The sequence below is a fragment of the Lithobates pipiens genome, unplaced genomic scaffold (genome assembly GCF_037356315.1).
Source record: "Lithobates pipiens isolate NorthernLeopardFrog02 unplaced genomic scaffold, aLitPip1_a1.2 Scaffold_8, whole genome shotgun sequence".
NCBI classification, from domain to species: domain Eukaryota; kingdom Metazoa; phylum Chordata; class Amphibia; order Anura; family Ranidae; genus Lithobates; species Lithobates pipiens.
Window position 1 is genome coordinate 40,667,513 of NW_027507903.1, and position 144,179 is coordinate 40,811,691.

Sequence of the window (144,179 nt, forward strand, 5' to 3'; positions counted from 1 at the left end):
CTGAGCAACGCTGTACCGGAGGTATTTGGCACAATTATATTACAGAAACACACACATTTTACATTATATGATACTGTTATAGAGTGGATTCTAGGATTTTATAACCTCCTTAAACTAGGGCTTATTTTTGGGGTAGGGCTTATATTGCAGTCATCCCTGAAAATCACAGTAGGTCTTATATTCAGGGAAACATGATATACAGTATGTATATGTGTGTGTATATATATATATATATATATATATATATATATATAAATATAAATTTAAAAAAAGCTTAACTCCACGAATAAATATTTTTACATATAGCATGTCTAGCCGATCCCCCTGGAAGATAGAAATCACGGTAGTAGGTACCACTAATACAGTGATCTGCACTAGTTGACATCTGAATAAATGACATTATTTTAAACAGTAAGTCGTGGATATAAGAGTATATAAAAAAATAAACAAACAATGTGGCTTACTTTGACATCCAAAGAATGTTTTATATGACAAAATTATTTTTATTAACAATAAATATTATTGATAGTGTAGTGTAGTGCTCCCTTACACTGGTGATCAATGAAGTACTGCTTTACATTGGTGGTAGTTGGAGAAGGCCCTTATATTGGTGGTCAGTAAAATAAAGACCCCTTTACATTGGTAGTAAATGTATAAATGTGTCAATACACTGGTGGGTAGTGAGACGTTTTGTTGCAGGATGGCTGGTAAGTGTGCTTGGAAATTTTGTTTGTGATATGCGTTGCCATTCCATGTGCACCTTGCTGCAAAGGCTAGTTATAGGTTGGGATGGTTGCCACTTGTTTGTACAGTTGGTTGAACTTGATGCAGGGATGCACTGGATGCCTTTAGCTGCCATTGTGCTGCCATTGTGCTCTTGCTGGGCGTCCCATGTGTCCCTGTGCCTTTAAGGAGGAGTGGGTTTTCTCCAGGGAAACCTGCCCCTAATCTAGAGTTACGCCGTGTACACACGACCGGACTTTCCGGCAGACTAGGTCCGACGGTCTTCCCGACTTTCCGAACTAGCTATGAGTTCTTCAATTATTTGCAAAAAGTATATGCCATGCCTGCACCTGGGTTTTTCCATTCCTGGAGGGGCTGCTTTCTTGGATTTGTGGACTTACCTGGAGCGGTGGTTCTCCCACATTTGGACTTTCCGAATGAATGGACTTGCCCACACATGACAGGAATTTCCAGCAGACTAGGTCCGACGGTCTTCCCGACGGACTTTCAACGGAGTTAGGACGGACTTCCAAATTAACGGACTTGCCCACACATGGATTAAAGTCCGTTCATTTTGAATGTGATGAGGTATGACGGGACTAGAAAAGAAAGTCAATCTCACTGCTTTTATCAGCAAGATTAACACCTTACGAGCCCTGTCGCCTGGTATGGTATAGTATGGTTTTAAGGGGAACCCCCTACGCTGAAAAAAAATGGTGTCTGGGGTCCCCCAAAGTCTATACCAGACCCTTATCCGAGCACGCAGCCTGGCCGGTCAGGAAGGGGGGTGGGGACAATCGAGAGTCGCTTCCCCACCGAAACATACCAGCCTCATGTCCTCAACATGGGGGGTGGTTGCTTTGGGGAAGGGGGCGCCCTGCAGCCCCCCACCCCAAAGAACCTTGTCCCCATATTGATAAGGACAAGGGCCTCTTCCCGCTAACCCTGGCAGTCCAGCCGGTTAGGAAAGGGGGTGGGGACGAGGGAGATCCCCCCTCCTGAACAGTATCAGGCCGCGTGCCCTCAACATGGGGGGTGCTTTGGGGAAGGTGGGGCCCTGTGGCCCCCCACCCCAAAGCACCTTGTCCCCATGTTGATGAGGACAAGGGCCTCTTCCCAATAACCCTGGCCGTTGGTTGTCGAGGTCTGTGGGTGGGGGGCTTATCGGAATCTGGGATCCCCCTTTAATAAGGTGGCCCATCAGATCCCAGCCCCCCACCCTATGCGAATAAGTATAAGTTACATTGTACCCCTACCCATTCACCTGGGGGGGAAAAAAGTGTCAATAAAAAAAACACACTAAACTGTTTTTTAAAGTAATTTATTAGGCAGCTCCGGAGGTCTCTTCCGTCTTCGGGGGTCTCTTCCGACTTCTCCACTCACTCCGGCCTCTGGTTCTTCTCCCGCTCTCCTCCGCTATCTTCTGCTCTTTTGCCGTTCTTTTTCTAGCGGTGGCCTGGTCTTTTCCGCCATCTTCTTCCGATGTTGACACGACACTCTCGCCCGCTGTAGGTGGCGGTGACATAGACCAAAGAGAAGACCGGGCCAACGCTAGTAAAAGAGCTGGAAGAAGATAGCGGAGGACCCTGGCAGAACAACCGAAGAGAGGGAGAAGTCGGAAGAAGACCCCCGAAGTTGGCGGCGACGAAGGAGAAAGCCGGGCTCCTCCGCCAGTAAAAGAGCGGTAAAAGTGCAGAAGATAGCGGAGGAGCCCGGCGCGAAGACCCCCGAAGTTGGAAGAAGACCCTGGAGCTGCCTAGTAAACTACTTTAAAAACCTGTGTTGTGTTTTTTTATTAACACTTTTTCCCTCAGGTGAATGGGTACCATGTACCCCATACTCATTCACATAGAGTGGGGGGCCGGGATCTGGGGGCCCCCTTATTAAAGGGGGCAACCAGATTCCGATAAACCCCCCGCCCGCAAACCCCGACAACCAACAGGGTTGTCGGGAAGAGGCCCTAGTCCTCATCAACATGGGGGCAAGGTGCTTTGGGGTGGGGGGGCACAGGGACCCCCTTCCCCAAAGCACCCCCCATGTTGAGGGCACGGGGCCTGGTACGGTTCAGGAGGGGGGAACCTCACTCATCCCCATCCCCTTTCCTGACTGGCCAGACTGCGTGCTTGGATAAGGGTCTGGTATGGACTTTGGGGGGAACCCCACGCTGTTTTTTCGGCATAGGGGTTCCCCTTAAAATCCATCCCTGGCGACGGGGCTAGCAAGGTGTCAATCTCGCCGATGGAGATGGCGACATTGACTTCCTTTACTAGTCCCGTCTACCTGGAGTCATGTTCAAAATTAACAGACTTTACTGCGTGTGTGGGCAAGTCCGTTCATTTAAAAAGTCTGGCGGATTGTGCACCGGACCTAGTCCGCTGGAAAAGTCTGGTCGTGTGTGGGCAAGTCCGCTTGTTTGGAAAGTCCGGCGGATTGTCCACCAGATAGTCTGATCGTGTGTACGCGGCATTAGGGGGAGATCCTCTGCACAATTTTGTCTTAGTGGTACAACAGAAAGTGAGGACAAGTCTCCAAAGTATTGATAAAAACTTGACAGTGGTATTTACACTAAAAGTTTTGGCTGGAGCTCTACTTTACCTCGCTCATATGTATAGTTAAAAGAAATGAAAGTTCCTTGTTAAAGTAGACCTACCTGTAACTTTATGAGTTTGAAAAAAAAAATCCTGACACGTGAAAAAAAAAGGTACCATTTATCATTACTAAGAAGTCTTTGAGCTCCACTCACGTGACTAGGCAAACCTTCATCTTCCTTCCCCATATCAATACTCACCTCAGCTAAGTGACAGCCTGAACATTGCCCAGCCTTCCCCAGGCATGGATACTTACCCAGATGGAGCTTTTGGGTATATGGACCACATAATCTCCCCTATATGACAATGCTTAAGCAGTGATCATTCAGCAGGGATGAACGTGGTCATGGAGAGGGGTGCCATGATGTCATCCCCTGTCTAAGTTCCAACACCAGTTGACACTGGCCACACAGGTGTGGATGTTGCAGTGGGGAGGAAGCATGGCTTGGTAACTTGAAGGTATCTTTTGAAGGCTCCGTTCACATATCACGTGTGATTTTGACACGATTCTGCGTGTTGCACATAGGGCAGCCCATTCGCTTCAATGGGCTGCCTTATGCATGTTTGTCACCGAAAATAAACTTCTGCTCCTTTTTTTGGGTGACAAGCTTAGCACGATTTTTTAATAATCACAGCAGAATCGCACCATGTGTCTCCCTTGCAGTGGGACTACCCCTGCACAGCAAACATTAAATGTTCATTTAGGTCTAGGGGACTGAAAAAAGCAGTTTTACTTACCCGATCCTTGGCTTCCCCCGCAGACAGCCCCACTGACATCCCCCATGCTCCAGCTGTGGACTGTTCCTCAGCCTCCTCATGTCCAACAGCCCTGCATTGGTGTTGATGATGTTATAGGGCAGTGATGGCGAACCTTGGCACTCCAGATGTTTTTGAACTATATTTCCCATGATGCTCTTGCACTCTGCAGTGTAGTTGAGTATCATGGGAAATGTAGTTCCAAAACATCTGGAGTGCCAAGGTTCTCCATCACTGTTATAGGGTATCCAATCACTGTAGCATGGGTGAAAAGAGTCTGCAGGGACTGATCTTTCAGCAGATAGGGAGCCTGCAGGAGTGGAGAATCAGGTAAGTAAAATTGTTTTCCCAACTCCTAGACCAGAGGTCTCCAAACTTTCTAAACAAAGGGTCAGCTTACTGTCCTTCAGACATTGGGAGGCCAGGGGTTGGCCAGAGTGAGTAGAAAATGTCCCTGCATCAGTGGAGGTAAGCAATGCCTCAAGCTTGATGGTCAGTTAGAGTAAAACAGTTACCTGTGGTCAACAGGAGGCAGAGTAGTGCCCCATTATTGGTATTAGTTGGAGGAATAGCACCCCATCATTGGTATAAGTTTGAGAAATAGTGCCCCATCATTGGTTTTAGCTGGAGGAATAGTGCCCCTTCAGTGGTATCACTGGGAAGAATATTATTAGTTTGAGGAATTAGTTTGAGTAATAGCATCCGATCATTGGTATTAATTGGAGAAATAGTGACCATCGTTGGTGTCAGTGGAAGGAATAGTGCCCCATCATTGGTATCAGTGGGAGGTAGAGTGCACCATCATCGGTATAAATGGGTGGGATAGTGCCCCAACATTGATATTAGTTAGAGTAATAGTGCCCCATTATTGGTATTAGTTGGAGAAATAATTCCCCATCATTGGTATCAGTTGGAGAAATAATGCCCCATAAATGGTATCAGTGGGAAAAATAGTGCTGAATCATTGGTTTTAGTGGGAGGAATAGTGCCCCATCATTTGTATCAGTGGGAAGGACAGTACCCCATCATTCGTATCAGTTGAAGGAATAGTGCCCCAGCATTGGTGTCAGTGGGAAGAATAGTGCCCCTTCATTGGTATCAGTGGGAGGGATAGTGACCCATCATTGGTATCAGTTGGAAGAATAGTGCCCCATCATTGCTATTAGTCTCCAATTAGATCAGCAAAGGATCTGTCCATAGATTCCCTGCTGATCAGAACGGGTGGATGACAGGTCCGTGTCTGCTCAGCTTATGCAGAGGGGACATGGACCTAGCCCACTCTGCTCTATGGACCGGTGGGTGTAAACAGACTCTGTTGTCCGTTTAGACCTGACTGCCCTCTGATCTGATCCACCTATACGGAGGGGCACGGATCACCCCCCCCCTTTTTTTTTTCATTAAGAGGACCGGATCAGAGGCAGTCGGGTGTAAACCGTTTACACCCGCTGGTCCATAGGAATGAATAGGTCTGCCTGAATAACTGACATGATCAGGCCCGTCATGTAAAAAGAGTCTAATTCAAATACAATTGTCAATAAATGCATATTGTACATTGATGACGACATTAGAACTGATGATTTTGTTTAAAGGAAAAGGAACAATAATTAGATTTTTAATATGTGTAAAAAAACAAAAAAAAACAAAAAAAAAACAGAAGTCATAAAAAATCCAATACTGCCCTCTAGTGGCAGTAGGAATAAAGGCCGTATTCAAAAAACAAAACTGCTATTCATAAATCCTGCAGTGGTTGATGTAGGAAAAACGTATGTAACATATTTGAGAAAAAAAATGCATATCTCAGGAACAGGACAATCTTTCAGGACTCGGAGGCTGGCTCCAAAAGGAAACCCCAACTATGTCCATAATTCAGCAGTTTCATACTACTTGGCATCCCTGACAAGGAACATTCATTGCAAATCCTGGACACAGTTCTTGGTTAAATAAAACTACGTGTTTCCTATCACCAACATACATTTGCAAGCATGGGCTCTCAATGTAAGCAAAGAGTAAAGTGTGATACATGGAGGGTTTCCAAAGCACAAATACCAATTCATACTGTACTTTGACTAGACTTTAAAACACTTGCAGACTCCTATAAAACTCTCAGTAGACAGAATGATGCTTTTTTTTTTTTTTGGGGGATATTTGATGATTATTTGAATAACCAGCAGATTCAGACACAACCTGCTGTTCTTTCATTTCATACTAGCTGGCCAAAAATTGAATAAAATATATGTAAAAAGTGTGTGTTGAGGAAATCACTGGTACGCAGCTAAGAGATTTACCTTAACATAGACTTGGGTCTACTAAGGAAAAAAAAAAAAAAGGTCTGTACTGTATTAGTTCCAGCTGTACAAACAGCTTCATTCTTTACAGCCCTATGGGGTGGCATAAAATTTGTGGACACTTAAAATTAAACAGCTGTCAAAGATTACAAAGACTGACAGTTTTAACGCTACTTGATTTAGAGTGTGATCTATAAAGAAGGTGAAGGATGTTCCCTAAGGCCTGCTTAAAGTGGACCTTCCATGGCCAACGGAAAGGTTTGGTTCTTTGCCAGCCACCTGCCCCCCCCCCCCCCCCCCCGCAACACAAATGCATTTATAAACGAATCATAGCCTCCACCCCTGGGGAAAAAAAGACCCTCAGCCCTGGCCTTCCATGCTTCTAGGAGGCACACATCACTGTGCCTCTTGGCAGATCTGGAAGGTTGAAAGTATATTCTTCACAGTGGAGGTGGGTGGGATTTGTGTACCTAACACAATGTTCTCCACGCACACATTCATGGAAATGGCTTTAGTAGTGCTGGGTGCTGTATTGACCACCGGCTAGAAAATGCAGACAATAAGACTTCATGTACACGGGACGTTGTTGTTTAACCTCTCCTAAATGATATAACGTGACAGATAGAAACTGTCATCTAAAAACGTCCATTTAGCAACGTTTGCATCTAGAAGCATTTGAAAAAAAAAAAAACATTTTTTTTTTGTTAAAATGAAAACGTCTGTAAATGAAACACTGCTAAATGTGAGTTACTGCTTTACAAGCTGTTACAGTAATTTGGCTTTTCAAATGCCTCTGAACATGCGTCTGAACCCATTTTTTTGCATTCCAAAAAATGCTTCTAAACTCAACTGCCTAGAAACGACTAGAAACGACCCTGTGTACATTGACTGATAAGATAACATAGAGAAGAGGTCAGGGGCAGCTGAAAAAAATGCCCAACTGCTCCTAAACGTCCATTTACCAGCAGCAGTGTACATGAGGCCTAAAGGTGAAGAAATGTCACCAGCACACCAAGGATTCCTCTGAAGGGTCCAAAGCTTTATTCCCATGGTCACATGGTACAAATACATCAACATTTCGGAGCCACGCAGGGCCCATTTATCAGGCAAGGGACTTGCCCAATAAAGGGGCCCTGCATGGCTACAAAACGTTGCAGTATAAGAGAAATGGCCCTCTGCAAAGGCCAGGGGATCCCTGAATCTGGATATGAATCATTCCAGTTTGTTGTGGAACCTGGAAGCCAGGAGGTCTACACTTGGCACCCCCATCTGCTACAGAGGTCTTGACATGTTTACAACTGAGAAAGTCCACTGGTGAGTTTTCCACTCCTTGAATTTGTACAGTGGATAGGGCTGAAATGTGAAATTCCAACTAAGTCAGAATCTGAACTGCCAGACTTCTGCTTCCCTCCTGGTGGTTGAGGTAGGTCACTGCTTTAACATTGTCTGACTGAATCCCTACTGTCGAGAGGTCCCCCATTGAAAGGATAACTGATAGTTGTTCAATCTCTCAATCGAACTCAGAGCCTAAGTCATGAGTCTTCTTGTCCCATGCAGGCAGAATGTTGAGCAGTGGAAAGGAGGATAGCCCCTGGAAACCGCACATCTAGTGTTCTATTGAGATAAATGGAGTGGCAACCTCAGCCTGGACTCTGAACAGGCCACGCCTCCACCCCCCGAGCTTAGTCATGGGGAATATTGAGCTGTAACAGCCTGGAATGAAATTAGGGGTAAGGTACAGTCTCACAGGAAGCAATCATTAGGCCCAGAACCGTCATGCAGAAACAGAGTAGGATCTCTCGGCTGAAGTGACTAAAAATTAATGTGACCCTGGACATAGAGCTTTCCAGGAGGCAGTTCAGACACTCCAAGAAATTAGTCTGTTCTAGCATAGACTTCTGGATGCTCAGGTTCCACCCAAAACTCTGCAGCATTTGTGCAATCTGTTGAACATTGATTGACATTCTGTGTAGACATGTCACCTAGTATAAGGTCATCCAAGTAACCCAGGATAAAAACTCCTGTGAGCAAAGCAAAACCCATACAAGGGCTAAGGGCGAAGACCCGTGGTGCAATGAACAGACTAAGAGTTATGCCCCATACACACGATCGGACATTCCGACAACAAAATCCCTGGATTTTTTCTGATGAATGTTGGCTCAAACTTGTCTTGCATACACACGGTCACACAAATCTTTTCAGAAAGTCCGAACGTCAAGAACGCAGTGACGTACAACATGTACGACGAGCCGAGAAAAATTAAGTTCAATAGCCAGTGCGGCTCTTCTGCTTGAGTCTGAGCATGCGTTGAACTTTGTGCGTTGGAATTGTGTACACACAATCGGAATTTATGACAACGGATTTTGTTGTTGGAAAATTTGAGAACAAGCACTCAAATTTTGTGATGGAAATTCTGAGGGAAAATATCCGATGGAGCATACACACGGTCGAAATTTCCGTCAAAAAGCTCCCATCGAACATTTTCTGTTGGAAAATCCGACCGTGTATACAGGGCTGTAGGGTAGTGAATTGGTAATGTTGTGCCTCTAGCATGAAATGCAAGAAGCACTGATGTGCTGGGAAGATGGGGACATTCAAATAGGTATCCTTGATGAGCAACAAAGCCAAGAAGTCCCCTGGTTGTAGGGAAGGGGTGACTGACCTGGTAGATGACATACAGAAATTTTGAACCCAAAGGAAGTAGTTAAGGTCCTTTAGATGCAGGATGGGCTAAATGCCACGGTTGGGATGTAGCACCATAAACAGATTTTAATAAAACCCCTGAAACATTTCCTCTTCTCTCCTTGAAAGAAGGGGAGCTAGGGCCACTTGGAGATCAACAGTACTTGTTGTGGGGAAGTCAGATTTGAGGACATAAAACGAGGCAAAGAAGAGAACGGAACCTGAAACGCTTACATTCTGGACTCAACCATTTGTAATGCAGGTGTTTAAAAAGGCCATTAGTTGTCACCCTCTTACTTGGACAAATGGGAATGTCATGTCTGTAAAGAGGACATGACTGCAACCTTGGAGGATTTGTAAGGACAAAGCTTGTGTAGTAACTGAGCTTCAGGTTTGAACATTGTGCAGAATGAAAGGAATTCTTTCTAGAAACAGGAGGGAAAAGATTTCACAGATTGCAGTTTTGCTGGGGCAAAATGCTGCTTCTCTGCCCCAAACACCCTCCGTGACTTCTTATATAAACTTGTCTAGGGTAATACTTCACCACCAGAATCCCTACCTGGACTTTTAAAAAGGTACCAGAATAACTATTTTTTTTATATATAAAAGTACTCAAGAGAGATAAGCATCACACCTTACTGAAGTTGCAGTTTACATTCTTGATACATAAACATCACCTATAAATAAGTATTGAACACGTCACCATTTTTCTAGGCAAATATATTTCTAGGTGCTGATAATATGAAATTTTCACACCGTCACTAACAACCCATACAATCTGTACATGCAAAGAAACCAAGAGAGTTTAGAAATTATGTGTAATACAATGGAATGACACAGGGAAAAAGTATTGAACACGCCAACTGAAATTTATTTAATACTTTGTACAAAATCTTTTTTTAGCAATGAACGCTTGAAGATGCCTCCTGTATGGAGAAACTAGTCGCATGCGCTGCTCAGGTGAGATTTTGGCCCATTCTTCTACACAGTCTTTAAATCTTGAAGGTTCCGTGGGCCTCTTCTGTAAACTCTGATCTTTAGTTCTTTCCATAGATTTTCTATTGGATTGAAGTCAGATGATGGGCTGGACCATTTTAGCAGCTTTATTTTCTTTCTTTGAAATCAATTGAGAGTTTCCTTGACTTTGTGTTTGGGATCATTGGGGTTTATTTATTAACGGCAAATCCACTTTGCACTGCAAGCGCACTTGGAAGTGCAGTCGCTGTAGATCTGAGGGGAACATACAAGGAAAAAAAAAACAGCATTTTTGCATGTACGTGTTTGGATGATAAAATCAGCAGAGCTTCCCCTAGTAAATCAACCCCATTGTCTTCCTGAAATGTCCACCCTTGTTTCATCTTCATCATCCTGGTAGATGGCAGCAGATTTTTATCGAGAATGTATTGATAGATTTTTCCTTTCATCTTTCCTTCAATGATATGACGTTTGCCAGTACTGTATGCTGGGGAAAAAAAAGCACACCATGATGTTCCCACGTGATCACTTGTAAACAAACTGGCGTCATAACACCCCTCTCTGTACCAATTGGTACAGCGGAGGGGGAAGAGATTGGTGTCAGCAGCGCTGTGGGCTGTATCTGCACTGCCCACAGTGCTGCTCACCGAAAATTAACCCCTCAATTCCCTGCCAATATTCTGCAATACCCTGCAATACTCTGCAATACTCTGCAATACCCTGCCAATACTCTGCAATACCCAATACCCTGCAATACATACCCTGCAATACCCTGCCAATACTCTGCAATACCCTGCAATACTCTGCAATACCCAGCAATAATCTGCAATACTCTGGCATTTTATTTTTTTTATTTTTTTTTACCCCATATCTTTTTATTTAGTCTTATTGACCCCATATCTCACTGTAAAGAGGACCTTTCGTGCCATATTCCTATTACAAGGGATGTTAGTGATCAAAAAATGTATTTTTGGGGAAAACATGTCAAACTAAAATAAATAAAGTAAAATAAACAATAAAAATAAAATAAAAAATTAAAGCGCCCCTGTCCCCATGTGCTCGCATGCAGAAGCGAACGCATACATAAGTCCCGCCCACATATGAAAACGGTGTTCAAACCACACATGTGAGGTATCGCTGCGAACGTTAGAGCGAGAGCAATAATTTGGCCCTAGACCTCCTCTGTGACTCAAAACATGTAACCAGTAAAAAAATTTAAAGTGTCGCCTATGGGGATTTTTAAGTAGCGACGTTTGGCGCCATTCCACGAGCGTGTGCAATTTTGAAGAGTGACATGTTATGTATCTATTTACTCAGCGTAACTTCATCTTTCACATTATGCAAAAACATTGGACTAACTTTACTGTTTTATTTTTTTTTTAAGCACAAAACTTTTTTATTTCCAAACAAACGCGTTTGAAAAATTGCTGCGCAAATACTGTGCGTGATAAAAAGTTGCAACGACCACCATTGTATTCTCTAGGGTCTTTGATAAAAAAAACATATATAATGTTTTGGGGTTCTATGTAATTTTCTAGCAAATAAATGATGATTTTTACATGTAGGAGAGAAATGTCAGAATTGTCCTGGGTGCTCCAGAATACCTGATGGCGCTCCCTGCATGTTAGGCCTCTGTATGTGGCTACGCTGTGTAAAAGTCTCACACATGTGGTATCGCCATACTCAGGAGTAATAGCAGAATGTGTTTTGGGGTGTAATTTGTTGTATGCATATGCTGTGTGTGAGAAATAACCTGATAATATGACAATTTTGTGAAAAAAAAAAGGAAAAAAAAATCTTGATTTTGCAAAGAATTGAAGGAAAAAAATTACAACTTAAAAAAACTAATGATGCCTCTTAAATACCTTAGAATGTCTTCTTTCCAAAAAGGGGTCATTTGGGGGGTATTTGTACTTTTATGGCATGTTAGGGTCTCAAGAAATGAGGTGTGATAAATTTTCTGATATTGGCACCATAGCTTGTGGACTCTATAACTTTCACAAAGACCAAATAATATCCACCAATTTGTACTTATTTTTACCAAAGATATGTAGTATAAATTTTGGCCAAAATTTATGAAGAAAAATTACTAATCTGCTAAATTTTATAACAGAAAGGAAGAAAAATTCATATTTTTTCAGAATTTTCAGTCTTTTTTAGCACAAAAAATAAAAAACCCAGCGGTGATTAAATACCACCAAAAAAAAGCTCTATTTGTGTGAAAAAAAGGACAAAAATTTCATATGGGTACAGTGTTGCATGACTGAGTAATTGTCATTCAAAATGTGAGAGCACCGAAAGCTGAAAATTGGTCTGGTTATTAAGGGTGTTTAAGCGCCCAGTGGTCAAGTGGTTAACCACTTAAGGACTAGCCGCATTTTGGAATTTAGGCGTTTACATGTTTAAAACAGGTTTTTTTGCTAGAAAATTACTTAGAACCCCCAAACATTATAGATTGTTTTTTTTTTCCTAACACCCTAGAGAATAAAATGGCGGTCATTGTAATACTTTTTTTCACACCGTATTTGCGCAGCGGTCTTACAAGCGCACTTTTTTTGGAAAAAATAAATTTTTTTGAAGAAAAAAAATAAGACAACAGTAAAGTTAGTCCATTTTTTTTTTATTGTGAAAGATAATGTTACGCCAAGTAAATTGATACCCAACATGTCACGCTTCAAAATTGCGCCCGCTCATGGATTGGCATCAAACTTTTACCCTCAAAAATTTCCATAGGCAACGTTTTAAAGATTCTACAGGTTGCATGTTTTGTGTTACAGAGGAGGTCTAGGGCTAAAATTATTGGTCTCGCTCTACAGATCGCGCCGATACCTCACGTGTGGTTTTGACCGCCGGTCTGCTGTTCACTGTGTATTTCCCCACTTCCCCTGTGAGTAGATATTGATTTTTAATAAAATTAAATGTTTGAAATATTACACCATGGCGGATCTCTCTGGTTTATCCCCTTGAGCTTGTTTGCCACCTACCACTGACGAGGAAGTTGGAGGAATTTGTGTTATTTCCAAGAATTTGCTGTGCAGCCATCCCCTGGATCATCCCCTGCCATCTGGTTGCCCTGTGTTTTTTTCGCTGCTTACCTTGCAGCGGTGAGGTAATTACCTAGCGTTAGCACCACTGGCACGGATCATCACCAGAGGACTGTCTCTTTGGCACATTGCACTTTAAAATTTTGGATTGCGATTATCTGAGTTGCACGATTGTATCTTGTATGGGACACTTTAGTGTGATGCACTGATGTCACTTTGATCTATTCATATGGTTTTTGCCATATTTTATTTCCTTATATATGTTGCCATTTTTGTATAATTTCACTTACCTGCTGCTACTGGATTCCTGTTTGGAACATTCCTATGTTATTTAGACACTTTATCTTTACACAGATATATGCGTTTTTTTGCATTTATTATTATTATTTATTAATGCACGGATGCACTTTTTTCATAATATTTAATTTCTTGCTATTGTTACAAGTACACTTGTATTTACACTTTGTTAGTATTAGGGTGTTTTTTACTATAATTTTTATTTATTTATTATTCTCTCATATTACTTGGTTTTTAAAGGTAGCGCACACATCCCCACTTTATTCTAAGTCCACAATACTGCTTCTTTTTTTACCTCCCTCTTCTATTTCTCATAGAGCGCAGAAGCCCCTAGATACATATAATACAAGTTCACGGCCAATGCTCTTTGGACAGAAGTCCACGGGAAAGTTTGTTTGAAGTCCGATTGTGTGTACAAGGCTTTACTCCGTTTTTGCCTGTTCGTTTTTCAGGACAGCCACCATAGAGAGGATAAGCGAGCACCTTACCCTACGGTGGGACTACTGCGTGCAGCACTTTACACCCAAAAGCCTGGTCTTTGGCCGATAACAGGTCCAACCTGTAGTGCTTCACGAAGGTGGCAAAGATGGACCACATTGCAGCTATGGAGAAAGAACCAGCCCACTCTGCTTGAGAAGTCACCATTGCCCTGGTGGAATGTGCCTTAATACCCTCCAGGGCCTCCAGCCTCCCGACCACATAGGCCTGAATAATGGCTAACCTCAACCATCTGGCTATTGTATGTCTAGAGCAGTGATGGTGAACCTTTTTGAGCCCAAGTGCCCAAACTGTGACGCAAAACCAACGTATTTCTTTCAAAGTGCCAACACAGTATTAAACTTGCCAGTGACTCTGTACAGAGGATGGGACTGATCATCCTTCTGAATGAGCCCTAAGGGACCAAAAAGGTACAATTCTGCCAGATTTGCTCAGAATGCAAGGTTCAGGAATACATTGTGCTCAGAATGCACTGTGCAACATACACTGACCTACCTGACACATGCACTCACCACCTGACCATTACACTCACCTACCTGACACATGCACTCACTACCTGACACTTCCTGCACTACTCACATCCCCACCCCCCACACACCGTACAATGTAGATCGGAGGATCCATCCTCCTCCTTACATTTCCATGGCCTCATTGTCCAGCTCTCCCAGGGCAGTATTGTAGGAATCCCTGTCATTCAGCCTCTCCTTAATATTCATGCCACCAGGAGGGCAGCTAGCAGCCATTGCATCTCTTCTGCTGGCCATGGATGATCTGCTCCGAGCATCGCCCCTCCACTGTTTCACAGGCTGCACTAGAGGGACAGACTGAACCAAAGTTGTCCTGGAGTAGGGGGAGCTGGAATAGGGTGTCTGCAGAAAGGAATGCCCGAATGCCTTACCGTAGGTGTAGAGGAGGCACTAAGCTGCAGAACAGAGTCGGGACCGTGGAGGAGGAATTTTACACCCCCGTAAATATTGCACATGGGACTAGATGGCTAGCTGCCCCCCCCCCCCCCCCCGCTGACATCACTAGCACCGATGCAAGGAAGGAAGCCGACTCCTCCGTGCCTGCGCCATCAGTGCAAGTGACTGCCTGGGTGGGGGATTCCCCTGGCGTGCCAACAGAGTGGGCTTGGCGTGCCAGCTGTGGCACAAGTTCCATAGGTTTGCCATCATTGGTCTAGAGGCTCTGGACCCTTTCCTAGCCCCTGAAAATAACACAAAAAAGGAATCAGATTTCCTAAACTGTTTTGTACCATCTAAGTACTGAAGGACACACCTAATGTACAATTTATGAAAAATATGTTCCTGTTGCCTCACAGGACTCGAACAGAAGGTAGACAAAATAATTTCTTGCCCTCTAGGAAACTTAGAGGCCACCTTTGGCAAAAAGGCTGGATCCGTTTTAAAAATCACACGGTCTGGGAAAATCTGAAAAAAGGTGCCCTAATGGTGAGGGCTTCAAATTCACTAACCCTCCTTGCCGTAGTGATCGACCACCAAAAACACCATATTCAGGGTGACCAATTTTAATGCACAGGGCCCCAGCGACTCAAATGGCTCCCCAGTGAGGGCCTGTAACACGAAGGAGAGATTCCACACAGGGAAAGGGGGGTTCGGACTGCCTAAGGCTTTATAAAAAAAAAAAAAAACTGGCAATCCATGGATCTGTTGCTGCTATTCCAGGAATACACTCAAGGTGGATACCTGTTCTTTCAAAGTGCTAAGGGCCAACTATTTGCCTGCTCCTGACTGCAGAAATTCCAACACTGCTACTGAGCTGCGTATGTTGAAGGAGCTTCCTGTGCACCAGTTATTGAAGCATCTCCACACCTTTAGGTAGATAGCCTGCATCTCCTTTTCTCTGCAACCTAGGAGACTCACCACTAAATGATCCAAGAAACCCTTGCCCCTCAGCATTTCCTCCTCAGTAGCCAGGCTGCGTGACTCCTGGGGACAACAGATCAGCCCCTGAGAAAGAAGATCCTCCTGGATAGGCAGAATCCAGGGAGGTTCCACAGCCAGGTCCTTCAAGATGGAGAACCAGGGCCTCCTGGGCCAGTGTGGCACGATTAGAATGAGAGTTGTTTTTTTTTCCCACTGAAATTTTCTCAATACTGTTGGTATCAGTACAGGAAGGGGGGGGGGGGGCATAACACCTGGGGAACCGCTAGCTCTGAGCCAGTGCGTCCACTCCGACCTCCCCATCCTATCTGTTCAGGGAAAAGATGTGCACCTTTGTGTTCTCCCTCGAAGCAAAGAGGTCCACACATGGCCCCACCCCCTCTTTCGAGTGACCACCTTGAAAATGTCCTATTTCAAAACCCAGTCACCCTCTCTCAGCATTTTCCTGCTGAGAAAGTCTGTTACCTGGTTCTGTTCCCCCTTCAAATGTACCACTGAGAGGGATAGAATGTTGGCTTCGGGCCCACTTGAGGATGGTTTCTGCCAGGATCCACAGGAATCTGCTTCTGGTACCCCCTTTGCCTGTTAATATAGGCCACCGCTAAGGAGTTGTCCAAGTGGACCCGCATGTGCTGTCCCTGGAGTTCTCTCTGAAAGGCTCTAAGTGCCAAGGCTATTGCTCTCAGCTCTCTCCAATTTGAGGACTTCTTTGCGTCCTCTCTCACCCAGGTACCTTGTACCATCCAGGAATCTAGGTGCACCCCCCCCCCCAACCTGTGCCACTCGCATCAGTCACGACAGTCCTGGAGACCAGTAGGACCCACTCCAGGCCCTGTGACAGATTTGCCGCCTTTCTCCACCACCAGAGGGACCTCTTGACTTGACTCGGCACAAATATCAGGGAGTCCAGGGACCCCTGACTATCTTAAGCCACAGGGCCCAACTTGCTGAATTGGTCAAGGCTGCGGATCTTGCAGATATGCACACCAATTCAGGCAAGGCATCCGCAATATATGCCAACGCTTTAAGGAGCATGGGGAAAGAAGTCAGGATCATTTCTTCTCTGGAGCCCCCTGGCCTCTCTCCGCTCACACAGGGAGCATCCGCTAGGCTTGGTGCAATGCTCTGGTGCGCTGGTGGAGGATTACCTGGGGCTGCAGGATTACCTGGGGCTGCAGCATCTGGAAGCTGGAGAAGAGTGTCTTGAATGACTGGAAGGTGCTATAAAGCCCCTTGATGGACGCTGCTAGATCCGTACACTGTTCAGCTGACTGCTCCCTCACTAACCACTCAATGCACTCCTTACAGAGTGCCTTGCTTCAAGATTCCTCCATTGTGGCTCTGCATGAAGGACATTTCTTCTTGGAATTGTGGGGTGACTTGACTTTATTTGTGGCCTTGCTCTGAAATACAGACCCAAAAGAGAGAGCAGCCATAAATGCCCGCACTGTCCACCAGCACTCAACACAGAGAACCACCAGGTGTGCTCTCCCCAGAACCAACCACCACCAGGGTCCTAAATGCACATCCCCATTCTCCCCCCCATGACCACCAAGTGGGACAAACACCCATGGAGCTTCTGGGACAGGGTAAGGGAACACCACCCCAGGGTTCCTCTTACCTTCGAGTGGCTGGTGCTAGAATCTCCAGGAGCTGCTTGTGAAGCCTCTGCTTCTGACATTTCCCGCTGAGGATTGGTGGTCCCTCCTGCCTCCGTGCTCTGTCCCCACAGCAGAAACAAGGCTGCAACAGCCCAGCCCGCTTTCAGATCCCGTGGACGGAATCAGAAGTCACGGCAGAAGTGCCTGCACCCCAGTTCGCTGGCTGCAAAGTGCAGGGCGGCCTCTGTGCACTTCCCACAATGCCTCCACCTAGGCAGAAGAAAGCGGACTTCCCCAGACTTTCTGCTTCTCCAAGAGAAGTTAAGGTTCGTGCAAGATGCAGTCATTCAGGAACCTTCCAGGCCTCCTAGCCTAACAGACTGCAGGGTAAAATAGAGCCCCTTCGTCTCCCTCCCTCTCCCCCCAGGAAACAACCCTGGCCCCTTAGCGGAGGAAATGCCAGAACTGAGGGACAACGAGGCTTAAATCTTATATAAGGCTGTTTCCTGAGATGGGAGGAGCCAAGGTCTTTCTATGGTGACTGTCCTGAAAGTCGAACAGGGGAAATTTCATGTCAATAGCACCTTTAGAAATAGATTTGCCTAGAAAAATAGTGACGCGTTCAATACTTATTTTACCAGCTGTACATGGATAGTTCCAATAACTGGTTATCAAAAAGATTGAGACTGGGGTTTCTGCTTTCAACAAGCTTCCTAGGTCAGCGTCTGCTTAATCAGGAAGAACAGGAAGCTATCCCCTTGTCTGGAACAGCAACAACATGTATATAGTATAATCACATTTTAAAAGACAGAGAGAACAGCCTCAAACATGGACAATCCAGATGGCGGGTTTTGTACCACAAAGGAGGAGAGACCAAAACTAAAACTAATATGAGATCCAGGTCAACAGCTCTAAATATACCATATCCCCCGTCATGGTGCTCTTCTACATCATGCCTAAAATTCCTCTGAGCCTCACATGCTTAACCACTTGCTTACTGGGCACTTAAATCCCCCTCCTGCCCAGACCAATTTTCAGCTTTTGGCGCTGATGCATTTTGAATGACAATTGCGTGGTCAATCACGTTTAATAGTTATAAAATTTTGTAAACAGGTAATTTTTCTGCTTCATTGATATGCGCGGATGAGGCGGCACTGGTGGGCACAAATAGGCACAGTTAAGGCGGCATTGATGGGGACAGATGAGTTGGTACTGATGACCACTGATAAGATGGCACTGATGGGCCTGGATGGGTGGCACGGATAGGTACCACCGATAGATGGCACTGATGTGCAGCAGCACTGTCCAGGCACTGATAGGTGGTACTGTGGGCACTGACAGATGGCACTGGTAGGCGGCGCTTGTGGGGGGCACAGGTGGGCACTGAGGAGCTGGGGAACATCGCAGTGATAGGGATTGATGTCCCGCTCACTGCCACTTTTTTTTCTCTTCGCGCTGTCGGCCGATTACCATCTGTGTCGACATCATTGGCTGACAGCTGATCACGTGGTAAGGGGTCGGGATCGACCCCCTACTTTGATCTGTGATCCAGCGAGTCTCATAGACCCGCTGATCACAGAGCGTGCCGCACATGTGCCCGTCAGGGGGGAGCGCAGGCAGCTCATACACAGGACAACGTCAATAGACGCTGTCCCGGCAATGCAGGTCCGCGCTGTAGCCGTCATTTGGCTATAGCGCGGATCCCCAGTGGTTAAAAAGGTAGCAACTGTTTGAGGGGGGGGGGAAACACATTCCCCTCCGGGTAATCTATGTACATTACAAGAATCGTAACAAACATTGAAGATTCCTATCTTGTTTTTCGGAAGAAATAGCAGATGTCTGTCCATATGCAGATTGAATCTGTATGGGAGCGGTTTTAGAATTATCAATCAGCTGCTGCACTTGCAGGGTTCGAATGAGGAAAGTGTCAGTATCCCTTTGGGAGTATCTCACCAAAAATTAAATTTTTGTTGCAGGGGATGCTCTAAATCTGATTTGCATCTTAGTGCAGACTTCTGGGAAAATCAGTGAGCCTATCACACAAGCAAGAAATTACATTTCTGGGGTGCTCTCCATACACAGTGTACAGGAGGCCTTCAGGTAGCCATATTTAATTTTTGGAAAAGGAAAGATAACGACATTCAATTACAATATGACTTGTGTCGCAATTGTAATTTTTATTTTTCCCACGCAAGTGGAGTTACCTTTTAAGTTTATCCCTTGCAATGTTGGGTTCCTACTTGGGGTCTTTAAATTAGACTTTTTTTTTCTGCTTCATTCGCTAGCAGGCATGTCTGTGTGTTTCTACTGGATCTTATTTCTCGTTGATAGTATTTTGTTTTAGAGATTTTGCAAATATGCGTTCTTACAGTAGTGTGCTAGTAATGAATCTGGGGGGGGAAGGGGGGTCTGAGGTCCTTGCAAGACAAGAATGCGTTTCCTCAGGCCTACTTAAAGCGGAGCTCCACCCTAAAGTGGAGCTTCCGCTCATTGGAACCCTCCCCCCTCCAGCGCCACAATTGGCACCTTTCAGGGGGAGGGGGGGTGCAGGTACCTGTACAGTACAGGTATCTGCACCCACTTCCGGCAGAGATATCTGCAGAATCTATGCCCCTTTCCGAAGGTCCCCCGCTGTCTGCTGGGAAACACAGGGACCATCCTTATTACACTGCGCGACTCACGCATGCACAGTAGGGAACTGGGAAACGAAGCTGCAAGGCTCCACTTCCTGATTCCCATACCCAAGATGGCGGCGGCAGCACCCGAGAGACTATCGAGAGATCGGCTTGGGGTGCTGACATCGCGGGCGCGCAAGTGTCTTTATTTTAAAAGTTGCAGTATTTGTAGCTGCTGGCTTTTAAAAAAAAAACGGCGGAACTCTCGCTTTAAATCTCATCTTGTTTTTCAGTTTTGCTGTAGTGCAGGGATTTTTTCCAGTCGAATGTGCTCAGGGACTTATTAGGCTGTGTCGTCTGACATGGAGCCAAGTCACAAATGGTCAGTTACAGGCTTATCCTGCGGCATCCAGCCCATCGGGGGGGCCTGGGCACAGCACACAAAATGAGGGTGGGGAAAGGCCAATGAGAGCAGCTCAAGTAGCAATGTACAAAGAATCATCCTTTGCTGGTAGTAGTTGGGGTTTTTCTGGGCTGATCTATAATTTCTTGTTTGTCAGCATCCAATTCTCCTGTAGGTGGCAGCTTATCCCAACAGATAACGGCTTCCTGTGTCCCTAAATGGATAAGAAAATGGTACAGGAGAACTGAAAAAAAAACAACCTGCGGTGTAAATGCCTGTGACTGACTGCATCATTCAGTTCCACTTTAGTGCAGCTTGACATACTCTGGCAGTTCCTGTAAACTCCACTTGCCCTCCAGAAGGTCATGCCACACTGCGCCCAAAAAAAAACAACGTATGTCCTTTTTTCCCCCCACAAATACAGCTTTCTTTTGGTGGTATTTGATCACCACTGGGTTATTTTTTTTTTTAAAAAACTAGTAACAATGGCAATCATCAACTTCTAGAGGCACTGGGATATTGCTGCGGACAAAAATAGGACACTAAAACTTTGTGGGAACCAGTGACACTAATACAGTGATTAAGGGGTCGACCGATTATCGGTGCGGCCGAAATTCTCTTTTTGCAGGATCGGTACCCGTAACAAACTTACCAATATGAATTACTTCAAGTGGTGGTACCGGGTGATGCATGCAGCTGCACGCATCATCCCCGGTGCTATTCTTTAGCGTGGACGGTCAGCGTTCTTGTAACCACCACTGATGCCGTTATTACAACCAGCGAGAGGGGACGCCCCCCCGCTCCGCCCTGGTCTCTCATCCAACTAAGAGGTTCGAGTGACCAGCCGGCATGCTTTGTTTGGGTCTCAGATCTAGTAACCTGGAAGCGATGTCAAGACATCACTTCCGGATTACCGACATCCTAAAAGGCACCAGTTTTAAAAAATAGAAAGTATTTAAAAACGCAGACCATGGCGTTGTGAATACTTTTAAGTGCAGTGGAGGGGTTTGGGGTCTTATAGACACCAGATCCCTCCATAAAGAGTACATGTCACTGCCCATTACTATAGTATAGTAGGTGAGGTTGAGAAAGATACAAGTCCAACCTATGTGTGTGATTATGTGTCAGTGTTACATTGTATATCCCTGTATGTTGTGGTCATTAAGGTGATTAATAGTTTCTTGAAACTATCAATGCCCCCCCCACTGAAACCACCACCTGTGGAAGGGAATTCCACATCTTTGCTGGTCTTACAGTAAAGAACCCTCTTACGTAGTTTAAGGTTAAACCTCTTTTCTTCTAATTTTAATGAGTGGCCACAAGTCTTGTAAAACTTCCTTCTGCAAAAAAGTTTTATCCCTATTGTGGGGTCACCAATACGGTATTTGAATATTGAAATCATATCCCCTCAAGCGTTTCTTCTCTAGAGAGAATACGTTCAGCGCTCGCAACCTTTCCTCATAACTAATATACACCAGACTATTAGCTTTTTTGCCCTTCTCTGTACTCGCTCCATTTTCAGTACATCCTTCCTGAGGACTGGTACCCAGAACTGAACAGCATACTCCAGGTGCGGCTGGACCATAGTCTTGTAGAGCAGGAGAATTATAGTTTTATCTCTGGAATGAATCCCCTTTTTAATGCATGTCAATATTCTGTTTGCTTTGTTAGCAGCAGCTTGGCATTGCTGAGCCTATCATCTACTAGGGCCCCCAGGTCCTTTTCCGTCCTAGATTCCCCCAGAGGTTCTTCCCCCAGTGTATAGATTGCATTCATATTTTTGCCACCCAAATGCATTATTTTACATTGAACCTCATTTGCCATGTAGTTGCCCACTCCATTAATTTGTTCAGATCTTTTCGCAAGGTTTCCACATCCTGCGGAGAAGTTATTGCCCTGCTTAGCTTAATATCGCCCGCAAATAGATTGAACTGTTTACCCCATCCTCCAGGTCGTTTATGAACAAATTAAATGGGATTGGTCCCCACTACCCACACCCCTGACCATTCTGAGTACACCCCATTTATCACCACCCTCTGAATTTGCCCTTGTGCTGTCTCAAAGCAGGTTTACATTCCTTGTGACAGCAATAAAAGTGATTAAAAAAAAAAAAACTTTAAATCTACAGAATATCAACACCTTATATTGGCTATTGGCCTTAAAGGCAGCTGATAAATCGGTATCGGCCCTGAAAAAAAATAAAAAAATATTGGTCGACCCCTAACAGTGATAAAAATATGCACTGTCACTGAACCGACACCGCTTGGGAAAGGGTTAAACATCTAGGGCGATCAAAGGGTTAATTGTGCAACCATGTGTTTACACTAAAGGTATGTGCTGGACTTGATTCCCTGCTTTGCAGGGAAACAATCCAGCACATCCCCGCTGACAAGACAGAGCTTTGCATTGTATACATAGAGCTCTTTCCTGTCTCCCTCTGCTGATCAGTGCCAGCGGTCATCTATTGGCCGGCACCCGCTGTTCGGCATGTGCTGTGACTAATCACAGCACAAGTGGTGCGTGTGCCCCCTTCCAGAGCCTGATCACGTACTAGGCAAGTGATCCGGCACAGGAGAGGCACTTTGCCGCCATATAACTGGGCCATGCAGCCAGCAAGTGGATAAAGCCATTTCCTTACTGCTTTGTCTGACCTTAAACAACTATAATGTAAAGCCAGAGCAATCTATGTTAAAAACAAGCTGTAAATAACCAGGAGGCATTCATTTGTGAAATGATAGTTTATTGTTACAAAAAGTACCTTTTTAAAAGTATTTAATCTCTCAGCTACACATTATGTACATTGAAATGCTGTGAACAAAAGACAAGACAAAGAAAAAAAACAATATAAAAACAAGCTTTATACATACATACATACTGTTGCTTATTTACACATGGTCAATAATATATTCTTTTCTGCCGATACACATAAGACATCTGACTTAAAAATTGGACAACTTGCCTCAGGCAGCGCCCCGAGGGTGGCTACGGTGAGTAGCTGGTCACATTACATTACGCTGCTTTTCACACTTTCCAGTCTTCTGTAGAGCAAGTAATGAGGGAAAACTACCAGTGGATGGCCCTGCTTTCTCGCACCATGAGGATATAATGTAAACGTTTTGCATGTCAAACCACATAAAGTCAGACTTCAGCAGCAATGGAATCACAAATGCCTCCTGTGCCAACTAAGAGCCTATGAGACCCAGCAGCATTTTTTCCTTAAGAAAACCCAATGCCCCTTCCTAGATGAAGGGGTCCCCGACACCTGATGCCCCTTGTAAACAGTTTGGTGATCTATGAATATCAATATTATTTGCTCAAGCCAGAATGTAAAATCTAATCAGTGGGTGTAAAAGCTCTGAGCCAAGGAAAACCAGGGTGAGGGAGGAAGGAACAATTGCACTTTGTGTTACAACATTTGATGCCAAATTTGAAGTCCAAAAGCTGAAATGCTGACCTTTGACGCGATTCGCTGATCTAAGGCATCCGGTTAGGACTGCAGTCATTTGGAAGCAGACTTTGATCACCACTGCTTCCATAAAACATATTCTGCATTGGCACCTTTTATATATTATAGCAGCTACATTTCAACATTACAATAAATATGTCATGTGTTGAGATTTTTGCGTGTATATGTTCTGCTGATGGAACGCTTTGGAGGCGCAGTGCTAAAAGGAGAGTCATCAGGGTTAATGGACTGAAGTGTTGGTCTTTTCTGTTCTGGTGTACTTTGCTGGGACTCAAGATCTGGAATGCAAAAAAAAAAAAAAAAAAAATGAGATTTTAACAAAATGCATTAGGTTAGTATCCAAGCTCCCGGGTCACCAACAAAGATATACATTTACAGTCAATTGGGCTAATTTACTAAAACTGAAGAGTTCAAAACCTGATGCAGCAGTGCATGGAAACCAGTAAGCTTCCAGGGTTTTTTTTTTGGTCAAAGTTTAACCCCCTTCCCCCGCCGGCTCCTAGCCCTTTAAGAGCTTTTTGATGCGGGAAAGTGGGCATTTGGGTCATGTGATGGCTGGGATTGGCCGTCACAGCGATCGCATGATTTAAAATCTTCTAATCGCAAGTATGCATCAGGAGCATTCCGATCCCCGCTGACAACTGTGCTGGGAGTGCGCACTCAGCACAGAAATGGTTACATTTAGTCTGCATATATGTGGCCTCTCAGTGTTAAAGCCCACACACCAAGAGACCGTGTACAGCCGGCGGGAAAAGGTTAATTGAACAAGCTTAAATTAGAAGCCGATTGGCTACTATGCACAGCTGCACCAGATTTTGCACTCTCCAGTTTTAGTAAAATCAACCCGATTGCATACTTTACATCTGTCATGTACTGCTGATGCCTTACCAGTCATTGGCTGGAATTTTTTTTTTTTTTTTTCAGGAAATGTCCACAAAAGAGGAAAGTATAATTTAGATAAAAATGTGTTTTATCACACTATTAGAGCTGCACGATTAAACGTTAAAAGCGTGATCTCGAGTCAAGCCCCCTCAAGATCTCTATGCAAAATTTACCGATTCATTCATGTAACAAGTGTAGAGAGTTTTCTGCTCACTCAGCTGTCAAAAGAAAAAAACAAGCAGCCTGTCAAGTCTCACAACATTGTCCATGCTGGATAAGAGGACTATAAACATTGTAACATTTCGTTCTTAGGTCTGTAGATGAGGGAAATTTAACCACTTAAAGCGGAGGTCCACCCTAAAGTGGAGCTTCCGCTCATTGGAACCCTCCCCCCCTCCGGCGCCACAATTGGCACCTTTCAGGGGGGAGGGGGGTGCAGGTACCTGTACAGTACAGGTATCTGCACCCACTTCCGGCATAGATATCTGCAGAATATACGCTCCTTTCCGAAGGTCCCCCGCTGTCTGCTGGGAAACACACGGATCCCAGAGACAGCAAGACCATCCTTATTGCGCAGCGCGACTCGCGCATTCGCAGTGGGGAACCGGGAAATGAAGCCGCAAGGCTCCACTTCCCGATTCCCATAGCCAAGATGGCGGCGGCAGCACCCGAGAGATGATCGAGAGATCAGCTTCGGGTGCCGACATCGCGGGCGCGCTGGGCGGGTAAGTGTCATTATTTTAAAAGTCAGCAGCTGCAGTATTTGTAGCTGCTGGCTTTTGAAAAAAAAAAAAAGGCAGACTCCCGCTTTAGGCCGGGTTCACACTGCTGCGGGGGAGATCCGGATGTGATTCGCACCGCACTGCAGTGCAAATCACATCCGATCTCCGTAGCAATGCGAGTTCAGCCATACAGATAGTATGGCTGAATTCGCATCGCTCCCGCAGGAAACTCGCACGGGACCTTTTTTGGTCCGCAACAGAATCGGATCGCATGGGGGTTCACACCATGCGATCCGATTTCTGTGCGAGTCAGCAGATCGCACTGCGATATGCGGACGGATCTGGGGGTGTCATTAACATTTCATTTACACTCCCAGCCTTTCGCATAGGGCAGTGTGAACTGCCGGCGGGAGTCATGCGATGCGGGAAACGCTGCGGATTCGCGGCGTTCCCGCATCGCTGTGGTGTGAACCCAGCCTAAAAGACTAAACCTGACACTTGTTGCTTACAAAGTTAAAAACAACATGTTTTGCTACTTGGAACCCCCAAATATATATATATTTTAGCAAAGATCCGAGATAATAGAAAGGGGATTGTTGCAATATTTTGTGTTACACTGTATTTGCACAGCGGTCATTCCAAATTAATTTTTTGGGGGAAAATTTTTTTGGGATTTTTGTACTCACCGTAAAATCCTTTTCTCTGTAATTCACCGACCGACACAGCTCTCTGTAACAAAATGGGTTGTCAGCCCTATCACTGTAGATAACTAGGCAAGTTGTAATAAAACACTTCAGAACTTTTAGTTCCGCCCAGGGGGCGGTCCCTAGGCTACAACCCCACAGCCTGCTCTAGCAGAACTCAGTACGTCAACAAGCAGTATAACGTAAAGAGAAAAAGGAGGGGTAGGTGCTGTGTCGGTCAGTGAACTACAGAGAAAAGGATTTTACGGTGAGTAGAAAAATCCTATTTTTTCTCTTATATTCAAAGACCGACACAGCTCCTCTCTGTAATAAAATGGGACGTCCCCAAGCAGTGCCAAACGAGGAGTGGGAAAAACAGCATAAGAACTTCATCCACCATGGCAAGTGGGAACTAGTGAAACTAAACCCACAAAAAACAACAGTGTGTGGAAAAACAGCACCACATAACCGGGAATCCTCAACAGGAGTGATCCCCAAGACCGCAACAGTGCATTAACATAACAGTACTGCATTTTTATTGGAAAACCAGGAAAAAAATATAGATTGCATATGGAATTGCAACTACACGGCCACCTGCAAAACTTTGCAGCCAAAGCAGGCATCAGCCGATGCACGGACGTCTACCTTGTAGAACTTGGTAAATGTATGGACAGACGAGTAAGTCGCCGCCTTACACACCTGAGCGACCAACGCTTGGTGTCGGAAGGCCCAAGACGTTCCAATTGCCCTTGTAGAGTTGGCCGTGACCGGAAAGGGGGGCACCTGCCCCTTCAAGGCGTAGGCTTGTACTGCAATCTGTCTGATCCACCTGGAAATGGTGGCCGATGAGACCGCCATACCCTTCTTTGGACCAGCCACCGAAACAGTGAGTCTGACTTCTGAAAGGGAGTTGTGGCAGACAAATACACCTTCAGAGCCCTAACCACGTCGAGAGCATGAAGGGCCACCTCTTTGGGGTGCTTTGGCTTAGGACACAGCGATGGTAATACAATGTCCTCATTGATATGAAAATCCGAGACCACTTTTGGTGGAAAGGATGGTTGCGGACGCAACACCACCTTATTCCTGTGGATGACCAGATAAGGCGACTTGCAAGACAAGGCCGCCAATTCCGAAACCCTCCCGGCTGATGTGATGGCCACTAGAAAGACCACTTTCTGGGAAAGAGTCAACAGGGGAATCTCCCTGATATTTTCACGGCGGTTTTTAAAGCGCCGACAACACCAGGTTCAAATCCCATGGGGGTAACGGTGGGCGCAAAGGAGGGACTACATGTCGTACCCCCCTGAACGAAGGTACCCACTAAGGTGTGCGATGCCAGGGGTCGTTGGAGAAAAAAAAAAAAAAAAAAAAAGACAGCCAAGGCTGAGATTTGCCCCTTGATGGTGCTCAATGCCAATCTCTGGTCTTCTCCTTGCTGGAGAAAGAGCAGGATCCTTGCTATGGAAAAGGAACGCGGAAGCCACCCTTTCCCTTCACACATGGAGATGTAGGCCTTCCAGGTACGATGGTATATCTTCCGAGAAGAAGATTTCCGTTCCCTCAACATAGTTGGAATCACCGGAGTCCGATAGACCCCGATTCCTCAACACCTGGCTCTCAATAGCCATGCCGTTAAAGCCAGCAATGGTAAAGTAGGATGAAAGATTGGACCTTGAGATAGGAGGTCCTCTCACAACGGCAGTCGCCAGGGAGCGTCTGCCACCAGATGCACCAGGGCCGCTGAGGCTAATCTGGGGCAACCAGGATTACTGGAATCCCCTCGGCTTCCACTCTGCGAAGCAGACGTGGCAACAGTTTCAGTGGAGGAAAGGCATAGATCAGCTGGTACTGATCCCATGGAGCCACCAGCGCGTATGCCCACGGATCTGTTGTCATGGACACGAATCTTGGCACCTTCCAATTGAGACGGGAGGCCAATAGACCCACATCTGGTGTGTCCCACTTCAGGCACAGCCACCTGAATATCCCCGGATGCAATGCTCATTCTCCTGGGTCCAGCATCTGGAGGCTCAGATAGTCCGTTTGCCAATTTTCCACCTCTGGGATGTAAATGGCCGACAGGGCCGGTACATGTCCCTATGCCCACAGAAGTATGTGAGCGACCTCCTGAGCAGCGGCTGAGCTTCTTGTTCCCCCTTGGTGATTTATGTACGCCATAGCCGTGGCGTTGTCTAACTGCATCCTGATCGGAAGACACATCGACCATGTGTGGAGGCACAGCCTGATCGCTCTAAATTCAAGCAGATTGATCGAAAACTCTGATTCTTTCGTCGACCAGAGGCCCCGAGCCGACTAAATCCCCATCACTCCACCCCAGCCGGATAGACTGGCGTCCGTAGCGTTCACGGTCCATTTCAGAGGAAGGAACGATTTTCTGGACTGAATCACCGGGGACCTCAACCAGCAGATCAGAGTCCCTGACTGGCTGGCTGGCTCACCTGGATCTGTCAATCCAGGGACAACTGATATTTCAATAAGATCTCCTTCTGCAGTACTCTGGTGTGGAACTGGGCGTAAGGTACTGCCTCGAAGGAGGCTACCATGAGTCCCAGTGCCTGCATGCAAAACCGAAGCGACATCTACTTGCGGTGCATCAGCAGTTTTACCATGGACCTGAGAGTCTGCAATTTGTCTGAAGGGAGAAAAACTCTTACTTCCCTGGAGTCCAACAGTAAACCTAGGTACTCCAGACGCTGGGTCGGCACAATTACTGACTTCTTTAGGTTCAACAGCCACCCAAATTCTTGCAGGGTCTGCATGGTGATCACCACATCCTCCTCTAATTCTGAGGTGGAAGATGCTCTCAGGAGGAGATCGTCCAGGTAGCCCACGACCGCGATCCCACGTTGTCTCAGCAACACCAATACTGGAGCCAGTACCTTGGTAAAGAATCTGAGGGCTGATGCCAGACCAAAGGAAAGAGCCACAAATTGGTAATGGGCTTCCCCGACTGCAAAACACAGAACCTTTTGATGCCTAAGGCATATGGGTATGTGCAGGTACGCATCCTGGATGTCCAAGGACGCCAGGGAGTCCCGTTGATGGAGCAAACCGATTCCATTCTGAACCTCTGCACTTTTACAAAGTGATTGAGGGGTTCTAGGTCCAATATTGGACATACCCCTTCCTTCTTGGGAACCACAAACAGATTTGAGTAGAATCCCTGGAAGCGTTTCGATTCTGGGAACTGGTAATCACCCCTCGATTCAGCAAGTCCCTTACCGCTCTCCCAACAGGGTCTCCCGGCGAACTGGGTATGCTGGAGGGAAAGAATCTGTTTGGCGGCCAAGAGAGAAACTATCTTGTAGCCTGTGGAACTCAGATCGCAGACCCATTGGTCGGGAGGACCACCGGGCTGCAAACTAGCGCTGGACTCACCACCCTGGGGCATTCTGTGATGGTTACTAGCCGTGCCTGTAGTCCCCAGGAGGTTACCCAATTGCAGAGTGAAGAAACTGTCGGCATCAGCTGTAGAAAAGAGCAGTGAAACGATCTGCAGAGCTTGCACCTGCGTTCAGGGAATGGCCATCCAGCGTCCTGTATACACAGTGGACACAGGAAGAGAAAAAGAGGGAAGATAGGGACGTGGGAGAAAAGAAAAGGAGGTGAGGTGGCCCCCCGAATCGACCTCCCAGGGAATGCCCAGCTGCTCAACCCCCCAAGGGAGGGAGAGCCGTACTTACCAGTCCTGAAGAGCTGGGAGACATTCCATCACAGACCCACTCCTGCGCAGTTACAGGGTGGCTGCTGGCCCTGTATACTGTGATCCAGACATCAGTAGCACGGTCATATGTATACCCCAGAGCATTGAAGCTCACGACCACCTCTGGATTCCTAGGTCATTCTCCTTCACTAGGCTGGGGCAGCAGGGAGGGTTGTTAGCACAGGGTCCGCCCCCTGGGGCGGTACTGACCGTTCTGTGTATTGTGTTACAATTCTGCCTAGTTCTCCTAGTGGCAGGCTAACAAACCCATTTAGTTACAGAGAGGAGCTGTGTCGGTCGGTGAATATAAGAGGAAAAAAAAAGGCACATTGTTGCTGTTAGTAGAGAGCCTTGTGATGTTTACCTACACAGGACTCACTTCTGTCATTCGTTTAGCAGGTTCCAGCCATAAATCATTGGCTGGGACCTGCTAATCGGCTTGTGCTGTAGCACCCCCTACCTGCACATACTGGATCACATACATGCATGTGATCCAGCGCAGCGGGCCTGCCCTGCAGCAGTAGATCTGCAGTAGGAGTATCTTAAGTGGTTAAAGAAGGTAGTGGAAGAGTTCAGATGCAGTACAGTAGAACATACTGGGGGAGATTTAGGCTCCGTTCACATATATGCATTTTGAACCACATCCGATTCACATGACATATGAACCAAACCGGCTTTTTATGGAGCTGGTTCATATATCTGCCGTGCAAAGGCAATGCAAATTTAAAAAAAGGTCCTGTGTTTTCCGAGCACTGCAGTGCGGTTCAGATGCAAATTCCAGGCTAAATGCCTTCTATGGGAACACTTCTGAATGGCACATGTCATCAGTTTTTAACACAAATTGATAAAGAAAAACAAACAGCATAGGGGTCTGGTATGGATTTTAAACGGAACCTCACACCAAAAAAATAAAAAATAAATTATAAGTATGGGGCCGAAGGGCCTAGGGAGACGCTGTTTTTTCTCAAAATGTTAGTGCCGGTGTTCTGCCATATGGCGTCCGTCCATCGGATAGTGTCTGCCCCGTACTGCACAGGCACATTGCTTGCGCAGTACGGCACAGAAGGAGATTCAGAAAATCTCCGAAGATGAACGGCGCCTGCGCCGTGAGTGGAGGTGCTAGCCCCACCATCCAAGTGGACAAATATTAGAGGGCCGCTCGCCACGCTTCAAGTATGGCCTCGCTACACTCGGCTCTTTTTATTCCAACTCTATGTCCACTTGGATGGTGGGGCTAGAACCTGGACTCACGGCGCAGGCGCCGTTCATCTTCGGCTATTTTCTTAATCTGTGTCCTGTGTACTGCGCATGCGCAGTACACAGCGGACACTATCCGATGGGAGACACAATGTGATAGGACACCGGCAAATCATTTCAGCTCTCAGCGGGAAACCCCGACAGCTGAGTCATCGGTTGTTAAAGACAGGGCGCCTGGGTTTCCCTGCCAGCTCCTTAACAACCAGCTATTGTTAAAGACGCTGTTGGTCGCCAGCTCTGAAAATTCGCATCTGAACCACTTTGCAACTGGTTTGGAAATTTTCTGTGAAAATGGATGGGAAATTCGCACCGCACATGTGACCCTAGTTGTAGAGAAGTTTAAAGCAGGGTTACGTTATAAAAATTTTCCCAAGCTTTGAACATCTCACATAGCACTGTTCAATCCATCTGAAAATGGAAAGAGTATGACAACTGCAAACCTACCAAGACATGGCCGTCCACCTAAATGGACAGGCCGGGCAAGGAGAGCATTAATCATAGAAGCAGCCAAGAGGCCCATAGTAACTCTGGAGGAGCTGCAGAGATCCACAGCTCAGGTGGGAGAATCTGTCCACAGGACAACTATTAGTCGTGCTCTCCACAATTCTGGCCTTTATGGAAGAGTAGCAATAAGAAAGCCACTGTTGAAAGAAAACCATAAGTCCTGTTTGTAGTTTGTGAGAAGCCATGTGGGGGACACAGCAAACATGTGGAAGAAGATGCTCTGGTCAGATGAGACCAAAATTTAACCTTTTGGCTCAAAAGCAAAACGCTATTTGGCACAAAACACTGCACATCACCCCGAGCACACCATCCCCACCGTGAAACATGGTGGTGGAAGCATGTTGTGGGTATGTTTTATTTCAGCAGGGACAGGGAAGCTAGTCAGAGTTATTGTGAATATTTATTTGTAAAAAATTATGAAAACCGTTTATCATTTCTCTTCCACTTCACAATTATGTGCCACTTTATGTTGGTCTATCACATAAAATCCCAATAAAATTCATGTAAGTTTCTGACAAGATGTAGAAAATTTCAAGGGGTATGAATACTTTGTATCCTAGGCCCCTCCACAGCCCCCTTACTTGTTTTCCCGTCCCCTCCACAGCCCCCCCCCCCCCCCCCGAATCACATGTACTACTGTTCCTTCCTCGCATTCCCAGTTCCACCCACAGCTCCCCTCCTCGCATTCCCAGTTTCCCCCACAGCTCCCCTCCTCGCATTCCCAGTTTCCCCCACAGCTCCCCTCCTCGCATTCCCAGTTTCCCCCACAGCTCCCCTCCTCGCATTCCCAGTTTCCCCCACAGCTCCCCTCCTCGCATTCCCAGTCCCCCCCACAGCTCCCCTCCTCGCATTCCCAGCTCCCCTCCTCGCATTCCCAGCTCCCTCCACAGCTCCCCTCCTCGCATCCCAGTTCCCTCCACAGCTCCCCTCCTCGCATCCCAGTTCCCTCCACAGCTCCCCTCCTCGCATCCCAGTTCCCTCCACAGCTCCCCTCCTCGCATCCCAGTTCCCTCCACAGCTCCCCTCCTCGCATCCCAGTTCCCTCCACAGCTCCCCTCCTCGCATCCCAGTTCCCTCCACAGCTCCCCTCCTCGCATCCCAGTTCCCTCCACAGCTCCCCTCCTCGCATCCCAGTTCCCTCCACAGCTGCCCTCCTCGCATTCCAGTTCCCTCCACAGCTCCCCTCCTCGCATTCCCAGTTTCCCCCACAGCTCCCCTCCTCGCATTCCCAGTTTCCCCCACAGCTCCCCTCCTCGCATTCCCAGCTCCCCTCCTCGCATCCCAGTTCCCTCCACAGCTCCCCTCCACAGCTCCCCTCCTCGCATCCCAGTTCCCTCCACAGCTCCCCTCCTCGCATCCCAGTTCCCTCCACAGCTCCCCTCCTCGCATCCCAGTTCCCTCCACAGCTCCCCTCCTCGCATCCCAGTTCCCTCCACAGCTCCCCTCCTCGCATCCCAGTTCCCTCCACAGCTCCCCTCCTCGCATCCCAGTTCCCTCCACAGCTCCCCTCCTCGCATCCCAGTTCCCTCCACAGCTCCCCTCCTCGCATCCCAGTTCCCTCCACAGCTCCCCTCCTCGCATCCCAGTTCCCTCCACAGCTCCCCTCCTCGCATCCCAGTTCCCTCCACAGCTCCCCTCCTCGCATCCCAGTTCCCTCCACAGCTCCCCTCCTCGCATCCCAGTTCCCTCCACAGCTCCCCTCCTCGCATCCCAGTTCCCTCCACAGCTCCCCTCCTCGCATCCCAGTTCCCTCCACAGCTCCCCTCCTCGCACCCCAGTTCCCTCCACAGCTCCCCTCCTCGCACCCCAGTTCCCTCCACAGCTCCCCTCCTCGCACCCCAGTTCCCTCCACAGCTCCCCTCCTCGCATCCCAGTTCCCTCCACAGCTCCCCTCCTCGCATCCCAGTTCCCTCCACAGCTCCCCTCCTCGCATTCCCAGTGCCCTCCACAGACCCTCTCCGTGTATCCCAGTGCCCTCCACAACCACCCCTCCTTGTATCCCAGTCCTCTCCACAGGCCCCCCCCTCCTTGTATCCAGTCCCCTCCACAGCCCCCCTATCTGCATCCCAGGTCCTCCTTCATGCATCATTGTCCCCTCCCATATCTTATAAAGCAGACAGAAGAAAGATGGGGCATGTCGGAGCAGAGGGCAGGAGCTAGCCAACTTTTCATTTAACAGGCAGATGATTGGTTACTAGGACCGCCCCTAGCAACAAATCACAGGCATTGTAACTTGAAAAGTTGAACAGCTCCCACCTTTTTCTTGGACATGCAGCATCTTCTGTCTTCTCTACTTGCTTTGTAAAGGATGAAGGCTGTGGCGGGGGAAGGAGTCATCACAAGGGAGAGGAATCCCAGGCTGGTAAGTGGCCAGTCCAGTAAAGAGATTGTGATGCAGTCAGTTTTGGAACCGGGGTCTGACATTTTAGGACCATTTTAAATACATACATTTTATAAATATACACACATTATCGCAGACCAAATCATTTCTAATCCTGTATATGCAGTTATAACAACTAAAAACATTATTGCACAAGAAGTTCCTGCTTCCACAAACATTTTGTTGAAGCCAGAAAGCCATTAAGCAACTCTATAAATAAAACTAATGATACAATTTAATTCATTAAGATCTCACCTTGCATCTTTCTCTTGGAAGATGGCGTTTTTCCTTTAAACAGCATTGGCGACTGAGTAAGTGAAAACAGGCCACTTGCAGACAAGGAACTTTTTGGCACCTTTGCTGGTGGTGTGATAACTGCAAAAGAAATGCAATTTGTTAAAGTGGTTGTAAACCCCTCTGTGCAACTTGTACCTATAGGTAAGCCTATAAGGCTTACCTATAGGTACTGTAAAGGTACTGTAAAGATCTCCTAACAGGTGCCCTGTTTAGAAGATATTTACCTTGTAGTGCTCCGATGAGGCCATCGGCACCTGCACTGTGAAGAAACGGCCCTCCGAGCCGTTTCTTTACTAGCAAGCACTGCAACAGACGGCTCCCATGGGCATGCGTGCGAGTGACATCATGCGACTCCTGCCAGTCACTGAGCTGGAGTCCGAGGCCCCGGAAGCAGGGAGAAGATGGATGCGGCCACCAGCAGGGATGGCGCAGGCTTTGTTTGCAGGTGTCACATAATGGGCTAGTATGCGATTCATACTAGCCCATTATGCTTTAACTTTGCAGGGGGGAAAAAAAGAGGAAGTAAAACTCCTCTATTTTTTGACCTTGGCGAATGCAATTATTAAAAAAAAAATAAAAAATCAAATACCTGCAATTTTAAAGACTTCATCTTCACAAGAACTTTGCTGTGATGAACTCAAGTTTGAGGATAGACTCCGACTTGAAGAAATAACACATTCTTCCAGATCTTCAACAGCATTACTCGATATACAAGATCGTTTACTACTGGGCTGGGCTTCCTTTGATGGAGAGAAGAGTTCGAAGCATCGTTTTCTAGATTTAAGAGTCATTGCTCCAATTTCACTTTTACCTTTCCAGTCAATGACTGGAGAATGCTCCTGAAGTTTGGAGATTCCATCGAACACAAAGTCATTTAAAGGAGAAGCCTTAATTGCATCTTGTTCTAGACTTCCTTCTTCTGTTGATGGTGTGCTACTTATATGGTCTCCTTTTGGCACATTCGCAGCTTTTACAGCAGATGCTTTCTTTTTCCGTGGCCAGTTAATAATATCGCTGCCATTTTTTTCCTTGTATTTTGGTGATGGTGTCCAAGGGCTGGCAGCATCGGCTTGTGTGGGGGAGGCAGTAGTAGAAGCACACCTTTTTGGTGTGTAAGACTGGCAGATTAATGTCTGCAGACTACTTTTTCCAGGGGTATTGTAGGAAGACCGTAGGCGAGGAGAAGCACAACCCGCTTCCAATTTTATATGCTTATTACACCACGTCTCACCAAAAAGACCATCTTCTGCTTTCCTAGTGCAAGACGTGGTTGGAGAGTCCTCAACTCTAACCCCACTTGTCATAGCGACAGTAGAGTTGGAATCTGTCCTCTTAAAACGAAGCGTAGGCAAACCGGACTCCCTCATCTCAAGCTGAACTTCATAAGTTGGGGGAGGTATGGTTTTCTTCTGACTTTTCGGAGTTGAGAACTTAGATGGCATTTGTGGAGTGCCAAGCCGTGCCTCAGCTTCTCGTTGCCTCCTGTCCACAGTATGGCGTAGACCATATGGTGAATTGCACTGTATATTCCCTGTACCCTTTGGGGTGCTTGGCAAACTCCCAGCATCAGAAGGCTTCCTCGTAATCAACAGTTTCATTTTCAGATCACAGGTTTCTGATGCCACAACTTTGGCTTCCGCTATATCAATACTTTCATCTGTCTGTGAGGTATTCCCAACGGATCCTGAACCTTCAGAAGTTTCCAAAGATGAACTATCCAACCTTTCGCACACAACAATATCACCTCTAGGGGAAGGAAACATGAATGCTGAAGGGCTCTTTAAACGTGGCAATACAACTTTAAGTTCAGCTGACAAGGTATTTGACAGAACAGGTGAAGTGTGTTTAGAAACTAAAGGACATCTACCAGCGGGACTTTCTCTAGTACTGAACACTTTGGTAATGTGACTAGCATTTTTTGAACCTGAAAGCAGTTCATTACCAGGCTGAGACTTTGTAGGAGTTTTAAAAACTGGCTGGCACAGTGGCATAGAAAGAACGCCTGAAGCAGATGCTTTGAAAGATGGCGTGGTCTTTGGAGATATGGAAAGAGAGCCAACTGACTTTGTAGGAGTATATTCAGCAGGAAAAGAAACTGACTTCTTCCACTCTGCACATTTCTTTGGTGTGGGTGAAAAGGACTTTTGTGGTGTTCTAAGATGATACCTTGTAGTGAAAGGGGAGGTATTGTGAGATACAAAATCCTCTTCAGCTATATTCTTTCCAGGAGAGTGATCTGACTTTTTAGGTGTAGATTCTGAAGCTAAAGGAAACACAACAGAACTCTTCCACTCCGCGTGTTTTTTCGGTGTGGGTGTTTGTGGAACAGCTGAACGTAACTTTTGCGGTGTACGAAGCGGATACCTTGTAGTGAAAGAGGTTTTTGGTGACATGGAGTCCTCTTCAGTTGCATGCTTTGTAGGTGTGTGCTCTGTAGCACAAGGCAGCACCACAGAACTCCTCCACTCCACGTGTTTTTTCGGCGTAGGCGTTTGCGGATCTGCTGAAAGTAACTTTTGTGGTGTACGAAGCGGATACCTTGTAGTGAAAGAGGTTTTTGGTGACATGGAGTCCTCTTCAGCTGCATGCTTTGTAGGCGTGTGCTCTGTAGCACAAGGCAGCACCACAGAACTCCTCCACTCCACGTGTTTTTTCAGCGTGGGCGTTTGCGGATCTGCTGAAAGTAACTTTTGCGGTGTACGAAGCTGATACCTTGTAGTGAAAGAGGTTTTTGGTGACATGGAATCCTCTTCAGCTGCATGCTTTGTAGGCGTGTGCTCTGTAGCACAAGACAGCACAACAGAACTCTTCCACTCCACGTGTTTTTTCGGAGTGGGCGTTTGTGGAACAGTTAAATGCGACTTCTGTGGTGTACGAAGCTGATACCTTGAGGTGAAAGAGGTTTTTGGCGATAGGGAATCCTCTTCAGCTGCATGTTTTCTAGGCGTATTCCCAGTACCAAAAGGCAACACAACAGAACTCTTCCAGTTCACACATTTCTTTGGTGTGGGTGTTTGTGCAACAGACTTTTGTGGCGTTTTAAGTTGATCAGAGATTATGGTTACAGTATCTGCATTTGAACTTAGCAGTCTAAGCGATTTCCTTGGGGTGTATAAAGCCTGAAGTCCCTGCTTCCCAGGGGTATTAGTGTTTGAATGTCCTTTAGGTGTCTTCTCTGGACTTTTGAAAAGCTCATCTTGTGATCTTCCTGCTCTACCTTTTTGTGGTGTAACATGATGGTTTAGTGTCTTTAAGGGAGATCTAAGCCACTTAATTGGAGAATCGCTTTTCCTAGGTGTCATGTGCACTAATCTCTCACTCCGTCTTTCAGGAGATTTCAAAGTAGATTGTTCTTGCTTAGATGGTGAGAAAATGTTGCTCAAGTTTCTGGCACCTTTCCTTTCCAGTGGACTTTTGGAAGGCGTTTTAAGCCTCTTGGGCGTTCGTACAGGTGTGCGTGGTGTACAGGGAGATTTCTGCGAGTCTCTTTTTCTTAGTGACTCTTCACAGTTTGAAGCAGATTTTTGTGGCATTTTTCGTGGAGTCTTCCTTTGGTGCTTTTCTGGCATCTGAAAAATACATAGATCACCACATCAGGGCATTGCTGATATTGCCAAGAAATACATTTTTAGTTATACAAGTTTTATTTTTATTTTTGATTTTTTGTAATAATTTAATACATTTACAAACAAACATGCCATATTTACCTGTTCTGTGCAGTGTTTTGCACAGAGCAGCCACGATCTCCATCTTTTTGGGTTTCCCATAAGTGATCCTGGCTGCTTCCCCCTACCGAGTGCCCCCAATAGCAAGCCTCTTGCTATGGGATTTTCCAAGCCCCACTCCTGTTAACGGACGTTGTCCATTCATAAAGAGCATGGCTCGGCCCCGCCCCCACTCTCTCCTCATTGGTGCACTGGCTGTGATTGACAGCAGCAGAAGTCAATGGCTCCCGCTGCTGTGTGAGCCAATGAGGAGAGATCGAATAGGGCCGGTGCTCTCATACACAATCGCTGGTCAAGATGGTGCTCAGGTGGGGGGCTTTAAGGAGGAGCTGCAACCAAAAGATTTTTTTTACCTCAATGCGTAGAATGCATTAAGGTTAAAAAACCTGTGTTTAGAACCACTTTAGCCCCCGAAGAATTTAGCCCCATTCCTGACCAGAGCACTTTTTGCGATTCGGCACTGCGTCGCTTTAGCTGACAATTGCACGGTCGAGCGACGTGGCTCCCAAGCAAAATTGACGTCCTTTTTTTCTCCACAAATAGAGCTTTCTTTTGGTGCTATTTGATCACCTCTGCGGTCTTTATTTTTTGGGCTATAAACAAAAAAATTGTACAATTTTGAAAAAAAAAAAAAAAATCATTTTTTACTTTTTGCTATAATACATAACGCCCCCCCCCCCAAAAAAAAATAAAAAATAAGCGTTTGGTTTGCACAGAAGTAATAGAATTTACAAAATAGGGGGGTGGTTTTATGGCATTTTTATTTATTTTGTTTTTTTTACTAGTAATGGCTATGATCAACGATTTTTATCGTGACTGCGACATTATAGAGGACACATCAGACAATTTTAACACATTTTTGGGACCACTGCCATTAATAGAGCGATCAAAGCTAAAAAATTGCATTGATTACTGTAAAAATGTCACTGGCAGCCAAGGGGTTAACCATTAGGTGGCGCTGAAGGGGTTAAGTGTGTCCTAGGGAGTGATTCTAACGGTGGGGGGGGGGAGGAGCTGTGTGTGACACGTCACTGATCAGCGCTACCGATTACAGGGAGAGCTGATCAGTGTCATTAGGCAGAACAAGGAGATGCTTGTTTACATTAGCATCTCCCCATTCTTCCTCACCGAGGATCACGGGTATGCAGGCAAGCCACCTCTTAAAAGGGCAATGTACAGGTAAGTTATTCTACCTGTATGTGCCCTTCTGCTGCAGTATATCTGCGTGAGGCGGTCGGGAAGTGCTTAACAGAGCTCTTCATGCCTGCTGATTACAGAGTACAGATCCTGCTAGGCATAACACTACATGATTAAAGAACAGGCTGCTGTGGAAAGACAGAAATGAGTCACACTGCAGCTAGTCAGAAAACAAAAGTAGACGCACCCTGTTCATTCTGTGTCTATTCATTATACATCACAGGGTTATGCAAAAAGGCTATCGGGGGAACTGGAGAAAGTGCAGAGAAGGGCAACCAAACTGGCAGGAGGCATGGAGGAGATCAGCTATGAGGAATTATCTGAACGTAAAGCGTTTATTACCCCAACACTTCATATTCCTAATATGTGGCTGCCGTCCCATGAGAAAGTATCCTGTTCTCTTTGTATTGCTTACTTTATGTGAAATCCCTGGTGTTCCTGCTAGTCCCCTTGCTTTCCTATTAAAACCTGACCACGCTAAGCAGGAGAGCAGTGTTCAGTTCTCCGGCTATACTGGTAACTCAGTGTGCTCTCCTACAATGATCAGACTTGTCCCAACACATTTTTCATATATTTTTCTCTACTTTTCTACTCTTTACTATGATTATGTAGAATCTGGTGACTGTAGACACAATCACCTGGGCCTTAAAAGTCCCGTAAGGGGAACCCTTATTTTTTCTACATTTGAGATGTTGACCCACCCATAGTTCGACCTCTCACAACTTTCCCGTTTACCTTTCACACAGGACAGACTGCGCTAGGAGTCCCTCATGCCCAGCGGGGAATCTGTCCTCTGAGCAGGTCCTTGACCGCTCTGCTTATGTACAGTACAGACCCAGCTTGTTGCTTATGGGTGGTCAGAGGTAAACAGACCTCCTATCCAACTGCTACTTTTTAGCAGATTGGATGTCGGCGGGTGTAAACGAACACGACTGTTTACAACCACTGCTCCATAAAGGATAATGGAGGGTCCGATCGGGTCTGCCTGAAAATCTGACAGGTGGCAGAAATCTGACAGACATCCAATTGATCCACCCGTGTGAAAAGGGGCCTTACTATAATTCAGAAGGCTATTCATTGAAAAGAAAAAACAAAAACACACAGGGGTAACAGAAAATAAGGTAAGAGTTTTTTCCTCTAGTGATCAGTCAGGTTTCATCCTTTGTCTTATTTTGTGTTGAAAAACTAAATTCAGAATGAGTTCATTTGTGGCCACCATGCTTTGACATGTGGGAATCATGCCGTACCCATAATGTTCCCTACCCATTCACAGGCGTGCCATGTTGATAAAAAAAGTGTAAATATAGTTTGAATACATCGGCAGCTCTAAAATCTTAGAGATTTCCCCGTAGACCGCTAATACCCAAACATCTAGTAGTAGTTGTCAAAGGTCATCTGCATGAGCCCTATGACTAGAATGAAGCATGTGAGTAACATGCTATGATCCCTTTCACATTCAATTATTCAACTTGCTTTTTTTGCCATCACTACTTGTAACTACCTCCTGTGCCAAATGTTCAGGATCGCTCAGCAACTTCCGTCTTGCCTTTCTCGCTGGGGGACTGGTCAATCCAAGCACCTCTCCAAAAAGTAAACGTTTAGGAGTTTTTGCCTCAGTACTGAGCATGCCTCCTGCGTACAAAGATAACAATATATTTATGTCTGAAGGCATTTAATGGTGCATTTTCTTAACTGTTGCTTTATGGATTTTTGCACTCAAAGACAAAAAAAACAAAAAAAAAAACTAAATAAAAATACCCACAAAAATCTCTTACCTTTCTTATTTTCATCAAGGAGCTGCTGGCTTACTGAATGAACCCTCTCCAGATTACGGGATTTGGGCTGTGAAGCATAGAAGGTAGAAGAATTTCTTCTTGAAAGGGCTAGCTGCTTAATTCGGGGACTCCTACGGACATCTAGCAGAAAAGACAAAGGTAAAACAGGTCATACAACTATAATCCATTTTCACTTTAAAAATACTAAGGTGAAACCCCAGGCAAACCGTTAAAGTGGAATTAAACACAAAAGCAAACATTTAATATACTGAAGCTTAGAAGGACTTGTAAAGGTAGAGTTTTTTTTTTTTATCCTAATACAGTCTTATGCATTAAGAAAAAAGCCTTCTGTGTAGTTTCTCACAGTCAGTCCTTCAAGAGGGTTGTCATGTGCCTTTTACTGAGGCGTGGCTTCAGTCTGGCCACTCTACCATACAGGCCTAATTGGTGGAGTACTGCAGAGATGGTTGTTCTTCTGAAAGGTTCTGCTCTCTCCACAGAGAAATGCTGGAACTCTGTCAGAGTGACCAGCGGGTTCTTGGTCACCTCCCTGACTAAAGCCCTTCTCCCCAAATCGCTCAGTTTGGCCAGGTGGTCGGCTCTAGGAAGAGTCCTGGTAGTTCCAAACTTCTTTCATTTACGGATGATGGAGGCCACTGTGCTCATTGGGACTTTCAATGCAGCAGACATTTCTGAACCCTTCCCCAGATCTGTGCCTCAATACAATCCTGTCTAGGAGGTCTACAGAGAATTCCTTGGACTTCATGGCTTGGTTTGTACTCTGACATGTACTGTTAACTGAGGGACCTTATATAGACAGGTGTGTGCCTTTCCAAATCATGTCCAATCAACTGAATTTACCACAGGCGGACTTCAATCAAGTTGTAGTAACATCTCAAGGATGATCAGTGGGAATAGGATGTACCTGAGCTAAATTGAGTGTCATGGCAAAGGCTGTGAATAGTTGTGTACATGGGATTTTTGTTTTTGCAAAGATTTCATACAAACGTCTTTACATTGTCATTATGGGGTATTGTTTGTAAAATTTTGAGTAAAATAATTAATTTAATCCATTTTGGACTAAGACTAACATAAAAAGTGAAGAACTGTTAATACTTTCTGAATGCACTGTAGCAGAGGGTTGAGACAAACCATTTTCCACTAACATAGGTGCTTACAATGGTCATCTTTAATTTATGCAAAACCTTTACCCCCCCCCCCCCCAAAAAAAATAGGGGTAGGTGTGATGCAAGAAAGAAAGACTAATGCAGACCCTACATCTAAGGATTGGTAAGATGCAATATGTTATGTGTTTTGTTTAATATTGGTTATTAAATACAGAGCTGTAATGCAAATCTATTTCTGTTTATGCCTGCCAAAAAGGAGCTGTCATTTTTTTACAGCAAATTCTGTGATTTACCCACATTTTCAAAGACTAAAAACAGCCAAACAAATCATCTTCCTGGTTTAGTAATTCAGCTTCCTTTGTCACCTATCCATAGATATGATTTCCACCATGGAAGGAAAGCAAAATCGCTCGATTCCCACATCAACCGTGTTCACGGGGAATGCCTCCCACTGCGCTATTGCATTCTGCCAGCGGGGGGAGTGGGGAGCATTTTCGGCCACCAGAATACAATGGTTACTGCTGGTGGCTATAGCCGCTGGCAGGACCATATGTAGAAAAATTAGACATGCTGGTTGTACCGAAGTTGATCGATCAGTCCACTTGCAGGCAATTAGCCTTCCTATACATAGATCCCTGCTGAACCAGAGTCAGTATCTAGTGATGCAATTCAAGAAGCAGTAACACTAAACCAGGATCTATTCTAGAGTGATCTCACAGACTAGCAACAATGTGTGCATCATAAGAATGGCTTGCAAATATTAATATTACAAATGTTCTACTTGCATAATCTGTGTAATTGTTTTGCACAGAGCACCCAGTTTCTCCTCCTCTCTGGTCCCTCGCATGCGCTCCTGGCCCCTCCCTCCTGCCGAGTACCCCCACAAACTTGCTTGTTATGGGGGTACCCAAGCCAAGCCGCTGCTCTGTGTGTCCATTTAGATACAGAGCCGTGACTCGGTCTTGCCCCTCCCTCTCCACATTGGCTCACTGACTGACAGCAGAGGGAGCCAGCCAATCAGGAGGGAGTGTCCTGGACAGCCGAGGCTCTTGTGCAACATTGCTGGATAGAGGAGGCTGCTCAGGCAAGTATTAGAGGGCTGGAGGGGACTGCTGCACAGGTTTTTTTTTATCTTAATGCACAGAATGTTTAACTTAGAGAACGTTTAAATTGCAACCTTACACAACCGCCTGAAAGGCAAGCATCCGAAGATGTGTTTTCGTCAACTTTGTAGAATTTAGCGAAAGTGTGAACGGACAACCAAGTCGCTGCCTTACACGCCTGGGAGGCAGGCACTTGATGTCAGAAAGCCCAGGAGGTTACAATTGCTCTGGTGGAAGGAGCCGAGACAGGAAAAGGGGGCAAAGGCCCATTTAAGGCATAGGCATGAACCACGATCTGTCTGATCCACCAAGAAATGGCAGACGAGACCGATAGACCTTTTTTCGGACCAGCTACCGAGACAAACAGAGTCTGACTTCCGGAAGGGAGCCGTAGCAGACAGATACACCCGTAAAGCCCGGACCACGTCCAGGGAATGCAAGGCAACCTCTTTCGGGTGTGTCGGCTTTGGACATAAGGATGTTAACGCAATGTCCTCATTCAGATGGAATGCCGAAACCACCTTTGGCAGGAAAGAGGGCTGCGGATGTAGCACCACCTTATCCTTGTAGATGACCAGATAGGGAGACTTGCATGACAAGGCCACCAACTCAGAAACCCTCCTGGCAGATGTAATAGCCACTAGAAAGACCATTTTCTTCCCGTGACCAAAGGCCCTGGGCCGACTACTCCCAGCGCCCCCCCCCCTCCCCCAACCGGTGAGGCTGGCGTCCGTTGTGATCACCGTCCAAATGAGGAAGGAACGTTCTTCCGGACCGAAGGGCCGGAGACCTCAGCCACCAGAGAAGGGAATCCCTGACTAACTGGCTCACCCGAATTTGACAATCCAGGGATAAAGGAGATTTGTTCCATTTTGACAACAATTTTGTTCTCCTTCTGCAAGACTCGAGTGTGAAATTGAGCATTCGGTAACGCTTCGAAAGTGGCTACCATGAGGCCCAGAACTCACATGCAGAAGCGCAGCGATGACCACCTGCGGTTCATCAACTTCACCGCAGCCTGAAGAGTCTGCAGCACTAACACCAACCCAACTAACCTCCTGGAGAGTCTGCATGGTGATTGCTACATCCTCCCTCAATTCTCAGTCAGAAGCTGCTCTCAGGTCATCTAGGTGACTCACGGTTGCAATCCCACGTTGCCTTAACAGTGCCAGAATTGGACCCAATACTTTGGTAAAGACTTGGGGTGCTGACGCCAGGCCAAAAAGGGAGAGCCACAAACTGGTAGTGCTCTTCAACTGCGAATTGCAGAAACCTCTCATGCCTGTGGCATATGGGTACATGTAAGTACGTGTCCTGGATATCCAGGGAAGCCAGGAAGTGCCTCTGATGGAGTGCAGCGACCACGCAGCGAACCGATTCCATCCTAAACCTTTGCACTTTCACAAAGCCATTGACGGCTTTTAAGTCCAGGATTGGACGTACCCCTTCCTTTTTGGGAACTACAGATTGGAGTAGAAACCTCTCCAGCGCCGGTACAGGTACTATAACCCCGTGCAGTAGCAGGTCCTGTACTGCCCTGAACAGGCCCACTGGTCGGACAGTAGAGAGATCCCCCGAGCTGCAAACTCCCGAGGGCGACCACCCACCCAAGAGTCGGACGGGGCAAACCTTCGCACGGTAAAATTTTTGTTCGCATACCTGCGAAACCAGGGATGCTTTTGTCCTTTAGCAGGCGCTTGGTTGGACTGGGAACGCTAACCTGCCAACCTGGGCGGGTGAAAAAGCAGTTTGAGCGGAAAAAGAGGGCCCTTGCCTACGGCGTGGCTCCTTACCCTTCCTTGACTGTGGGAGCAATGTGCTCTTCCCACCGGTAACATTTTGAATAATGTCATCCAGTGAAGCTCCAAATAGCCTCACCTTGGAAGAGCAAATCTGACAGTGCTTTGGTCCGCAGACCAGCATTTCAGCCAAATCAGGCGCCGTAGCACCACTGCTGATACCGATGCTCTAGAGAGCAGGGGGACCGTATCCAGGGCCGCATCACAGACACACTTAAGGCCATGCACCAACTGATCAGCCAGCTCTACGCAGACCGGGGGAGGCTGTTGCTTCTCCAATTCATGGTGCAACAACTTTGCCCATTCAGTAAGTGCCTGCGACACCAAGGACGCAACGCTGACCCCACTACCGTAAACATGGACCAGGCCACAGCTTCGGCTCTCCTGTCGGCAGGGTCCTTGAAGTCAACGACCGGAGGAGACGTCCTTTTCAGGAGGCTTGGGACTGAAAAGGCCCGCTGTGGGCTTCCCCATTCCTTGTAGATGAACTTATCAAAATAAGTCAAATACAGAAACACCTTAGGCGTGCGGGCCGGTTTGCGGGACCCAAAAGGGACCACCACCTCAGTAGAGGTTCCTGCTGCATCCTGTATTTTCAGGTTATCCGACACCGCAGTGATAAGTGCTTCTACTAGCGCTTTTCCCTGCGCTAATCAGGACACAGTTATTCTCACAGTCTGAACGGTCTTGGTCCGCATCCTCTGGAACGTCAGAACAGGTGCCGCCAGTCACCGCGGGCCCTGAATCCGAATCAGAGCTTTCCCCAAAAGATTTGGGGGGGGGGGGCGCCAGCTTTTGACGCCATGCTGACCCTCGCTCGCCTGCCACAACTTAGGGGCTTAAGGCAAGGTACACAAATCCCACCCTCCGAGCTGCTCAGACTGAGGGGCCCCTTCGCAGGACTCACCACCCTGACCAAGTGCTGCTGCTGACCGCTCTGCCCTCTTTCAGTCACAAAGTGCTCAGAGTGAAAACCACGCTGTTTTGAGGTACACAGACCCAGCACTAGAGGTAAAAACACTCTGAGGCTACAAGAAAATGGCCAGTGGCTGTCCTTGTACAAAAATCACCAAGAAAATGGCTAGAAGCCCATTCACTGCATAAAACTACAGCAAAATGGCCACGGCCCCAGCAGCAACCTCTCCTGAGGCACCTCACAGCGCAGAAAAAAGGGGCATACAAGCAAAAACTGACCCCAACAGCCAGCGCAGCCCTGCCAAAGCTTTGAGCCCCCCCCGGAGGACCCCAGGCCTAGGTACATACACCGCACCTCATGCCCAGTCACACAGCAGCCCAGCAGGGGGTGGAGGGAATGAGGGACAGAGGAAAGGGAGAGAGAGACCCCCTAGTTGACCTCACAGAGAATGCCCAGCTGCTCAATCCTGCTGAGGCAGGGAGCGCCGTACTTAGCCTGTCGGGATTGCTGGACGCATTCCACCACAGACCCATCACCCAAGCAGTATGGGGTGGCTGCTGGCCACGGCACACTGTGACAAGGACAGCAGTAGCCCAGTCGTGTATGCCCCGGAGCATATAGCTCACCGGCCTCCCCTGGAGCAGAAGGGGCATGTTGTGGCCGACCCAGTGCATAGCTAGGGTCTGCTCACGCTCGATGGCCAGGCTGGGGATGACAAGGATCTATATTATCCAGCCAGCTGTTGATAGTAGATCACAGGATTAAAAATTGTAGAAAAAAAATGAAAAAAATCCCAGGACCAATGGTCCCCTCAGGGAGCCAGGTCCATCTCCTACACTAGGCAGAAAAAACTGAGCTGCAGGTTGAGGGGTTAAGGCCAGAGGGACCGCCCCCTGGGCGGTGCGGCAGTCTTGCTGTTTTTACATGTGTTACATGTTCTAACTAATCATCTTCTGAAGGTGGCGTGATAACACTAAGGTCAAGAATTAAAGGAGCCCTGTCCGTCAATGAATGAAATAAAAAATTTTTTCATAGCTTATTAAAATTTTGCACACAGGTAATTTTTCCCCTTCACTGATGTGCACTGATAGGTGGCGATTAGCAGTACTGATGGGCACAGATAGGTGGCACTGGAGGGCGATGATTAGCAGCACTGGAGGGCAATGTTTGAACCAATGTCCATTTAACAGAAGCCGGTTATCAGCCTTTTCACCTTACACTATCGGCGTGGGGAAAAAAAACAAAAAACAAAACAAAAACTGAAACCAGCTTCTAATTACATTGTGCGATCAGCCGTCATTGGCTGACAGCTGATCACGTGGTAAAGGGCTGCAGTGATTGACCCTCTACCCAGATTTATGATCAGGGGAGTCTCTCGGGAATTGTAAGCCTGCGCTGTAGTCTTTCAGCTATAGCGCAGACAGGAACAGGTTAATCCAAAAAGGAGGAACTTTTCCCATAAAACCATAGGCCTGAGAAATAAGCTGATGAATCCACCTAAAAATAGTGGACTGGGAAGCAGCATAATGATTGGTACACACTGTTTGATTTACAAAAACTGAAGAATGTAAAATCTGGTGCAGCTGTGCATGATAGTCAATCAGCTTCTAACTTCAGCTTGTTTAATCAAGTTGGACAATAAAACCTGGAAGATGATTGGTTTCTATGCAGAGTTGCACCAAATTTAGCATTTTCCAGTTTTAGCAAATCAACCCTGGAGTCTGAAAATCAGCCCGATTCAGCAGGAACCTGTCAACTTTTGGTCAGTATGTACAGCAGCCTGTGACAATGCCAGTCTTGTCAAGGGACCTGCTCACAGGGCTGGACAAGATGAAGAGGCTGCCGACATCACTTCCACCCAACACCCACGGGGTCCTGGAACTTCTCCTCCATCCCTGAAAGCACCTCAAGTGGTCCAGACTTGCTACCAGATATGTACTGAGAGTTCTAACATTTTTTAAATGGCCCACTAGATGGCACTTCGATCCCTTTCTATGTATACATACACAGTGGGGAAAAAAATTGCATGGGATTCGGACAGGAATTGCACTGTATTCCTTTTCAAATTGCATGCGATTCTCTGGAGTGCGATTTGCACCAATTTTTTTTTCGTATCGACACAGATTGCAGCGCAAAGTATCGGTACTCAGCAAATACTTGACCAAAAGTATCGGTAACTTGTACTTGTCAATAAAAAAATAAAAATACGTAATCAGTGCAACTCTAGTAAAAAATAAAGTGAAACATCGTCAGGCCACGTAAAATTAAAAGGAGAGCAGGGCCTTTGCAGTGAGATAAAGTCAAAGTTTCATTATTGTACATTTTGCTATATATCAATTTCTACTTCTAATTGTGAAACCGTCATCGTTAGTTGAATTACAAAACTGTATGCAGCACATGCAAATACATTCCAATTCACACTATATAAAATATATACATGAGAGATCACACAAAATGTAAAAAATTGTAATGTTTGATATGTACACTTTGGTGACATCAACAGCAACTAACATGTCTGGATAAGTCCTAGCATTTGCCAAAAAAAAAAAAAAAAAAGGACCGTCCATCTATGTATGGTCCAATTCCCTTTACAATTACCTCTAAAATCCTTCTCTGGAGATTCCTCGACAATGCTGATATCAGAAGTAGACTCGCTGCACCTGTGGAAGCAAGTAGGGAGTACCTATTTAGTTTACTATAGATACAGGGGTTTTAGTGCATCGATAATTTACATAGGATCCAAGATTTAACTTCTACCCTACAAGGTTTTTATATTTTACTAAAATAACCAACACAAGCCCAAATAAGCACACTTGGTAGTCATCTATTACAGGACATAGGAATTTATTCTTGTATCATGGGATTTCCAAAAAGCAGCGCAACTGGGGGTGGGGGAGCTATCCCTCAAACTTTAGGGCTTAACTGATTACTCGTCTAATCTACCTGGCAATACTGGAACGAGAGGGGAACCATATCACCTAGGAGGACCTTCAGAAACAAGGAGTGCATTTGCTGAGCAAACCATTTCCAGACAGTGGAGAGAAATCTCCCTGGAACGTTTCACAGAAGAATGTTAAAGGAGAAGTATAGCCAAAGCTTGTTTGGCTGTACTTCTGCTGTGGATCAATTCGTTTTGCACTCCTGTGACCCATTTTCAACAGAAAGCGGTCTGAAGTCCACTCTCTGCTTGCATCACAGAAGTCGCTCCAGGGTCCAGGTCATCATGAAAATGGAAGTCGGGATGTTAGGTCCCTGGACCGACACCTGGCCCAGCCTCTCAGTGAGCTGCTGAGAGCCGGACCAGGCCACTCTGCCACCTCCACAGCTCAGCGCTCCAGTGAATAAGGAGGGAGAAGATCAAAGAGCTGCTGACTGACAGTCTGTAGCTCTCTGCTCAGGGAGCTGAGAAAACCGAGTGATTTGCAGTGTTCAATTGCTCAGTTCTCAGCGCAGAGGCGACGGGGGACGGGGGACAGATGCAACAACGGGCTGATGCTGCATCTACCTAGGTAAGAATAAATCTGAAAAAAAAAAAAAAAAAAAAAAAGAGCCATACTTATCTTTTAAAGAAGGATAATGTCCTGGTTAAGGTATAAATCACCCCAGAAAGAAGAGGCCTAAGCCCTGACCATCAGTGTGATTTCATGTGCGGCTTGCTGGCTTTTCTCCAAAGGATGGTCAGAATTTCCTGAGATGGAACTTCCTACCCTTTGCAATACACAAAATAGGCCTCTTCGAGGTAAGATGACAGACTGTGTGAGAAGTCAATTTCCAAGTTTTTAGGGGCGTAGGGTTGATCAAAGCCCCTCAAGATTGAGAGGCAGGATGGTGGATTGTGGAAAAAGATCTGAACAATCTGGGCAGGCCCAAGCAAAGTCTGCCATGAGTATAAGCATGTTCGAGTACCACAACACACTGGGCCAGTTCTGTGCAAGGAGGACCACTGGAGCAAGGGTCTCTGGTTTTAGTGACCAATCTGTCATTTGTTGTTGAACCTGGACACTGGAAGATCCGTGTCGGCTATCCCGGAACCTGTGATTTAGACCTTGAAATACCTCCTGGATCCAAAAGTGCATTTACCAATATTCTATGCCTGTAATGCCCAATAAGCAAGATTGTGGTTTGCTTTTCTTCGAGCTGTGCAACTTCTGGTGCCCACTTAAAGGTTGATGCAAACCATGGCCCTGAAACTGTGACTTCAGAGTTGAAAGGTTCAGTGTTGCAGGACAAACCAAAACAGAGGCCAGAAGGTCCCCTAGCTGAAGGGAAGCAATGACTGCCCTGGCAGATTTCATTACGAATTTCAGAATCCAAAAGGAACGGGTGGGGAACCTTCAGCTTCAGAATGGATTGAATGTCTCCCTTTGCCTTGGGGACAGTCAACAGATTGGAGAAGAACCCCTGAAACCAGGGTGATGACCCCCTGTGAGGAGCTGCTGGAGAAAAAAAAAAAAAAAAAAAAAAAAAAAAGAAGGTCTGCCCCCACTTTAGTGGGGAGAAAAGCAGGTTTGACAGCATAAGGTTGGATGAAAGCAAGAACCAGAACTTTGTCCAATGGCCATAAAGGCAGACCCCCAATGAGGGGCACCCCCTCACTGTGAGTGGCTGTGTTCCCAGACTTGAAGTCTAGGTTGTACTGCAAAAGAGAGAATTGGGCTTGCACTTGGGCCTGGAGGCCTGAGAGAAACAAAAGGAACTATTGTCTCAAACTGAAAGGTTTGCTGGCAGGAGTGTTCGCCTTTTTATTTGGTAAGAGGGTACAGTTAAGATATTAAGGCAAGGAATGGCAGGGCCCACTACAGTCGGTCCATTTATTTTTTTAGAAATCCCTCCTCAAGGTATTGCTGAGTGAAGTGCTTCAAGCAAAGAACTTCAGCAAATACAGAAAATACCCAATGATTTTGCAGTTTTCCACAGCCCCTGGGCCTGTATAGCACTCAGCAACTTGGACTACGTGTCTGGGTGAGAACCCACGTAGGATCCAGTAACCTTACAAGTCAGCCTCACATCAACTTCCATGTAGGGTCCGAGGAAACAATCAATCTGTAAAGCTTCTAAATAAAAGCCACAGTGGCTATGAGCACCTAGTAACTTGATAGGGTGTTGATGCAAAAAATTACAGAAAAATAAAACAGGAGCAGAGACAAGATGTCTCTATACCAGGGCTGGATATTTTAGAAAAACGAAGGCTTGCTGGAAGTGGACGGGGTTATAGAAGCTGACCTTACGGCTTTGTTTGCCAGTGATCAATTACTGGAAGCAAGCTGCATAACCCATGATCCAAGACTAAAGCTGGCCATACACTATACCAGTGATGGCGAACCTTGGCACTCCTGATGTTTTGAAACTACATTTCCCATGATGCTCCACTACACTGCAGAGTGCATGAGCATCATGGGAAATGTAGTTCCAAAACATCTGGGGTGCCAAGGTTCGCCATCACTGCACTATACAATCCAATTGTATAATCTCCTTTAGATCTACTATCAACTAGGCAGTGGAAGGACCTGTCTGACTAGATAAAAATTGAACGGATTGTTTATGCACTCCTACTACATATGTGAAGGAATGTAATGTACATAATGATAATCAGAAAATGTCTATTTGCTTATGTGTATACATGTTTCGATGCAACTCCTTACTTATGTAGTATACAGATTGGCTCTCTGTTTGGAATTAAAGATGGCGGGTACCCCCTGCTTCCCACACATTAGAAGAATGCACATGAGATAAGAGAACCAAACTTCAACCAAACTTTAAGCATCAAGTTTCTCCAGTTTCTCCATTTCTTTTGTATTTTAACCAATGAGATGTACCAATTAGACTGACATAGCAATGAGGCATCTTTCTGTATAAAATATTAACACCGCCCAGAAATAGTCACCCCATGACTGCATCAAACTAATGCGGCTGGAAACTATGCATCTCCCCACCGTGAGTGAAATACCCCTGCAGGATCCAGGTCACCACTGAAAACTCGGTTCTCCAAATTAAAACCTTACCCCCGGTGATGTCTGCACAGGTGGCAGAGCTGCAAGCACTTACTACAGCATGTAAATTGGCAGAGGGGAAAAAGAGCCAACATTCATACAGACTCAAGATATGCTTTCAGCGTTGCCCATGATTTTGGTGTCATCTGGAAGGACAGAGGGTTCCTGATGGCTGCAGGAACACCTGTGAAACACAGCTCAGCCATCAAGGACTTGATGGAGACCCTGCTTCTCCCAACCCAAGTGACTAGTCTAAAAATAAAGCACACGACAAACTCAACTCGAAGGAAGCTTGAGACAATCTAGCTGATTCAGCTGCTAAACAGACAGCCAGAGGTCCACGGGAAGTGGACAGCAGGATGGTAGAAGACGACCACTCCGTTCTTACCCTACAGACTCTCCCAGTGGACAGAGTTTATCTGGAAGAATTACAGGAAGCAGCAAGTCCGGATGAGAAGGGAAGCTGGAAACGGAGGAGGAAAAACTCTCAGAGATGGACTATTTGAGTGCAACAAGAAGCCATGTCTACCCAGGAGTATGTACCCAGCCGTGGTGCAATGGGCAAATGAAGCTGCCCACTTAAAAACGACTCTTATGAACTCTCTTATGAAGTACTATGTAGCACCAGGAGTTACTCAGTTGACCAACAACTTCTGCAGATCATGCACTATCTGCGACAAATGTAACCCAGAACGTACAGAAGAAGCACCTGGCAAAAGCCCTATACCCCTTTTCAGAGGATACAAATTGATCACTCCCTAATGCAAAGGAGTGGCAGATTCGAATACGCCTTAGTGGAGGTGGACATGACTGCCAGGACCACAGCTAAGAAACTGCTGAGTGAGATAGTATGTAGATTTGAGGTCCCAGAGGTGATAGAGTGATCAGGGCCCAGCCTTCACAGCAACCCTTACAAAAGATTTTGGCAGCACTTGGGGTTCAGTTGGCTCTGCACACCCCTTACCACCCTCAACGTAGCGGGAAGGTAGAAAGGATGAATGGGACATTTAAAAAAAAAAAAAAAAAAAAAAAAAACAACAGGATGTTAAAGATGACCCAAAAGACTAACATGAGTCGGCCAGACAGTTTGCCCATTGCCCTGTTCGGTGTCAGACACACTCCCTGGAGGAAACATGCCCTATCCCCTTATGAAATTGTTTGGTTCAGACCCCAGACTTGGATGTTACTTTCTACAACAGTTACAGTTGCAATCTGATGTGTTGACTAATTATGTAACCGCATTAACACGAGAATTAACCCAAATGCATGTTCAGGTGTTTTCTTCCATTCCAGATCCTGAATTAGATACAGGAACACACCAACTACTGCCTGGAGATTGGGGGCTGGTAAAGAAATTTGTGAGAAAACATTCTCTTGAACCCAGATATGATGGTCCATTCCAAGTTTTGCTGACCACAGCCACTTCAGTCGAATTGGCTGGGAAGAACCCCTAAATACACGCCTCCCACTGCAAGAAAGCTCCAACCCCCGAGGACAAGATCCCGCCCCACTTCATGACGACCATGCTGCATATCCTTTTTCTGTTTGGTCTAGGGGGGAAGGCCCAGGAGGTGGCCATCACAAAAAAAGTATAACAATTAAATTTTGGCATAACTTCAGGTACACGATACCACCTTTACCTTTGATTACTGTGACATAGTACCTTGTCCGTTTCACTCTTTCATGGCAATGCCATTGGTACAGTGACATCCCTGATGGTAAGGATATGTGTGTGTTTTATGGACAGTTATTGGGGACAGAATTGTGGTTCCTGGGAGGGACAGTGGGTTGGAACATAGGACCAGATTAGAGGGAATCTGGATTGGTGAATGAGCCCTTGAAAAGGTCATTATGCCCCTCCATATCCTAGCAGAAGATACTCCTGATACATACACTGACCCAGCACACAGAGGAGGAAGCGAGCAGCTCTCTCCAGAAGCTTTGACCCTCATGTGTACATAGATGCTATAGGAGTTCCAAGGGGGTTCCCTGGTGAATTCAAAGCCAGGGATCAGGTAAAAGCTGGTTTTGAATATTTGATCCCCATAATAACTGTCAAAAAGAATGTAGATTGGAGTTGAAGAAGAACTCGGGTATTACAGACCCATGGGATCAATATTTTAGCTGGATGAGTAGGTGGCAAAAAGTGCTCGCCCAGATAGGGGTAACGGTACTAATAATCCTGGTTCTTTTAGCCCTGATTGTATGCTGTATTCTACCTTTCGTAAAGAAGTTAATGAGCAAGGCTGTAGACAACAGCACACCTACATATCTCCACCAAGAAGAAGAGGACCCTCTTATGATGGAGGATGACAAAACCTTCACTCCTCTACAGTCTCTCCCTGTCCAAAATCTCACAATCCTATAGGGTTATAGGGATAGATAGCACCCGATTGCCCTTCTCCAGCTGTATCGAGGGGGGTAGTGAACTAGTTGCTGCCTAACTCTATATACAGCTTAACCACTTGCTTACTGGGCACTTAAACCCCCCTCAGTCCCAGACCAATTTTCAGCTTTCAGCGCTGATGCACTTTGAATGACAATTGCGCGGGCATACAACACTGTACCCAAATGAAATTTTTATCATTTTTTTCCCACAAATAGAGCTTTCTTTTGGTGGTATTTAGTTACAGCTCGGAGTTTTATTTTTTGCTAAACAAACAAAAAAAGATGCAAAAAAAAAAAAATCATGTTTTAATAGTTTGTTATAAAATTTTGCAAACGGGTAATTTTTCTCCTTCATTGAAGTGCGCTGATTAGGCGGCACTGATGGCTGCATTGGTGGGCACTGATGGGCTGCATTGGTGGGCACTGATGGGCTGCATTGGTGGGCACTGATGGGCTGCATTGGTGGGCACTGATGGGCATAGTTAAGGCGGCACTAATAGGCACAGATAAGGCGGCACCGATGGGCACAGATAAGGCGGCACTGATGGGCAAAGATGGGCACAGATAAGATGGCATGGATGGGTGGCACGGATAAGTGGCACGGATGGGTGGCACGGATGGGCACTGATAGGTACCACTGATAGATGGGACTGATGGGCACTGATAGGTACCACTGATAGATGGGACTGATGGGCACTGATAGGTGGCTCTGATAGGTGGCACTGCTGGGCACTGATGGGCGGCACTGGGTCGCAGCACCTTTGAGGCAGATTGTGGGCACTGTGGGTGGCACTGTTGGTGGCACTGTGGGTGGCATTGTGGGTGGCACTGTGGGCACTATGGGCACTGATGGGGGGCACTTACTTTTATTCAGGATGGCACGGCAGTGGGCAGGTGGGCACTGGCAGGGGGCAGGTGGTCAGCTGTATTGCTGGCCGTGATCGGGACTGATGTCCCGATCACGGCCGCCGGTGATCGGCTTTTTTTTTCTCTCCTCGCGCTGTCAGCGCGAGGAGGAATAATAGCCGATTACCGGCTCCGTTCTATCACATGATCAGCTGTCATTGGCTGACAGCTGATCACGTGATAAGGGGTCGGGATCGACCCCTTGCACGGATCGGTGATCAGGCGAGTCTCACGGACTCGCCAATCACAGAGCGCGCCGCGCGCGCCCCTCAGGGGGCGCGCAGGCCGCTCGTATCCGGGACGACGTCAATAGACGTAGTCCCGGAAATGTAGGTCCGCGCTAATGCCGTCATTTGGCAATAGCGCGGATCTGTAGTGGTTAAAAAGAGTTGCTGAGGAGAATGGTTCAGGTAAGTAGGACCTTTAGATGAGGGACAGAAGAAAATAGCCATTTTAGGGGGGACTGAGAAGGAATGTAATGTACGTAATGATAATCAGAAAATGTCTATTTGCTTATGTGTATACATGTTTCTATGCAACTCCTTACTTATTATTTAGTATACAGATTGGCTCTCTGTTTGGCATTAAAGATGGTGGGTATCCCCTGCTTCCCACACATTAGAAGAATGCATATGAGATAAGAGAACCAGCTTCAACCAAACTTCAAGTTTCTCCATTTCTCTTGTATTTTAATCAATGAGATGTACCAATTAGACTGACATAACAATGACGTATCTTTCTGTATAAAATAACACCGCCCAGAAATAAACAAGTTACCGAGCTGAACGTGTCTCAGAGAGTGTTTACTTCTAATGTGCATGCACATTTATACTTTTTAATTAGAAACAGCAGCAGATAACCTTGAACTAGATTGTAGTTCTTAACCATTTCACATAGCTTTGGTAAATCTAAAGTAGATTTTACAATCTGACTTTATAGAGTACGGCTAACTTAAAGTAGAAGTCCATCCTAAAACGAAAATCTACAGACATCAAAGATCTAAAACCAACCTATCTAACCCTGTAAAGAAGAAATCAGTGTACATACCTTTTCTGCAGCCGATCCGACCCCACTCTGAGCTGTCAGCTGTGGCTTCTCTGTGGAGTAGGGTGCAGAAGACACATCCGACAACGGAAGCCCCATAGTAAGTCTATGGGTGACATCACTCCCCATTTATTTCATAGCCGCTGTTAGCAGTGTCTTCTGCAGAGCTTCCACCGCAGGAGATCGGCTTCAGAAAAGGTACGTATACAGATTTCTTTACAGGGCTGGATAGGTTAGTCTTAGAATGTGTATGTCTGTAGATGCAGGGATTTTATTTTTAGGGTGAATTTACACTTTAGGATTCAGTGTCATATAGTGTACGGTTAAGGCCTGGATCACACTAGTGCGATGTCAGTTGCACAGAATCACACGACAATGTAATGTCCTTTCCATTATTTGGTGCCTGTTCACATCAATGCAGCACAGCGTGTTTATGGAAACTGGTACATGTGCTAATTTGGTCTGATTGCAATACGATTTTGGCCCAACAGAACACACCAAAAAAGCATGTCCTGGAGTTTTAAGTCCAGTTTTGTATATAAAATCCATCTGCTTCGGCCAAAATATATATAAAAAAAAAACTGCCATCAAGAAAAATTATCAAAAATGCACTACAAAAGCGCACCGAAAACTGAATCAAGTCACAGCTGCACTAGTGTAAACCTAGCCCAAGAAATGGTGCTATAATATGAATTATTACATCTATAGAATCAAAAGGTGAATCTTCTTGTCAAACTGTAATAATGTAACATAGCTAAATTGTTATCTTACCGGCCTTTAATTTGTCTGTAGAGCAGTCTATTGGCAGTCTGTTTGTGTGCAGGGGTCTCCATCACCTTCTTTGTCAGCAGCTTGTGATGATCTAATAAGAGAAGAAAGGGTTCATCTTTTGTTTGCATGTTTGAAGAGTTAAAGGAGAAATGGCTCATTGACTTTTAAATGCATTTATGTAGAGTTAAAGACACCGGTACACAATTACTGCAATGAAAAGCCATTTCTGAAGCAAGACAGGCTTACAGCTACTGGTAATTTAATACAAGGACATCATGAAACAATTCTTTCTTCTAATCTTGTGAAAGATCATTAAGGCTCCATTCACCGTCTTAAAGGTGGAATCGCGGCAAACAGCGAGACGCCCTCGCGGTCCGTGCTATTTTGAATGGTACCAAATCATGGTAAAAATGTGCAAGCAGAATTATGGGACGCCCCAAAAAAGTCCCCAAAATTCTTTTGGGCATCCTGTGATTCTGCTTGCACATTTTTACTGCGATTCGTCAGGCCACAATCTCAGCAAACTTGCACTGAGATTTGGTGCCATTCAAAACAGCGGGGATCGCAAGGGCGTCCTGCAGCGAATCCACCCGCAAAATGAAACGCCAAGGTGTGAATGGAGCCCAATTCATTAACCTTTCCACTCTGTTTTGTTAAATACATTTTAATAATTTCCTTGCTCCATGGTGCCCAGTCTTACCTTTGCTTGATTGCAATATGCATTTAACCTTTTTCGCTGCAAGAGCGGATTTTCTGGTTTTTGAAAATCATTTTGGGCCTGAAGATTACATAAATGTCCTCCATTAGTAAAATAGCTCTGAGCCACTGTCTCTCCTGATGTTATGTCTCCCGGTGCCCTTGCCTTTTTCCGCCGCCGTTTTCTCCCCAAGCTGTCTTCTCCCAGAGGATCGTCCTCATCTTCTTCCTCGCTAGTTAGCCACTAAAAAACAAAAAAAGGCTGGTCTTGTCTCGTAGCTGTCTTCCTCCATTATGTTCCCCGCTCTCCGGCGCCTCTTCTATAGGCATAGGGTGTGGCTATCCAATGACGTTGCCCGGAAAGTCCGGCCCTTGTGACATGTGACGTTGTAGTGTAGGTGGTGGAAGAGGACAACGCCACGAGAGGACAGCTCGGGGAGAAAATGGCTGGGAAAAAGGTGAGGGCAGCGGGACAGACTGCGGCTCAGAGGTATTTTACTAATAAGGGAATTGTCAAAAACTGGCTTTTTATTTTTTACTTTTAACTGCTTTTTTGGTGAATGTATAGGGGTGCGATGTACCCAATACCCTTTCACATAGCGTGGGGGGCTGGGATCTGGGGGTCCTCTTGTAAAAGATCATAAGCCCCCTGTCCACAGATCCCGACAACCACCGGGCTCTGTCGGGAAGAGGCCCTTGTCCTTATCAACATGAGGGCAAGGTGCTTTGGGGTGGTGCAGAGACCACCCCGCCTCAAAAGCACCTGTACCATCCCCCATGTTGAGGGCCTGGTATGGCTCGGGGATGGGGGGAGAGGAGGGGTTTCCATCCGAATCCATACTAGAACCGGGGGGGGAAACCCTACTTCATTTTGTTCATAAATTTTTTGCCGGCAGATTTTTATATTCAACTTTCAGTGGGGAGCCCTGCTGACAGCTGATGACTCGGTTGCCAAGGACACAGCGGCCAGCTTCCTGGCCCCTCTTCCTTAGAAACCAGCTTTATACAGTGTGTTTTGCAGTGCGTCGAAAGAGGGGGGGGGGGGGGGAAACGTAAACGCGCAAAATGCACGAAAACTGCTTGCAAAAAAGCTGGTTTGAAAAAAGTGCCTAAAAAAAAAAAAAAAATGCATCAAACGCTCAAACGCAGCTGCATAGGTGTGAACATAGAAATACATTACACATCGGAATCTCAGGCAAGTCAAATAGAGCTTTCCTCATTTCTAACCTAGCTGGAAGACATCCATCACCTAACCCTTAGCCTCCCCAGCCTACCTGTCCCTGATCGCTACCCTTTAGTTTGCTGAATTTGAGTTTTTTCATCATGGTGGCACAGCATCACATGTGGGCATTACCTCAGCTTTCTGCTTTCCTGAAAGCAATTGAATGTACCCTGCTGTCTCCTACCACTAATCATAATCTGCCTGCATTGCATAGAGAAGCACAAAGATCTGATCTGAGGTCACTGGGTTTAAAATAATTTGTGTAATGATACAGATAGGTTCCATGTAATAATTTCTTCAGCATGTTGTTGGGTGAGAGGTGGGTGGCAATCAGGGAAAGCAAAACATAAGCAGATTAACTTTACATTTAGACAGAATCTCTACATACAGTTAGAGCCAATGACACTTGAGAGTACTAGAAAAAAAACTTTCCATGCACTGACACATTACTGGTTAAAGTGGTCATGAATGCACAAGATTTTTAACCTTTGTGTATTCTATGTATGAAGGTAAAAAACCTGTGTGCAGCAGGCCCCCTAATACTCATTTGAGCCCAATCTCGATCCAGCGATGTACACGGGAACCTTGGCTCTCTGGGTACTCACACTCCTGCTTGGCTTTTGGTGGGAGCCAATCAGGAGACGGAGAGGGCAAGGCCAAGCCAAGGCTCCATGTGTGACTGGACACACAGACCCATGGCTCGGGAGCATGCCTGCTTGGGTGCCTTAAGAGTAAGCTACTTGCATTGGGAGCACCGGCCTGGGACCCCGAGAAGAGGAAGATCTGGGCTGCTCTGTGCAAAACCACTACACAGAGTAAGTATATAAAGGGTTTGTGATTTTATTGTAAAAAAAAAAAAAAAAAAAAAAAAAAAAAAAAAAAACTTGAGGGTTTTGTAACGCTTTACCAACTGCATTCATATGATGGTTAATGTCCGTTTCACACAATTTATACCTCTAGTGCCATCGTGAGTCTTGCTACGTTTATGCTTCAATCCTTCTACTGCGGATACAGATTGGCTCCTCGGCATCTTAGAGCTTCTTCTTGTGGGTGATCGGTTCTCTTGGACAAATAGATTCCTTCTCGCTTTTGTGGCTTTTAAAAGAAAAACTTAGTCATGTCAGATTCTGTGAGAGAAATACTCCCAATATTTACATTCCTAGGTCCTTATTTTCAGGACACAACAGGGATTGGGCACTCAACCCCAGCATTGCAGCAAGCAAAAGCTGCAGATACGCAGTGTGCTCTCTCCCATCACAGCAAAGCCTGCTTGTGGCGATGTGCCAGAAGAGATTCTGACATTACTGTAGCCCCTTCCATCTCACACACTGGAGGACAATAAAATAGCCACTGAGCCCCTTTCTTTAAGGCTAACTAAAAAGATATCACTTCAGTTGTCCTCATAGAAGGTGGCTCAGCAACCCTTTTGTGGTAGCCTATGTCCTGTAAATAAATCAGGACCTAGTAATGTAAACATTGGGAGTATTTTGGTTAGGCTTCATGGGTTGCAGAAACTCCCGACCAGTATGATATTTACATTAAACAATATTTTTTGATAAAATCCTTTTCTTGGAGTGCATGGGAGGGACACAGGTCTCACTGCTCTGTGCTTATGATTAGGCTCTTGCTATTGCTGATGAAAAAACAGAGGAATGCTGGTAGTAAGAATGGCATACAGGTTTTTATTTTCCCCGTAGGCTGCAGTATACGTTTTAACGCTTCCTTTGTCCGCCAAAGGACTCCAAGAAAAGGATTTTATGGTGAGTACACAAATCTTATTACAGCTATTAAAGATTTGATTTAGTCAGAAGAGATGCAAGAGTCACATTATTAAATGTGATAATCACACTCGTTAAAGTAGTACATGCATTTAATTGCCTAGTGGCACAGATTGAATACTTTTTCAAACTGCTCGACACAAGGGAGTCATATATTATGACTTGCCAGTGTGGAGCGTTCTACAATTGGCAAGACGAAGCAAAAGCTCAGACAAAGGATTGGAGACCATACCAATAACTCAAGTAGTGGAAAACGTATTACTCCAGTCACTAGACATATTGGCCTTCACCATAAATAGCATACAGAGATGGTGTCCTTTGTCCTTGAAGTCATTTCACCAGATCCCAGGGGAGGGAATTGGGACAAGCATATACTTCAACGCAAGACCCTATGGATCGAATGTTTAAAAGGGGTTTTCACGTTAATGCATTCCAAAACCTTTTGAGCTGCAGCAACCCCCCTTCTTGCCTGAGTCGATCGTTCCAGCGACGGGGATGAGCACAGCAGCTACAGCCACCGTCTCAGGTCCTCATGGGATAGATTGATAGTAGCAGGAGCCATTGGCAGGGGACACAGATGGGGACAATACTGGTATGTAAAGAGGGTGACAGACAGGGATGCAGATGCTGGTATGTGAAAAGGGGGGGCAAATACAGGGACAGAGATGCCAGTATGCAAGTGCCACGTCAGTCTGCGCATAACAGACGCATATGAAAACTGAGTTCCATGTGCATGAAAATTGAGGCAAACTGACGTCTCTCTAAGTGAAATCTACACAGTTTGACCATCAGTTTTCATGCACATGTGGTGTGAACGAGCTTTAAAGCTTTAATTTTTAGACAGGCCTCTATATCCTGCCAGAGACCAACCCACTGATTTAAATCACTCTTGTGCTTCTGGTGACATTTTAGGAATCCAGTTACTGAAAGTTAGTTATCCCCACTGTAAGGACCTACACTCTCTCAAAGAGAAAAGTTTGCATAGTACATCATACCTTCAGCTTCTTTATGTGGCTGTGCTGGTAGTGGCAACTTTAGCTTCTCCACCATTATAACAGGATTGAGATTAGTGGTCTCCTAAAACGAAGCAAAGTGTCAGGTTTAAATCAGGCCACAATATGGAAGGATGGATCACAGACTGATGATCACAATGGCACGGCAGAAAAGAACATTGTTTTGAGATATATATATTTATTACTGAATGGAGATTTTGGTGACAAAAACGAAACTGCCTCCCCAGTGCCTGCATCACACAGAAGGAGCCGTGTATACGCTTTACCACTGACGCCTCAGTGTGAAATCAGCCTAAGTGTTTTAATAAATCCTGTGCCTTTTAAAAAATATGGGAGCTTCATACCGCATTTCTCAGTGTGCGACTGCCTGACCCGCCTCTCTCTTCTCGCGTCTCTCCTGACGTCAGTGGGGAAATGCCAGCCATGCCCGCCTCTCTTCTGATCTGAAAGCTACAGTCAGCGGGCAGGGCTGAGAATTCCCCACTTGGAACGCTGGTGGCTGGAGCTGCTGCCGATAAGAACGGAGCTCAGAGGAGGAGAGTGGAGCCGCGGTATATCCAGCCAGGTGTGATGGATGAGGCAGAGCCAGGTGAGGGGGCCACGGGGAGGAAACCAAGGGGGGTGGACGTGGTAAGGGAGGTGCCAGACTGTCCTATACAAGCTGACCAATAACCTGCCCCCTCTAACCTGTCACCATATAATACTGTTTAATTAACATAGCGCTCCCAGTGTCACCACAAACCAATTCCCATCCATCATCCACACATACCTCTGCTTCCCCCCCCCCCCCCCCCTACACTGTAAGCAGCCATCGCGAGAACCAGCGCACCAGGATCATGCTGGTTAGAGAAGCCTGTCACCGGGAACCAGAACGATGGGATCGTGCTGGAAACACAATATCGGTGGCACCTACTGCAGTCCTGATAAACAGAGAAAAAAAAAATAAAATTATATAATCTGTGATCAAAAAATCTGTGTATTCAAAGTAATTCCAGTGCTGAGTGTGCTCTGCTGTGTTCAAATCATTTTCCAGAAATCACATACATACACATTTACATATATACACACACACACACACCTGTGATCGGTTAAAATAAATCTTTTGTGGAATTCCAGTGCTGAGTGTGCTCTGCTGTGTTAAAATCATTCCCGATTTCTGGAAAATGATTTGAACACAGCAGAGCACACTCAGCACTGGAATTACTTTGAATACACAGATTTTTTGATCACAGATTATATATATATATATATATATATATATATATATATATATATATATATATATATATATATATATATATATATATATATATATATATATATATATATATATATATATATATATATATTTTATTTTATTTTTTTCCAGGACTACAGGACTAGATTTGTTCACTACTTGACGCTTTTGTACATCACCACAAAGCACTGCACACCATTTTTTGTTTTATTGCCCTATCTGCATGCTTACTGTGTAGAGGTGGGGGGAGGGCAGAGGACTGACTGTGTGGATGCTGGTCGAGAAGGATGGGAATTGGTCTGTGGTGACACTGGGCAGGGGAGCGCTATGGTAACGAAACAGTATTATATGGTGACAGGTTAATGGTGAGGGGGTGGGGTATTGGTCAGCTTGGATAGGACAGTCTGGCACCTGCCTTACCACTCTGGCCATCTGCTGCATCACGTCTGCAGTCTCTGGCCATCTGCTGCATCACGTCTGCAGTCTCGGACCATCTCCTGTAGTCGTTTGGGGGCAGTCTGGAGCTCCTCTTTAAGTTGTCTGCTGCGTTTACACTTTGCTACATGGAGTGAGTGTTTTTTTTAAAGAACAGAGAACATTTAAAAAATAATGTAGTTCTTCTGACTGCTTGAATTTTTTGGATGAAAACCGTGCGCACTAATCGCGATGCATGGAGGAATTGAATCGTGGACCGGATAATCGTAATCAAATCATGAGGCCAGTGAAGATGCACACCCTTACTGCACATTGCAGGCATGCGGAGCTTAGAGAGGGGAGGAGTCTACTGGAATGTCCCACATCCTATGACCTCATTGGAGGCGCAACAGAACAGGAGTCCCCTGGCTGCGATTCTAATGATGCTGCACCAGTGGGCAGTACAGACGGTAGTCTTGACTTCTGGGCCCACCCAATACAGCAAGCAGGGAAGTAATTGAGCCACCACTTGCTGTAAGAACTACAGGAGGGCAGAGACAAGACTGGTGGCCCCCCGCTTGCACTCCCCGCCTCTGACAACGCCCATTGGGAGGGGAGAAACATGTCAAACGGGGATTGACAGTTACGTACTTCCGGTGTTTGCAACACACACTGAGCAGAAAGCAGATGTTTGTTGCATGCCTGTATTATAATCAGCAAATGTGAGAGCAATTGCTTTTGAACACCTATTTTAATAAAGTTAAAACTATATCATGCCATGGAGATCTTTTTAATTTTATATGACACACTGCAAGTACATTTGATCACTTTACTGAATGAACCAGATGAGGACATTACAACTGAGGAGTGTTTCTGACTGACTCTAGGAGTGAATTTGCATCTTGTGAGACATCTGCATGAGCATTTAAATTCTGCACATTGGACTTTTGATTAATAGAGAAGCAAAGGATTTTTTTTTCCACATTTATACCTACCTCGGTGGGTGCAGCATCGGTCTGATGCTGCGTCTGTCCCCTGGCGACTACACCAAAAACCGAGCAATTGAACATTGCGATCACCCAGTTTTCACAGCTCCATGGAGCAGAGAGCTGTAGACTGTCAGTCACGCTGAGCCGGGTGTCAGTCTAGGCACCTGGTGGATACAGACTTTGTGGTCAGAATGACACGGTGCCTGGACTGACATTGGCGACGTCAGCAGAGAGTGGACTTCAGTCTGCTCTCTGCTGAAAATGGGTCAGAGGAGTGCAAAATGAATTGCACTCCTATGAGCCATAGGAGAAGTACAGCCAAACAAGCTTTGGCTATACTCATTTAAGCTTGATTATATTAGCACCTTTTTTTAAGCACTAGTCACTTTAAAATAGAATATATAATTGGTTTAGATTTATTGTATTTTACAAATTTTGAGCACAGTGTAAATAATGGCAAGAGCAGCACTTGACCTTTCACTACTAAGCTTATTTGACCCCATACCACAGCAGCAGCTCTAACAGGGGTATTTGTTATGATCATTATTCACTTAATTAGCACTATATCATAGTGCGGGGGCATTATTTCAATTTTAACATGGAAAATAAATCTACTACCCCACGAGTCTGTATTTATATCCTGATCCATGTAAAGATCTAGACAACCCTCTTACATGAAGCTGCTATACTTTGTAGATCTCGGCTCAATATTACAGCTGTGATAGCAGTCCCTACCTTATTCTTTTGCTTCTTTGGGATCTCAATTTGCCTCAGAGTTTGGGACGACTCCGCTATACTCCTGTGCCGTGCCAAAGTACTTGTCCTTTGAAGAAAAAAAGAAAAACACGAGAGCTACAAGCAAAATAAAAATGAGAAAAGAAAATATATAGATACGACCTAAAACAGGATCAAACCTTCTTTTCTTAGCTGATCTGGTTCGAAGCTCTTCAAGCTGATCTTCTTCATTAGCTACCTGAGGCACACTTGGAACCCTGGAAATGGATGGCTGAGAATACATGGGCGTTTTCCCTTCACGTGTGAAAGAGTCCTCTCCATCCGAAGGAAGAATTAATGCCAGCTCCTCAGGGATCTGTGTCCCAAGACTGAAATATATATCTGACAGGATTTTGGGTATGCTTTCTATATACCTGTAAAAAGTAGAAAATATTGAAGCCAATTATATCAGTTGAAGTGATGTTTACATGTCACAATCACCACCCAGGCATACAGAATAAATATAAGCTGAACTTCAGAAATGCGACTGTATGCATAATACATACTGTATGTATGAACTACTTTATTTTCCAAAGAATCTGTAGATCTTTCTAGCCACATTAGTCACTAATCAACCACTCCCATATAACAGAAAATGCGGCATCTCCCTTTTGGCTGTGCTAGGAGTTAGAAATACAGTGGCGTCACTTCATCACCTATTGCCTGCTGATTGGATAATGAAGGAGCAGTAGCACACTAATGAAGTTAACACTGATCATTCCTCCTGCCAGCACATGATTGGCTCCTAGTGCTGTCCCTCCCTCTTTCAGTTTTAGGGGCTCATTTATACCGGTGTCTTGTCAATTAGGGTCCTCCATCAGATGCTGTCCTCTGCGTACTGCGCATGCGCAGTACACAGGAGCACAGATTCCGAAAATTGCCGAGGACGAACGGCGCCTGCGCCGTGAGTCCAGGTTCTATCCCCACTATCCAAGTGGACATAGAGTTAGAATAAAAAAGAGCCGAGCGCAGCGAGGCCGAGCCCGAAGCATGGCGAGCGAAGCTCGCCCGCGAGGGGCCCTCTAAAATTCTAAACCCTATGTCCGCTTGGATGGTGGGGCTACCTCCTCCACTCACGGCGCAGGCGCCGTTCAGCTTCGGAGATTTTCCGAAGCTTCGCCTGCTCCGTACTGCGCATGCGCAGTACGGAACGGACACATATCGATGGCCGGACTCTATTAGGCAGAACACCGGCAAGCATATATCAAAATCTGCTCTCTGTTATGCTCGGCTTAAAGCGGAGCTCCACCCAAAGTGGAAGCTCTGCCACATTTGGCACCTTTCATTGTGTGGAGTTCCAAGAAGTTTCCAGTCTCTCCTCCCCCCCCCCCCCGGGAGACACACAGGGCCCAGAAGACAGTGGGGGCCACTCAGTGGGACTTGCACATTTGCAGTAGGAAACAGGTTGCAAAGCCCCAAGGCTTACTGCCAGCACATGCACCCAGAGCCTATGGAAGGACCAGCTTGGGGTGCCAACATTCCGGGATCCCTGGACAGGCAAGTGCCCTTATATTAAAAGTCAGCAGCTACATTATTTGTAGCTATTGACTTCATTTTTTCTTCCCCCCCAAGGCTGGAACTCCTCTAAGGTTGCACACAGTGTGGCTTGCATTTTGCAGCCTATTCATTAAAACACAAACAGCTATATGCCCCAATAGTATTGGTTGCATAACCATGTATAAACATGTCCATGTTTCAAAAATAAAAGTTAAAATACATACTCTGCAAGGACAGTTGCCAGAAATTTTGTCAAAAAGGAGGGATCTTCTGTCAGAGAAATAATCCGCAGCATGTCAGTTACCTGTAAGAAGAGAAAAAACTAGTGATATATGCATACTAAAGTACATTTTAGTATGAGCTTAAAGTGATCGTTAAAGCCTTTGTAACCTCAACACTTCCTTGAGCTGCATTCAGTTATTTTTTTTCCATAATGCAGAGAAAGCATTAAGGTTAAAAAAAAAAAAAAAAACGTTAGAACCATTTTATGAAATGCAGGTTATGTACAAACAGGATGATAATAAACAAAGACACTTGCCTCTTCAACGAGTTGCTCCAGTTCATCCTCATTAGCCTGTATTGAAGGACATTGAACACACATTTCCATTCTGAGCAGAGCTTGAATCTGACATCTAAATCCAAAAAAAAAAAAAAAAAAATGTATATAATATCACAAGTTGAGAATGGTAAATCTTTTTTTTTTTTTAAAACAAGACACAAGATGCACATACTCTCTGAGCTTGGCTCCTTTGTCCAGATTCTGTCCATAAAGCTGACGGATCATTTTGCTGGACTTTAAGAGAAGCCTGATTTTATTGACACAGTCAGCCTGTGATACAGAAAAAAAATGTTGTTCTAAATTTGTTATAATGTTCAAATGTAGAGTACAAAGTAAGCATATTATGAATATTACCTCTACTTGTTTGCTGCTCACTGTCTTTAAATAAGATTTAATGGCAGTGAAGGCATTCCTTGCACACGACAGCAACAAAGCCTCTTCTCCAGACACTGCTTTATCATAATCTTCTTTTAAATAGAAAATCAATTCATCTTCTGATTTAAAACCTGCAAAATAAGTTACAGTTTACCAATTCAGTAATTATATAGAAAGCCAAATATCATTTAACGACCTCATAGTAAACCTCTCTTGTAAAGCCAGATAAATTAGCAGATGGATTAGGTGCCTAGTTTATGTATAATCAGCATTTATTATTAGGTATTTAAAGAAAAAGTTTGTCAACATATAAAGTAAGTATATAGATAAGAGTACAGAAATAGTGATCAGATATACAATAAGCGGTCTAATGAGACACACATGTATGCCTGCCCAAAGTTTATGCTAATCTTGACTTTTGAGGAAGTAACGGTTGGCCCAAACTCTACATCAACCTTTGAAAGGTACTCTGAGGCGGGTTCATTGTGTGTTCAATGAACAGGTGTGGAAAGAGCTGCAGTGGATTAGGGTTGGTTTGCAAATATGAAGACTCACATATCAGGACATTAAAGACAAAATATATCTGCCTGCACAACATTTCAGCTGCTGCTTTATTACTTATGAAAAAAAAAAAAAAAAAAGAAGAAGTGTTGCTATAATTTACATTGAACCCATTGGTTCAAAAATCAGGAATTTTGAACATTATGAACTATAAAAAAAAAAAAAAAAAAAAAAACAGTAAATGTGTCTAGGAGCAGGAGAGGTAGGCTTACATAATAGGATTTTTATAACAAATCCCTTTCTTGGAATACATCACAGGACACATAGCTATAGTATTAACTATATGGGTATATAGGCACCTTCAGGTGATGGACACTGGCAGACCCAATACCGGAAGTTCACTCCTTATAAAAGCTCTCCTCCGACCAGGAGTACCTCAGTTTTTGTAGCAAAGCAATATACCTAAACCCCAGAAAGAGGGGAGGGACCTCTGTGTCCCATGATTTACTCCAAGAAAAGGATTTTACAGGTAAGCTGTTATAAAAATCCTATTTTCTTTATCGTACATCACGGGACAGAGCCTTAGTAATAACTATATGGGATGTCCCATAGCAACGCTATTTGAGGGGAGGGAGACACATAGGGCACCCCCAGACTTGAGGCCCTATACTACTGCTGGCAACACACTGCACCCAAAGGTGATATCCTCATGCCTTCTTCTGATAAAACCCAGTTGAATGTATTGGTTCTGAAGACCAAGTTGCGGCCTTACAGATCTGAGCCTTGGAGGCCTGGTGATGCACTGCCCAAGAAGCACTAACTGCTCTGGTCGAGTGCGCTTTGACTTGAAAAGGTGGAATCATACCTTTTAAACCACAAGCCTGAATTATAAACTTGCCAAATCCACTTAGCGACAGTGGATTTCGACGCTGCCTGACCTTTCCTAGGACCTTCAGGCAGCACAAATAAGACATCAGTTTTCCGGATCTGAGCAGTCATCTTTAAATAGACTTTGACCGCTCGCACCACAGCAAGACAATGTAGTGACTTCTCTTTCCTAGAACATGGTTTTCGAAAAAATGATGGCAGGACAATATCTTGGTCCAGGTGAAAACCTGAGACCACTTTTGGCAAAAAACTTGGACGAGGACGCAACATGACTCTTTTCTCATGAATAATCAAATATGGCCCTTTACAAGAACGAACCAATTCCGAAACCCTCCTTGCTGAGGATATAGCAACCAAGAACATTAACTTACTTGTAAGAAGGACTAAGGGAGCATGCTGTATTGGTTCAAATGGCTGTTTTTATAACAAAACTAAGTTCAAGTCCCAAAGGTTCAAAGGAGGTCTGACTGGCAGATAAAGCCGCATCACCCCTTGCATAAAAACCCGGACCAAAGAATGCAAAGCAAGCACCCTTTGATATAAGACTGATAAAGCTGAGACTTGGCCCTTAATAGTACTCAAGGCCAACTTCCTCTCTACCCCTAATTGTAGAAACGCAAGAATTCTGCCTGTGATATACTTCCGAGATTGCCAACCTTTGGATTCACACCAGGAAACATAAGCATTCCAGACTCTATATACTATAATATATAGTTCTGGAAGATGGCTTCCTTGCATTAATCAAGGTAGAGATAACTTACCCGGATAGCCCACGTTTCTTCAGAATGTGGGTTTCAATAGCCAAGTCATTAAATTTACAGTTTGTAAGGTAGGATGGAATATCGGCCCCTGTGAGAGTAGGTCTGGCCATAGTGGAAGGGACCATGGATCCTCCACCGCCATCTTTACGATTTCTGGATACCAGGACCTTCTGGGCCATGCTGGGGCTAACAGAATTACTGGGTTTCTTTCCAGCTTGATCCTGCAAAGAAGTTGTGGCAGCAACTGAATAGGGAGGGGTGAATGCCTAAATCAGTGAGAACTGATCCCACAGGGTCACCAACGCATCTGTTCCACATGTGAGCGGATCCCTTGTCCTGAACACAAAGTTGACCAACTTCATGTTGAACCTGGACACCAGAAGATCTACGTCTCTGGAGTCCCCCATTTCTGGCAAACAGCCCAGAAAATGTCGGGGTGAAGAGACCATTCCCCCAAGAGCAACTGCTGGTGGCTTAAGAAGTGTAAACACCCAGGGTGCTATAGCTATCCCAAAGGGCAAAGCTATGAAATTAAAATTATGCTGTTCTACCTCGAACCACAGAAACCTTTGGCGAATGGGAAATAGAGGAACATGCAGATATACATCCCTGATGTCGATAGATGGCAGAAGTTCTCCTTGTAGGATAGAAACCACTGACCTGATCGACTCCATGTGAAAAGAGCGGATCTTCAGATTCTTTAGATCTAGAATGGGCCTGACATCTCCATTCAGTTTTGTTACCGTAAAGAGGTTTGAATAAAACCCCAAACCTTACTCTTCTGTGGGCATTTGAACGATCACCCCCTGAGCCAGTATTCGGTCTAGTCCCCAAAACAGAGATTGCATTTTCCCTGGATCTTTGGGAACGTTTGAAACTCCCGAAATTCTAGTTTGTACCCTAGAGTGATTGTGGAGATGACCCACCTGTCCTGAATTTCCTCTTGCCAGACTTCTGAGAACTGCAAAAGTCTTCCCCCCATCCTTGCGAGCAGGAGCACTCCTTCATAATGAGGCTTTAGAATTCTGTTTTGCAGGTTTCTGGGCCCAGGACTTCTTTTGTGCCTGGGCCTGAGGCTTTTCTCTAGACTCTGACGGCGGAGGCCGTCGCCACTGCCTAGAGGCGGATGCCGCTGGAGAAAGAGTCCGCTTAAATGAAGGACGTTTACTCCTTCGCTTAACTGGCAAAAGAGAACTTTTCTCAATCTTTTGGATGTATTTGTCCAAGTCATCCCGATATAGCCGATCTCCATGAAAAGGAAAACCAGTCAGGAGCCTTTTGCATGGTGCTTAGGCTGACCAATTTTTTAACCACAGGATCCTACGCATGTGTACCAACACAAGCGTGAGGCGGGACGCCTGGTGAATAGAATCTTCAATGGAGTCTATGGCAAAACATAATGCTCTTAGTAGTTCAGCCAAATCCCGGGCTTGCTGTACAGGAACCTCCTTAAGGGCCTGTCTGAACTGGTCCTTTAGGGCTTGATAGATGCCTATTGCAGGGACTGCAGGCTGAGTAACCGCACGTGCCAAAGAAAAAGAGGATTTTAACAGAAATTCAAATCTTTTGTCTGTTGGATCCTTAAGCATTTGTGCATTGTCTACTGGACAAGTTAGACACTTATTCACACTGGATATAGCAGCGTCAACTGCTGGTACATTCCATCTTTTGGTGAATTTCTCCTCCATGGGATAGAACAACTGAATCTCTTTGGAGGGGAAAAAAATAAAATAAAAATGAGGGATGCACAGAATGGGTTTTTTGGTGCCGAAACCAATACCGACATATTCCTTGATCCCAAAAACCGATACAGCATCGATACCGAAATTGACTGTTTTTAAAAAATATTTTTATACAGGAGATGGTCAGAGACTGGGAACATGCTACAGGAGACGGTCAGAGACTGGGAACATGCTACAGGAGATGGTCAAAGACTGGGGACATGCTACAGGAGATGGTCAAAGACTGGGGACATGCTACAGGAGATGGTCAAAGACTGGGGACATGCTACAGGAGATGGTCAAAGACTGGGGACATGCTACAGGAGATGGTCAAAGACTGGGGACATGCTACAGGAGATGGTCAGAGACTGGGGACATGCTACAGGAGATGGTCAGAGACTGGGGACATGCTACAGGAGATCAATGCAGCCTCACTGTGCCCAGCAGCCTACCAGTGCCCGTCATGTAGCCTGCCGTGCCTCACCAGTGCATATAAACATACACAAAAACACACATAAAAAACACACAGATGCATACCAACAGTCTTTTTAAAAATTGGCAGCTACAGCTCTGTACCTTCAATCTCCATGCTGGGTACTGCATTGTAGGGGGAGACAGAGCACAGCACACACTGCTAGACATCTCTCCCTTGCTTTCACTTTCACAGTAAACAGCGTGACCAAGCTCCTGCACAGCCAATTTACACATCGGCTGAGGAGCCATATGCAGCCACCACTGGGGAGAGGGGGACTTTACAGCGAGACTCCACGGGCCGCCTGCATCATGGGTGAGGAGGAGAGTAAAAGACGGGCGCTCCAGAATGACACCCCTGTGATGGGCGGCACCAGGGGCGGGACCAAGCCCAGCAGGCCCTGCCCCCTTTTCGTCACCAGTATCAGCGAAAATGCTTTTTCGGCTTTTTGCCGAAAGGGCCATTTTCAGCAGATATGTTTTGGCGGCCTAAATTTCGGTGCATCACTAAAAAAATGCTTATCCGAGTGATCCCATTCAGCATAAAATTAGCTGTTCTAGTAATGCATGCAAATGCTATAAAGGTTTTAAGGAACCCAAAGAAGAAACTGAACTTTCAGCTGACTCAGTTAGGGGCAGCTTGAAAGTATAATGAACCATCTCCATAAGAGATTGGACCAGCAATTTCTCAGATTGCGAGGTTGAAAAGGGTTCATCCACCGTTGTTTCCTCTACAGAGAAGCAATCGGTCTGTCTTTCTTCCTGATAGCCTGAGGGCAACCCCTCATCCTCTACCCACTGTTCCCTGGACAGTACGACATTTTAAATTATGCATAGGCGACGCTTTAAAAGCCTTTACATGTTACCTGTTTAGAGTTACACAGAAGGTCTGGTGCTAGAATTATTGTTCTCACACTGACATTTGCAGCAATACCTCATGTGTGGTGCAAACACGGTTTACATATGCGTGTGGACTAAAGTCACCTTTGCACGTGAGCACTTTTTTTCTTCACCCTTTTATTTTACAGTTTTGTTTTTTGTGGATCACTTTTATTGCTGTCACAAGGAATGTAAACGATCCTTGCGATGGCAATGGTCAGCGACAGGTACTCTTTATGGAAAGATCTGGTGTCTATTATAACCCAGATCTCTCCTATGGTCTATAATGCAGCCGGACAGACACAGAACGGTCTGATCAGTTGCTTCACTGGCTGGTAAGTGGGCAGTAAACAAAGAAGTGAAACCGGAAGTGACAAAATCCTCATCGCTTCCATGAACAGACATTACACAGTGGGAAGGACATCAGTTCCTCCCACTGTGTTTGGCGGAGCTGATGTTGCCGCGCGCATCTTTACCAAACTACACGATCACACAGGAGAGCACGGTAAATGTGGCGGCAGCAGGAGGGAGTGGGACCCTCTTCCGCAACCTGGAAAAGGTAATCCAGCGGCTGCTTAGCTCCTCAGATTGCTTTTACATAAAAGAATCACTGGGGCTAAAAAATTATACCGGGATCATGGTTTTAGCCTTAACCATGTTCCCGACAAACACTTCCATATCAGGCCATGTATATATATGTATGGCGGTAGGTAAGTGGTTAAGCATCATCCCCTCTACATCTGTTCCAATTCAAGTGCAACTCCCTCCCCCAAGTTTTGCCATTGACTGCTGAACGACAAGAGCGGGGGATTGCTCTGCTTACCCTCGCTGAGCAGGGGATGACAGGTCTGTGTCCGCTCACTGAGCTGAGACAGACCTGTCAGTGCCCCGCTCTCCGCTTTGGAAAGATCGGATGAAACGGACAGCGTCCGTTTAAATCTGAACAATGGATGAAAAATAGGGTCTCCATCCGTCTGGATTTCATGAACAGTATCAGGACGGATAGCGACAGGCATCAGTGGACAGGTCACCGCTGCTTCATAGGAGTGAATGGAGGCCAACAGGCGGACGTGATCGGAAAGCCCGTGTGAAAGGGGCCTTATAAGTCGGGGCCCTGTGTGCAGTTTGGGTCTAAAATCAAAAGGGGCTCCAGAAGAATTCATTTGAAAACCAAAAACACAGATATTTGCAAAGTAAGCACTATTACTTTAGAAATGATTTAGTCAAGGGCAAAATAATTGGGTTCAGATGGGTAGACAAAGAATACTTATCAAACCATCAGTCAACACTCTTGTATTGGCAAGGCCAGTTTCTTCAGCGAGATGCAAGAAGCAGAGAACACAAAGTTTGTATAGGGAAACCAATATAAGATGTGCCAGTAATAAAACCTTTCCAACAGAGCAATGCAGGTGCATGGTTCCAGGAGATGCTTGTAGCAAAGGAATGCTGCCTTAATGAAACACGCCACAAAATTTGGTATGGACCCTTAGTGCTTTTTAAACATACAGAAATATTAAAGATAAATTCTAACCTGCTGGTTTCTTAGCCTGAGATTCTGACTTTTCTGAAGATCTTCTCTTTGCCTGTGAACTCTTTTCAGCAGGAGCAACAGGTGCACCCTCTGGTTGTGATTTCTGAGCCTTTGAATTTAACCTGGCTGTATTTAACATCTGCAGAGCACGAGGCATGGTCTTCATCTTCTGCCTCACAGGAGTACGAGGAAGACCTAAAGATACACAGACAGAAAAGCTTAATAGCTAGTATTTTAACTGTAACACTAAAGAAAAAGAAAGGACCCTCAAGGTAAAGCCTAGTGTACAGTAAAAATTCACAACAAAATAGAAAAGGGGAAAAGGGGATTGGGGCGGGTCCTGTCGGCAACAATCATGTATGTATGTATAATTCAAGAATAAAAAACCCGATATAGCTGAAACCGCCTCCCAAATAAATATACAGCTCACTGTTCATATCAAAAGTTGAAAAATGTTTATTATATTAAAATTATTAAATGGCGAAAAACTACACAAGACATGTACAGTATTAAAATTCAAGACCACCTCTATATTTGTATGAATCAGACCATAGGTACTCTAAATATGCATGGATGCCTTATAGTTCCACAGTGTTCCTATAAGGAAAACGGTATATTGAGGGCTGGCACCATAGTGTAATGGTAAGGTGTCCTGCAAGGAGAACGGGATACGAGAGATCCTGGGTACTTGGTGAATGAGGATTAAGTCTCAAGTGTCAAATGCAAAATAGGCCAGAAAGAGAGGGGGAACCCAAGAGGGCAACAATACTCCGACTTAGTATGGTAGACTGATAACAGTGGTCGAAAGGAGGTTCAGATGTCAGGAGCAGGGTTAAATATCAAAAAAGGTACATGAATTCATATGTTCAACTGTGAATAATGCTGTGTCCTAGACTCCCACCCACGTACCATATGGTTGATCCAAAGTCTATAGCACATAACACACAACTATCAGGAAAAGACGCATGGGCCCCCCTAGTTTTGTAATCCAAGATGTGCATGCTAGTGCAGCGTCACTATTCCAAATGAGAAAACATTGCAAAAGTACTTATCCCTTCCTTGGATACTTCGTCATTCACAAGATGCCTTTACATCGCAGGATGTACCATGCCTTTGGTCCACAGGATAAAATTTGTTAGGTCACAACATTAGAAATGGTCAATAGAATCGCCTGACCGGTTTCAACAGACTCAGCCGGCGGCTTCAGAGGCTCATCGGAAAATGATCTGCTGCAATCGACCACCCTCGGCATTAAATGGCTGCTGGTGCATGTCGCAATGCATGCTGCGTTCACGCCAAGGCATGTCACATGACCGAAAACTGCTTTATTGTGTGGTGACGCTATCACACGCGCACTACGCACAATAGCGTGGGCGCTGCGGACCATTTCACAGCAAGTGAAAGGAAAATCAGTAACTTTAAAATGTCCACATGAGGGTGACCAATACCATGTAGATAGATCCGCATAAGCCAGCAGAGCCGATTTTAGTAGCTTAATTATTTACATTCAAACAAAAAATTGTTTTTATTATATCAATCTCTCTCTACTTAAGGACCAGGCCTCTTTTTCAGATTTGGTGTTTACAAGTTTAAAACAGTTTTTCTGCTAGAAAATTACTTAGAACCCCCAAACACACACATAAAATACTAAAAAAATAAATATATATTTTTCTTCTAACATCCTAGAGAATAAAATGGCGCTCATTGCAATACTTTTTTTCACACCGTATTTGCGCAGCGGTCTTACAAGCGCACTTTTGGAAAAAATTCAGTTTTTGAATAAAAATAAGTAAATAAATAAAAAATAAAAAAAACACAACAGTAAAATTAGCCCAATTTTTTTTTCTATATTGTGAAAGATAATGTTACGTCGAGTAAACTGATACCCAACATGTCATGCTTCAAAATTGTGTCCTCTCGTGGAATAGCGTCAAACTTTCACCCTCAAAAATCTCCATAACCGACATTTTAAAAATTGTACAGGTTGCATGTTTAGAGTTCCAGAGGAGAATTACTGCTCTCGCTCTACCGATCGCGGCGATACCTCACGTGTGGTTTGACCGCCGGTTTCATATGCGGACGCTACTCACGTATGCATTCGCTTCTGTGCACGAGCTCGTCGGGACGGGGTGTTTTTAAAAAAAAAATAAAAATTTTTTTTATTTTACTTGATTTTATAAATTTTTACACTTTAAAAAAAAAAAAAAAAATGAACCACTTTTATTCCTATCACAAGGAATGTAAACATCCCTTGTAATAGGAAAAAAGCATGACAGGTCCTCCTAAATATGATATCTGGGGTCAAAAAGTCCTCAGATCTCATATTTGGACTTAAATGCAAAAGGGGTAATTTGGAAAAATAAAAAAAAATAAAAAGTACCTTTAAGAGGTATGGGCGAAGTGACGTTTTGACGTCTCTTCCACCCTCCTATGGTAGAGAGACTAGTGGGGGCCATCTTAGCCTCACTTGTCTCCATAACCAGCCATCGATAGGACCTAATTACCTCCGCCGCTACCAGCTCCAGTAAGCACCTCTCCCGCCGCCTATAATGATGATGTCGCGGCGAACCCACCACGGAGACCACCGCTATCGCACACAGGACCGCCTCCTGTAAAGAGGGATAACTCGGTTGTGGCAGCAGCTGCTGCCATTACCGCGATATCCCTCTTCAAAGTACAGACGTATATGTACATGAGGCGGTGTGTGTGTGTGCGCGCGCATTTTTCCCAACCGGGAAAATCCTAATATGTACAATTGTTATGGATTGTTTAATACTTTGATTAAATTACTATTTTCTATTATGTCAAGATATATGCTGAATCTCCTTACTCAAAATGCTTCACCTAGAGACCTCCCTCCCATCAGAGCGAGTCCACAAGCCACCAGCAGAAAACCTGGATGAAACTGGCCAGACGACCGCTTAGATAAGGGTCCTCCAATCTCTGCTTGACAGCACAGAATACACCTGAGATGATGTTTTTTTTTGCAAACAATGAGTCATCTCTTACTATAAAGGGGGCTATACGCCCAGAGCAATAAAGGAAGCTATTCACTGAACAGTGTGTGTCAGCGTACTCCTAAACATGCATGCATGGACATTTGAATTAGACCAGGTGCAGATAACTCGGCCAGACATTTGTCTGGGATCCAAAACACAATGAGCTGGATTTAAAAAAAAAAAAGGGGGGGGGGGGGGATATGGTTTAAACAAGGCTTTAAGATCACTTTAATAATAGCAGCTTCCATAATCCTTCAGTACAAGCGGCCTTTAAAATAAAACACCGTAACCGCATCATGAAAAGGAGACTTACGCTTCTTTTGGTTGTCGCTTTGGGTCACACTTCCAGACTCCTCACTCGACTTCTTTTGATAGCACTCTGACAAATAATGTGTTATGTCTTGATCATATCTCTGCTCATCTTGGTCAAAAGATTCTGCACTTATCAGCCTAATTTGTAAGATGAAACAAAATCCTCATTAGTTTCTACAGAATCAACTCCAGCATAGCCCTCAAACTGATCATCTTTGCACAAGAAAAAAACAAAAAAAAACAAACACAATTACCATCACAATAATGCTTTTTTTTTCCTTCACAAAGATTATTATTGCGTCACCAGGAAGCTCTTCCTGATGACGCAATAATCTTTGTGAAACGCGTAGTGGTCGTCGGGACCTTCATTGGTTAGGTTCGATGTATGAGGAAGAGGCTTGGGACGTATTTAAAAAAAAAAAGAAAAAAAAAATCTGAGACAGCTGCTGAGGGCTTTGAGCAAACAGAGAGGTAGATTAAATCCATACTCCCACGTACATGGCTGGACATGCTTGGTGCCGGCTCAGGCACAGGCATATGCGAGTGTGAACTTTGTTGTTTTAAAACTTTTAAATAAAAATTTGTTTTTATATACTGCACTATGATGGTCCATTATATATCTTTGTGAGTTAAATAGCACGAGAAGTTTCTATTTCCTGTTTGGAGAGGCTGTTGATGAGATCCCTAAAAGGAATGGTTATCCTAAATGAACTAAAGGCGCATATACAGATTAGATCTGAATTCATTTGGCTGGTGATTATAAGAAGCACTTTATATTTGAAAAGAAGCACTTTTGAAATAAGAAGAATCAGTCAGCACTGGAGTGATTGTTCATTCATACATGCACTGTGCACTTTTTTTTTTTTTTTTTTTTAGAGTGATCACTCACGAGACATTTATAGCATATTGCAATTGGTTTCATATTTTATAGGCACTGTAAGGCACTTTATTTGATACCACTGCAGGGGTGACCAGCCAGGGTAACGGGCTAGGTGGATAGCCCTGCAGAGGTATTAACATTTTTGAATATTTTGACTATTTTATTTTTTTATTTCCATTACTATATAGCACTTTTGTAATATTTACTATTGTGAGAGAGGAATAAATTTTCCCTTGCTAAAGAAGGTTTCCATTGAAGCACGGCACTTTTGTTGAGAAAAAAAAAAATATAGGATTTTTGTACGCACCGTAAAATCCTTTTCTCTGTAATTTACTGACCAACACAGCTCCTCTCTGTAACTAAATGGGTTTTTATAGCCTTCCATTAGGAGAACTAGACAAAATTGTTACACAATACACAGAACTTTTAGTCCCGCCCCAGGGGGGCGGACCCTGTGCTATCAACCCTCCCCACTGCTACCAGCAGATTCAGTACGCCAACAAGCAGTATAACGTAGAGAAAAGGAGGGGTGGGTGCTGTGTCGGTCGGTGAATAAACAGAGAAAAGGATTTTACGGTGAGTACAAAAATCCTATTTTCTCTTATATTCACCGACCGACACAGCTCCTCTCTAACTAAATGGGACGTCCCCAAGCAGTGCCAAACGAGGGGTGGGAAAAACAGCATAAAAACCTTCATCCACCATCGCAAGTGGGAACTAGTGAAACTAAACCCACAAATAAACAGTAGTGTGTGGAAAAAAACTCCACCAAATAACCGGGTATCCTCAACAGGAGTGATCCCCAAGATCGCAACATTGCGGAAGAAATACAATAGTGCATTAACCAAACAGTACTGCGTTTTTAATTGAAAAACCAGGAAAAAAAAAAAAAAAAAAACTCAATTGCAACTACACGGTCGCCTGCAAAACTTTGCGGCCAAAACAAGCATCAGCCGATGCACTGATGTCTACCTTGTAGAACTTGGTAAATATATGGATAGACGACCAGGTCGCCGCCTTAGACACCTGAGCGACAGACGCTTGGTGTCGGAAGGCCCAAGACGTTCTGATTGCTCTTGTAGAGTGGGCCGTGACTGGAAAGGGGGGCACCTGCCCCTTCAAGGCGTAGGCTTGGACTACATCTGTCTGATCCACCTGGAAATGGTGGCCAACGAGACTGTCATGCCTTTCTTAGGACCAGCCACCAAAACAAACAGTGAGTCTGACTTCCGAAAGGGAGCTGTGGCAAACAAGTACACCTTCAGAGCTCTAACCACATCGAGAGCATGAAGGGCCACCTCCTTGGGATGCTTCGGCTTAGGACACAACGATGGTAATACAATGTCCTCATTGATATGAAAAGCCGAAACCACCTTGGGTAGAAAGGCTGGTTGCGGACGCAACACCACCTTATCCCTGTGGATGATCAGATAAGGCGGCTTGCAGGACAAGGCTACCAATTCCGAACCCTCCTGGCCGATGTGATGGCCACTAGAAAAAACACCTTCTGTGAAAGGGTCAACAGGGGAATCTCCCTGATATTCTCAAACGGCTGCTTCTGAAGCGCCGACAACACCAGGTTCAAATCCCATGGGGGTAACAGGACGCACCGGAGGGACTACATGTCGTACCCCCTGAACAAAAGGTACTCACTAATGACTGAGACGCCAGGGGTCGCTGAAAAAAATAAAAAATAAAAAAAGACAGCCAGGGCTGAAATTTGCCCCTTAATGGTGCTCAACGCCAATTTCTGGTCCACTCCATGCTGAAGAAACAGCAGGATCCTCGATATAGAAAAGGAGCACGGATGCCACCCTGTCTCCTCACACATGGAGATGTAGGCCTTCCAGATACGATGGTATATCTTCCGTGAAGAAGATTTCCGCCCCCTCAGCATCATTGGAATCACCGAGTCTGACAGACCCCGGTTCCTCAGCACCTGGCTCAATAGCCATGCCGTGCCAGCGATGGTAAAGCAGGGTGAAAGATTGGACCTTGAGATAGGAGGTCCTCCCGCAGTGCCAGTCGCCAGGGAGCGTCGGCCACCAGACGCACCGGGTCTGTGTACCAGGGCCACTGAGACCAATCTGGGGAAACCAGGATTACTGCAATCCCCTCGGCTTCCACTCTGCGAAGCAGACGAGGCAACAGTTTTAGTAGAGGAAAGGCATAGATCAGCTGGTACTGATCCCACGGAGCCACCAGCGCGTCTGCCCACGGATCTGTCGTCCTGGACACAAATCTCAGCACCTTCCAATTGAGACAGGAGGCTAAGGGATCCACATCTGGCGTGCCCCATTTCAGGCACAACAGCTGGAATATCTCCAGATGCAACGCCCATTCTCCTGGGTCCAGCATCTGACTCAGATAGTCCGCCTGACAATTTTCCACTCCCGGGATGTAAATGGCTGATAGGGACAGAACGTGTCGCTCTGCCCACCGAAGTATGTGAGCAACCTTCCGAGCAGCGGCTGAGCTTCTTGTTCCCCCTTGGTGATTTATGTACGCCACAGCCGTGGCGTTGTCTGACTGTATCCTGGTCGGACGCCCTTGAAGACACGTCGACCACGTGTGGAGGCACAGCCTGATCGCTCTCAATTCGAGCGATTGATCGGTAACTTGGATTCTTCCGTCGACCAGAGGCCCTGAGCCAACTGAATCCCCATCACTCCACCTCAGCATGATAGACTGGCGTCCGTAGTGATCACCGTCCAGTTCAGAGGAAGAAACAATTTTCCGGACTGAATCACCGGGTACCTCAACCACCAGATCAGAGAATCCCTGACTGGTTGGCTCACCTGGATCTGCCCGATCCAGGGACAACGGAGGTTTGTCCCATTTTGTCAATATCTCCTTCTGCAGGACTCTGGTGTGGAACTGGGCATAAGGTACTGCCTCGAAGGAGGCCACCATGAGTCCCGGCACTCGCATGCAAAAGCGGAGCGACAACCACTTGCGGTTCAACAGGAGATTGACCACAGACGTAAAAGTCAGCAATTTGTTTGAGGGGAGAAAAACCCTTGCTTCCCTGGACTCCAACAGCAACCCCAGGTACTCCAGACGCTGAGTTGGTACAACCACAAACTTCTTTAGGTTCAACAGCCACCCAAATTCTTGCAGGGCCTGCATGGTGATCGGCACATCCTCCTCTAATTCTGAGGCAGAAGATGCTCTCAGGAGGAGATCGTCTAGGTAACCCACGATCGCGATCCTGCATTGCCTCAGCAACACCATTACTGGAGCCAGTACGGGGGGGTTGGGGGCTGATGCCAGGCCAAAAGGAAGAGCCACAAACTGGTAGTGGGCTTCCCCTACTGCCAAACGCAGAAATTTTTGATGCCGAAGGCAAATGGGTATGTGCAGGTAAGCATCCTGGATGTCCAAGGATGCCAGGAAGTCCCCTTGATGGAATGCAGTGACTACTGAGCTAACTGATTCCATTCTGAACCTCTGCACCTTTACAAAGTGATTGAGGGATTTTAAGTCCAAGATTGGACGTAACCCTTCCTTCTTGGGAACCACAGATTTAAGTAGAACCCCTGGAAGCGTTCCGATTCCGGAACCAGTGTCCTATCATATAGTGTTCCCCATCGGATAGTGTCCGCTGTGTACTGCGCATGCGCAGTACACACAGATTCCAAAAATAGCCGAAGATGAACGGCGCCTGCGCCGTGAGTCCAGGTTCTAGCCCCACCCTCCAAATGGACATAGAGTTGGAATATAAAAGAGCCGAGCGCAGCGAGGCCAAGCCCGAAGCGTGGCGAGCAAAGCGAGGGGCCCTCTAATATGGGCAGTCCTATGTCCACTTGGATGGTGGGGCTACCACCTCGACCCACGGCGCCACTCATCTTCGGAGATTTTCTGAAGCTTCCTCTGCTCCGTGCTGCGCATGCACAGTACAGGGCGGACAGTATCCGATGCCAGGACACTGGTACAATCACCCCCCGATTTAACAAGAACCTTACCGCCCCTAACAGGGCCTCCCGGCGAACCGGGGACATGGGTATGCTGGAGGGGAAGAATCTGTTTGGCGGCAAAGAGAGAAACTATCTTGTAGCTTGTGGAAATCAGATCGCAGACCCATTGGTCGAATAACCGGGAGGTCCACCGGGCTGCAAACTCCCAAAGACAACCCCCCACCCGATAAGTGGGTGGGGGCAAACCTTCATGGGGTAGCACTTTTGGTCGCAGGCTTGCGGTTTTGTGGGACGCTTCCGATTGTCCATGGGCGTCCTGCCGAAGCACCGGGCGGACGGAAAAGCCGACTTTGAGCAGAAAAAGAGGGCCCTTGCCTGCGGCGAGGCTCCTTAGCCTTTCCTGGCCTGTGGGAGTAGTGTACTCTTACCACTGGTGGCAGTCTTAATAATGTCATCCAACGAGGCTCCAAAGAGAGCTCGCCAAGGAAGGGAATATCCGTCAGGGCTTTCTTGGATGCCTGGTCAGCAGACCAGCATTTTAGCCAAATTAGGCGCCTCAGCACCACAGCTGACACTGAAGCCTTGGATAACAGAGGGAGAGTATCCAGGGCCAGGTCACAAACGTACTTAAGGCCTTCCACTAGTTGGTCTGCTAGGTCCACGCAGACAGGGGAGGCGTTCTGCTCTCCCAATTCATGGTGCAAAAGTTTTTCCCACTCAGTCACTGTCTGCGACACCAGTGCGGGTGCCAGTACAGGTCGCACGGCTGACCCCACAACCGTAAACAAGGAACGAGCCCCTGCCTCGGCCTTCCTGTCCGCGGGATTCTTGAATAGTGGTTACTTTATTTAACCTAGGTACCGGGGGGGGGGGGGGGGGGTCCACAACTGGAGGAGCCGAGCACTTTTTGAGAAAGCTTTCCTCAAAGGGGTAACGCACAGCCAAATTTTTGGGGACTTAAAAAAGGTCCGTTGCGGGCGACCCCATTCCCTGTAGATGAATTTGTCAAAATAAGTCAAATACGGGAGCACCTTAGGTGAACGTGCTGGCTTGTGGGACCCAAAAGGAACCGGTACATCAGCAGAGGGATCCGCTGGCTCCTGAATCTTCAAGGTATCACGCACAGCTGTGATAAGTGCTACAACAAGCGCTTTGTCGCGCCTGGACCCGGACGGGGAATCACTGTCCGAACGGGCCTGGTCAGCCACATCCGATAGGTCAGAGCAGGGGTCTCCAGCCGCAGCAGGGCCCGAGTCAGCATCAGAGCTCTCCCCACAGGATTGGGGGGGGGCAGGGGCCTCTTGCACCTTTCCTTTCACGCGCTGCCTCTATCTTAGCAACAAAAGAGTCAAGGACCGCCGTCAGGGTGTCCATGCGCACCGCGCTATCCGCAGGTGACCCGGTTGCTATAGCTTGGATTTCCGGGGAAGAAACACCAGTTTCTGAAGCCATGCTGACCCTAGCCTGTCTGCCACCTGCAAGGGGACTTAGGACAGTGAAGATCCCACCCTCCTGCTGCCGCCACGTGGGGGAGGGGGTTTACTTAGCGCTAGACTCACCACCCTGGGGCCTCTGTGAATGCCACTAGCAGTGCCTGTAGTCCCTAGGAGGTTCCCAGTTGCAGAGAGGAGAAAACTGTCAGCAGCAGTGAAATGTTCTGCAGAGCTAGATTCAGCATTCAGCAAGGAGCCATCCAGCGTCCTGTACACAGGAAACAGCAAGTGAGAGCACATGTAAAGCTGCCACAAGAGAACTGCGGAGAAAAGAGCGCTCAGGCTTCAAGAAAATGGCCGCCAATGTAACTAATAGGAGATCCTAAAGAAGATGGCTGCTGAAGCTCTCAAGGGGAACACAGGCTTTCCCACATAAAAGATGGCCGCCGGACAGCACCATGTGGTGACAGAACAAAACCAGAACAGTGCTGCCTGCCTACAGCCAGAACAACCTCCACAGACCCTTTTTGGGACCCCCCCCCCAGACCGGGACCAGGACCAAACGCCAGCCGCACAGGGCCCCCACGCGCGAGAATCCAGCGAACACACACACACCCCTCGGAGGGGAGGGGGGGAGGGAGGAGGGGAGATGGGGACTTGGGGGAGAAGATAGGGAGGTGAGGTGGTCCCTGATTCGACCCTCCCCCGGGGAATGCCCAGATGCTCATCCCACCGAAGCAGGGAGAGCCGTACTTACCAGTCCTGAAGAGCTGGGAGACATTCCATCACAGACCTACTCCTGCGCAGTTACAGGGTAGCTGCTGGCCCGGTATACTGCGATCCAGACAGCAGTAGCCCGGTCATATGTATACCCAGGAGCATTGAAGCTCAATCGACCCCCTCTGGAGCTGAGGCATGTCATGGCCTGCCGAGCCTTAGCTGCGGCCTGCTCGCGCTCGATGGTCGGACTGGGAGACTACAAGGATAATCATTAACCAGCCCGTCACCCAGCCGGCAGTTGATGAAAGATCGTGGGATCTTTCATCTTGCACAAAAAACATCAAACCTGCAGCAAAAACATGGACCGAGAGGGCCCGCAGGGTTCCTAGGTCATTCTCCTTACTAGGCAAAATAAAAACTGAATCTGCTGGGAGCAGTGGGGAGGGTTGATAGCACAGGGTCCGCCCCCCTGGGGCGGGACTAAAATTTCTATGTATTGTGTAACAATTTTGTCTAGTTCTCCTAATGGCAGGCTATACAACCCATTTACATACAAAGAGGAGCTGTGTTGGTCGGTGAATATAAGAGAAAGCTAAGTTAGCGCAACCCATGCTTCATACACATATTCTAATTAGATTGGCTCACAGAGTGACACTTCTATATTAGGTTGCAGCAAACAAAAATATTGACAGATTGGTAGCTCCTTTTGCGCCGGTAGTCCATTTTTTTCATTAGATGGTGTGACAGCAGACATTTTTGTGAATTCACTGCAATATGGATTCATATACTTTGATCTCTGACGCTTGGTCCAATTCAGTGTTGCTGAAACAAAAAAATCTTTGCCAATGGCACTATTGCGGGCTGCTCAAAAGAAAAACCTCTCAATTAGCACAACCTATCTGTGATAAATATTTGCTGTAAGGGAAGTCCACACCCTGGGACGTAATGCGTATAGGGGCAGAGCCCAAAATGTGACATCAACCCGTGGCCATCTCACTAAATGGTGGTAAAGCCAATATATAGGCTTACCAGACAGCACTGCTTAGGTGCTTTTAATGTGAGTGCAATACATTTTTAACTTGATTAAATATTGTGAAACGGAGAACACTAGATTCTGTGTGTTTTGTTCCCATTTTCTATGATACCATCCTATATGCTCATCTCAGACTCTGGGAGCCGATATGTGGACATAGGAGATAAGGAGGGATAGAATATTACACAGATTGTTTTACATTCCCTGGTTGGAAGAGCTTGTTATGACCTACTGGTGATGCAGGGGTCATAACTGAGGTGAGTGGCTAGTGTGCACAGGTGGAGGATAGCACTGGCCCTTTGTGATTTTTTTTTTTTTTAATGTCAGTACAGTGGTGGAACATTTATACCAATGGACAAGTGTCAAGATATTAACAATGAGTTATTATGAATTTAAACATGGACACTTATGCGCTTTATTTTTGATATTTTTATTAATTGTATTTATTTTAGTTGTGCACAGGAACATTGAGATATTGATTTTAAAGTTGCACTACACTATTTTTGGATTATAGTATTGCTGGCTGGCTTGATGCTTTTGCCCGCACGCAGGAACAAATATCGTTACCACACGCGTGCGCTCAATCACCAGGAAATGGCTGCAGCTGGTCTGTCCTCCTATTTTGTTGTTGTCCAGTCCATTTTGGGATATAGAAGCATCCAATGTCTCTTCCCCCAGTGCCCAGTTAAAGTGATGTTAAAGGTTAAAATAAAAAATCACGTTATACTAACCTGCTCTGTGTAACAATTTGCAGAGCAGTCTCGATCCTCCTCTTAGCAAGTCACATGCTATGGGGGGCACACACGCATGCTCGCTCTCGAACCGCGCTATATGTCCATAAAACACACCAAATTGGGCTCAGCCTCACCCCCCTTCCAGGCTGCGATTGACAGCAGCGGGAGCCAATGGCCTCTCAGTCAACGAGTAGGCAGAGAGCAGCCGATCTCGTGCACATCGCTGGATCTCGATCGGGCAAGTATTATGGGGGCCGCAGGGGGAGCTGCATACTGAATGTTTCATTTTTTTTCTCATGCATAGAATGCATGATGGTACAAAACCTTCAACCTTTAGAACCACTTTATAAATGCTTCACTAACACGCCATAATTGCTATACATAATTGGTAGGGTTGAATAAAGAAACCAGTCCATCCAGTTAAATCTGTGTGCTCATGTCCGAATAAAAAAAAGAAATCATATAGTTATATAGGTTTGACAATATCAATACTTCCCACTGACCCCACCGATTGTGGAAGCGAGCTACCGCCCTAACAGTGAAAACCTCCCTACGCAGTTTAAAGGTTATACATGCTGTAATACAGGCTGTTAAAAGGTGCAGCTCTAGAGCATTACCACTGACATCAATGGAGGCAGAGGACAAGGAACAATGTCTCATTAAAGGATGTCGATTAATTTGTAACATGGCAACACCACCGCTCCTGTGTGAAAAGCATTGCATGGTGTCATTGTAATATTCATGGTAGGCATTAATAAGCAACTATGAGGCTTTAAAGATGGATAATAAATTCTGCATAAAACAGGGTATTGACGCACATGTGAACAAGCTCCAAGACACAGTACCACCGCTCCTGTGTGAAGCGAGTACCGACCATAAAAGGCATCAAACCAACTGTCCTGTCACAAGACACACTCCCTTCCTTAGTTGAAGGCACACCAGTACCTAGATGGTGTCCAAAGCACGAGACCTGAACAAAGTAGTCCACCACTCCAATGAGAGGTAACCCCTGGAGATGGGGAGAGAATTCATTACTACCTGCTTGATAGAGGAACGAAGTGATCAGGCCAGAACTGCCCAATCCTTAGTGGAAGACTGCACAGAAGTTAGACCCAAACCAGCAGAGTAAGGGGCTGAGGCAGACCAAGAGGAGATGAGTAAAAGAGGTACCTCGGAGCGGAAGCCAACTCAACACTGCAAAAGTTATGAGAAGGTCAATTTCCTTGCTAATGGCCAGGGGCTTGAGGGAAAACGTGCTGGGTATCCCAAAACAACAATCCCACAATTGCCCCGCAGTGAGGAAGCCATGAAAGGGCTATGTAAAGCTATGCAGATTGAACAACTATAATAAAAGAAAAATACATTTGAAATAAATTAATTCCAGAGAAACACGCATATAGATTCTCTCACCTAAAAGATTCCATTAAATTGCTGCTAGCCCCAGAGGTTCCAGATATGGGGTACCATCTCTCAATAACTGAGGAGCTCCATCGACTGCTTTGTGACAATTCTTGTTTAATCCACTCTGGCATAGCGACATCTGTGAGGGGAAAAAGGGTATGTCTAAATTTTTTTTTTTACAGATATTCTTTCTGGTCTGGGTTATTTCTAGTTATGTAATTTGGCAGAATATTTGATAAACAATGTATAATAAAGTAAACTTGCTATTACAATAAGCAAAACTGGCCACAGATGTAGGTAGATATAAACCCCCTTCCATTTATTCGTTATGCATTTGGAAAAAATAAATCAAGCTTAGATGTACACTTAACTAAAAAAAAAAAAAAAAAAAAATCCTTAGCACTAATAAAAGAATACCTATTGGCTCAATCATTTATATAAAATAAAAAAAATCTGCATTTCAGAAACAATACAGACCCCCCCCCCCCCCCCCATTTGGCAGAAAAGCACTTCTTTAGGTCTTGTGAGCTCCATCCCTGTATGAAGCTTGATTTGTGGGCATTTCTATGAGGGAGGTCCAAGTAAAGCCCAGTAACTCAGTAACTACTGGCCATCTCTTCTTCCCACAGCACCTGTAATCGCTTTGTCCTTGTAGTCACCCCCCAAGCTTACGCTACCAAATCCAATACTCATCCTCTTGTCAATCCTCATTTATGAGTAGTGACAGCTACCTGGACTTTGACCCCCATGAGACAGGAGTAACCAAGAAAAAGTTTGGCCATGGTCTGATCATAGTGCGCTTTACATTACTGTTACCTCTATAATTCCAAAAAAAAAAAAAAAAGATCCAACATGGATATTAAAGAGGAAGTAAACCCTAATGGGTTTACTTCCTCTTTTTTTCCCTGCAAAGGTAAAGCATAATGGACTACTATGCATCGCATAGTAGTCCATTATGTGTCACTTACCTGACACAGGAGCCAGCGAAGTCACCGCTGTCCCCTGTAGTCCGCCGCATCCATCTTGCTGGTGGCGTCTCGCAGCTCCGACGAATGACAGCGGCGAAGCCGCGATGACGTCACTCCCGCGCATGCGCACGGGAGTCGCATCTCGCAGCTCCGCCGCTGCCATTCGGCGAAGCCGCGATGACGTCACTCCCGCGCATGCGCACGGGAGTCGACAAATTAGGCAGACCCATTCTTGGACTTGCCGCATTTAGTGCGCCTGCGCGCCGCTGTCTACGGCGCATGCGCCGTAGACAGCAGTGCCCATTTTCGGGCAAATATCTCCTAAACCATATAGGTTTAGGAGATATTGCTTGGACCTACAGGTAAGCCTTAATCTAGGCTTACCTGTAGGTCAAAGTGGTTTGAAAGGGTTTACTTCCTCTTTAAGAGATTTCCTACTCAAAAATCCAGCTCATAAAAATATTGAAATTGCGCTCAAAGATTATATAAAATATAACTCCACACCTGACGTCTCTCCGACTACATTATGGGAAGCACACAAACCTGTTCTCCGTGGCATATGTCTACAGCAAGCAAACATATTCAACAGAGAACGGAAAATCCTTTGTCAGACTTTAGAAACAAAAATTTCAATAAATGTCACACAGCATTCCAAAATAACCCTTCTTCTTTATCTAAAATAAATCTTGACAAAGCTAAAATTGGAATTTGATCTATTCCTCACTGAAGCAGCGGATAAAACCCATCAAGAGATCACAACACAATTTCTATATCAATGCGAATAAACCTCACACACTATTAGCCAGGGCATTAAAATCCTGCCAGAACCCAATGAAACCGATACATCTGAAAATCTCTAGGGGGGGTATACACAAATAATCCTTTAAAAATATTACAAAAATTCCAAACACAATTAAAAAATGTATACTCTTCTAATAATGAGTTGGACCCTTCTAGAGCAAATGATTTTTTCTCTTATATATCTCTACCGACACTATCTAAAACACAAATGGAAATGATGGAGGAACCAGTGTCAATTATAGAGGTATCTGAAGTTATCAAAAATCTGAAACTAAATAAAAGGCCAGGTCCTGATGGTTTTTCTGCGCTGTATTACAAAACGTTTGTAGACACCCTATCTCCAGTCTTGACAAACACTTTTAATTCCCTTTTGGAAGGTCATTCTTTTAAAAGAGAAACCCTAACTGCAATTATCTGTATGCTCCCTAAACCTCACACAGACGACTCAATATGGTCTAATTATCGCCCTATTTCGTTACTAAATTTGGACATAAAAATTTTAGCCAAAATTCTAGCTAACAGATTAAATACTATTATAGGCAATATTATACATCGTGATCAAGTGGGCTTCATTCCATTACGTCAAGCAGGAGATAATATTAGACGTACAACACTCCTGTCACAAAAAAAAAAAAAAAAAAAAAAAAAAAAAAGACGTATTCCCACTTGCTTTCTTTAGATATTATGAAAGCTTTTGACACAGTATCTTAGTCATATATGAACTATACCCTTTCCAAATGGGGATTCGGCCCTCTTTTTTTTTACGATGGATCTCTAGTTTATATCAAGATCCCAAAGCTTATATCAGATATGCAGGGTACAAATCGGACGAGTTTAATATACTGAGGGGGACTCGTCAAGGATCTACACTTTCGCCATTATTATTTGCTTTACTCATTGAACCTTTAGCACAAAGAATTAGGATGGAACCCACTATAACAGGTATTGAAATGGGTGGCTTTCATCATAAGCTCTGTTTATTCGCAGACGATATTCTCCTTTTTCTATCTTATCCACATGTTTCGGCCCCAAATCTTATGGTTGTACTACAAGAATTCTCATTTATTTCGGGCCTAAGGCTAGGTTCACACTATTGCGATGCGGGAACGCCGCGAATCCGCGGCGTTTTCCCGCATCGCTCACCTCCCGCCGGCAGTTCACACTGCCCTATGCGGACGGCTGGGGGTGTCAATGTTATGTTAATGACACCCCCAGATCCGTCGGCATATCGCAGTGCGATCTGCCGACTCGCACAGGAATCGGATCGCATGGTGTGAACCCCCATGCGATCCGATTCCGTTGCGGACCCAAAAAAGGGTCCTGTGCGAGTTTGCTGCGGGACAGCTGCGAGTTCAGCCATACTATCTGTATGGCTGAACTCGCAGTGCTACGGAGATCGGATGTGATTTGCTGTGCGAATCACATCCGGTTCTCCCCCCGCAGCGGTGTGAACCCAGCCTTAAGGTCAATATTCAAAAATCTTCAGCATTAAACATTTCACTTGTCGAGAAAGATAAACAAACAATATTTACAAAATTCACTACCCTTTAAGTGGGTAGATCATAGCCTCCCATATCTGGGTGTGCAGTTTACTCCTAACCCCTCCGATTTATTTGCAGCTAATTACCCAGCTCTATTAAAAAATATTACAAGGTCGTTATCTAATTGGTCATCAATGCAGATATCATGGTTTGGGAAAATCAATATCATAAAAATGTCTGTTCTTCCGAAATTTTTATATTTATTCAGAACTCTCCCGATTCATATTCCTGCATATTTTCTTAGGCTGATTCAACAAAAAGTAACGAAATTTACTTGGGGGAAAATAAAACCCAGACTTCACAAAAAAACACTTGTTCTCCCCAAAGCTTTGGGTGGTTTGGGATTTCCAGACTTTAAACATATATTAAGGCAGCTCAATTAACAAAATATCACTCTTCTACAGAGATTCTTTTATGGGTCCTCATTGAAGCTGTAGACTGTGATCCTCTTCCTATAAACAATATATTATGGTTACAACCTGCGGATCGTAAGTCTATAAATAAGCCCATTTCTAAGCACTCTCTATCTATATGGGATAGGTATAGAAATTCACATGGTCTGCAATCTCCACAAAATCCGCTATTATCTTTCCACAAGAATCCAACTTTTTACCCAGCCTGGAAATATCCCAAAACCTTTAAAGCTTGGTCTAAGGCTGGTATCACTTGTCTATATAATTTAACTTCAACTACATCAATAAAATCTTTTACAGATCTATGTGAATTATATAAGCTTCCACAATCAGAAATATTCAGATATCTCCAAATCAAAATTTTTTATACTCCTGTTCTCAATTTAAATGTAAACTTACATAATATTTCTCAATTTGAAAGATTTTGTCTCAAGGAACCACACGCTAAAGGTTGTATTACATCATTGTATACACAATTGATATCTAATTCTAATACTGTTATACCTAAATATGTGGCCAAGTGGGAAAAAGATTTAGACTGTACGATCGATTCTAGGTCTTGGTCCAACATATGGTCTTTCACAAAATCTTCCTCTATAAATATATTGGCGTCTGAATCATCATATAAAGTTCTCACACGCTGGTATTTGGTTCCTGCGAGAATCGCCAAATTCTCAACAGACAACACTGGCCTCTGCTTTCGTGGCTGTCCAGAAAAGGGTACCTATATACATACCTGGTGGCATTGCTCAATTGTACAATCATTTTGGAAAAAGATCTGATAATTACAACATTTTTTGATCGTCCAATTTTTCCAGACCCAATTATAGCTCTCCTTAATTTAAAACCAGCCTTTCTGAATCAGAAACAATTCAAATTAGTTCTTACACTCCTGATAGCCGCACAGCAGACTATAGCCAATGCGTGAAAAACAGACGTGGTGAATATTGCAGAAACCAAAACGTAGAATGAATCAATCTTTCATCCATGCTAAAATGGACGCTATAGATAAAAACCAGATGACAAAGTTTGATATAATATGGAAACCTTGGATTAAATATTATACGTCAGATAATATTGACAACCGAGTTTTATTGTTATGGTGATTACGATTTTTTTTTATAGAATTACAACATTAGCTGATACATAAAACCTCCTCCGGAGAATTATTCCCTCCCCTCCCCCTCCTATATACCTTTTATGTTCTTCCCTTACTATATAATACTTACTATAAACATACTTTAGAAGTTATGGTCAAAACTTTAAAATCATATTTTCTTTTAGACATATTTATATTTTCTTGGGATTAAAATGTTTAAAACTCAGCTATAAGAATGTTTTCAAATTCTAAAATATATAAAGGCCATTTATTGTCATTCCCACGAGAATATCTTGAAATTCTTCTTTGCTTTGTATCATCCATACTTCAATATGTCTACTTTTTATTTCTGGTATCACATAATTTGTCTTATATTCTGTACATGTAATTTATTTTAACATAAAATAAAAACTTTTGAACGAGATAAAGTTTGGCCACATCACTTCAACTGTAGTACCGTCCAGTATTTAACACCATATTAGCACTCTGGAGAGCTAACATGCCAGCTACTACACTTGTTGGATTGCACCTAGTAGAGGACGTATAAGGTGCATCTAGGTCCCTAACTGTATAAAGTAGGCTTACCAGGTGACTTAACACTTTCATCAAAATTATAAACATGGTGAAGGACGCGGTTCACGATATCCGAGAGATCAGATGAAGTTCCGTCACTGCATTCTTTTTCATTCTCACCAAGAAGAGATCTTTGAAGCTTAAAAGATTCACCACTTCTAATTACACTAAGAACTGCTGCAGTTCCTGAAATTGGAGACAGGATCCCGGTATTCAGAGACAAGTCATCTTCTGTGAGTACATCAGCAATCTGAAGGAAAATAAATTACACAAAGTCACAAACATGCAAGATAAATACAGAAGCTTCACTCACTGTCCAATATATCTTTATATGAGGATAATCATAAGAATGAATATAATAAGCTGGTAGTGTAAACCAATTCAGAGAAGGTAAACTAGGGGGGGGGGGGGGGAGAAGAACAGAAAAAGGAATCTGCGGATAGCTATGCCTGGAAGTAGGTGCAGATAACCTGTATTATACAGTTATCTGCACTTCCTCCCCCCTGAAAGGTGTCAATTGTGGCACCGGAGGGGGGGGGGGGGGATCCGCTGAGCGGAGGTTCCACTTTAGGGTGGAGCTCCACTTTAAAGTGCTCAGCTATTTTAAGCCATTCATCTCCGGACTTGTCAGAGACCGTGAGTGTGAACCGGCATCCGCAATGTCATCAGCGACCTTGCCCCGCCCTACGTCTGTTTCGCCGTGTGACGTATTCAAGGACATCGCGGATGCCAGTTCACACTCGTGGTCTCTGACAAGTCCGGAATTAAACTGCTTAAAATAGGCGAGTGTGTTAATCCCTAGTGCCGGGCAGGAACTTTTCATAGAGTTTTTTTTTTTTTTAAACAAGCCTGTTAAACGTTTTTACACTATAGGAGCCCCCTTCTGTTTTATCTTCCCCATGACATCCTGTAAATTGTGGAAGGGAAATCCGACCTTAATACTGTGACCGATGATCATTTTGTTGTTGTGTTGTTTCCAGCTGATTTATAATCTCACTAGTATACTGATCTGGCGAGTCCATTTTAGTGAGAGTAGTGAAGGATTCACACATTGGTGGAACACTTAATGCACTTATAAGCAAAGACCTTTTACAAGTTTGTTTTACAACTTTGTTCTTTATACTTGTCGATTTTTTATTTATTTATTAGCACTTTAATATTATTGCGCAAAAGCTTTTCTTTGCACTTTGATATGCTCTAGCACTTTATATATATTTTTTGCACATTTGTTACATGTGTGGTATTATTTATACATATATGTTCAGATTACTCACAATATTAGATTGAAGACTTTTTGGGTTTATGTGCGGACTAGCGCCACTCCCCTCACTATATACTGTTTATTTATTGTTTTCTGCAATAATTAGAGTAGCAGCTGTCCATTTCAGCACATATCTGTGGAGCTGTTAGTTTTTAGGTAAAGTTCCACTTTGTATGAAAAAAATAACAAAAACGTGAACATGCTGGATTTAATGCAGAAGAGACTTGCCATTTCTCTTCTGAATTAAAGTTACATACCTGTCAGTTCACACCGTACATGCGCGGTCGAGATAACTGAACTCCGGCACATGCATAGGAGTGCTGTCATCTCAGCCCTGCTGATGCAATAATAATGCATTATATTAGAAAATTACCTTTTTTTTTTTTACTTACCAAGAGTAGCCCTTTTGACATAGCAGCAGACAGAAGTTGCTGAAAGAATAGGCACGGAGTTTGACAAACGTTGGATGAATTTTGAAGAATCCAGGTATCCAATGCAAAACTTCCCATTTGACGCCAGTTCCAGCTTTGAATGGTTCCTTTTAAATTGATTTTAATCAAACTCTTGAAGTGTTTCTGATTTACAGAAACAGGTTCCAAAGTAACAGCACATTCCCAATTTTCAGTTTCACCTACAAAACAAAAAGCATTTTGTGAAGGGCCAAAATATTACCAAACAGCACTACTAAAAGGAGTACATTACGGTGCACAGTTGGAGAAGAGAAGGAATATGGTTTACAAGCGAGGTAGGAGGTAGTTCATGCACATAAATTAGTGATTTGATAAAGCAATAATAATATACCTCCACAACAGAACACAAATGTTTATCCAGTTCCTGGTTTTCGGAGTGTAAACAAAAGAAAACCCACATTTCACATTTTTGTGATTACCAAGATGGGCTATGGATGTTTATTTCCTGAGTAATAACAGACTCCCAATCCTTGAAACCCTTAACCCTAGAAAACGCAATGTTTTAGTAAAAATAAAACACACACTTAAAATTAGATTTTAGGGCACACAAAAATTAATAAATGACGCAATTTTTTTGGTAAAATATAACTGAGGTTGCACTGAGGCGAGTCCTGTCCCCTTCCCCCAGAACACTCCCATCAGCGATATCCGCCATTGGCTGAGAGCACTGACCAGAAGTCGGCTGGCATACACAGGCCGAACATCGACCGGTCTGTGGGTTCAGGGCTTTACCAAGAGCTCTGATGCTAGAATTATTGCTCTCACTCTGGTGTGTGCAGCAATGTGCAACGTGTATCAATGTTTTTGTGCGTAGGCACCACTGACGCATGCGTTTGCATTCATACTTGCATGCATTGGGGGGGGGGGGGCAGTCTTTTATGTGATTGAATGTAACTTTAAAATGGTTGTAAAGTCAGAAGTTTTTTTTTTTTTTTATTGTAATGCATTCTGTGCATTAAAGTAAAGAAAACCTTCTGTGCAGCTGCCCCCCCCCTCTTACCCAAGCTTCATCTTGATCCATCAATGTTGCACAAGAGACTCTGCAGTCCGAAACTCTCCTTCCTGATTGGCTAAGACACAGCAGCGGCGTCATTGGCTCCTGCTGCTGTCAGTTAACCAATCACAAGAGAGGGGATGGGGCGGAACCGCAGCTCCGTTGTCTGAATGGGGACACATAGCTGCGGCTCCGATGCCCCCATAGCAAGCTGCTTGCCGTGAGGGTACTCGGCAGGAGAGAAGAGCCAGAAGCACAGAAGAGGGAACTGAGAAGAGAAGGATTGGGGCTACTCTGTGCAAAACTTTCACAGAACAGCTAAAGTTTGTTATTTTTAAAGAAAAGAGGAAAAAAAAAAAAAAAAAAAAAAAAGAGAAACTTTAGTATCACTTTAACCTCTTGCGTACCACCCCAAGTAAAAATATTGCAGCAGGGTGTAATATTACGCTGGATCACATACAAGTATGTGATCCAGCTTTTTCACACTTGCTGTCACTTGGTACAGCACAAGCAGGTCACAGCCAATGATTTATGGCCGGGACCCGCTGATCGACTTAGCTAATCACAGTACAGAGCCTTGTGTTAACTAAAACCATAGGGCTCTCTACATGGAGCAGCAATGTGGCTGTTTTTTTCTCCAGGGAGCAAGGAGCACACAGCAACTCAAGATGCAGGGAGAAAAAACAACCACCACACAGGTCACCTGCAATTTTAAGCACTTTAGGGTGCACCAGAAGCCCATTTATATTGAATAGGATGCCTTAATAAAATGCTTATTCAGTGCCATACATTGGGTGTTTTGCGAATATCTTTTCAGCATCACAAATAAGAAAAAACATGTTCTTAAAATTAGCAAGTTACACTGGAAAGATGGAGGTAAATACAAAAACGGCAGCTTGTATTTTTTTTTATAAAAAATCTTTATTTAGATGTCACAAATACGTCATCAAGTATGACATTTTCCATACAAGTCATAGCAGAAGCCGTAGATATAGTAACACTCTTCAATCCAAGAAGAAATAGCATTGAGGTGTTTAACCCCTTCCCGCCTGCCATATAGCAATATGAAAGGACACAAAGTGGTTTCATTATCCTGACTGCATATGACGTCCAGCAGGATAAGGCGCCCGCAGAGCGGAGATCGGTGGCATGTCAGTCTGACACAGCGCAACTCCTATCATGGTAAAGAGCCTATGATGTAAGCGCGTTTCAAAAGGAATACCTTCTTCCTCAGAGCCCAGCCAATAACACCTATCCTGTAATGTCTGCCCATCAGTGCCACCTATCAATGCTGTATATTAAAAACTTACTTACAAAATGTTATAACAGAAACAAAAGAAAAAAAACTTTTTTTTGTTGTTTGTGCTTAACAAAAACCCCAGTGGTGATCAAATACCACCAAAGCTCTATTTGTGGGAACAAAATGATAAACAATTTGTTTGGGTACAGGTGTTGCATGACCACACAATTGTCATATAAAATGTGCAAGCACTGAAAGCTGAAAATTGGCCTGGGCAGGAAGGAAGGAAAGTGGCCAGTATTGAAGTGGCATTGACAAAATGATTAATATGGCAATTCTGACACTGGTTTACAAGATGCCATGTTATAGCGGGTACAAAGCTTGCATCCATTACATGTTCAAGTGGTTGCTGGCGTGTGAGGTGTACTCTAGCCTCAGGGCTTACATCTGGCACCCCACATTGCTTTTTCTTTTTTTTAACATTTATTTTTTGTGATCACATGTCATAATTTTGTTTATTTTTATGACCTTTTAAATAAAACCCAATGGTTACCCTCTGACCTGCACCATTTGGAGCTTTCTTTTTCCTTTATATTTTTTGTGGACCACCTTCCACATTTGGGGTCGGTACCCCAAATGCGACCCATCTGATCCTGACACTTTGAGAGACGCTTCGAGAGATGCTCACCATGGTCTTATAACATCGGAAGCCTCCCCAGTACCCATTCGGACTACCATCAATCTATCATTTGGTTCCATGTTTGGACCCCAAGCGCTGTTGACTTAAAGTGGTTGTATACTCACTTTTTTAACTTTTACCTACAGGAAAGCCTAGAATAAGGCTTACCTGTAGGTAAAAAAAATATCTCCTAAACCGTACAGGTTGCAGCGGCGCATGCGCACAAGGGGGTTCTCGTCGTGAAAATCCGGCAGCGGCCGACCGGCCGGACTGAAATCTCCCGCGCGCATGCGCGGGAGTGACGATATCGTGGCTCCGGCCACTCACAGCGCCGGAGCCGCGATACCCGGAAGAAACGCAGAGGGAGCATGTCAGCTCCCTCAGCGTGGATCGGGCCAGATATCGGGGCCTCGTTCTAAGGTAAGTATTTCATAATGAGCTAGTATGCGGCGCATACTAGCTCATTATGCCTTTTGCTTTGCAGGTTTAAAAAAAAAGAAAAAAAAAAGAAAAAAAATTTTGCGGGTTTACTACCGCTTTAACCGTCGTAAGACAGATGAGTCCATCTTCTCTGGTAAGAGTATTTTACCTATTCTTTGAAATTACTTCAGACAAGTTGTTATCCTTGGTTTCACCTGATCTGTGGACTCCCTGATTTCCTTGTGAGGAATATCTACCACAATATTTGTGCACCACTTTATATATGTGGACTTTTATTCACTGAGACTCACTATTTAGTTATTAATATTTTTTAGTATTCACAGTTTTTATGTTGCATTTTCAGTACATTCACATTTTGTTTTTTGTAATCACATAATTCATTTATGTATGCCTTTGTTACATATATCCAGCGCTACACTATTTGTTACTTTATACTCTAGCCTCAGCAGAGACCCGTTTTATGGTTTAATTGAGCGGATATTGGAAAAAGTCAAAGAAAGCGAGAACTAGGATTAGAGTGCCATGTACTGTAGAACAGGTGGTGTCAAACTGGCTGCCCTCCAGCTGTGTAGCTGTCAGCCTTGCAATGCATCATGGGACTTGTAGTTCCGTAACAGCTGGAGAGCCACCAGTTTGACACCTGTACTGTGTAAGATAGCTGAGCGGGTTGAGGTTATGGTAATGCAGTTGACATAAAGGGATTTAGGTTTCCCCATCAGACTTGGAATAGCTGTTTGTGTCAGTAAATGTAAATTCATGCCAGTCAAACATGTCTTCTTCCTTGTGATTAACCACTTGACCTAAGGGAGATTTTAACCCCCCCCCCCCCCCCCCTTCATGACCAGGCCACTTTTTGCGTTATGGCCCATGCGTTACTTTAACTGACAATTGCGGTCATGACACGCTGTACCCAAATAAAATGTCTCATTTTTTTCCCCCTACAAATAAAGCTTACTTTTGGTGGCATTTGACCACCACTGCATTTATTTTTTGCGAAAGACAAACAATTATACAATCTGATTGTACAAACTCCTTTAGATCTGCCATCAATTATGTAGTGCAAGGGCCTGCCTTTTCGGATATAGAGTGATTGGCTGGATAGGAGATCCTCCTATTATATAAAATTTGTTAAATATAAAAGGAGTTTGTACAATCAGACTGTATAGTGTATGGCCACCTTTATACACCTAAAATTACTAGTTACGCTTTCAATGCCATTAATTGGTAACAGCACACCAAAAAGTTCTGACGCTTCTTTGGGGGCGATTGCTGAGTGTAGGGAAGCACATACAGGTGGATGGGCTGCCCTTTGTGTGATGAGTGAAAATGCCCCAAAGCACCTCCCCACCTCACAAAAAAATTAATAAAAAATATGCATGTGAGAATGCGAGTTCACGCTATGTAGAGATGTGATAGGGGCTTGACAGCTGAGTGTTTGTCCACTCCCTCCTATGAACTTGTATAAAGATTGCCATACACTAAGCAATACGATTGTATATTGTGCATTTAGTGAGAAGGGCCATCACTGATTGCATGTCATTAAAAAAAAAAAAAAAAAAAAAAAAAAAAAGTGCAGCTGGCAGTGAGAGGGTGGATGATGCAGGGTGTGTGCTAATGAGATCAGCTGGTCAACTCCTTCCTGTGTCATGACCTAAAGTCTATAAGGACGCAAGACAGAAGCAATAAATGCATTTGTAATCACTGATGTAGGACAGTAAGGTATGTGTCTAGATTTTATGGAAAAATAGTACATGATTGCTATATTGGTACTTAGGGAAGGTGGAATTTAGAAAGAAAGAAAATAAAAATGGTAAACTTGACCTTTAAAAATCAAGTTTATTCATAAATTTAGGCCAATATGTAGAGATGCACCGAAATTTCAGCCGCCGAAACATATGGGCTGAAAATGGCCTTTTCGGCAATTTGCCGAAAGAGAAAACGGCCGATAATGGAGCTGGGGAAATAGGCGTGACCTGGGTGGGGGCTCCGCCCCTGGTGCCGCCCATCATAGGGGGTGTATAGCGCAGGAGAGCCGCCTCCGCCGCCTGTTTGATCACAGCACCGGGAACATCACAGCTTTCATTTCAATAGCTGTGTGTTCCCGGCCGCGCCGTCCCACACAGCCCCTCCACCTTGTCCGGGCACTTTGACAGATCACCCGCAGGATTGGACGGATGATCTGTCTATCAAAGTGCCCGGACAGGGGGGGGGGGGCTGTGTGTGACCGTGCGGCCAGGAACACACAGCTATTGAAATGAAAGCTGCGATGTTCCCGGCTCTGTGATCAAACAGGCGGCGGAGGCGGCTCTTCCCTGCACAGGCTGTCTACAAAATTGGACACGCTGACCAGCTCCTGCACCGCGTCCCCGGTCTCTGACCAGCTCCTGCACCGCGTCCCCGGTCTCTGACCAGCTCCTGCACCGCGTCCCCGGTCTCTGACCAGCTCCTGCACCGCGTCCCCGGTCTCTGACCAGCTCCTGCACCGCGTCCCCGGTCTCTGACCAGCTCCTGCACCGCGTCCCCGGTCTCTGACCAGCTCCTGCGGTACAGGAGGTGGTCAGAGACAGGGGACGCGGTGCAGGAGCTGGTCAGAGACCGGGAACGCGGTGCAGCGCCTCCTGCACCGCGTCCCCCGTCTCTGACCGCCTCCTGCACCGCGTCCCCCGTCTCTGACCGCCTCCTGCACCGCGTCCCCCGTCTCTGACCGCCTCCTGCACCGCGTCCCCCGTCTCTGACCGCCTCCTGTACCATGTTCCCAGTCTCTGACCATCTCCTGCACTGCGTCCCCCGTCTCTGACCGCCTCCTGCACCGCGTCCCCTGTCTGACCGCCTCCTGTACCATGTTCCCAGTCTCTGACCATCTCCTGTATAAAAAATTTTTTTTTTTTTTTTTTTTAAATATGTTTCGGTATTGGTTTCGGTTTTCGGCCTAGTGTATTTTTCATTTTCGGTATCGGCACCAAAAAACCCATTCGGTGCACCCCTACCAATATGTATTCTGCTAATGTTTTTTGGTAAAGAGAAAAAAAAAAAAAAAAAAAAACCACACACACACACACACACACACACACACACACACACACACACACACACACACACACACACACAGTGATTGGTTTACGCAAACATTGAGTCTACAAACTATGGTATATATTTAAGTTTTTTTTTTTTTATTGTTTATACATACTAGTAATGGTGGCGATCAGCGATATTCAAGACTGCGATATTGCAGCGGACCATCAGACACTGACACCTTTGACACTTTGTGGCAACCAGTTACACTAATACAGTGATCAGTGCTAAAAATATGCACCATCACTGTACTGACACTGGCTGGGAAGGGGTTAAACATCTAGGGCATTCAAAGGGGTAACTGTGTGCCAAACCAGTGTTTTTGTGTAAATTGCATGCTGCTTTTACTAAGGTAAGTGATGGATTGTATTCCCCGTCTTGCAGAGAACCAAAATCCATCCCTTCTTCTGTCAGAATGGAGATCTGCCTTGTTTACATAGTCAAATCACGACTCTGTGCGTTTTACATAAAAGCGACGAGTGCCAGCGGACATCCAGTGCCCGGCACTCGCAGATCGGCTTCTGCTGCGATTAATCACAGTAGAAGCAGCCCGCCGTCAGCGTGCGCCACTAGGCGGAGGTGCAGAAACACACACACAATTCTGCTATAGGGTGGTCCGGAAGTGGTTAATAGAAGCAGTTAAAATTTGTTTATTCTGTGTAATTAACAACTGCAATCTGTTAAGTCGGTCCCAAAGATGGCGATCGAGGGCCCTCCATTAAAAGTGCCACTGTTATGCTATGGAAGCGCTGCCCATTTATTTCAATGGGCAGGGCGTTTTGAGAGTGCTGTATACACCGCTCCAAAACCACCCCCGAAGATGCTTTTACAATAGGTCAGTGTGGCGTAATTTTAGCTACTATGTTTTGGTATAGAGTTACAGGCAAGCACTACAAGCTGCATAGAGCGCTGGTTACAATCTGAGCCCAGGCCTCATTTACACAAAGTTAAAGAACAAGTAAGCAATATAGAGACATTTTTGTAGAATTTCAAAAGAAAAAAAAAAAAAAAAAAAAAAAAAACAACTTACCAGCTGCTGTGAAATGCAAAGTGCCATTCTGCTGAGGGAACTGAATTTTCGTTTCACAATCATTGCCGATTAGAGAGCTCAGCACAGAATCACAAGGAATCTTTAGAGGCGCTCCATGAGTGTACGGCTTCTCCGATACTTGCTGGAATGTAGAGTCCAACAAACACTCAGATGGCAGCATTCTACCACCAACCAACTGCATCAATTCCACCATTTTCCAGTATCCAAAATGATCGCAGGAATCCCAAGTCTACAACATAAAAAAATAAATAAATAAAGCAACTATTTTTGAACTGCCAGATACTGTCCACAGTTGCTCAGCATTTAAAATTCTATTAAGACATGGGTCAGAGGAATTTGTTGTTTTAACTTTGAATAGTAAAACATTTTTTTTTTTTCCTGCCAGTAAATACCTTATACAGCCCACTTCCTGCTTCTTGTTCAGTCATAAGCCTAGGCTTATGACATCATGCACAGCTCTCTCACTCTTGAGAGTTTTCCAGGAGGGGGATTATAAGAGGGCCAATGAGAGCTGCAGGTGTGCCTCTGTAAATACAGGAAGTGAAAAGGCAGCAGCTTCAGCGGCCCACAGTTAAAATGGTTGCAGCCAGACTTAGAGGGAGATTTCTGCAACATATTTGGCAATTACATAATCACAGTATATATAAAATATGTAAAGTGGTTGGAAGGAAGCTTAAGAATGGCCAAGATGTTTTTATTACCAATTATGTGAGCAGACTGCAGTTACTCTTTAAAGTGGAGGTTCGCCCACCGCTGCAAACGTTAAAAGCCATCAGCTACACATACTGCAGCTGCTGACTTTTAATAATAGGACACTTACTGTCCTGGAGTCGAGCGATGTCGGCACAGCAGCTGATGTTTCCATCATCTGTCGGGTGCTACCGCCGCCATTGCTGGAAAGGGAACCCGGCAGTGTAGCCTTTCGGCTTCACGACCAGGTCTCTACTGTGCATGCACAAAAGTGTGCTGCTCTCTCACTCTGGCCCGACAGAAAGGGAGAGAGCCCAAGCTGTGACATACTTTGCCACACCGAAGTCTCCCGGGAGTGGGTCCGCACCCCCCCGGAAAGGTGGCAAATGTGGCACCGGAGGAGAAGGGGGGAGGAGTCAGATAAACAAATTCCACTTTTGGGCGGAACGCCACTTTAGGTTCAGGAATAGAAACGCAAAATTATTTTCTATACCATGAACTGGTGGTCACATCCATGCTATGTTAAAGTGGTTGTAAACCCTTACAAACCACTTTGACTTACAGTTAAGCCTAGATTAAGGCTTACCTGTAGGTCCAAGAAATATCTCCTAAACCTACACGGTTTAGGAGATATTTACTAAAAGACAGCCACAGCTGTCTACGGCACATGTGCCGTAGACATCGGCACGCAGGCGCACTATCGCCGTTAGCAGCATGCCACTGCTAACGGTGATATGCCGTTAGTGGCGGCTCCCGTGTGCATGTGCGGGAGTGACGCCATCGCTGTTTCGGCGCTGCGAGTTGCCGTAACAGCGATACCCGGAAGAAGATGGATGCTCCAGACTACAGGGGACATCCGTAACATCGCTGGCTCCTGTGTCAGGTAAGTGACACATAGTGGGCTACTATGCGATGCATAGTAGTCCATTATGCTTTACCTTTGCAGGGAGACAAAGAGGAAGTAAACCCATCAGGGTTTACTTCCTCTTCAAAGTGCAAGTCCAGCCTAATACTAAAATCCCGGCATCTACAGACATCCACGACCTAACACTAACCTATCTAACCCTGTAAAGAAATCAGTATACATACCTTTTCTGTAGTCGGTCTGATCTCCAGCAGCGGAAGCTCTGCAGAGGACACAGCCAACAACGGCTGTGAAATGAATGGGGAGTGACGTCACCTATAGACTTACTATGGGGCTTCCATTGTTGGCTGTGTCCTGTCACTCGCCTCCACAGCGAATCTGCGGCTGACAGCTCAGCGTGGGTTCGGCTACAGAAAAGGTATGTATACCGATTTCTTCTTTACAGGGCTAGATAGGTTAGCGTTTGTGGATGTCTATAGATGTAGTGATTTTAGTGTTAGGGAGGACTTAAGGTTGACCCCTGGTCTATAGTTAGTTTCCAGCTCGGAAACACATATCCATGAAGAAACTCCTACTCCTGTACTGGATAAAAAAAAAAATTTATTTTAACCACAATGCAAAAAGAGATGCAATTGATACATTCTGAATGTACACCTTTTTTGAGACTAGGACAAATGTATTAGCTCTTGAGTCAAAAACTTTATTTTTTTTCCCCCTTTGCCCAAATATATGCCAGCATATTTATTCAATTAAAAGAGAAGTATGGGAATAGCCAAATAAAAAATCAATAACAAAGCAGGGTGCTGTGATGGCACAGTGCGGGGATTACACAGCGTTATAGCGGGGCCCTGTCATGGCACAGTGGTGGGGGGGAGTACACAGCAGGGGTCCTGTGATTGCACAGTGGGGGGCCTGTGTTGCCAATGGCACAATGGGAGGAGTGCCCAGCTGGGGGGGTACACAGCGGTATAGCAGGGTCCTATGATAGCAGTACACAGCGGGGGCCCCGTGGTGGCACAGCGGGGGAGTGCACAGCGGTATAGCGGTGCCCTACGACAGGAGAGTACCACCGCGGGGGGCTCCTCCCTACGACAGGAGAGTACACCGCGGGGGCCCTATTCTCTGACCTGTGCCCAGTGGGAGGCGTCCATCCAGTACAGGGTGACCCTCTTCCCCCGGGCGATGTCCTGCAGTCCTCGGGGGAGTAGTCGCTCCATCAGCGGTTGCAGTCCTGGCTCCTCCCCCGCGGAGCCGGTGAAGAGGCGGAGTTGGTCCCGGGAGTGCGGAGCCGGTGACAGGAGGAACACGGCGTTATGACACCCAGCCTGAGGCTCGGCCTTCATCGGCTCATCCACAGCGATCAGCCTCCCCCGGCGCCCCCTCACCAGGGCTGGCTTGGTGGGGGAGGAGATGTCCGGTCGGTCCCATTGGAAGTCGGACAGAGTCTCCAGCAGGGCGGTGTGGGTGAGGGAGGCCCGGCAGGTGGCGGTAGCCGATCCCCGGCCGCTCCGTCCTCTCTCCCAGCAGGCCTCCAGCTCCTCCTCGAACTCATCCCAGCTCCGGGGGCCGAGCTCTCTGAGGTCCGAGCAGCGGGGGGGCCGGCAGCGGCCGCCTGACGAGTTCAGGAAGCGGTAACTCCAGCGGACCTGGCCGAGGCCTACGCGGCACGTCAGGTAGTTGAGCAGCCGGAGGGACAGAAGCTTCATCCGCTCCTTCAGAGCCGAGTCCGCGGCGTCCACCAACAACACCACATTGTACGAAGACGTCATGGCGGCTCCGGTGACCCCCTCCTCCCCCCTCACAACCGGGTCACCGCTCCGCCGCCATCTTCCCTCATCCTCAGGCACTGCGATCAAACCGGCCGCGCCAAGGGCAAACGTGGATGCGGATTGGCCGAGCGTAATCCTGCGAACTTCTCATTGGTCATATCCGGGACAGAGTTGAATCGACGCAGCCTATGGCGCGCTGTGTACACATGTGACCAAGCCGCTCGACGGCAAGGGCTGATTGGTCAGAGGTAGGGAAACTATGCTGAGTGCTGCTCTGCTATTGGCTGCCGCTAACATTTAAAACATTTAAAGGGTGACACTGCAACATAGTACAGCCCTTGGATGCAGAATGATCAGTAATCGCCAGGTTATTGTTCCGGTGCTGTGCAAAAACTATTGTCAACGTTATATAAATATATCTAATATTATTATTAACATTATATACTTTCCATGCCAAATAATGAGGCTGAGGATACCAATTACCCTTTAGTTACATCAAAATTAAAAGGCACCATATTCATTCTAAAATTATATATTTTTTATCAATTATTAACATTATTTAACTAATATATTTTTTTACCTATTATTAACATTATATAACATATATACAGTATCTCACAAAAGTGAGTACACCCCTCACATGTCTGTAAATATTTTATTATATCTTTTCATGTGAAAACACTGAAGAAATGACGCAAGAAAAGCCGAGTGAGTCTCTGGTTAATCCACGCACAGTAGTCGGGTGCTGGCCCAGCTCACATGCTGTGTAGCACTTTCAAAATCTTTTTATTGAAGCTTCATATGACAAGTGATTAACAGATGGAGCAGAGGACAAAGAGGTAGACGCGTTTTGCGCAAATGTTAGCGCTTAGTCATTACTTATTGGAACTAGTCACCACAGTGCAGTGCAAAAGTATTCACACCTTTGGCATTTTTTGTGTTTTGTTGCCTCACAACCTGGAATTAACATGGATTGTTTGAGGATTTGCATCATTTCATTTACAGAGCATGCCCACAACTTTGAAGATTTTATTTTTATTTTTTTATTGTTAAGCAAACTAACAGAAAAAGTCAATGTGCATAACTATTCACCCCCTTAAAGTCAATACTTTGCACAGCCGCCTTTTGTGGCTATAACAGCTCCAAGTCGCTTTGGATAAGTCTCTGAGCTTGCCACATCTTACCACTGGGATTTTTGCCCATTCCTCCTTGCAAAACTTCTCCAGCTTCTTCAAGTTGGATGGTTTGCGCTTGTGAACAGCAATCTTTAAGTCTGACTACATATTTTCTATTGGATTGAGGTCTGGGCTTTGACTAGGCCATTCCAACACATTTACATGTTTCCCCTTAAACCACTCAAGTGTTGCTTTAGCAGTGTGTTTGGGGTCATTGTCCTGCTGGAAGGTGAACCTCCATTCTAGCCTCAAATCACACACAGAGTGGTACAGGTTTTGCTCAAGAATATCCCTGTATTTAGCACCATCAAATCTTTCCCTCAACTCTGACCAGTTTCCCAGTCCCGACATCTGAAAAACATCCCCACAGCATGATGCTGCCACCACCATGTTTCACTGTGGGGATGGTGTTCTTTGGGTGATGGGACGTGTTGGGTTTGCTCCAGACATGGTGTTTTCTTTGATGGTCAAAAAGTTCAATTTTAGTCTCATCAGACCAGAGAACCTTCCTCCATACATTTTGGGAGTCTCACACATGCCTTTTCGCAAACTCAATACTCTGGCCACTCTGCCATAAAGCCCAACTCTATGGAGCGTACAGCTTATTATCATCCTATGTACAGATACTCTAGTCTCTGCTGTGAAACTCTGCATCTCCTTCAGGGTTACCTTAGGTCTCTGTGCTGCCTCTCTTATTAAAGCCCCCCTTGCCCAGTCCATGAGTTTTGGTGTGCGGCCATCTATTGGCAGGTTTGCTGTTGTGCCATGTTCTTTCCATTTGGTTATGATAGATTTGATGGTGCTCCTAGGGATCATCAAAAATGTGGATTTTTTTTTATAACCGAACCCTGACTTGTACTTCTCAACAACATTGTCCCTTACTTGTTTGGAGAGTTCCTTGGTCTTCATGGCAGTGTTTGGTTAGTGATGCCTCTTGTTTAGGTGTTGCAGCCTCTGGGGCCTTTCAGAAAGGTGTGTATATGTAATGACAGATCATGTGACACTTAGATTGCACACAGGTGGACATCATTTCATTAATTAGGTGATCTAATTAGATCCGTATACCGATCCTACATGCTGAATTCACAAAGCTCACAAATAAGGATGTGGCTCCTTTAAGAAAAATTGTCAGTTATTTGTTTTACTGAACCATCATGAGATCAAAAAAAAAAAAAAATGATTCACTCACCAGTCACCACATCTGTGAGAACAAAGACATAGCGGCCACCTCCCGCTCCATGGCCGGCTCTGCTGCTGGCACCACCAGTCTCGCCTGGCCCGGTGGCCGCTATGTCTTTGTTCTGACAGATACAGTGAGTTTTGAGGATATGCTTGATAGGTAGGGTCTCCAGGCCCTTCTTATGTGTATGTCGGTCTTGCTGATGGGTGCATGATCTCTCTTTGTTATCAGATGGGACACTGTAGGTGGCCGGGGGGATGCTAGTGATTTAATGTGTCCGCATTCATCATGGCTTCATAACTTTTCTCCTTCATCACTTTGGAAGAAATAGTTCCGGATTGGTCTGTTGCTACCCTCTACATTCTGTGGAAGGAGCATTTGAATGACATTTAATGTACTGATATGTGACACTGATGTGGCACTGATAACAGATGGCACTAATACATGGCACTGATGACACGTGACACTGATGACAGATGGCACTAATATGTGGCACTGATGACACGTGACACTGATGTGGCACTGATGACAGATGGCACTAATACATGGCACTGATGAAAGATGGCAATAATACGTGGCACTGATGACAAGTGGCACTAATACGTGGCACTGATGACATGTGACACTGACAGGTGGCACTGTTGACAGATGGCACTGATGACACGTGACACTGATAACAGATGGCACGGGACACTGGCAGGTGGCACTGGGGACAGGACAGATGGCACTGATAGGTGGGACTGGGACAGATGGCACTGATAGGTGGCACTGATAGGAGGACAGGTGGGCATGTGTTTTGTGTTAGTGTGGCACTGTAATGATTTTTTCACTCACGCTGCAGCTACGAAGCTCAACCTCCTCACACGCGGTCTCTGTGTGAGGAGGGAGAACCGGCAATGAGAGATGATCTCATGTTTACATATGAGATCATCTCTCATTGGACTCTCTGATCGCTAAATGGCCGCTGTGATTGGCTATTTAGCACGGTGGCGTGCAGGGAGGAAGTAAACAGGAGAACATCCAGGGACGCCCTCCCGGCAATTGAGCACCTCGCTGTAGCCGTCTTTCTGCTACAGCGCGGGCGCGTAGTGGTTAATAACTGTTTATGCTAATTTTTTGCATTATTGTTGGTATATTGCTTTATAAGCTCCTGAGGAAGCTGAAAAGTGAAACATGTCGAGCAACAAGCATCACGCTGGCTAAATTAGCTACTTTATGTGTATATTGTACATGTGCACTGAATTGTTTTTATAAAATGTGGACAACATTCATTGCCCCCCGTTTCTTTTAAAACTTTGGACTCCAATAAATATGTTTTTATAACAAAATTTTGTGTGTTTTGGTACCATTAAAATCCCCTTCTCTTCTAAAATTCTTTGAAAACTATTGATAGATACAAGATAACTGAAACCCTTTCATTGAATCCTTCTTTCCTATCTTTCCCCCCATATGTACACATGTGTAGGGATTGCCACGAGCATTGATAAGGGACCACCACCTATATGTACACATGTATAGGGATTGCCAGGAACATTGATGAGGGGTCACCCCTATTTCTTCACTTTGGGGCGTGGCAGAGTAATCTGCAAAGCAGCAGTTCCCAGTCCTGGCTTTTTCTATATCAATCCACTGCAACAATTCAAGGATTACAATAAAAGAGGCCGGGTGTTTAATAATCAGAAACAGAAGCACCTCAGATTACTCCACTGCACCCGAAAGTGAAGAATCAGTCCCTTTTTTACTCAATTCATTTTAGCGGGTTAGCATAACTGCCAGGCAACCAACATTTTTATATGAAGGCCAACATTAGTCATCCCTGTGTCCCTGTTATGTTAGGATTATTTATTGTCTCTTGCACTGGAATTTTGGACTTTTCTCTCCATAATTTGATGTTGTATAATATATATATATATATATATATATATGTATATATATATATATATATATATATATATATATATATATATATATATATATATATATTGTAGGTGAAGGTGCTAAATATGATTCTTTTTTATTTGAGACTCCACCAGCATGTGACGTTCACAGGAAGACACCATCAGCATGTGATGTTCACATACAGATTCCACCAGCATGTGATGTTCACAAGGAGACACTACCAACATGTGACATTCACGCAGAGACACCACCAGCATGTGTCATTCGCACAGAGACTCCACCAACATGTGACGTTCACACAGAGACTCCACTAACATGTGACGTTTACATGGAGACTCCACCAGCATGTGACATTCACATTGAGACACCACCTGAATGTCACATTCATGTTGAGACTCCAGCACAATGTGACATTAATGTTGAGAACCCACCAAAATACCAGGGCATCCATTTTAATATCTCCTCCCATGAAGATGAGGGCAAGCTTAAAGAAAATGATAGGCAGATCCTGGTGGTAGGGGATTCTGTTGTTAGAGGGACAGAGAGGGCAATCTGTCAGAATGACTGCGATCAACGAAGGGTACATTGTTTCCCAGTCCAGCGAGTTTGGGGCATTTCAGAACAGATGGACGGATTGTTGATGGAGCTGGGGAGGACCCAGGTGTCGTGATACATATTAGAACCAATGACAACATTAGAAGAAAAGGGAGCACCCTACAAAATGATTTCAGGGACTTAGCGGCTATATTGAATTTTCGGAAATACTGCCTGTACCTCAAGCCACACCAAGGAGGCAGCAGGAGCTTAGCAAGTGGCTGAAGAACTGGTGCAAGAAGGAGGGGTTTGGCCTCATGGAGACCTGGACTGACTTTTCAATTGGTTACTTGCTCTACAGCAGGGAGGGACTGCACTTAAATGAGCTCTGTTGGGAAAGAAAATAACCAAAAAGTTGGAAAAAATGTTAAACCAGCCACGTGTCATTCACATTGAGACTCCTCCAGCATGCAACGATTCCGTTGAGACTTGGGCAGAATGAAACTTTCCCACTAAGACTCTGTCAGATTTTGGTGTTACCACTGAGACTCTGGCAGAATGTGATGTTCACAATGAGGCTCCTCCCGAATGTGACATTTACAATGAGTCTTCTCCAGAATGTGATGTTCACAATGAGACTACTTCAGAATGTGATGTTCACAATGAGTCTCCTCCAGAATGTGATGTTCATAATGAGACCCCTCCAGAATGTGCTGTTCACAATGAGACTACTCCAAAATTTCACAATCACAGTGAGTCTCCTCCAGAATGTGACATTCATAATGAGACTCCTCCAGAATGTGATGTTCACAATGAGACTCCACCAGCATGTGACGTGCACACTGAGATGCCAGCAGCATGTGACAAAGATGGGGGCAAGGTTAAAGAAAGGATGGGCACATACTAGTGGTAGGGGATTAAGTTATTGGAAAGATACAGAGGGCAATCTGTCACAAAGACCGTTATCGCCAAACAGTATGTTGTTTACTAGGCGCTCGGGTTCGGAACATTGCAGATTGCATGGAGAAATTGTTGGATGGCGCTGGAGAGGGCCCAGCTGTCATGGTATATATCTGTACCAATGACAAAGTTAGAGAAAGATGGAGCGCCCTATAAAATGATTTCAGGGACTTAGAGGCTATATTAAAGAAAAGGTCAGAAATACTGCCAGTACCTCAAGCCACACCAGAGAGGCAGCAGGAGCTTAGGGTGCTTAACAAGTGGCTGAGAAACTGGTGCAGGGACGAGGGGCTTGACTTCATGGCAAACTGGGCTGATCTTTCAGGCGGTTACCATCTTTATAGTAGTGACGGATTGCACTTAAACGGGAGGGGTGCAGCTTTTTTGGGTTTGAAGTTGGGCAAAATGTTGGAAGAAAATTTAAACTAGGTGATGAGGAGGAGTATATATACAAAAAATGGCAGGATGGCCCACCTGCGCAAAATCACGTACCCGTGCGTGATTTCATGCACGTGGTTTAGGGGGCGCACGCACCGCTCCCGCTGTGATTGCATACAGGCGGGAGACAATCAGCAGGTCTGGCTGGCCGTGATGGCCACCGCGACCTGCCAATCGCTCAGAAGAGAACAAAGTAGTGGTGTGCCGTTGTAAACAAAGCACACTGTTGCTCTGTCAGAGAGGAGAAGAGAGATCTCACGTGTCAGCTAAGCTGAATCACAATTTCTCTTTTCCTTCAGTGGAATACTCCCCCCCACAGTTGGAAAGCACCTCCCAGGGAACACATTTAACCCCTCAATCGCCTCTGGTGTTAACCCCTTCACTGCCAGTGCCATTTTATGCATTTTTTTTAGCCCCAATCACTGTATTGGTGTCACTGTTCCCCAAAAAGTGTCACTTAGGGTCAAATTTTCCGGCCGCAATGTCACAGTCCTACTAAAAATTCACTGATCGCTGCCATTACCAGTAAAAAAATAAAATAAAAAGTCCCTAAATCTATCCTGTAGTTTGTAGACATTATAACTTTTGCACAAACCAATCAATATACACTTATTGGATTCTTTTTTAAATATATAACAGAAAAGTAACAGAATACATTTTTTGGATGTGTTTTATAGCAGAAATGTAAAAAATATGTTTTCTTTTCAAAAATGTTTTTTTTTTTTTTTTATTATAGGGCAAAAAATAAAAACCACAGAGGTGATCAAATACCACCAAAAGAAAGCTCTATTTGTGGGGAAAAAGGATATTGCTTTTATTTGAGTACAGTGTCGAATGACCACACAATTGTCAGTTAAAGCAACGTAGTGCTGTATTGGCCTGGTCATGAAGTGGGTAAAACCTTTCCGGGGCTGAAGTGTTTAAAAAAATCTAAAGCATTCAAAAACACAGATATTGGTGTTTTAAATGCTTTTAGGGGCAGAGGAGGGATTTGGGATCTTATAGACCCCAGATCTCTGCATAAAGAGTACCTCTCACTGCCTATTGCTGTCACAAGGATAGTAACATTCCTTGTGGATGCAATAAAAGTGATCAAAAGAAAAAAATTAAAGCAACATTGTAAAAATAAAAAACAAATAAAATAAATTAATAAATTAAATAAAAATTAAAGTGCCCCCCCCCCCATGCTAACACTAAAAGGCGAGCGCGCACGTCGCTCCCACATGCACACAAATAGCGATCGTCCCACACATGTGAGGTATCACTGCGAATGTCAGATCATGGGCACTAAACCTTCTCTGTAAATCTTAAGTGGAAACCTGAAAAAGGTTTTAAAGCGTTGCCTATGGATAGTAAAATTTAGGCTGTTTGTCTCCATTGCACAGGCGTGCGCGATGGTAAAGCGTTACATATTTGGTATTTATTTACTCTGCATAACTTCATCTTTTATATTTTACAAAAAACTGGGTTAAGTATTGTGTTTTTTGCACTAAAATTTAAAAAAGTGTATAAAACGTGTATTTTTTCCCCAAAAATTGTGTTTGAAAAACTGCTGAGCAAATACCATGTGACAAAAAATGACAAAACCCACTGATTTATTCTCTAGGGCCTCTGCTTTAAAAAAAAAAATGAATTTTTGAGGGTTCCAAGTAATTATCTAGCAAAGAATACTGATTGTTACAATGTAAACAAAAAGTGCCAGAAAAGGCCTGGTCTGGAAGTGGTTTAAAACAGTGAGATTATATACAAAGTTTACATTTAGAATAAAAATCACATTAGCAGTTTTGCTTAACTATCCAAACATGACTATTGCACAGATTTCAGCATTATCTCTGAGCTCTTCTTTAATGCCGTGTACACACGCCTTTTCGTAAACAAAGGTCCGACAGAACAAATCCGTTGGACAATTCGATTGTGTATGGGCTCCATCGAACCTTTGCTGTCCAAAAATCTGACAGACTTTAGAAATAGAACATGTTTCAAATTTTTCGGCCGGAACTCCGCCGGACCCAGTTCCTATCGAGAAATACGTTCGTGTGTGTGCTAGTCCGAAGGACAAAAAACAACGCTAGGGCAGCTATTGGCTACTGGCTATGAACCTCCTGATTCTAGTCCAGTCGTACGTCATCACATTCAAATCCGTTGGACTTTGGTGTGATTGTGTGTGGCTAAGTCCGTTCATTTGGAAAGTCCATCAGAACTTTGCCGAAAGTTCGTCGGAAAACCCGTCGGACCTAGTCCGTCAAAGTCCGGTCGTATGTACGCGGCATAAGAGTGGCTGACTATACCTGTCCTTTATACTGAGCTCCACCTTCTATGGATGAAACATGATCTATGAATGGAGAGGGAGGACCTTTCAGTTATCTGCCCATCCTCCATTCATAGATCCTGTTTAATTCATAGAAGCTGTAGTTCAGTTTCCATGAATGGAGAAGCTGGGCAAAAAGGGCGGGCATAGTCAGGCACTCTAGATGAGGGCCCGTAATAGCCCTTAGTTGTATTAACCACCACCAAACCAAATGTTTGTGGTGGGTGATGGTCCTAAACAGAAGTTCAACTAAAAGAAGAGGCATCTGTACAAGGGGCACAATGATCCTACCTACTGTAAATTATGTCCCTTGTGCTGATCTTTCTGTTTTAAAATGTATCCGCACATAGACCTTCATTTCTCAACTACTTAGTTCTCATATTGTATCTTTTTATTGATTTGGGCAACTTCTGTATGTGTATTTTATTAAACCTGAAGCTTATTCTGACACTATCTTCTGAAACACTGACACCATCCGCTGCCTTACTGATAGCGTCCACTGCCCCACTGACAACCATCCACTGCTCTACTGAAATCATCCTCTGCTGATACCATTCATTGCTCTAGTGACACTGTCCACTGCCCTACTGACACCGTCCATTGCCCCACTGACAACCGTCCACTGCTCTACTGAAACCATCCTCTGCTGATGCCATTCACTGCTCTAGTGACACTGCCCTACTGACATCGTCCACTGCCCTACTGACACCGTCTACTGCCCTACTGACACCGTCCACTGCTCTACTGATACCGTCCGCTGCCCTACTGACACCGTCTACTGCTGTATTGACATTGTCCACTGCTCTACTGATACTGTCCGCTGCCCTACTGACACCGTCCACTGTCCTGCTGACACCATCCACTGTCCTACTGACACCATTCTCTGCCCTAGTGATACCGTCCGCTGCCCTACTGACACCGTCCACTGTCCTACTGACACCATCCACTGTCCTACTGACACCATTCTCTGCCCTAATGATACCGTCCTCTGCCCTACTGGCACCGTCCTCTGCCCTACTGGCACCGTCCTCTGCCCTACTGACACCAGCCACTGTCCTACTGACACCGCTCACTTCTCTACTGACTGACACCATCCTCTGCCCTTCTGATACTGTCCGCTCCCCTAATGATACCGTCCACTGCCCTACTGACACCGTCCACTGCTCTACTGACACCGTCCACTGCTCTACTGATATGGTCTACTGCCCTACTGACACCGCCCACTGCTCTACTGACACCGCCCACTGCTCTACTAATACAGTCCGCTGCCCTACTGACACAGGCCCCTGCCCTACTGACACCGCTCACTTCTCTACTGACTGACACCATCCTCTGCCCTTCTGATACTGTCCGCTGCCCTAATGATACCGTCCACTGGCCTACTGACACCATCCACTGCCCAACTGACACTATCCACTGCTCTACTGACACCTTCCACTTCTCTACTGACACCGTCTACTGCCCTACTGACACCGTCTACTGCCCTACTGACACCGTCTACTGCCCTATTGACACCGTCTACTGGCCTACTGACACCGTCCGCTGCCCTACTGACACCGTCCACTGCACTACTGATAACATCTGCTGCCCTACTGATAACATCTGCTGCCCTACTGACACCATCCACTGCCCTACTGACAATGTCCACTGCTCTACTGACACCGTCCACTGCTTTATTGATACTGTCTGCTGCCCTACTGACACCGTCCGCTGCTTTATTGACACCGTCCGCTGCTTTATTGACACCGTCCGCTGCCCTACTAACACCGTCCGCTGCCCTACTGACACCGTCCACTGCCCTACTGACACCGTCCACTGCCCTACTGACACCATCCACTGCTCTGCTGATACTGTTCACTGCCCTACTGACACTATCCACTGCTCTACTGACACCGTCCACTGCTCTACTGACACCGTCCACTGCCCTACTGACACCTCCACTGCCCTACTGACACCGTCCACTGCCCTACTGACACCATCCACTGCTCTGCTGATACTGTTCACTGCCCTACTGACACTATCCACTGCTCTACTGACACCGTCCACTGCTCTACTGACACCGTCCACTGCTCTACTGACACTGTCCACTGCTCTACTGATACCGTCCGATGCCCTAATGATACCGTCCACTGCCCTACTAACACTGTCTATAGCTCTATTGACACCGTCCACTGCCTTACTGACACCGCTCACTGCTCTACTAACTGACACCATCCTCTGCCTTACTGATACCGTCCGCTGCCCTAATGATACCGTCCACTGCCCTACTGACACCGTCTACTGCCCTACTGACACCGTCCACTGCTCTACTGATACCGTCCGTTGCCCTACTGACACCATCCACTGCTGTACTGACATTGTCCACTGCTCTACTGATACTGTCCGCTGCCCTACTGACATCGTCCACTGCTCTACTGACACCATCCACTGCTCTACTGATACTGTCCGCTGCCCTACTGACACCGTCCACTGTCCTACTGACACCATCCACTGTCCTAATGATACCATCCTCTGCCCTACTGGCACCGTCCTCTGCCCTACTGACACCATCCACTGCCCTACTGACACCATCCACTGCCCTACTGACACCACTCATTTCTCTACTGACTGACACCATCCTCTGCCATCCTGATACTGTCCGCTGCCCTAATGATACCGTCCACTGCCCTACTGACACCGTCCACTGCTCTACTGACACCTTCCACTGCTCTACTGACACCTTCCACTGCTCTACTGATACGGTCTACTGCCCTACTGACACCGTCCACTGCCTTACTGACACTGCCCACTGCTCTACTGACACCGCCAACTGCTCTACTGACACCGCCCACTACTCTACTGACACCGTCCACTGCTCTACTGATACCGTCCGCTACCCTACTGACACCGTCCACTGTCCTACTGACACCGTCCACTGTCCTACTGACACCATTCACTGCCCTAATGATACCATCTTCTGCCCTACTGGCACCGTCCTCTGCCCTACTGACACAGGCCACTGCCCTACTGACACCGCTCACTTCTCTACTGACTGACACCATCCTCTGCCCTTCTGATACTGTCCGCTGCCCTAATGATACCGTCCACTGGCCTACTGACACCATGCACTGCCCTACTGACACTGTCCACTGCTCTACTGACACCTTCCACTGTTCTACTGACACCGTCTACTGCCCTACTGACACCATATACTGCCCTACTGACACCGTCTGCTGCCCTACTGACACCGTCCACTGCCCTACTGATAACATCTGCTGCCCTACTGACACAGTCCACTGCCCTACTGACAACGTCCACTGCTCTACTGACACCGTCCACTGCTCTATTGATACTGTCTGCTGCCCTACTGACACCGTCTGCTGCCCTACTGACACCGTCCGCTGCCCTACTGACACCGTCCGCTGCTCTGCTGATACTGTTCACGGCCCTACTGACACCGTGCACTGCCGTACCGACCAGTCCACTGCGCTACTCACACTGTCCACTGCTCTACTGACACTGTCCACTGCTCTACTGACACCGTCCGCTGCTCTAATGATACTGTCCACTGCCCTACTGACACCGTCCACTGCCCAACTGACACCATCTACTGCTCTACTGACACCGTCCACTACTCTAATGATACTGTCCGCTGCCCTACTGACACCGTCGACTGCTCTACTGATTCTGTCTACTGCTCTATTGACACCGTCCGCTGCCCTACTGACACCGTCCGCTGCCCTACTGACACCATCCACTGCTCTGCTGATACTATTCACTGCCCTACTGACACCGTGCACTGCCGTACTGACACAGTCCACTGCCCTACTCACACTGTCCACTGCTCTACTGACACTGTCCACTGCTCTACTGACACCGTCCACTGCTCTACTGATACCGTCCGCTGCCCTAATGATACTGTCCACTGTTCTACTGACACCGTCCACTGCCCTACTGACACCGTCCACTGCCAAACTGACACCATCCACTGCTCTACTGACACCATCCACTGCTCTAATGATACTGTCCGCTGCCCTACTGACACGTCCACTGCTCTACTGATACTGTCTGCTGCTCTATTGACACCGTCCGCTGCCCTACTGACACCATCCACTGCTCTACTGACACCGTCCACTGCTCTAATTATACTGTCCGCTGCCCTACTGACACTGTCCACTGCTCTACTGATACTGTCTACTGCCCTACTGACACCGTCCACTGCCCTACTGACACCATCCGCTGCTCTGCTGATACTGTTCACTGCCCTACTGACACCATGCACTGCCCTACTGACACCGTGCACTGCCGTACTCACACTGTCCACTGCTCTACTGACACTGTCCACTGCTCTACTGACACCGTCCGCTGCTCTACTGATACCGTCCGCTGCCCTAATGATACCGTCCACTGCCCTACTGACACCGTCCACTGACAAACTGACACCATCCACAGCTCTACTGACACCGTCCACTGCTCTAATGATACTGTCCGCTACCCTACTGACACCGTCCACTGCTCTACTTATACTGTCTGCTGCTCTATTGACACCGTCCGCTGCCCTAATGACACCGTCCACTGCCCTACTGACACCATCCACTGCTCTGCTGATACTGTTCACTGCCCTACTGACACCGTGCACTGCCCTACTGACACTATCCACTGCTCTACTGACACTGTCCACTGCTCTACTGACACCGTCCACTGCTCTACTGACACTGTCCATTGCCTTACTGACACCATCCACTGCTCTACTGACACTGTCCACTGCTCTACTGACAATGTCCACTGCCTTACTGACACCATCCACTGCTCTGCTGATACTATTCACTGCCCTACTGACACTATCCACTGCTCTACTGACACTGTCCACTGCCTTACTGACACTGTCCACTGCCTTACTGACACCGCTCACTGCTCTACTAACTGACGCCATCCTCTGCCTTACTGATACCGTCCGCTGCCCTAATGATACCGTCCACTGCCCTACTGACACCGTCCACTGCCCCACTGACACCGTCCACTGTCCTACTGACATCGTGCACCGTCCTACTGATATCGTCCACTGTCCTACTGACACTGTCTACTGACACCAATCACTGCTCTATTGAATGACACCAGGCATCTTCTGCTCTATTGACACTGTTTACTGCCCTACTGAAAGCAATCTCTGTCCTACTGACACCAACCTCTGTCCCACTGACATTGTCCACTGCTCTACTTACTGACACTGTTCACTCTTAGGCCCCTTTCACATGATCGGCCTGCTCGGATCCACCTGTCCATTTTACACCCATTGACTTGTATGGGCAGGCAGATGTCAGCGGAGATGTGCTTGCTGACACCCGCTTGAAAATTTGATCTGGCAAGATCCACTCAAAACAGACGGATGGCGATATGTTCCAGCAGATTGGATGAAGACAGGCATGCTGTCCGTTTTCATCTGATCTTCCCATAGAGGAGAGCGTGCCTCTGACAGATCCATCCCTACACTGTGAGCATAGACAGACCTGTCATACGCTCGCTCAGGGGGAAATCAACAGATCGATCTCCCGCTGAGCTAGCAGAGTCCGCCGAGCGGATCCACCCCATGTGAAAGGGGCCTAAATGTAGGCTATGTTTATATTTTTATGATGACACTTGTTTTATTATATTTTTCTAAGTTTTCCTTTCTATTTAGTTAGGCCTTGCTACAAAATTTCTTAAAAAACAAAGGGTGCCGAACCCCAGAGATCTTTCATCTCTTTCATGTTGTTCAAGTAGATCCCCACCTCTAATGCCGCTTACACAAGACAGGACTTAAGTCCGGCAGACTTTCGACGGAGTTCTGACAGAGTTCTGATGGACTTTCTGAATGAACGGACTTGGCCACACACAATCACACCAAAGTCCGACGGATTCAAACGTGATGACGTATGACTGGACTAGAATAAGGAAGTTCATAGCCAGTAGCCAATAGCTGCCCTAGCGTCGGTTTTAGTCCGTCAGACTAGCACACACACGAGCGGATTTCTGGGTCCGGCAGAGTTCTGGCGGAAAAATTTGAAGCATGTTCCATTTCTAAAGTCTGTTAGACTTTTGCGAATCAAAAGTCCGTTGCAGCCCACACACGATCGAATAGTCTGCCGGAATCATTCCGTCAGACTTTTGAAAAGTCTGGTCGTGTGTACGGGGCATAAAAGGTTGCCTACCCTATGTACATATACTAATTACTAAGGCTTGCACTTAGTACTTCCACCAGTAGAGGGCATCTTGTGCATGCATTACCATGGATAATCCTGTTTGCTTTAAAAACCATGAGCAAATAAAGACTTACTTTGATTTACATTGTTGAACTCTTCAAATAAAGTGAATAAATTGCAGGCCATGTTTATTCTGTCCATCTCATTTATTTATATATCATCATTTTGAAGGCTGCAAATTGTATAAGCCCTTGTACACACGGTCTGAGATTCTGACGGAATCTGTCCGATCGGACCGTGTTGTTGGATAATCCGACTGTGTGTGGTCTCCATCGGACTGTTTCCGTCGGAATATCCAACGGACCAAGTTTTCCAACTTGTCTATAAAATTTTCCGACAAAATGCTCCGATCGGACATACTCCGATCATGTGTAGCCTACTCCGACGGACAAAGTGCTACGCATGCTCAGAACAAATTCTTAGGCCGCGTACACACGCGGGGACTGTTCGCCCAACTTTGTCCGCTGAACAGTGTTTCGGCGGACAGTCCGCTCGTGTGTGGGCTTTCAGCGGACAGTTTCAGCGAACAGTCCGCTGAACAAGGTTTTTCGGAAATTCCGAAAAACTGTCCGCTGAAACTTTGTTTCAGCGAACAGTCCCCTCATGTGTAGGCTTGTTCGTCAAACTAAGTTCCGCGCATGCTCAGAAAGGATTTACACGCCGAAAGTTATAATGCAGTGTATAGGACGTCGTATTTTTCGTCCCGTCGTACGTGCCGTTCACGTCATCGCGCACGGTTTCAGCAAACTGTTCGTTCGTCGTGTGTGGCCATGTCCGTCCATGCTAATTTTGAGCGGACTGTTTGCCGAAACTGTTTGACGGACAAAGTTGGGCGAACAGTCCCCGCGTGTGTACGCGGCCTTAGACCAAAGCTATTGGCTACTAGCCTGAACGTAGTCCCGTCGTAATAATCCGATTATGTACAATCGGATTTTCCGACAACTTTGTCTGACCGTGTGTATGCAACAGTTTCGGACAAAATCCGTCTGACAATATCCGTTGGACAAAATCCAACGGATTTGGTTGTCAGAATGTCCGACCGTGTGTACAAGGGCTAAGAGTTTGTAATAAACACTCGTTTGCAGTACAATATAACATTACTATTTAATGCATTTTTCTTCTGTCCTGCAAATACCCTTCAAATGAAAGAGTCTATCAAGCCTTGTTCTACAAAGTAGTCAATGGATGGAATTTACAGTGATATTACCTTCCTTTTGTATTTTAAAGGAGATCAAATTAACTTTGCCTCTACAGAGAAAAGGGCTCCAGATTAAAGATGAATTCCAAGTTATATTGTACCCATGTAACTATATATATATATATATATATATATATATATATATATATACCATACCTGGAAATCACTGAAGTAGGCACCAATACTCTAGTGATCCCCACTTGCTTCCGGATCACGGGGCAAGCAGCTGGCCTGCTGCATCCTGTGTTCACAATGCAGCAGGGCAGCCACTTGGTTTGAGAGCGAAAGACTACTGGATATGATAGGAGTAGTGGTGTCTGCTACATCAATTTCACGTTTCTAGAGGGATCTCACAGGTTTGGTATATACATAGTTAGAGCCAAACTGGTCTAATGTAATTATGTAAAAATATCCATACCTGGAATTCCTGTTTAACCGATCAGCCGACCGTATATATACAAGGCAGCTCTACTGTGCAAAATCACGTACCTGTATGTGATTCTGCACTTCCGGGTCTGGGGCACACATGCGTGCTGCCGGCAACCTGCTTCAGATGTTATGTCTGCCGGGATCTGTGGATCGTTCGGAATCCAGGCAGAACAGCGGTAAACAAGGTAGATCACCGTTCTGTGAGAAGGGAAGGCTGTGATCCTGTGTTTCTACAAAGCAGAAACACAGATCTCTGCCTTCTCACAGTACAAGCACCTCCCCCACACAGTTAGCAAGCACTCCCTAGGAACTCAGTTAACCCTTTGATCACCCCTTATGTTAACTTAATTTTTTAGCACTGATCACTGTATTGGTGTCACTGGTCCCCAGACAGTGTCACTTAGGGTCCAATTTGTCCACCGCAATGCCGCAGTCCCATTATAAGTCACTGATCACAGCCATTACTAGTAAAAAATAAATGACTAAAAATCCCATAAAAATGTCCCATAGTTTGTAGATGCTATAACTTTTGCACAAACCAATCAATATTTTTTTTTTAGGGTGGCACAGTAGTGTAGTGGTTAGCACTCTCACCTAGCATTAAAAAGGGTCGCTGGTTCGAATCACAACCATGATACTACCTGCCTGGAGTTTGCATGTTCTCCCTGTGCCTGCGTGGGTTTCCTCGGGGTACTCCGTTTTCCTCCCACACTCCAAAGACATGCAGGTAGGTTAATCGGCCTCTGTCCAAAATTGGCCCTAGTATATGAATGGGGGCCTTGGATTGTGGGCTCCTTGAGGGTAGGGACTGATGTGAGTGTGCAATGTACAGGGATAGGGACAATTGTAGACACTCGCTTGGGTTGAACTGGATGGATTGGTGTCTTTATTCAACCTTCTAACTATGTAATATACAGTTATTGGGATTTTTTTTACCAAAAATGTGTAGCAGAATACATATTGGCCTAAACGGATGAAGAAATTTGATTTTTAAATTTTTTTTTATTGGATAGGTTTTACAGCAGAAAGTAAAAAATTGTTTTCTTTTGTTTTTAATTGTCGGTCTTCTTTCGTTTATAGCGCAAAAAATTAAAAACACAGAGGTGATCAAATAACACCAAAAGAAAGCTCTATTTGTGGGGAAAAAAAGGACATGAAATGTAATTGGGTACATGGCACAAATGCACAATAGTCAGGTAAAATAACGCAGTGCCGTATCGCAAAAATTGGCTTGGTCATGAAAGGGGGTAAATCCTTTCCGGAGCTGAAGTGGTTAAAGTGCTTCTAAAGGCAGAAGTTTTTTTTTTTACCTTAAGCCCTTGACAGTAAAAGTCCACATATATGCGGATCCACTGGGCTGAGCTTTTCTCAGTGGGGCTGCATATGTGCATATCCATCTCGCCACACAGCGTTCTCCAAGCACAGAGACTGGGGTCTTAGTGGGAGCCCCCCGGGCCCTGTACTAACTCCTGGTTCTGGGTCAATTGATCACTTTGATAGCATACATATTATCCCTCTGTCCTTGCAGAGAAAGAAACAAACAACCACACTCTTAATCAGGGCACAGGTGTTAGGTGAATAAGTGCTAAACACAAAATACTCACTATGTACTAGACAATATGCATATGTGGTAATCCATATTCCAGACTAAACAAATCCATGTTCAATTACCTACTTCCCACCCAGCTAATGTATATATACGGCCGGGTGGGAGCCTCCTCCTTCTGACTGGACGTTCAGGAACATCCTTCAGAAGGAGGGGGATCACACGCGCGTGCCCGCGCAGTGGCGCGATCCCGATGTGCTCATGTCACCCGGACACGGCGCATCTCGGATCGGCAGGAGGGCTCTGTGATTGGCCCTCCTGATCACATGATGGCCGTGTCCAATCACAGCCGTCATGTGATGTAAACAAACAGCCGGTTGCTAGGCAATCGGCTCTCCTCTCCTCACACAGAAGTCATTGATGAGGAGAGGAGAGCAGATCACTGCAGGCGGCTGGTGATCAGTGAGTATGAGCTGTTTGATGTACGTGATCACCTGCACACATCTGTACATGATCATTTGCGTACATATGTCCGCGATCACACAAACCAATTATTATACACTTAACGGAATTTTTTTTACCAAAAACATGTAGCAGAATACATTTTGGCTTAAATTTACGACAAAATTAGATTTGATTGGATTTCTTTTAAAATACAAAGAAGAAAATATTGTTTTTTTTCCAAATTTCCACACTTTTTGCGCTTATGTCGCAAAAAATAAAAAACGGAGTCGTGAATAAATACCACCAAAATAAAGCTGTATTTGTGCGAACAAAATTATAAAAATTTCATTTGGGTACAGTGTAGCATGACCGCGCAATTGTCATTGAAAGAGCGAGAGCAATGAAAGCTGAAAATTGGGCTGGGAACTAAGGGGGTGAAAGTGCCCTGTATTGTAGTGGTTAAATAAAATTGCTGGTAATATTCCACAAGTGCAAATATAATACTCCACATATCAATAGATGATAGAGCTGGGCGATTTTCTACAAAGAAAAAAAAATCTGCGATTTTTTTAAAAAGAAAACTCGATTCACAATTCGAATCAAGTTTTTCTTTTTTGATGGACACTGCACCGGTCCTGAGGAGCTGCGGGCAGGAGTTTTTAGGCGAGGACGTAGCTTCGGCCTAGTCCGCGGGGTCCGACCTCGCGGACTAGGCCGAAGCCGTGGCCTCGCCTAAAAATTCCTGCCCGCAGCACCTCAGGACCAGCGTGGTGGTGAAAAAAAAGAATCTAAAAAAAATCGATTTGCTTAAAGCGGGAGTAAACCCAGTTCCAAAAAACACTTACATTCCCGGCATGTCGGAAATGCTAACTTTCACATTGGTTGTGCTCTCAACCAAACTTTCAAACCATCCAATGGCTCGTTTCATAACTGATCACATGTGCAGCATTATGGCAGTTGAAGAATCATTAGAGGACAATATAGCAGCTTCATTGACTGAAAACGATAGAAGGGTTTACTTCCACTTTAAATTTTGAATCGATTTGACCTCTCAACTCGATTCAAGATTTGAATCAATTTTTTTCTCCAGCCCTAATAGATGGTTGTCCACCAGTGCTGTTACTGGTGAACAGAAAAATACCAATGATGACAATTACTAGATCACTGAATGCAGTCAATGATTCAAAGGATATAGCAACATAAATCAAAAAACTCTATAAGTTCCTCATTAATACCACAAGTCCACCCAGAAAGTGTGCAATAATAATTGTTAGTTGTTCAGTATCTAAATCTTGCTGATGCTGTCAGCTGCTGCTATCCACCCAACTACGCAGCACAAATCCGTCCAAATATTGTGTAATGCTGTTTGTTGCTGTTTGACAATAAAATCTTGTTGCTGCTGTCAGTTACTGCTACCAATTACAAGGGTTGGCTCATGCAATAAAACAAAGATATATATCATTGTGCAATGATTAATATTGAAAGAAGAGACCGCAAAGCAAAATAATTCACTCGCATTTATTGTGAGTAATCTGAACTTAATTGCAAAATGATCAGCCGCTCACAGCGTGGTTGCTCCTCACACCGCTGCTATCGTGCTGATAGACAAACACAATAGTACTCATTACTGGCTCCTCCCGATGCGTTGCCTCACATGACTTTTTCAAGGGTAGTCATGTGACACAAGAGCCTCCATATTTAAGCTTATACTAGCGTTCCAGTTGCCATAGTGATGTCGGTCATCATAGGATCATCATGCACTTTTAACGCAATTAAGCGATGATTACATTTGAATATCGGTAAATAAATTCCATATACGTTGCTTTAATAATGACATTTACCAATAATACCATAAACACATTTAAAAAGACCTAATATGTCCGTGAAGTTAATAAGATTAAAAACCAAGATCAAAAAACAAGATTATAAAACAAGATAACAAAAATATACAGCTACATTTAAAAACCAACGATTTTTTTTTTTTTAAACTATTTTGGGCTTTTTCCTTTGATAATAATAATAAAAAAACCCAGAAGATACCCATTATCATTTACCACCAAATGAAAGCCCAATTTATCCAGAAAAAATTAGGTATAATCCACCTGAATGCACAAAGTAGTTGTGATGATATATACAGTTTTACTAACACATGTCAAAGAGAATCACTTTAAATCTTAAAACAATTAAGTTCTTGATCCATTTTATGTTCCTAGCAGGCAAAATTGCAATTGCCACGGGCATGGAAAAGCCCTGTCATAGACATAGCAAGGATGAAACGTACTTACGTGGATCATGTTGAACGAAAAGATATTGAGTGTTCTACACGACAAACAATCCCTTTTCAATAAAATATGGTCCCCTGGCTAGCCTACTTACAGGCCCCTAATACATAGAGGCTCCTTACCATGTAATCAGCTGTGACCAATCACAGCTGATCACAGTGTGAACCAGGTTGTGCCAGTAAACGGCGTTCCTCAGTTCGCATTGACAGGGAGAGCCGATCAGCGGCTCTCCCTTTGGGGGGGGGGAGGGGGTCTGTGCTGATAATCAACACAACCCCCCATCAGATGTGCCACAATACCAATCAGTTCCCATCAGCTGCCAGTCAGTGCCCCATCAGGAACGCCTGTTAGTGCCCAAAGTGCCAATAAGTGCCCATAACAGTGCCAATCAGTGCCCATAACAGTGTCAATCAGTGCCCCATCAGTAATGCCTGTCAGTTCCTTTCAGATGCCCATCAGTAATGCCTGTCAGTACCTCCCCATCAGTGCCACCTATTAGTGCTGCCAATCAGTGCCACCTATTAGTGCCCATCAGTGCTGCATATCAGTACCCATCAATTCTACATATTAGTGTTACCTCAGTGCCACCTAATCAGTGTCTATTAGTGCAGCCTCATCAGTGCCCGTCAGAGAAGGATGAAACAAAATTTTATTACAGAAACAAAGAAAAACATATTTTTTTACTTTGTTTATCAAAAAATAAAAAACGCAGAGACATGGGTGTGCACAGGTAGGGGCAAGGGGGGTCAACTGCCCCCCCCCCCTGGAATCAGGGTTCGGATCTTAAATTCAGCACAGTTGCGTTGATGGGTGCCACCCGCCAGTGGGGTGACACCAACAAGGTGCTGTCAAGCCCCCCATCAGTGTAGTGTGACTTTGACACTTTTCCCTGATCAGTCCAGCAGAGAATTCAGCAGTGCTGTGACAGGAGAAAGGCGAGCTGCGGCTTGTCAGAGGTTTCCCCCGTTCGCCCCCCCCCCCTTTCTCCTGTCAGGGAGAAGAGACGGCGGCTCTCACCAGTTCTTCGCCCCGCTTCCTGCCCATTCTGTTCCTTCCCTATTGGCAATAACTGAGGGACAATCAAAGGAGACTAGGAGAGAAGAGCATTGTGGGACATGTAGTCCCAAAGATTGGCAGCCCCATTTTCCACAGGAAGGAGGCTACAGCTCAATCAAGAGAGAGATTGACAGACTGCAGCCTGGAAAAAAGCTGAGGGAGAGAGTGCTACAAGACAAAGAATGAGGAGTGTGCTGGGCGGAAGCCAGAGAGAGAGCCACACTGCTCAGCGCCACCAGAGAGACAGCCACGCTGCTCGGCGCCACCAGAGACAGAGCCACGCTGCTCAGCGCCACCAAAGAGAGAGAGAGAGCCATGCTGCCCGGCGCCACCAGAGACAGAGCCACTCTGCTCAGTGCCACCAGAGAGAGAGAGACACTCTGCCCAGTGCCACCAGAGAGAGCAAGACTGAGCCACTACCAGGGTACGGACATGCTACACTTCTGACCAGAGTCGCCCCTGGGGAACCCTAAAATGATGCCCCCCGAAAAAAGTTCTGCGGACACCCATGTGCAGAGGTGATCAAATACCACCAAAAGAAAGCTCTATTTGTGGGAAAAATATTCTCGTTCAATATTTTTTATTGAAAAGTTTCATCAGTATAGCAAAACATCGTAATAACAAATATCCCCAACCGGGAGCCAACATGGCCCTTTGGTAGGGTTTAATAACAAGATAACAGTGTGTCAATGTAACAATTGAGCGACAATAAACTCTTTGCGTGCCATAGGTAAATAAGATTGCACAGGGGTCGGACTCGGCAGAGTGTCAATGTCTGATTTTGTTCTAGTCGGTTCAAGGGAGTACACACCAGCCACCTCAACAGGGACTGGGAAAAAAATTTGAAACGTTTACTTTGGGTACAGTGTTGCTTCCTTGGGTGGTAACCCTCATTTATGTTATTCAAATGCTCTAGTAGTTGTAGATAATAAGTTGATGTCTTCCTCAAATACAAACTTATGTACACTAGAGGGCCCCACGACGTCTCTTTCCTCTGTACTATGGTCCTCCCCAGTTTCTTCCAAACCTTGCATTTGTACGTTTCCCCCGTTACATATTTGGAGCAGACGAGGATTGTTCGCTGCTCCATTAAATTATCTTTTAGTTTTTATTATCAAAAGCAATAAAAAATATAGTAACAGAAAACAACCAAGTTCCTTTACAGCAATATGTAAACCTACTGATAGAATGGCTGTAGAAGAGCAGATGTCTCACCGAGAATTATAGGCAGTGTGTGATCTTCTTCCAAAACTGAACAGCAAGGAGTCTATTAAAAAAAAATTAAAAAAAATCACTATGCAATTGTCTCAAGTGTTTGCACAACCATCACAAATAACCCCCATAATTTTTCAAATCTGTTTATTTCCAACGCTCATCAGCTCCATCTAATGTCCATAATGTGGTATTTTCCTAATAGGGGTATTTAAGGAAAATACCATTATATGGCCACTAGGCGGTAAAACCTAGGCTTCTTTTTTCTCCACAGAAACTGGCATTATCAGAAATCTGTCCCATATAGATTTCCAACAGGCTAGACGTAATCTACACACTTGAGTCGACTGCAATGTCCTGATTTTATTGGGCTGTTTGTGGCCAACCTTAGACAGCAGTAGTTATTCAAACTAGATAACTTTTGTTTGGCAAATAGTTGACTAGTAAAAGTTTTAGAGGAAAAAAAAAATCTAATTTCAGGCATAGTTGTATTCCACAATTACCTGACTTTCTTGAAAGTTTGCACTCTGCTACTAAAATAGACAGCAGATTGATGGTGTTTTGCAGCAAGTGGCCTTCAGTCTGTTAGAACTAGACAATCCTGAGCATGTCATAAACTATTATTGTTGGAGATTGAGAATGCTGGATCTGTGCTGATAAAGTGGAGCTGAGGGAAAATGATAGTCAGGTAGAGACACTGATTTGCTCAGCGTAGTTCCCCTTTCTGGCCACAAGATGGTGGCAGAGTTAGTGGAATATGTTAGGTCCAGGATCACTTGGCTTGATAGGCAATGTAGGTACCTGAGGAGCCACTAGAGGGTACCATAGCTAGCATACCAGTGATAAGCAAGGAGGACTTATGTCGTGTACACACGATCAGAAATTCGGCCAGCAAAAGGCAGATGTGAGCTTTTCATCGGAAAATGCGACCATGTGTAGGCTCCATCAGACTTTTGCTGGCGGAATTTCAGCCAGTAAAAGATTGAGAGCATGTTCTCAATTTTTCCGACGGAAGAAGTTTCTATCGTAAATTCTGATCATCTGTGGCAATTCCGACATGCAAAATTCCGACGCATGCTCGGAAACAATTCGGCGCATGCTCGGAAGCATTGAACTTAATTTTCTCGGATCGTCGTAGTGTTGTACGTCACTACGTTCTCGACAGTCAAAAGTTCAGCAAACTTTTGTGTGACTGTGTGTTCAATGCAAGCCAAGTTTGAGCGGAATTCCGTCTGAAAAAACGATGAGAATTCCGCGGCATTAGAGTGAAAGTAGTATTAAATCCTCAGCGGTTTTTAATTATAACACATAATTTAGCACAATAAAAGAAACATTACCCAGTAAAAAAATTGTAACCCCAGTCCTTAGACCCTCGTTCATACTGGAGGCCTGCGGCATTAGTGGCAGGGTTGCCACCTCATCCCTTTAAAACCGAACATGTGTAACAAATATGTGTTCAGGTTTAACCACTTGGCGCCCATTCTACGTCATATGATGTCGAGGGCTTTGTGGCGGTATATCTGAATGATGCCTGAGGCCACAGACATCATTCAGATATCGGCATTTTCAGCCGGTGATTCCCTGCACCATAGGAACGATCATAGCGGCTGTTCCACCGCTTGATCGCTCTTACTGGCGGCGGGAGGGGATGCCCCCCCTCCCGCTGCCCTCCGGTGCTTGTACCGACTCACCGCTTCCATCGGTGAGTCGGTCACAGGATCCGCCGCCCCCCGGATGATACCATAGAGATTTCCAGCGGACCAGATCGTCCCCGGAGTCTCTATGATCGTTCGGAAACCGGGCGCGATGTTATGATGTCGCGCCCGGCCTCTGCATTCAAATTAACGGGAAGCCAGGATCGTTTTATTTTTATTTTAGGCTTCCCAGCCTAGAGGTGTGATATGGGGTCTTATTGACCTCATATCTCACTGTAAATAGGTCCGATCACGCCATATTCCTATTACAAGGGATGTTTACATTCCTTGTAATAGGAATAAAAGTAATCACATGTCCCCATGAGCTCGTACGCAGAAGCGAACGCATACGTAAGTCCCACCCACATATGAAAACGGTGTTCAAACCACACATGTGAGGTATCACCCCGCAAACGTTATAATTCTAGCCCTAGACCTCCTCTGTAACACAAAACATGTAACCAGTAAAAAAATTTAAAGCGTCGCCTATGGGGATTTTTAAATACCAACGTTTGGCGCCATTCCACGAGCGCGTGCAATTTTGAAGCGTGACATGTTGGGTATCTATTTACTTGGCGTATCTTCCTCTTTCACATTATGCAAAAAAATTCGGCTAACTTTACTGTTTTTTTTTTTTTTTAATCTTGAAACTGTTTTTTTTTCGGAAAAAAACGTGTTCGTAAAATTGCTGCGCAAATACTGTGCAACGACTGCCATTGTATTCTCTAGGGTCTTTGCTAAAAAAACATATATAATGTTTGGGGGTTCTATGTAATTTTCTAGCAAAACAATTATGAATTTTACATGTAGGAGAGAAATGTCAGAATTGGCCTGGATGCGAAGTGTTTAAAGGGATGAGGTGGCAACCCTAGTTAGCGGTTTTAGGTCGCTAGCGAGGCGCCTGAACAAAGGGTTAATAGCGCCTGTGTTGTGGCACTGAAAAATCGCTTTGCAGGCACTTCAGCAGTGCTGCCCATTCATTTCAGAGGGCAGGGCATTTTGAGAGCTGTGTATACACCACTGCCAAACCACCCCTAAGATGCGGCTTGCAGGACTTTTTTTCCCCGTCCTGCAAGCGCACCACCCCAGTGTGAAATCACTCAGGCTTTCACACTGGGGAGGCTTGAGAGGCGCTTTTCAAGTGCTATTTTTAGCGCTAAAATGCCTGAAAAGTGCCCTCAGTTTGAAAGGGGTCCTTCAGTTAGCAACCTTCAAAGCTGCTGGCTCCTGCTCTCTCAGTGCTACTTCTCTGAACTTCTCATCTTCACCGGAAAGAGTTACCAGTGGACAGTGCAGTCTCCGATCAGTCCATTAGCTTGAAAAGGGTAGGAGGAATAGGAGGGAGGAGCAGAGGAGTGCTAAAACTACAAAACTATGGTGGTTATTTACGAAAGGCAAATCCACTTTGCACTGCAAGTGCACTTTCAAGTGCAGTCGCTGTAAATCTAAGGGATAGATCTGAAATGAGGGGAAGCTCTGCTGATTTTATCATCCAATCAAGTGCAAGCTAAAAATGCTGTTTTTTTTATTTTCCTTGCATGTCCCCCTCGGATCTACAGCGACTTTGCTTTCAAGTGCACTTGCAGTGCAAAGTGGATTTTCCTTTAGTAAATAACCCCCTATGTGTTTATAGTGAAGCAAACAGTATAATGACCAGCGTATATATTTGGCAGCACACCACAGATCTTCAGATAAAATGTTCAAATTTTTCTTTTTAATTTAAGAATAATTACATCACAGCAGAGAAGTGCAACATTTCGGAGCTGTACAGGAGGCCTTCGTCAAACGTGTTTCATGCATGGTTCCAGTCTCCAGCTGGTTGTTACTGCAGCACCCATTACATTAGAGAAAACACAATAATTGTTGAGCTAGGGTATTCCAACAGACAAAGCTGTGTCATCTGGGATGATAAAAGAATTATTAAAATGTCAGAATACTGAACATATAGTCCAAGTCCTAACCAATGGGAGGCCAATGAGGAGCAAAGAGTCACTATTGGAATAGTGTAAGTATAGTGTGGGCAAAGGGTTATACGAGGAAGTCCATAGCCTGGGTGTTTACTACAGTGAGTGCAGCACGCTAAAGAGTAGAAGAAAACTCTGTGAGAAATGCAAAAAGGGACAGACAAGCAGCGCCAATCTAAGTGTAGCAATATTAGTAAAACATTTAATTCAGTAGTAATGCACTCATTGAAAGTAAGATAAAAACAGGCATGTCTTTATGGGCCTCGGGTGAGCATCAGGGATCCAGGCAGTGCTGTGGGGCCTTGCTCGGCGGCGCTGGTGGTTTCCGGTGTCCTGGGCTAGACATGCGGGGTGCAGGAGGAAGCCGTCATACAGGAAGTCCCTGGTCTCTGTGAAAGGAAGCTGGGACGTGCACATGTTCGGATCAGGCATCAGATGCCTGGATATCGCTCTGGATCCCTGATGCTCATCCGAGACCCATAAAGACATGCCTGCTTTTATCCTACTTTAAGTGAGTGCATTACTACTGAATTAAATGTTTTACTACCCTGTTTCCCGAAAAATAAAACCTAGCTTGATTGTCGGTGATGGCTGCAATATAAGCCCTACCCCCCAAATAAGCCCTACCATGTTTCCCCGAAAATAAGCCCTACCCTGAAAATAAGACCCACAAGGACTTTAACTAGGGCTTATTTGGGGGGTAGGGCTTATATTGCAGCCATCACCGACAATCACGATAGGTCTTATTTTTGGCAGAAACAGGGTAATATTGCTACACTTAGATTGGCACTGCTTGCCTGTTTCTCTTTACCCATTACATTAGAGCCTATTGTAGGAACATGTGAAAGGGGAATATTGATAAATACACAGTGAAGGGAGACACAATTCTAGTCCCTGCATGCAAGTATGGCTCCATAGGATGCGGCAAGAGAAAGGAGCCATCATGAAACAGGAAATCTGGGGCGTTCCATTACACCAGCTTAACCTGGAACATAGGCAAGGATTAGAAGACAAAGAAGCTGCATATTCAGTAAGTGAATAAAGTTCTAAAGACTCAATGCATTTTTACTTTGATGCATTCTATGCATAAAGATAAAAAATACCTTCTGTTTGCAGCTCCCCCGTAATACTTACCTGAGCCCCTTTTCCATTCAGCGATGAGTGCGAAGCCATTACACAGAGTAGGTAAATATAAAGCCCCATACACACTTAGCCCCTGTACACACGGTCGGAGATTTTGCCAACCAAATCCGTCGGATTTTGTCCGTTGGATTTAGTCTGACGGATTGTGTCCGAAACTGTTGCATACACACGGTCGGGCCAAGTTGGCGAAAAATCCGATCTTTCAGAACGTGATGACGTAATTTCCTTACGATGCGACTACATTCAGGCTAGTAGCCAATAGCTTTGATGTAGGAATTTGATCTGAGCATGCGTGGCACTTGGTCCGATCAAAATTCTCTACACATGATCGGAATATGTCCGACCGGCCCAGTTGGTCGGGAAATATTTCCAACATGTTGGAAAATTGGGTCCGACGGATATTCCGACGGAATCAGTCCGATGCATACCACACACAGTCGGATTATCCGACGACGCGGTCCGATAGGACACATTCCGACGGATTCTCCGACCGTGTGTACAAGGGTTATCAGTTTTTCTGCTGATTTTTGTCTTCAGATTTACCAAAACCATGTAGAGCAAGGGCCTGCCTAATTGCATACAAATTGAAACTCCTAATGCCGCGTACACACGGTCGGAGAATCCGTCGGAATGTGTCCTATCGGACCGTGACGTCAGATAATCCGACTGTGTGTGGTATGCATCGGACTGATTCCGTCGGAATCTCCGTCGGACCCAATTTTCCAACATGTTGGAAATATTTCCCGACCAACTGGGCCGGTCGGACGTAATCCGATCATGTGTAGAGAATTTTGATCGGACCAAGTGCCACGCATGCTCAGATCAAATTCCTACATCAAAGCTATTGGCTACTAGCCTGAATCTAGTCCCATCGTAACGAAATTACGTCATCACGTTCTGAAAGATCGGATTTTTTGACAACTTAGTCCGACCGTGTGTATGCAACAGTTTCGGACACAATCCGTCAGACTAAATCTGACGGACAAAATCTGACGGATTTGGTTGTGGAAATCTCCGACCGTGTGTACAGGGGCTAAGGCTTGACCTCATATTATATGGTTTTGGTAAATCCGAAGGAAAAAATCAGCAGAAAATCTGATAGTGTGTATGGGGCTTAACATGTTTTTAACATTTTTTTATTATTATTCTTTCCTTTAGAATCACTTTAAATTATTGGCTGAAGGTGCTTTTAAAAAATGAGGGTTTAATATGCCAGCACAGTCTCTGCCAGCAGTGGGGCACCTTGGGTATGATATATATAGTTTTGTTGGAGAGCTGTCAGTATCCATCATGGGAACTATTGAGAACTAATTTACAGCAGGAGTTTCCTCTTGGAGGGTGAAGAAAGAATGAAGAGGAGTTGGACTTTTTGGACTATTCACATCCCTGGCTAGGGATGCAGGACCCTCAACTCTCCATTAGGCCCCTTTCACACTTGTGAGACTTGGGGCTGCAAAGTCACATGACCAGTTGTACCCCATGATTTCCAATGAGTACCATTCATATCTGTGGGACTTCAAAGTAGTCCCTGCACTACTTTGGTCTGACTTTGATGCAACTTGAGGTCCATAGACCTCAAAATTACACAGGCATTGCTTCAAGTCGCGTTAAATTGTGTCAAAGTCACAGGTCGCACACGTGTGAAAGGGGCCTTACCATCAAATATTCTGTTTGTAACTGACGATGTGTGCCATCCCTTGGGATCAGGGTGAATGACCCTGGTGTGAGCAGGGCAAGGTGTGTGGAATGCAACGGGGAGCAAATGCACTCGACACAACACAAAGTTCCAACAAGGGGGCAACAGGGCCTCAACCATGCAGCCAAACATTTCTACAGTTCCTTACAAAGGGACATGAGGAACACAGTCTCAATATAGAAAAGGATGCATTAGAAAGCTTATAATATCCAACAAAGGCAGTGGCTAGTAGGGGGTGTGGTGGCAAGAGCAGCCAATAGGTAGAAGGAGCTCTTAAATGGAGGTCTCAGGTGTGAGGTCCCTACTCTGTTCTTCCTCCACCAAAACTTTTACCCAGGTCTGTTTTTAGGGCAGGGCAAAAGGGGCAGCTGCCCTGGGCCCTGTCATTGTTGTGGGGCCCAAAGCAGCTGCTTCATACTTGCCAACTATCCTGGTTTAAATTCCCTCGCCCCTTGAGGTTTTAGTCCTGTGCTGTGTCCCAATATCTCAGTGTGAAGTGCTGCTACTAATGCTGCCAAGCTTTGCCCTATTTTTGTGTACAGATGACTCACCTGCAGACCCTGTGTTTACATGTAAATTACCGGCATTAATATGTAAATAGTGGTGGCCGGCAGCATTTATATGTATATCATGCCCCCCTGAGGTCATATCCACAGTAATCTCTAGCAACCAATCAACAAGCGGAAATCATGTGCTGTAACCTCTAGCAACTAACCAATGAGCTGTAACCTATAGCAACCAATTGCTGAGCTGTAATAATACACTGTAACCTCTGGCAACCAATTGCAATAGCTGCCTGATCTGATTCAGTAAACTGATTTTGAGTCTAGCTGCTATTTATTTTATGTCTCAGAGCAGGTGGAGAGCAAAACTGCATGGGGAGGGGGGGGCCAAGAAAAGTTTTGCCCAGGGTCCAATCAATATTAAAGACAGCCCTGTTTTTACCTACGCTAGACACACTGTCCCTCACCAGTGGGTACAGGTTCCTGACCTAGCCTCTTTGCAAATGCATCCCGACTGCAGTGGAACAGTGCTATTTATGAGTTCTGTCCTCACTAAAGATGGTCATCCAGTGCAGCAGCATCCAAACGGACAGCTGATTCCTACAGAGGCCTCAGAAGAACAAGAGAACTTCTAATCCTCCATCCTCTCTGCATGGTGGCTGCCATGACAGTGCCACCTGTGCAGAGAGGCTGAACTACATCTGCCTATACTGGCAAACTGTTAAAGTGGTAGTAAACTCTTCAAAATAATAATAAAAAATAAAAAAATTCCTCCTGCAAAGTAATATCATAATGTGCTAGTAGGCACCACTAGGCATACTAGCATATTATAAAAGACTTACCTTGAAACTAAGCCCTCCAGTGGCGCGCTGTTAGGGCTGCAGAGACTTCCATCTTCACCCAGTCTTCCTTCCAGGTTTGCGGGCTGCAGCCGCTTGCACGCAGGAGTTTCGGTCACGGTACACAGCTCTAAGAGCGCATGCGCTGGTGACTTCCCTGGATGCTGCTCTCTAGATTATCTCCTAAACGGTGCACATTTAAGAGATATTCTTTTAACCTACAGGTAAGCTTTATTGTAAGCTTACTTGTAGGTAAAAATCACAAAGCGGAGTTCACTACCACTTTAACCACTTGCCGACCAGCGCACGACGATGTACGTCGACAGAATGGCACGGGCAGGCAAATGGGCAGGCCGGCGGCGCGCTCCCGTGCTGGTCGGGACCCCCGTGAGTCCGGTCGCGGGACCCGCGGACTCGATCGCCGCGAGCATCCCCGCGATCGTCTCACGGAGCGGCCGAATGGAGAAGTGCCGTTGTAAACAACATTTCTCCATTCTGCCTAGCAACTAGTGACGCTGATCTCTGCTCCATGTGATTGGAGCAGAGATCAGTGTTCACTAAATGAAAGCCCAACCCCTCCACAGTTAGTAACACACCCCTAGGAACACTTAACCCCTACACTGCCACCCACTGGTTAACCCCTTCACTGCCAGTGTCATTTACACAGGAATCACTGCATTTATATAGCAGTGATTACTGTATAAATGACAATGGTCCCAAAAATGTGTCAAAAATGTCCGATGGGTCCCCCACAATGTCGCAGTCACAATAAAAATCGCTGATCGCCGCCATTACTAGTAAAAAAAAAATAATAAAAAATTATTAATAAAAATGCTATAAAACTATCCCCTATTTTGTAAACGCTATAACTTTTGCGCAAACCAATCAATAATAACTTATTGCGATTTTTTTACCAAAAATATGTAGAAGAATACGTATCGGCCTAAACTGAGGGAAAAAAATGTTTTTTTATATATTTTTGGGGGATATATATTATAACAAAAAGTAAAAAATAATGCGTTTTTTTCAAAATTGTCGCTCTATTTTTGTTTATAGCGCAAAAAATAAAAACCGCAGGGGTGATCAAATACCACCAAAAGAAAGCTCTATTTGTGGGAAAAAAAGGACGTCAATTTTGTTTGGGAGCCACGTCGCACGACCTCGCAATTGTCAGTTAAAGCGACGCAGTGCCGAATCGCAAAAAGTGGTCTGGTCTTTGACCAGCAAATTGGTCCGGCCTGAAAGTGGTTAAACACACATACCCAGTGAAGTGACTGGCATCAAGTGTCACAGAAATGAAACAAATCATCCTACATAAGTTGTCTCTGCTCTACAGCCATTCAAAGCCCAGACTTTATAAAGCTTATCTGAGCTGTCAGAAAAAAAGGGGGCAGAGAGCTGAAATTACACTCTGCAGAGCTCAGTGAGCAGAGCTCTGACAGGTGTTTGGAGGGAAGGGACACGCCCTCTTCGCACAGCACACAGGAACATAGCTGAGGGTGTCAATCAGCTGGAGATCCCGCCTCATCACCTTTTTTCTCTTGTTGTCATGAAAACTTGTCAGATGTGATTTAATGATGATAACAGAGAAATTAAGCAGCAGACAGAAATGACACCTAGTGCTCTGGATATAGTCAAGTACACACTATAGAGAGACATACTTTGTTCATATTTCATGTCTGAGGTTTACAACCACTTTAAGTAAAAGTTTAAAAGGCTTTATGCTTCTGGACTCTTCCATCTCCTAACCACTATTAGACTGGGTCTCCTCGTAATGGGCTTGTGTGTGGAAGCTGCTGTGAGAATCATGTCTGTAGGGCCTGTAGTAGGTATGTAGAAGCCAAGCTGGAGAATACTGGCCAGGCAGATTGTCCCAGCAGGGGTGAGCTCATGCAAAGAGGCATGCAATAGAAGCTTTCACAGCCCTAGATACCCCTAAGAAACCTGGTACAAGGATATCTCAGTGTGCTTAGGGAAACTAATTCCCGGATAGGCTTGAATGGGTTAAAGGTTATTTTTTCAAATTATAATAAACATGTTACACTTACCTGCTCTGTGTAATGGTTTTGCACAGAGCAGCCCCAAATCTCTCTTTTTTTGGTCCCCAGCTTGCGGTCTAGAGAAGCACGGATTAAGAATGCAATGATATAAGGAGTGCTGGACATGACAGTGTGGATGAGGGACACAGAGGGTTAAGCTTTATGGGTGGAGTTCAGGAAAAGGTTTGCAGGAAACAAGTTCAGTGTAGGGGAGGGGTCACATAAAAGGGAGAGGTGTGGCTTTAAGGAATCATTCGGAGCCCAGTGTGACACAGAGGAGGCAGTTTTTTCGCTGCTCCTCTGCTATGGCGGACCTCGAGGGACTCTTCGCGCGGCTGAGACGGGCGGCGGAGGTGCACGGTGCGGACTGGCTGCGGGAACGTGTGGGTGACCTGGCGGACGGTGATGTGGACGGCGGCGGGACAGGTGAGGTTCCACTGCGCGCGCGGAGGTCTCGGCCTCCGGCGCGTTTTTCTCCTGGGCCTACTCCTCGGCCGCCTTGTGACTCCCGGAGCCCGGGGGTGGACCGATCGGTCCCCCCGGCAAAACGGCAGGTTCTCGGCTCCCCCCGGTCCGGGCGGTCGTTGCGCCGCCGACCGGAGGGGGGCGGGGCTTCGCGGCCGCATGGAAATGGCGCCGGGACCGCGCGGGGCCCGGTGGAGGTGGGGGGGAGTGTGGACGGCTCTGGGTCGGCGGGCCAAGGGGGGGTGCACGTGGCGGGGGATCTGCGGCATGCTGGGTCTGGGGCCAGCATCCGCGCGGTGGGGGGGAGGGGGGCGCTCCGGGGGGTCACATGCTGGAGGGGGGGAGGGTGGGTCGCAGAAGGCTGCCAAGGTGCCTGGCAGGGCTGGTTTTAGACGCCGGCATGCCGGGGGCGGCGGGGGGAGGAGGACACTGCCTGCAGTCCCGGATCGCAGGGACCGGATGGACCGCGCGGAGCACAGGGGGATGGCCGCGTCCCCGGTGCGCGCTGGAGAGGTCGGTTCGGAGAGCGAGCTGTCCCAGGAGGAGGAGGGGTCCTTTTCTGCACCCGGACCGGTACCGGTCGCCGAGGCCCCTGGGGGCCCGGGTAAGTTGCGGGAGTCTACATTGCTGGCGGATGCCTTGCGGGATCTGATGGGGGTGGCGCAGGGGGGTGCGGTACCCACGGGATCCCGGGACGTATTGGGGGGGGTTGCGGCAGGTTCAGCGCAGGGGGCGGGGCCTGTGGCCCCGGGGGGGCCGTCAGGTCAGTTGCAGGAGCTGTTGGGGGGGCTGCAGGCCCTGGTTGGTAAGTTTGCTGGGGGCTCCGGGTCGCCTCAGGTGGCCCCCTGGATGGGTAATGTGGGGGGGGCCGGGGGGGCGGAGGTCATTCCTGCGCGGGATTCACCGCCTGCTGCGGTGTCGGGGAGCATGGATGCGGGGGCCGTGGGCTCGGGGGTCCCCCCGGTGCCCGCGGACCCGGGGGCGCGGTCTGACCTGGTTAGGATCGCGGATGCTGCCCGGTGCGAAGTCTATGTTTGTTTCGAAGGCCCATTGGGGGCGCATTTGAAGCAGGAGGTGCGGGACAAGATCGGCAAGGGTGAGTATGTGGAGATTTTCTCTTTGCTCCCCCTCGAGAAATTTAATTTGGACAGGGTTAAGCCGGACAGTTCCAAGAAGGACGACGAGGAGAAACGTAGGTATCGGCTGATCCCGCGCACATTTGCAAATTGGCTTCAGGCGTTCGCTATCTTGGCTAGCGTGATAGGGGAAAAGAACCCCGAGCATTGCTCGGCGTTATTTTGTTACCTGGACGCGATTGGGGAGGCTCACCGAGTGTATGGAGGGCTGGCTTGGCTGCGCTATGATGAGCAGTTTCGTCAGCGTAAGGCAGTGCGGGCTGACCTGCGGTGGGATCACAAGGACATAAGCCTCTGGATGAGGCTTATGTCTGCTCCGCGGGCGCCCACTCCGTTTCTTCAGGGGGGGGCCGGGAGTGCGTCTTCCTCGGGACTGCCGGCCGGAAAGAAGTGGGGGGTGTGCTGGCCCTTTAATGAAGGGGCTTGTAAATTCGGAGGCGCGTGCCGCTTCAAGCATGAGTGCTCCGGGTGCGGCGGCACCCACCCCCTGTCCCGCTGTTTCAAAAAAGGTCAGCGTGCCGGTGCCGCCGGTCAAAAAAGGGATGACGCTGGTGAACCTGGGAAGGATGCTTCCTTTCCTAAATAGGTATCCGGATGGTGCGGCGGCGCGGGGGTTAATTCTGGGTTTTCGGGACGGTTTTAGGATTCCCTGTTCTTTGGGAGGGGTGCCGCCGTTGGCCAGGAATTTGCGTTCGGCTTTAGATCACCCGGGGGTGGTGGATGATAAATTGGGTAAAGAGGTGGCGCTGGGCCGGATGGGTGGTCCTTTCGAAGTGCAGCCGTGGGGGGACCTGGTGGTCTCCCCGTTGGGTGTAGTTCCTAAGAAGGAGCCGGGGAAGTTTCGCTTGATTCATCACCTGTCTTTTCCGAAAGGGGGGTCGGTCAATGATTTCATTGACCCGGAGGCGTGTACGGTTTCCTACACGTCTTTTGACGCGGCGGTACGGTGGGTCAGGCGGTATGGTCGTGGGGCTCTCATGGCCAAGGCGGATGTGGAATCGGCGTTTCGCCTTCTGCCGGTCCACCCGGACAGCTTCCGGCTGTTGGGATGCCATTGGCGGGGCAAGTTTTATGTGGACTTGTGCCTGCCCATGGGTTGTTCCATTTCATGCGCCTATTTTGAAGCTTTTAGTTCATTCTTGGAATGGGTGGTGAGAGATGTTTCGGGCCTGGAGTCGGTCATCCACTATTTGGATGATTTTCTGTGCGTGGGCCCGCCTGCCTCCAATGTGTGTGCGATTCTTCTGTCCACGTTGCAGCACATTGCGGGCAGGTTCGGGGTGCCGTTGGCGGGGGATAAGACGGAGGGCCCGGTGACGGAATTGAGTTTTTTGGGAATCGTGATTGATTCTATGGCAATGGAGTGTCGATTGCCAGAGAATAAATTACGGGATCTGCAGGCGGAGTTGGCAGGCATGCAGGGCCGGCCGAAGGTTCAGCTTCGGGCCCTGCAGTCCCTGTTGGGCAAGCTGAATTTCGCTTGCCGGATCATCCCTATGGGCCGTGTGTTCTGCCGACGGCTGTCGGGGGCCACTGCCGGGGTAACCGCCCCTACCCACTTCGTGCGTTTGCGAAGGGAACACCGGGAGGACCTGCGGGCTTGGCATGAATTTTTGGAGTCGTATAATGGGCGGGCTATGTGGATGTCGGGGCCAGTGAGCAACTTCGATGTGGAGTTGGTTACTGACGCGGCTGGCTCAACGGGTTATGGGGCATTTTTCCGGGGTCGGTGGAGTGCGGAACCTTGGCCACGCTCATGGGAGGTTGCGGGGTTGTTGGGCAATTTGGTTTTGCTAGAATTGTTCCCGATAGTGGTGGCATTGGAGTTGTGGGGGGCGGAGTTTCGTAATTTGAAGTTGCGCATCAATTGCGATAACATGGGGGTGGTCCAGGTCCTCAATCGGATGACTGCTTCTTCCCCCCCGGTCATCCGGCTGCTGCGACACCTGGTCTTTCGCTGTTTGCGGCTCAATGTTTACGTTTATGCTGTGCACATACCTGGGGTGGAGAATTCTTTGGCTGACTCGCTCTCTCGTTTTCAGTGGGACAAGTTCCGGCAGCTGGCGCCGGGAGCGGAGGAGTCGGGGGCGCCATGCCCCGGGTGGATGTGGGAACTTCCCTTGGAATCGCCGCAGGTTGGTTAAAAAGGTCGTTGAGTGAGGCTACATGGTCCGCTTATTCTAGAGTGTGGGCGGAATGGTGGGCGTTCCTGCGGGAGGTTGGAGTGCCTGGTCGGGGCTCCGACCGGCGCTGGGTGGTATTGTACTGGGTTGCCCGGAACATTGAGACGGGCCTGTCTCCCGCATCTATTGAGCGGAAGCTGGCGGGGTTGGCCTTTTTGTTCAAACTGTGGGGGGAGCCGGACGGGACGAAGGATTTTTGGGTGAGGCAAACGTTGAAGGGGTACAGGAGGGATTGGAAGGGTAGGGATGCGCGCCGGCCGGTGTCATTTGACAATCTGGTGGCAATTTGTTCTCGGCTGGTGGACGTTTGCTCGTCTGCTTACGAGACCGTCCTGTTTACGGCAGCGTTTTCGTTGGCGTTTTATGGGGCTTTTAGGATTGGGGAGTTGGTGTGTCGCTCAAAACGGGTGGCTGGGGGTCTGTTGGATCAGGATGTGCAGGTGGTTGCGGATCGGGTGAGTATACGGTTGCGTAGGTCTAAGACTGATCAACGGGGCAAGGGAGTGGCGATTACGCTGCTCGCCCTGCCGGGCTCGGTAGTGTGCCCGGTGGCGGCGGTACGGGCTTTCCGGGCGGTGCGGCCTGTGGGGGCGGGCCCCTTTTTGGTGCACGAGGAGGGCTCTTTTCTATCCCGTTTTCAGTTTGTGTCGGTCTTTCGGCAATGCCTGAGGGCGGTGGGTTTGGATGAGCGGGACTACGCGTCCCACTCTTTTCGGATTGGGGCGGCCACGGAGGCGGCTCGATGTGGGCTGGAGGAGGCGGTGGTTCGCCGGATTGGTAGATGGGAGTCCCGGAGGTTCCGGTCCTATGTCCGGCCGCAGTTGCTACTGGGGTAAGGAGGGTGCGGCTGGGGGTTGTTTGCTGTGGGATTTATGGGGGGGAGGACTGTGCTTGTAACATTCCTTTGGTTGTTGTGTTATTTCTCTTGTTTTCATTCCAGATGGAGGTTCTCAACGCCTCGTTTGGATCCTGGGGCATTCGTACGTCTGCTGGGGGGCCAGGAGAGGTGATTCTCTACCAGCAGGCAGGCAATTAGGTATCCCCAGGGAGGTAGCTAGGGTGATGTGGTTGGGTTTCCCGGGCATGAGGTGGGAGCGTGTCATGAGGGAGGTGGAGCGTTTCGCTTTGAGGGATAGGCCTCCGGATGTGCTGGTTGTTCATACGGGGGGCAATGACCTGGGAGTTCGGAAAGTGAAGGACATTTTGGCGGATATCAAGGCTGATGTGTTGCGCATGCGAGTCCTTTTCCCGGGCACCATTTTGGTGTGGTCGGACATTGTGGCCAGAACGGTGTGGCGGGGGGCCAGGTCTTTAGCCAGCCTTGAGAAAACCAGGATTAGGGTTAATAAGGTTGTTGGGCGGTTTGTAGTGCAGAACGGGGGCATTGTGGTAAGACACAGGGAATTGGAGGTGAATGTAGGGCTTTATCTTAGGCGGGATGGCGTTCATCTATCGGATGTGGGGATTGACCTCTGGTCCTTTGGCTTACAGGAGGGCATACAGAAAGCTCTTCGGGTGTGGGGCGGCCCTCAAGGTTGAGGGGGTCACCCTTTCGGGCTGTGGCGGTGTGTTTTCTGGTGGTTTCTGACGGTAGACAGGTACTCAGAAGGGATCTGAGGGTGTGGGGGGCTCATCTAACGATCGGCCCCTCTGGGTATTCCTGAACGTTGGAGGGAATACGGTTATGTTCACTGGCGGAAGTTGTCTCCGACCGGTCACAGGTGGAGGCCTTTGGGAAGTTGGTCAGGTGTACCGCAGTGATTGGGTATTGGCTTAAGTGTGGTCACCGTCAGAGATCACCAGAATGGGCAGTTAATGTTAATTAAAATGTGGTTTAATGTTAATAAAGTTATTTATATTTATATATTTATATATATATTTATATATTTATATATTTTCATATTTACAAGTTATTGGAGTAATTTTGAGTTATGTTTAATAAAGGC

At 45.8% G+C, this 144,179-nt stretch overlaps 1 protein-coding gene across 1 annotated transcript; it reads right to left on the bottom strand.

The window, feature by feature from the left end:
- Positions 1 to 23,094: 23,094 nt before the first annotated feature.
- Positions 23,095 to 105,833, bottom strand: TICRR (TOPBP1 interacting checkpoint and replication regulator). The gene is made up of 22 exons (XM_077472115.1): positions 105,051 to 105,833; positions 102,348 to 102,597; positions 94,814 to 95,052; positions 93,173 to 93,410; positions 87,775 to 87,904; positions 77,649 to 77,785; positions 74,337 to 74,531; positions 67,564 to 67,715; positions 67,382 to 67,479; positions 67,189 to 67,282; positions 66,875 to 66,954; positions 65,294 to 65,527; positions 65,115 to 65,202; positions 61,722 to 61,803; positions 59,903 to 60,043; positions 57,031 to 57,121; positions 48,530 to 48,591; positions 40,987 to 41,127; positions 40,713 to 40,843; positions 34,879 to 37,858; positions 34,248 to 34,367; positions 23,095 to 24,115 (listed from the first exon to the last, which is right to left on the bottom strand). Exons 1-22 carry the CDS (start codon positions 105,690 to 105,692, stop codon positions 23,976 to 23,978), a joined length of 6,465 nt encoding a protein of 2,154 aa, XP_077328241.1. The 5' UTR covers positions 105,693 to 105,833; the 3' UTR covers positions 23,095 to 23,975.
- Between the last annotated feature and the right edge of the window lie 38,346 nt (positions 105,834 to 144,179).

Excerpts from the sequence above, each read along its gene's own strand:
- TICRR (XM_077472115.1), bottom strand. The coding sequence starts at position 105,692 with ATGACGTCTTCGTACAATGTGGTGTTGTTGGTGGACGCCGCGGACTCG. Across the intron at positions 87,905-93,172 it reads TGAAAGTGTTAAGTCACCTG|ATGTCGCTATGCCAGAGTGG; the intron begins GTAAGCCTACTT and ends TTCCCCTCACAG. Across the intron at positions 77,786-87,774 it reads AATTTAATGGAATCTTTTAG|GCTGATAAGTGCAGAATCTT; the intron begins GTGAGAGAATCT and ends CTTACAAATTAG.